This window comes from Thermobia domestica, chromosome 3, assembly GCF_964235325.1.
Source record: "Thermobia domestica chromosome 3, izTheDome1.hap1.1, whole genome shotgun sequence".
Lineage (NCBI taxonomy): Eukaryota > Metazoa > Arthropoda > Insecta > Zygentoma > Lepismatidae > Thermobia > Thermobia domestica.
Genome location: NC_137456.1, coordinates 54,191,364 through 54,295,873, shown reverse-complemented (window position 1 = coordinate 54,295,873; position 104,510 = coordinate 54,191,364). Strand labels below are relative to the sequence as shown.

General features: G+C 35.0%; 1 protein-coding gene across 2 annotated transcripts; it reads left to right on the top strand.

Moving 5' to 3' along the window:
• Positions 1-8,019: 8,019 nt before the first annotated feature.
• LOC145680389 (NFX1-type zinc finger-containing protein 1-like) lies at positions 8,020-92,136 on the top strand. 2 transcript variants are annotated; one of them, XM_081750829.1, is made up of 12 exons: positions 8,020-8,129; positions 16,907-21,099; positions 27,160-27,243; positions 30,898-31,169; positions 45,223-45,366; positions 52,207-53,467; positions 58,809-58,974; positions 70,782-70,893; positions 72,146-72,363; positions 77,081-77,349; positions 80,531-81,224; positions 91,021-92,136. In XM_081750829.1, the coding sequence occupies exons 2-11, from the start codon at positions 16,938-16,940 to the stop codon at positions 81,181-81,183; spliced, it is 7,341 nt and encodes a 2,446-aa protein (XP_081606955.1). In that variant the 5' UTR covers positions 8,020-8,129; positions 16,907-16,937; the 3' UTR covers positions 81,184-81,224; positions 91,021-92,136. The 2 variants fall into 2 exon arrangements, with proteins under 2 accessions (XP_081606955.1, XP_081606954.1); XM_081750828.1 differs by having other exon boundaries at positions 80,531-81,216; positions 91,021-92,135.
• Positions 92,137-104,510: the final 12,374 nt, after the last annotated feature.

The following is a 104,510-nucleotide window of genomic DNA, read 5'->3' as shown; positions in this document are numbered from 1 at the left end:
GCGATCATGTGCGTCCGAGTGAATCTACAAACTGTTATTCTTCAATGCAAACGAACTTAAAATGACAGTAACCCTCTATGGACTAATGGAGTGCTGTGATTGCAGTTGTGTTGCAGTGTGGTTATAAAGATTTGGATTCCAGGGTTCTTGCCCACTTCTGTAATACCTTCAGTGGACAGTCCGTTGGCCGCCATCTATAACGGTATGAACTGGCATGAATTTTTAAATCAACCCTCGTATTATTCCAACATCAATTCTGGGAAATGAAACGCAACCAGTTAACAGTTGGAGGAGAACAATGTTCAGGAATTTGTCACCCAAAAGGTGCCTCACTTTTTCAAACAGCCCTGCTTCCTCCCGTCAGCCCATATTAGAAAGAGGAATTTTGCTACTCTCGAGATTAACGCCCACGCACAAGTCCTCATGACGATAACAGACTTTTACGTGATAATATAAAAATCTATCAATAATCGTCAATTCCACGACTTATTGGAACAATCAGTGTTTTTAATGTAATTACTATTAACCTATAAATCATTCATTATATACAATTAGCAATATTATGAAGCAAAAACTTAATGTTTTCTACGAACTATATTTTAATTGGTTAGTGTATTCTTGCGCTGTTAACTGGCAACAATAAAAAAGCGCAAGAGTGTATTACTCACTCGCAAGGTAAAAGTCATCATATAAAAGTCCAAGTGAACGCTCAAAAGAGAGAGTCCAAAGAATCGCCGCATAAATTGAGTGTATCAAGTATCTGTTTCCACCAAAATTAAAAAAAGTCCCCAAAATTATAATGTTTAAATTATCAAAGCATCATAAGATGATTTAGCAACGTAATACTAAAACTTAGCCGAACAAACCATGAAAACCACAAAATAAAACAATGAAAAATAATCAATCGCAACCCTTTGCAGCTTAATTGAAGTGAAGTGTCTGTACTGAATTTCATACTCACTAACCGATTCATTATATTCGTTCGGTCGTAAACTTCGCGTATTATTTCGGTATCGTATCGGTTCGTATACCACAGTGATTGGGCCATCTTTTTGTCCAAGTGAAATTTTGTGTTTTGTGTTCTCACACGTTTGTAAATGTTTTATATTCATTGAAGTTAAAAGTTAAATATAAGTGATTTGCAAAATATCTCTTTTTTAATATGCAATAAAAAATAATATTTAATAATTTCAAAGTGTGTAATCTACATTGTCTCTTGCGCAGCAAATGGAGGATATTACCTTCTAATAGTGTACATGGCTTAAAGTAAAATTAAACAGGTAAGGTATTTGTAAAGTGATAAAATTCAAATGTTTACTTTCGACTCGACCCACTATCCATCTGGCGTAAATCATGCATTGCTATCTCACCTTGTATTTTTTTTACAGGTATTGACCAGTGTATCTTGGTGCTAACGTACCAGCAACGGTGGGTATATGGCTTATGCCTCTGACATGTATAACGCCCGAATCCCAGGACCGTGGGAGTGAAACTATTTGTTTACTTGCTAGTTCCTTATCGAATCTATTAGTCTTTCACAAATAAATGAAGTTTTAAGAAAAACTCATAAAAAGATCCAAGGTTCGAATCCCAATATAATTAATTGGTCTTCCCTCACGGGAACAAACTCCTTTATAATATATTATATGAAAAGAACTAAAAATATAAGTGCTGTCTTTGTGACTTCATTACTCTTGAACCAGCCAATCGATCTTAATCAAATTTTCAACATAGATGAGGATTGGACCTGAGGTGATTTCTGTTATATCACTTTGACGGTGAGGGGAGAGGGAATGAAAGATATTTAAAAATGATCGAAAATGACCGATATTAAAATGGAGTCTATAGTTTTAGGGGTCGCTGAGATAAACAGTGACACTTCTGATGCTATTTAAATCCAAGTTCAGCCCCGTAGCTTGGCGGAGGGAAGAGAAGATATATAAAAACGATCGAACATGACAACCGAATCCATAGCTTTCCAGTTCCCTGAGTTGAATACTGACATTTTCGATGCCGTTACGACCAAATTCAGCCTCGTAACTTGGGGAGAGGGAGATACCTAATAATGATCAAAAATGACCAAATATTGGTGTCGAATTCATTGTTTTCGGCGTCGCTAAGGTGAACAGTGATACTTCCGATCCCGTTTAAATGCAAATTCAGCACCGCAACTTGGGTGAGAACAAGATATATAAAATTATCAAAAATTACCATTATCAATGTCGAACTCATGGCTTTCGAGGTCATTGAGATGAACAATGACACTTCTGATGCAGCACGTCGCAACATTGGGGTGAAGGAGATATATAAGTTTATTTAAAATTACCGATATTAGTGCCGAACCCTTAGTTTGTGGTGTCTCTGAGACAAACAGTGACACTTCTGATGCCGTTTAAATTCAAATTCAGCCCCGCAACTTGGGGAGAAAAATATAGAAATAATCGAAAATGACCGATATCAGAGAGCGCTTTACTAATAGTAAAAAGTGACTAACGAAATATATTATTATTTTTTAAAGTTTAACCGAACGAAGTGGGTAATTGATGCTAGTAATCCATATTCACAAGTGAAACTTCAAATAACTTTGAGTGTGATGCCGTTATTTTGTATTTCCAATACAGGTCAAAAGTATTTATATAGATTGAATTTACACAAAAGACATAGACCAGCGTTTCCCAACCGGTGTGCCGCGGCACACTGGCGTGCCGTGAATGGGCCGCTGGTGTGCCGCGGGGAAATCGAAACAAAATTATTAATTCTATGGCAATCAGATTGCAAGACATAAGGGAAAATGTATATTTGTATTTCACATTACTATGAACCTCTACTATGAATCTAAAATTTAAAGTTTCATACCGTGTACAATTTTAATGTTGAAAGAAGTATTTGTTATCATTGTTATGACCATTGTTGCTCCTTTATTGTTGCAGACTTTTTCGTAACCTGAAATTTTAAAATATCATTCAATACTTTCGACAAAGCAAACATGCATACAAATTACTTACATTTGTGTCTTAAAAGTAAAAGAGATTTGCTTGTTCGTTTGTTATTTAGTGATCTATCTTCTTAGCGAAAGGTTGGATACAGTTTTCGAAAAAGAAAGCGTAGTTTTGCAAACCTGAGTCCAATATTTCATTGAATTGTTTTCTATTTTTAAATTAGAATGAAAAGTACAGCATAATGATTAACCACGGGAGAAAACCAGTGATCGAACTTTTTTCTCCGTGAGAAAGATAATTATTTACAGAAAAAATACCACCGTATTTTATATTTAGAAATAATAATATTTATGAGTGTGCCGCGAAAATTCAAGTTACACCCATAGTGTGCCGCAAGTTGAAAAAGGTTGGGAAACGCTGACATAGACAATTGAATCGTTTTCAGTTTTCACTCAAATTATTCTAATATATTAAGAGGTTTGGTTATAATAATTATTATTTTAATTTTCTCTCTCTTATTTTAGTCAATATTGAAAAATATATCATCATCTTCATAATAGCTATTCTGCCATTATTGGCAGGTTACTTGCTGCAACTGAGAAGCTTCGACGTTCGGTGGTCCTCAGCTAGTCTCTTCGTCTTGACGTAGCAATTTTTTGTTTTAATACCTTCCTTCAAGTAGTGTCCTTCGCTCCCTCCATCTCTTTCCTTCCACAATACCCTCCAGCACGTCTCTCATAATACAGTTCCTCCTCAGCCAATATCCTAACCAGTTCCTCTTCCTTCTCTTAACAATATATATTTTTTTCTTTTTTCTCTACTGCTAATATTTTTAACACCTCATTCGTTGTTCGTTCAACACAGCTAATTCTCTCCTTTTTTTCTCCATGCCCATGTATCGAAAGCCTGCAATTTTTCATCACTTTTGCGTAATGTCAATGTTTTTGCCCCATAAAGTACATATTGGAATCAGTAAAATAAAATCTCAATATTTAACTGGAAGTTTGATTAATATAAGTATTAGCTAATCGTGGTTGAAAAGAAAAATCTGACGCCTTTAGAGTGTAAAAATAATTTTGCAATTCATGGTAGACCCCCTATTTCAATAATCTGTGCCGTCTTGATTTTCTTTCATGCGTCTCAGGGGTAGCCTCCCCAGTTTGGGAACCAGTGGAGTGTTGGATCTGTTAAAAAATATAAACAGATTACGAAACGTTGTGATTTAGGCATATCTTACAAGTAGTGAAACGTGGGCATCCATTAAAAAAGGAAAGGTCATCACCTATGTTGTACACTATCATGATGCTTACACAAACTTAAACAATATTACATTTAGAAACTTGCATTGTATTTCCGTTACTATTGGCGCATTGTAGAGTTTATTATCCCTTATATCCATAGTAAAATTTACCTATGAAAAGCTTGAGATTTCTTAAATGCAAGACTTGCAAGACTCTTGCATGCAAGACCAAGACCAAGACTGGGTGTGCAAGACCAAGACCAAGACCAAGACCAAGGGTTCCAGTGCAAGACCAAGACCAAGACCAAGACCTTGGTCTTGCATTTGCTCATCACTACTGAGACCGCTTGCATCTTTGTACTAGATGAAAAGAATCCACAAGTTAATATAGCCACTGAACCTCTGTAGCACAAGTTGTATTCGCTTTTCAATTTAATGAGTTTTTCTACCATCCCTCAAATATTGGCCCAATAATTCACTTCTTCCACTCTGGCGACGGCATAACACCAGGGTGATAATTTTAAGGCTCCCGGGAAGCTCTAGCTTTTAGTGCGAGCGGTCCCGGATTCGATTCTCGGTGGGAACACTCGGTCGAAAAAGTGTAACAGCTTTTTTCAGGCCAGCTCTCTTGAGTGAGATTTTCCTGGATTTCCCTCATTCACACCAGGCAAATGCCAGGATAGTACCTAACATAATGGTACCAGGTCGCTTCCTTTCTTCCCCAATCCTTTCTTCCTTCCCTTTCATCGGATAATGTGCTCACCGAGGGACGTCATCCCAAGGGAGAGCATACGTCCCGTTTTGACTGAGACAATCCCGTTTTCGGGGTGTATCACGGCCGTCCCTTCAATAGATAGGAAAAAAGTTTTATTTGTCCTGTTTTATGCAAGTGAAAGAAAAAATAACAAACCCAAACCTTATGGGCATTGCAAAAGATGCTGGCACCTTGGCACACGCCGAGCGAGGGTGTAGGTTAGGTGTTGAAACACTGGAAAGGAAGTATTCGCTGTCTACAGAAGGGCTTTTCTTCTGAAGATCGTGTGCATCCTGAGCAGTCTAGTCTGTTGTGCAATTTAAGTGCTGAAACAGGAATCGTGTATCTGTTTCCAAACGTGTGGACGAAGGGTAACACGAGGAAATTTTAAAATGAATGATCCTTAGCTGTAGCTATTCCTACACTCTGATAAATAAATTATACTTAGTACACTCGAAATTAATTGACTCACCTCCCCTCCATAATGCGCACCTTGATAAGATGGCAATTGGACCTTCCAAGTTAGTAAACCTGAGTTACTGAATGTAATAGGAACTTCAAGTAAGTACGATTGGAGTAATTTATGTATTCAGTTAATTATCCATCTTGAGTTCATATCTTCGTCACGCGAAACAAAATGTTTCAATCACTGCCGTTTGTAAGTAATATATATTTGCTCAACACAGAAAATGAGTTTTAAATTTTGTCTTATAAAAAAAAAAAGTTTGATCAAACTACTTATATGCTTCAAAATATGTGATTATGTTGCAATAATTTAAAATGAATTTTAAACTCCAAATTTGTCATTTGTTTAACAGATTTTGGTAGTTTATTATACAGGATGATTCTTTATAGGGTTTACGACTTCAGTCAGTTATAATTCTTTATTGGAACCACATACAGACTTGGTTTATGTCATTATAGCGCAAAACACTTCAAGTTTTTTGTAACGAATCCATTTTGGCTTAATGTATGCACCTGAGGTCACCCTGGACACATCCCAACGAAAGTCGATTCAAGTCGGGTATGTTTATCCGCTTCATTCAGTGCTTGAACCAAAGACAGTCTGTATGGCTTCATGGATAAACGTCTACGCAATACACACCAAACAGTGGTCTGAGGGATACCAGTTTCTTGTGATGCACGTCGTGTAGATTTTCGAGATCTGCGGACAAAACTCTCCCTAACTGCTTCCACCACATCGTCAATCACGGGTGAGCGCTCTGGAGCCTTTGTGTGTTGCACAGAACAACCTGTTTCAACAAATGTCTGGTGCCATTTGTACACTGTTGGTCTGCTGGGTGGTTCCTTACCGTATTGTGTGCGAAACTTAACGCTGTGCTCTCGTTGCTGACTTCCTTTCTTCAAACCAAAACACGCACATAGCTCTTTCTACAACAGTGAAAGTCTCCATTTTCAACGACTGACCGGTCGCGCCATGTGTGGTCAACTCCGTAACTATTCACTACATGAGTCAAACTTGAAGTGTTTTGCTGTATAACGACAAATAAACCAAGTCTGTATGGGGTTCCAATAAAGAATAATAACTGATTGAAGTTGTAAACCCTATATGGTTTTATTCCTATGTGGTGTAACGAGTTTTGAGTTTTTGTTAGCCGGAAATCTTGCATACGACTATGATTTATGGTTTTACTGTTGTATTCGTTTACACTCTGAAGTTAGTGAAAAATATCGTTTCTGCTAAATATGTTTTCACATATAGGCTATATGAATGGGTCTGTTTTCACAATATATATACACAGTGGTCTACTACTACTTTTTTTTTAGTTGTCTTGTTTTTAGTTGTTAAAATGATGGTTACCCTAGTCATCCCTCATATATGTGAAGGGCTAAATGGCCATAGTTGCCTACAGTCCGGATATCTAATTCCTAATTCCTAAAGAGTCCCAGGAAGAAAATTCCACCCTGGGACTACGAATCAGCGCCGTAACTTAGATTTTATTCTGGGGGGAACAAGCATTAATACGCGTATTTGGGCCCCCTAGAAAAAGTTATTTTTCTAATTCTTGGCCCCCTCTTTCCAACTTTATCTTACTCTTTACGGGCCTGTGGGTCCTCTCGCACGGCAAGGTCTAAGAGGCCGTTAGTTACGCCCCTGGGCCCGTTCCATACATGGCAAATTAATTAAGGGGACAATATTGACAAATTTCAAAGCCATACGAATAAATATTATTTCTAGAGCCCCTAATAGTACTTATTTATTTATTTATTTTTACTGAAATGGGCCCACGACTCATTTTTGCTTTATTTACCTTTTGTGTGTTGTTTTGTTTATGTAATGTAGTGAACCTCTTATGTTTCATTTATAATTTCGTGTTCGTATCGTATATGGAGTAAGAAAATTTTGTCTTAAAGTGGGCCCCCGTAGAACGATAAGGAGCTTCCCTAGGGGTACAGTTGCTCTCCCTGCCTCCCCCCACAAATTACGGCCCTACTACGAATGTTCGTTCATGATCAATTTAAGTTACCAGTTTTTTCCACCGTATCTACTACTTTTCACGCCGTGTAAACCTCCCTCCGGGGGAAATCTATCACTCACCACTGTCACCGCATGTTATTCCTGGGGTATTCCCCATCTGCTAGGGGTGTACACGATCTCGGACCGTGAATTTTAAAATATACAACCATATTTCTCGGACTTTTTCGGGCCTAACTTTGTAAATACTGTACAGGCCTATATACTGCACCGTTCTTTCTGGAGAACTGTACAGCTGCAAAATTAAACCTCTAATTGCTGTAAATATGAATACAATTTTGCGTTAATTATTAAGTTTCTGTAATTCAGGCTTATTTTGGGCTCATTTGATTATCACACGAGCTCGGGCCGGGCTCGGGCCTAAATGCTAAAACATAGTTCGGACTCGGGTCAGGCCTCACATTGTAAATTCACGGGCCGAGCCATGTTCGGGCTAAAAATTCTGGCCCGTGCAGACCTCTACCAACTGCATGTTATTTTTCATCATGGATTAAAATGAAAGTAATAAATTTCGTCATAAACTGCATTGAATCATATTTTTTTCTTGTTTTGTCTTGAAGATTACAGTTTGCAAGACCTGGCAACATTGGCACACACCAGACTGCGGACAATTCTATCAATGGCTAACAATGCCTTAGGATGTTATATTGACGGAAATTTTATTCGTCATATTACAGAAAGAAGACTTCCTTACAAGATGTAAGTATGAAATGTTATGGAGAAAGCATATGTTGATTATTGTTTGAAAATGCATATGATTATAGTTATTCCTGTAGTGATTAAATTCAATGAGAAAGTCAAGTTAAATGTTCCCTCCTATTCCTACAAAGTTACATAGATCTACTATTATCCAGTTTTACATTGTAATGTATGTAAATTTACAAAATGAGCAATACAAACGATGTAAATTTGATTGTGTATTAAAGTAATATTGATGAACATTGAAAGTAATATTATGGACTCAAAATACAGACAATATCAAATGGCGCGAAGAATTTACATGCCGTTGATGAAATGGTACTTTTTGTTACTAACTCGAATCCGATGTTACTTGATAAACGATCTAATCTATGTTATCGTAGTACGTTCGTCAGTAATTACGAAATGTATTTTAAAGTATGACTATTTAGGTGTGTGTTTTATAGCAAGTTCGTCAAACGCTGAAGGAAAGTAAAATTGGTACTATTAAATCGAGACTAAATCAACGTACAGTGTGTAGATATAATAATATATAATTAAAAGCAAAAGTGCTTTACTTATCTCTGTTCTTTTCCTTTTACTAATAACTTTGTTAGGAATAAGTATACTAATTTAAGTATACTTTTGATCTCGCACATACAACCCTTTCTGCTTCTTCTAGGAAACTTTATTTGAATTGATCATTTCATTGGTAAATTGAACTCCAGTGACACATTCAATCCATCTCCTTTTGCCTTACGAAATGGAATAATAGCGCTAATAACAATACCATAATGGAGGCCGCGGCGTCACGTTGTTAAAGATTCATCTTTGGTGTGTAGGGCCCTTTATTCGAACCCAGCTCCCGTCAAGTGGGCTTTATGGTAGACACACAGGCCTATGTTTAGCAGAAGGGGTCCAGCTCTTTTCTCTAAAAAATGTTACAATTTTGGTAATTTCTGTTCACATTCGGTTAGTTTAGGGTAGGGTTGGTTAGTTTAAGTTAGGTTAGGCTAGTTTAGGTTACGTTAGGTTAGTTTAGTTTATGTTATATTAGTGTAGGAGTCCCGCATAATTTTCCAAAAAATGATAGAATTTCGCTTATTTCTACTAATATTACGTTAGTTTAGGTTAGTTCAGGTTAGCTTACGTTAGTTTATGTTAGGTTAGGTTAGATTTGGTTATGTTATGTTACGTCTAAGTACTTGTATCACTCATTTCTCGTGTAAATTTTGTGTTTTTACGTGCTTCTGGACCCCTTGTACTAAACATACCCCGACACACAACATATACTTAGTATTTTTGCGGTTATTCCGTTTTCTCTCGCTTGTGTCATTCCACCATTGTCATCCATCTCAGTATTACCATTTCACGCTTTTCACTGGTTCATATCATAACATTAAAAATTATTTTTCAAGAGCTACATTCTCTGAGGTATAATTTATGAGAGTTACAAAGAATTTTCTGAGAAAACAAAATCTGGGTTTTGGCATGACTCTGTAGTCGCGTTTTTTTCTTTTGAAGGACACTATAATGAGGAAGGTCCTGCCCTATACGACGTTATTTTGCCTAATTGTATTTGCGCCCTTCATCCGCGTTGGATTCAATTTTGGTATGGTATGGATTCAACATTAACAGTAGGTCTTCTCCCTTTCATCACCTCGATGTACGTAAGGAAGAAAAGCAAAAGTTAATCACGCGAAAAAGAAAACGTTTGAAACAAATTTAATACAGATGGTGATCAGAAAAATGGAAACACCTGGACGAAATTGCATCTTACCAGATTAATATGATGTCGGGCCACCTTTCGCCTTCAGAACAACCTTGATGCGACGTGGGATGGAGGCACAGAGGTCGTGAATGGTAGCAAGTGGAATTTTACACCATTCCTCTTGCAGGCCATCGGCCAGTTCTGTGAGAGAGTATGGAGGTGGAAATCGTCGCCGGAGTCGTGTTTCCAAGACGGACCACAGATGTTCAATTCTGTTGAGATCTGGGGATTGGGCGGGCCAGGGGAGGTGTTGAACTTCATCCCGATGTTCCTCAAACCACGCTGCAACAACGCCAGCTATGTGAATGGGTGCATTATCATCCTGGAAGATGGCGTCATTGTCCGGAAACAACATCCGGACCATAGGATGCAAGTGGTCTCCTAAAATTGCGACATAATCGTTGGCAGTGATTCGTCCGCGAAATGTGACCACAGGACCCAATGAAAACCATGATATGGCGGCCCACAGCATCACCGAGCCGCCGCCATGTTTCACAGTTGGGCGGAGACACTGCAGATCATAAGCTTCTTTGGGTGTTCTCCACACATAAACACGGCCCGTGGTTGGAAATAGGGTGAAGGATGACTCATCCGACCATATCACACGTTTCCAGTCCTCAAAGGTCCAAGTTGCATGGTCGCGGCACCATTTGCGGCGTGCGAAAGCGTTATGGTCCCTGATGAGCGGTTTGGCCCGTGTAACACGACCCCGTAAGTTCATGTCATGTAATTCGCGGCGGACTGTGATTGTCGAAACAGGGTGGGGGAGGTGCTGATTGAGTTCCTCCGTCACTTGCTCCGCAGTGGCACGACGGTTCTGCGTGACAATGCGTTTTAATACCCGGCGTGACCTGTCACTCACGATTTTCTTCCGCCCACTGTTCCGCTTTCCCGATGTGGTTTTCCCGTGTGTTGTGTAGGCCGTCATCACCTTCGACACTGTCCCACGCGATACACCTAATACAGTAGCCACTGCCGTCACACTCACTCCACATAACCGCGCACCAACAATTTGCTCTCTTTGAAAATCTGAGAGGTCTCCCATTTTACACTACCTCCGTCTGCTGCAGCCAATGGACACTGCTGTTCCACTGCGCCTGACGTAGTATGGAGACCGACCTAACACACCACCACCAGCGACCCGGGCTGTGGGCGCCACGGCACCGCTGCCAACCCATACATCTGACGTGTTGCCAACTACAGGTGTTTCCATTTTTCTCATCACCATCCGTATATGTTTAATATAAACAATCTCTTACCTTTGTATCCATATGTAAGAGATCCATTTATGCAATATGTATCCTACAAAACTTTTAAGTAAATATCGGCATGTGTTTGATTATCAGATATTGAAGAAAGGCGCTTGAAATTTCCTATTACTTTCAATAAATTTTCATTTGTTCACCTGATTGCAACAAACCAAGTAAAGTTCATCTTTCGTTTTCAGCGGTGGTTCAGTGGTAGAAACCTCACTTTTGGCGCGAGGAATTCGATCCCAGGTCATGTGAGTTTGTAGTTGACAACACTGTGTCCGTGGGTTTTCTTATTTCTTCCTACATTCTCATTCTACTAATCCTTTCATTATTATTCAGTTTTAGTAATCATATGGCTTCTTTAGCCTGCTGAAGGGTGTAAACGTGGTAGGTACATCAAAGATCATGTTTCTACTTAGACTCTTCATCATTGTTCTTCTAAATACTTAAGATATTGCATAATTTCGGCGAAAAACTACATTCTTGTCGAACACTTCATCCAATTAATCCATCATCTATAATGTATTCCATAGGCGTACGCACGTGGGGGCAAGTGGGGGCGCTCACCCCACCTAATGTTTTGGCATTGCGTTTTTTTTTTTTTGATTTTTTAAAAATAATTTTCTCAGCTAATAAGGATTATACATATTTCACTAAAACGGACCCTGAAAGACGTCTGTAATCATTGCAATACAAAGTAACACTTTGAACTTTGCAATACTCGATCAAAATTTCCCGATTTAATTATATTTCAATATTTCTTCCATTTGTTTCCTCCCAGCAGTATATTATCACACACACACACACACACACACACACAAGCGCCTAACACACTATCTGTAGGCGCTGACTTTAAAAGGGAAGCTTTTCTGTTCCCTCTCTCCAATCTAAAAGTAGAAGAGCAAATGAAAATAAAAATTAAATTATAAAGAAAGTAATGATTACAAGGTGGTTGCATATCTTCAAGAGTACTGCTATTGATTTGACCCCCTAATCCAAGGGTCTGCGCACGCCTGTGATGTCTTCTCTCCTATCTCTTTATGATTGATTCATATATAAGGTTCTTCAGAACTTTGATCTTTTAATTTCATTCTAAGATAGTATCTTCACCAAGATTAGTCAGAGCCCTCTCTGCGTGGTTCTGGGTTCGATTCCCGTTAGAAGAGCACAAAATTTTAAATTTACAATTACTCACTTCTATTAATTATTCATGTCCTTAAGCGTGAAGGACATAACCGTGGGGACATTAAACTAAAAAATAAAGAAATAAGATCATTTCAATGTTTCGAGATAAGTCAGTTCATGTAGTTGAAAACCTCTCCTAAATTAGAAAAAAAAAAAATAAAATAGGTTGCCCTACACTTCGTCCCTTTACCAAGATAACTTTCACGTGTTATTCTGTGCAGGCTAATCATATCTTCAGTACATTTTTCTATCCTAAATCAAAACTGTTCTTCAACTTCCATCCTTACCTTGTGTCAGAGGAAAGTTGGACGGTGTTATGCATCAATTGACCAAGCGCCATTCTTCAGTTTTCGAGATTTTTACATCAGTGAGTAGAAGACAATGTAAATAATGTAAAAAAAAAAATGCTTGAAACCCTACTATTTTCTTAAACGACCAAGCGCCAAGAACTGGATCGTAATGGTAACATGTTTGTGTTTCCTTCAACATCTCAGAACCATGTTTTGGCGGTTGGTCAATTGATGCATAACACCGTCCAGTTTATCTTTACTACAGGGTGAGCGGAAAGTAACCCCGTATGATTAGTATTTTTCCCTTCTAAAATATTGTAGATATAAACTCAATTTTTTGCGAACATGTTGTTTAATATATATCATTATCTTTCCAAAAGTTACAACTCAATGTGCTCCAGTAATTTCTAGATACTGTCTCAAGCGAACAGGTATATTTGCTACGATCTTCCCCAGGACCTCAGCAGGAACACCACTTATGACCTCACAGATCTTATTTTCAAGTTTGACAAGAGTTTGTGGTTTTCTGCGATACACTTTTTCCTTAGCCCACACCCATAAAAAGAAATCGCATGGGGTGAGGTCTGGCTTTCGCGCTGGCCATTCTGTGGGACCCAAGAACCTATCCAGCGTCCTGCGAAGCGTTCATCAAGCCATTGTCTTACAGGCAAGGTGTAATGAGGGGAAGCTCCATCTTGCATAAATAATAGTTCATGTGACTCATCCCATTCAAAAATTGTAGGTCATACACAATTTTCTAACATTTCCAGCTATCTCTCAGCGTCCATAATGTCTCAATAGATAGGGGGTCCAATAATGCGAGAAGAAATTAATCCACACTGCTTTAACACTTAAGCTTGCCCTGCGTTTTTCAACGGTCTCGCTGGTATCACCGTCTGCCCAATCATGACTATTATGAGGATTAACGAACCTCCCTAAGTGAAACGTAGCTTCCACTATACAGAATTTTTTCAAACAGGTGTGGAAGATCTTCATGACATGCGAGCATCATTCCACAAAATTCAACATGCCTATCGCAGTAATCTGAAGGCAACTTTTGGACATAATGAGGCTTCCATGGTCTGTAATATGAAGAATTACACGCACAGAATAGCGTGTAATGCCACTCTCTCTTGCAGCTTGCCTTATTGATTTGCTAGGGCTTCGCTCAAACATCTCCTTTACTCTGGCCACCTTTTCCTGTGATACCGAAGTCGAGGGCTTCCCTGATGTCTTAATGTCCACGACAGTTCCGGTGGTCATTGATTTTTTGTGGCATTTTTAATTGTTTTTGGATCCACAACAGCTTACTTCCCACGTTGACCTCTCCACCACCGTTGAACCTTAATTACAGATTGCCACACCTCAAATCTTGCTACAAATTTTCGCTTTCTCGTCAACGCTTAATCGCCCTGGTGTCTCTGTGGCTTCCAAGGAATAATAAAAGCTTCACAGGATCTGGTAAAAAAAAAAAAAAAATAGGGAAAAAATGGCATACTTTACTATTTAAAACAAGATAACTTTTATTGCTATCTACATATAACTTCAATAGAATTTCGCAATTCAAAATAGGGAGTTACTTTCGGCCTACCCTATAGTTTCGTTTTTCTTTGGGAACTTTATCAAAGTCATCTAATGCGCTACTTGGCTGGAAACATATATGTGCATTCCTTTCTTTCCATGGATTCCCTTTTCTTACGAAAATAAAGTAAATTTAGTCCTTGCTTCAAAAGTTGTGCAAAGCATGTTTTAAGGTAACAAGTTGTTAATTTCGAGCAAGTGAGTCTTCAAGTAAGTGAACGTCTCGTCACCTTATAACGTGCTGGTATTTTTTCCATAGGTTACGTTTTACATAATTTTTTTAGGGAAGGACTAAAGTACTAACGCTCATGTCAATGGTAAAAGTATCCACACTTCGATAAATTTCTTATTACGCTTTTTGTAGTAATTTGAGGACGCTAAATCCAATGGAATGCGTTCTTTGTCTATTAGTTTAAATGTTACAAGGGTGTTTTAAGAAAAATGGTCCATTGCTTGCATCATTCAAATTTCGCTATCCTATTTGACTGGTTATTGTCATCACTTTTACGTTTATTGTATGCTTTCCTGGGATTGTTGGTTTTCCTTCATAATTCACTGTTTATCTCTGTGTATATTCTCTTTTCTTCTTTAATGCAACTTTGATTTCACACTTTTCTTTCATAATAATCACGATATCTACAACTCAGACCTCGTAACTCTCGTCCTTTCATCATATCGTATCCATCTGATAACCTGACACTCGCGATGTTGTAAATGGTCCCTCCATAAGTACTCCTTGTTTCTATTTCTTCTCAATTTAAATAGTTTCCTTTCAAATTCCGAACAAACCTATTTTCACTTCTCCATCTTTAAACTTTTAGTATCTAAAAGAAAGAAAGAAAAAAATTCTTACCTTACTTCCTGGATATAACAATATCATAACTGTTTATTTCAAGCTTCACTGGTCTCTTTATCAATTATCAACTTTTTATACTCCGTTACACTACCAACTAGGACATGATGACGAGTTAAAAATAGAAATTATAATAATCGAAGCACCCAAATGTTAACGGCAAACTGATTCTACGTTTCAGTGATCCCTTATCATTGTCTTCATGCATGTATTTTTAAAAAAACAAAGTAAATCTTTAAGTTTTACGTCTCACGGTTATGCACGCTAGGCTAAAGGAGACGGTGATGATGAGAAATGAATGGAATGGTGGAATGAGGAAAGTGGGAGGAAACGGGAGAACCCCGAGAAAACCCACGCACACTGTGTTTGTCCATCACAAAGTTCACTTGGCGCGTTTAAAAACGAAGTATTTTGCAACCTTCCAAAACCTTTAACCACATACTCTGACCTGTTTCCTTTCAATATTTTAATTAATATGCATCCCATTATGCAATTAAGCAATTTGCAGAGAGTTGTTTCCTTCCGCAAAAACCCATCTAAGATAGAAAACTTTGGAAAGAGAACATAAGTAAATTCAATTCAGACAAGAATAGATCTCATCACTATATATCTTAGTTGCTTGCACAACGGAAGAAGACATACCAATGAAGATGTTAAAAAGTCTTGAGATCGTATATTATGATAATGTCATTTCTGGGGTACGAGATAAGAATTTTTTCTTTCTTTCTTTTCTAAATATTCAGTATGTATCCCCCCATAACTCCATTGGGTGAATGTTTTAGTATCTAACTGGCTCTATGGTAGAGGGCTATTGGAGAAATATTGTAAGACTAAAGAACTTTATAATGGTAATTACAGTGAATCCTGAATTTACGAAACAATTGGTTCGCGAACAAATCGGTTTACGAACAAGTTTTGTGAACAAATTTTCTCTCAGCTTACGGACAATATTTCCGGGCAAGAACTTACACACACGTGTGCACCCACAATTCCACGTGCCCAGTAGCTTTTTTTGTACCGTAAATATTATCTGTCAAAGTTCTATGATCAAAAACTACTTTTTTGGATTAAAGATCCAATATATTTCAGGCAAAAATTTTCTTGTACGCCTTATATCTGAAGAACTACATATAAAGTAGCCAAACCCAAACTATCACTTAACTCAGTATGATATGCTTATTCTGAAAACTCGTGAAAGTACAAAGTACGAAAACTCGTGTTAAAAATTTTGTGGCCCCTGATCCAAAAATGCATCAAAAGATCCAATATATTTCAATTAAAAATTTTCTTGTAGAGCTTATATCTGCCGAACTACATATATAATGTAGCCAAACCCAAAGTATCATTGAATTCAGTATGAGGTGCTTATTCCGTAGAAAATAAACTCATTTTAGGGACCTTTCAAAAATTTTGTGACCCCTGATCCAAAAATTAATTATTGGCCAAGATCGCAGTCTTTTGTTCTTTTTTTTTTTTCATTCCTAAAATTCTTGTTGTTGCACTTTTTGTGTTCTTTTAGCTTCATACTGTTTTGTTTAATTTAGCTTTAGTTATTTACTTTTGAAAAAGGTTATGTTATTTTCATTCCCTATTCTTTATCACAAAAACACTTTAAAAGAAATTAAAAATTTTAAGAAAACACACACCGTACCATATTTCTGTGGCTAGAATGAATTAACTATAATAGCATTAATTATAATGGAAAACATATTTCAGTTTACGAACATTTGTTCTCGAACAGCATTACAGAACATATTCGGACCCGTGGGTTCACTGTTTTCTTTGTTCTTGTGAGCTTGATTTATGTTTAGAATAAGTTTAATTCGATTTTGAAAGTTTAAAATTCTATTTTTTTTTTCCTTTAGGCATTACGAATAATTTTTCTTTGTGCATATAATGAATACAAACCAGAACTCATCTAGCGAAATTTGTATGCAACCTGAAGAAAATTCAGGCGTAAAACAACAACGCTTGACATCGTCTGTGGCAGCTTGTGCCCAATCAGAATTGGTTTCTTCCAAATTGGATGACAAGAACGTCAAACATCAGACCAAAATAACAGATGAAAGCAAAGGATGCAGGCCAATAACTGATAAGAAAACAGCTTCAGCTGAGCAAATATCAGTGAAAACCGAAACAAATTCTCATTCAAACGAGAAAGTTTTAGGTACTGATAAAAGCTGTAGTGAGTTAAACTTCCAGAATCAAAAAACGATTTTTGATACGAGGAAAGCTTTGCCTTTTAGGAAAAAGGGATCATCAAGAGGAAACTTAATGAACTCAAATAATAATCTACAGTCAGCTTGTGGTGCTAGCAGTTTTCCGAGTAGCAGTTGCAGCGAACTATATTTTCGTGGGGGTAGGGGTTTCAAAAGTAAAATGTTACCTAGAGGAGGAAGTTGGTCAAGAAATATTGACTTCCAAACTTTTAGTAGCAGAAATCCAAATTATTCAAATGACAGAAATTTCACATACGGAATTACAGAATACGATTCTTCCGTCACTTTTCCAATTAATGCCAGCAACAGAGGTTCGAATGTTCCCCGAAGTTTCAGGAGAAGAAATTTCTTTAGTAAAAGAAACACAGGAGCGAATTTAAACAGTGTTCCTGGTAATGCTTCTGACAGCAATATAGACAACCAAATTATAGATATGCCAGGGAAAAAATGTGGTAGTCTAGAATCGTTAAATAAAGATAACGTATCCAGTGATCAATATCATGTAGAGAAAGATTCACCAGTTGAAGCTAGTGTTACTCACAGAATAGGAAACAAAGAACAAAACGAAACGAGTAGAAATGACGCAGATAAAGTACTTCAACCAGAATCAGACATTTGCAAATTGCAAGATGTTTGTATCTATGAAATCAGCAATAAAAATGATAAAAATAGTGATAGTACAAATATTGAAGCTTTTAAAGTTGATGACTCATTACAAGAATGGGAAACATTTGACGCTATTGAGTACAAGCCATCTCCTGGGCTTGCTCGAGTTAGCGTAGAAAATGAAGGAAAAGCATTAGTCGGTAATAGTGAAGGTGCCAAAGAATTAGAAGGCAAACAAGAATCCAGAATCCTATCGACATCAGAATCTGTAGAAAAGAAAGGAGCTGGTGATTTATTGAAAGTTGAAAGTACGGTGAGTCGTAAAGGAAAGTCATGGAAAGCAAAACAAAAGGAAATTGAGTGTGGTAGTACAAAACAAAAACAAGTGGAATCACAAAATTCGTTGCAAACTCAAAGCAAAACGAGTAACAAACGTAAGAAACGAAATAATACTTCCGCTAACAAGGAGGATAATGTAGGGAAAGAAAAAGGTAGAAATGGAAGAGTAGGTCCATCCAATAGTGAAAGTGATGTTGGACTAAGTAACAATAGACGACAGTTTAGGCAAGCAATGCCTCATATGCCTTCAGATATAGATCAAAGTATGTTTATGTTTCCGATGATACCGGGATTTATGAATAATGTAAATATTTATCATGAAAATGATTACGGTAATTTATGGTGGCAATACAATGCACCCCGTATGTTACCTTCAGAGCCTATACGTATGTATAAACCATATCCAAAAGTACGTGAGTCAACCAAGGTACGCAATGCACCTTCCTCGTTTCATGAGTCATCTAAGTCAGAACATGTGAGTGAACAACTTTTATATTTAAAAAATTTACTTGCTTCGAAAAATATTTCTGAATTGACGGTCGAAATGACAAGTTCCGGATCAAAATTTTGCTCTATATTGAACTCGGCAAATAATCGCTTGTGTATTGCATTTGCTGTACAGATTTTAGCAAAATTATGTGAATCCAATTTTTCTAAGAAGGAAACCTTAATTACATCAATTTTAGGTAGCCCAGACAGCAGATTTTCGAAACAGCTAACAGAATTTACAGAAAACTTAAACAAATGGAACGCAGAAAATCCATCTCTTAAAACACTTTTGAATGCCTTATTTGTTCTTAGTCATTTCGCAACTAATGTTCTACCACGAGATACATATAAAAACTTGAAAGCTATTGTTTCCAATTGTACTTCTGCAGCTCAAAAGGCAAATAATTCAACAGCTGATAACAAAGTTAAAGATAAATTCAGAAATCTTTATTCATATCTTTGTGATCAAGTTCTTGACAAAGAGGGAACGAATCTTTCTAAATTTAGAACAGTCGATGTTCTTCCTCTACCTGAAGATCTCCTAGAAACTTCTGAAACATTTCCCAAATCAAATATAACAACTGGACCGTATGTGAATGTGATCCAATATTTAGACATTCAATTTCGCTTGTTGCGAGAAGATTTTATAGGACCACTTCGAAACGGGATTACAGCGTTTATTAAACATGATTCGGATGAGAAGAAAGTTCACAGGTTAAAAGAAGTGCGATTTCATCGAAATGTAATTTTTGAAAAGCGCAAAATAATGGGTAGACATATTGGATATTTTGTATTCTTTGATCCAGAGAAGAAATATAAAAATTACCAATGGCAAAATTCAAAACGTTTTTTGTTCGGTTCTCTTCTTTGTTTTAGCAAAGATAATTTCAAAACTCTGTTTCTTGGAATCGTTTGTGATAGAAAAATACCTGATTTGAAAAAGGGATATGTTTTAGTTAGTATCTGCAATCCGGTTGATGAAGAAGAATTGCGTGGTGAGTTCATAATGGCGGAATCCGATGTATATTTCGAGCCTTACCATTGTGTATTAAAGGCTTTGCAGAATATGGATGAGGAAACGTTTCCCATGAAATCATACATAATTTTCACTGAGGATACGAAAGAATTGCCTTTATATTTGAAAAGGAACCCTCAAGCTTGTTACCAAATTGACTCTTATAACCTTCCTGTGGTGGAGTTGTCAACATGTCTTCAGCCAGACGCGTTGAATCTTGACCAATCTCAGTTCAAGGCGTTGTGTACTGCTCTGACATCTGAGTTTGCCATTATTCAAGGCCCGCCAGGAACAGGAAAAACCTATATAGGTTTAAAAATTTGTAAGATTCTTTTGGACAATTTAGAGGTTTGGAACACAACAAATGCTCCCATACTTATCGTGTGCTACACAAATCATGCCCTCGATCAATTTTTAGAAGGAATTTCACAATTTACACAGAATATTGTTCGAGTCGGATGTCAGTCGCAAAGTGATGTCATGTCCAAATTTGCTTTGAAGTCTAAAAGGAAGACGTTTAGAAAAGAAAATCAGAATATTTGTGAAAGCAGAGATATTGGATTCAAAGTGGACGAAATTTTATATAGGATGCGTAGTGCGATTGCGGTTCTGGAAGATATTGATAAGAAAATTGGCATTATTTCTCTGGATGTATTTCGAAAATTTAAAATAATTGACGAAGCTCACTATCAGCTTATTGTAAAGCAATCTGACGAAAAGAAGGCATTTCTAAGTTGGTTAGAATATGGCAAAGATGCACAAGAATTAGAATATTTAAACACATTTAGAACAAGAACAGAATCAGATAGTGAGAGTGAGGAGGACGTTGAATATCTTGGAACGGATCTCGAAGACGCGAGAAAACTTGAAGTGGATCCCTTGTTTGATACCAGTGAAGCGTTTTTTTCCACAGAAATTGAAGTAAAATATGCTGTGACGGTTAAGAAATTAGAGAAAGAATTACAAGATCTTGAATTAACAAAAAGTAGTCTTCACTCCGACATAAAGGATAAGGATACCTGGCACAGAGATGGATGGGTGATAGAAGATCAAATGAAAGAATTAAAGAAACAGCTTTCATTTTTAGGAACGAAGATGCGAGAATCTTTTACCTTTGGTAAGATGGAAAAACTATCACAGAAAAGTTTCTCTTCGTTAACATTAGGTGAAAAATGGGAGCTCTATTGGTATTGGGTTTCGAAATTAAAGGAGGTTTGTAAAATGGAACTGAAGAGATTGGAGGAAGAATACCAGAATGTCTTTTCAGTATATACTGAAGCACAGCAGAGGGAAGATGCACTAATATTAGAGAAGGCTCATGTTGTAGGCATGACAACCACTGCAGCAGCGAGATTGCAAACCACGTTACAAGAGCTTAAACCCAAAATAGGTAAGTTCATAGAAACAGGTATAGAGACGTGTTTTTAATAACGAGACACCGACTGCGTATTACAGATTTAATTGCGTTTTGGTGAAATGAAAATATATTCTTCTAATGATTTAAACTTGTATATGGTTTCATGTCTCAATATTGCCTTAAAAAATATTGAAACTACTTCTTTCAATTTATTTATTTATTTATTTATTTATTTATTTATTTATTTATTTATTTATTCATTCATTCATTCTTTATTCATCCATTTCGTACATTATCAGTCAGAGACCAGTACATAGGACTTGTCAAATAATATCAAGATATTTCAATATAATTGATATTACATTAATTTTACAATGTATCACCCAAATATTCATTAATATCATAATGCATTTTCTTACATAAAGAAACGAACTGTTCAGTTTTGAATTTCGGTATGGTTTTTATATCCTTCAAGTAAGTCGGGAGCTTATTATACAATTTAGCGGACATAGGAAGGACACTTCTTTTAGTGCATGTATAGTTTTGATATGATGTAAATATGTTGTTCTTTTGTCGTATGTTGTATGAATGTACATCGTTAACATGAAGAAAACTTTTTCATTTCTCTTTCCATGTATGACACTTTTATGTATGTACAGGCAAGGCACAGTTAACATTTTATTTGATTGAAAGTCCCTTTTCATGAGGCTCTTGGTGGTAGATTAAAAATAGATCTTATTGCCCTTTTCTGTAGACAAAAAGTAGTAATACTGAGACAGGATGCTCCCCAGAAAATTATTCCATAACTTACCATAGTACAACAAGAGCAAGGTTTCTTTTGACACAGAACCACGTAGTCTATAAAAATAATTTGTATAGAAAGAGCAACTTCGTAGTTAGGAGCTAATGTGTAATTGTGAATCTCTGTTTAAAACTCATGATAGCACTATTCTCGTTCCGATTATTATCTCCAACTCTTGGACATCAGAAAATTTGTGAAAAGGTCTGTTCTTTTTGAAGTAATCTTGCAGGATGGTCCGTTTACGTAACATTTCAGTGTATTTCAGTCCTGTTGAGGTTCAGAGCCCACGTAAAGAGGAGGATCCGTTATTCATAACATTTGTGTTATATAGAGATGTGAACATGTGTGTAATTAGTCAATTCGATTTTCATTATTTTTCTTTGATAAAAAGTTATTATTAATATCCATATCCCGTTTGTTACTGTGATATTTGCATTAGAAGTGCAATATAATATAATTGTACGTGAATTCAATTTGATTCTCTTTTTAGTTTTTCAGGATAAAGTTATCATTTAATGTATAGCAATATAACAGTAATATTGATTACATAGCGTAATTAACGCTAGTTACGTCTAACATTAAATTTTAAAATGCAATTATATAAAATGAAATGTATTAATATCAATCACATTACAAAATAAGCAGTAGTGTTTAAATAGTGTATTTAGTAAATAAAATCATAATAATAATTGAAGAAAAATTAGGTTTGTCTTGGGACTTCAATGTGGATCTAATCTTCTTCTTATCATAAAACAACTTGGAAAGTCTGTCTTTAAATTCCTTGTTGTATTGCATTTTAAGAAATTGGAGATGTTGGCCCATGACACCATATATAATTTTAAACCATTAGAAGTACTTCTATTTAACAAAACTTTTTTTTTATTGAATTGATTATGTATACAGTCTGTGGTGTTTCTTTATTAGATAAACCAGTTGTAATTAACTTATTTATTTATTTATTTATTTATATTGTTGAGCTTGTATTCTGAACTTTAAAATATTGATTTTAAAAATTATTTATGTATTAACCCTCTATTTCTGTCTACATTAGTTAAGAAGTCTATAAATAAACTAGAAAACAAATAAATATTTGTAATTAAAGAAATAAGATTACAGTTTATATATCCACTCTGAGAGAGAGACAGAGAAATAACAGTCTACCTAACTTGGTACTTTCTCTAGATAGTTGAATATGATAACTATATGCTGTGAGAAAGGTAGAATTTCATGTGTTCTAGACAATACAGACTTATTACAAATAATTGGAGCGGTTTCATGATTTTGCTGCAGCTATAATATTTGACACATTGCCACGAAACTTTATAGTAATGTAGAGGAATTTTTCGCAAACAAATCTCTTCTTCCCATCACAAAAAATCGTAAGGTGTTAAATTTGGTGAGCATAGGCAGGAATGTCTGATCATCATCCCTACTACGACCAATCCATCGGTTTCTCAATCATATGGTTAAGAATGCACAAATATCGCAATGTAAGTAGAGAGAAGTACCATCCTGTTGAAGTCCACACTGTCAGTTTTCAGCTCTGTTCTCCAATATGTCCAGATAGACATTTTCTGTAATGGTCTGTTCACTGAAAAAATTGGAGGGGAGGTTATAAACTTTAAACTTTGAGACTGGACGCAACACATTAACTTTTGATCAGTCTCTCATTTACTGCACGATAGTATAGAGATTTTCCATGCCCCATATACTGTGTGCCTGTTCATTGTGCCACAAAAAGCTTCATCACGGAAAACAAGTTTATCATAAAAGCATCCTCTTCCATCAGCTGTTGCATTCGTATAGCAAACTCAAAGCGACACATTTCATTATTGAGCATACGTGACGGCTTGTACCCATTGCAAGCGGTGAAACTTCTTTTTCAATTTCTTCCGCAGAATCTTCCAAACGATTTCTTGTGGAATATTCAGTTCTGTGCTTGCACTATTTTTCGACTTCGGTGAGCTACATGTTTAAATTATCTGCATGCACTCTACAGTTTCTTCACTCATTGGAGACCGACACGTTCATTTCGACTTACAGAGACATCTTGTGGTTGTGAACTGGATATACCATCACCGAATGGAGTTGGTACTCGGTTGCATCTTTGTGGAAATTTGTTTTAAAGTGTCATTGTACTGTAGTGACAGATTTGTGTGCGTGAAAGTTCAGCGCAGCATACGCTTTTTCAGCAGATGTAGCCATCTACTGCTCGGTGCTGTGCTCTCCCGGCAGAAATCCAAAGCATGCCTGCAAAAGAAGGAAACTTTTTAAATTTCTCTACATTATTGTAAAGTTTCGCGACAATATGTCAAATATTATAGCTACAGCAAATTAATGAAACTGCTTCAATCATTTATAATAACCCGGTAATTTCGTACTAATCAGAAATCAAACCAGGGCCATGTTTATAAGATAATCGTAACCATTTGGATATGCAGGAGTATGTGTATCAAGAAAAAGTTAAAGATCATACCTGGACTTGTTCATTATGTGCTGGTTTTATAATAGCTCGACAGATCTTGCGTGCATCCTATCTCCACGTTTGACCTCTTTATTTATTGTAAAAGAAAGTGTTGTACTGAATTTGCATATTTAAGGAGACACTCCAAAATTTATCTATCCATTCGCTTTGAAGGAGTTTTAAGATATTGGGGTATCTCTTAAAAGACAAAATATATTTCATAGAATTCTACCTTCTACAATAAAACGGTGGATGAAATGTGGCATTCTAATAATAGTCTCAATAGATAACCCTAGTCCTGCATTTATTATATTATTAGTAAAGATAACAAAGTTGGTTAGCTTTTTAATATATGGAAACTTCAAGAATATTCATACGTTACTTATATGTTTTTTGTTTTATTTACAAGTCTAATTATGTATGTGTTTCAACTTTCATCTACACTTCCTGGTAGACAGTTTGAAGAACATTGGCCTTTTATGTAACGTATTAAAACCATATTTAATGGCATCTTCTCTTTCATCTACACTTCCTGGTAGACAGTTTGAAGAACATTGGCCTTTTATGTAACGTATTAAAACCATATTTAATAGCATCTTCTTCTAACAACAATAATAATAATATAAAAGAAATAGGAAAAGGAAGTGCTGTATGAAATACAAAAATTTTCAATTTTTATGAGAGAAATTGTACTACAAAACACGAATTGTTGGGATCCTTCATGAAAGCATTGGGATGTTCCACTGGCGTACGCAGGATTTTTTTTCGGACGGGAATTGTAATTTTTTAGTGTATAGTACATAGTTTAATGTCATCAAATACCGTATCATAATGCTCTAAAAGCCTTTCGTCTAGTTAAGACATGATCTTATCAGTGTAAGGAAATATTTTCGTATATTTGGACGATTTATTAAATACATTCTGGTAGTATAAATTTTAAGAAAGCATGGAAAAAAATGACTTTCGTACATTTATAAAAATGAATTTGTACTTCTTATTTTTTTCTGCAGAGTAATATCTTCATTTGAAAGTTAACATGATTTTCTTTAGTGCTAAAGTTACTCAAGTTTTACCTATATTTAAACAGCGAATAATAAGACATTTGTTTTCCTAATTTTATTATTATTATTATTATTTTGTTTTTAATGAAATAAAATAAAACCTTTTTCACTTGCTCATACAATAATAGATACAGCTTCCAAGAAACTCCTACTTTATTGTGTTGTTTTCTCTCTCCCTTCCGAAATAGGTTCTTTGAGAAAGGGACAAAAAACAAACTAAAAAGACCAATTTGAATATGTATAACTGTATGTAATGCAATAGGAAATTTTCATGCATCACCTTTCTATCAAGACTACTTGTTTTTAGACTAGCTATTTTTCTGGTTTTTACTCATCCTTTTCGCCTTTCACTTGAAAATTTTGATTTTCTAGAAATTTCGGGAAGCACTGAAGTCCCATCAACTCCTGCTCTACGTACGCCACTGGGACATTCCTTGCAAAGACCATAGTATAGAACTAAGTTTACTTATTGTGAAATATTTTATATGGTAATGCATAGTATTTGTAGTGGTAAAGCATTTAAAAAATCAAGCAGAAATATCTTTAAAAAGTAAAGAACTTTAACATGTTGAGTACGTGCGCCATCTTTGTTTTTTGGCTCATTGATTTATACGTAAAACTAGTTTTCTGTTTTCTTTGAAATGAACAGGAATTTTAATAGTTTGAATTTTACTAATTTGTTCAAATTTGTTGATTTAAATGGTCCTTACTTAGTGAAAAATCATTTTATTATGTATAATTTAAATAATACTGTGTAATATTAAATTAAAATTAAGTAATATTATTAAATCATTAAAGCAATATTATTAAATTAATTTAAAATTTAAGTAATACCACAGAATATCCATTCTTCGCACGGGGAGAATACGTTTCATTTTGGACATAAAGGGCTGAATTTGGATTTAAACTGCATCGGAAGTGTCACCGTTTGTCTCAGAGATCCCGAATTCTATGGATCTACACTTATGTCGGTCATTTTTTATTATTTTTATATATCTCCTCAAATTGCGGGCTGAATTTAGATTTAACCGTCATCAGAAGAGTCACTATTCATCTCAGTGATCCCGAAAACTATGGATTCAACATTAATATCGGTCAATTTCGATCATTTTAAAATATTTCCCCCTCCTCCGACCCTGTGTTGCACCCTCAAACTGAAATGATAAAAACCATCCCAGGCCCGAACCTCATCTATGTGGCAAATTTGATCGCGATCATTCGCATAGTTAAAGAGTTATTAAGTTTTATTTATTTTTATAGCTCCTCCTCCCCTGTGCTATACCGTCAAAGTGAAATGATAAAAAGCATCTCAGGCCCGAATCTCATCTATGTGGCAAATTTGATCAGATCGGTCGGGTGCTTGAAGAGTTATTAAGCCACTAACATTGTCACTTTCATTTTTATTTATAAAGATTACATTTATATATAATGTAAATTCATTTTAAAAAGCAAGGGACATTTAACTAGATCTGAAAATGAAATCAGTAAAATCATATCAATAAAGTTTCAAATCCACTTAAAAGAAACAGAAGAATTATTTTTCATTAAATCAGTTGGCCTATTTAAAAAAAGAGGCGTATTTTTAAGATCTCGCAGAATATACTCTCTTAGATGGTATTATAACGAAGAATTGCGTTCACGGAATAATTTATGGTACTTTAAATGAAAACAGTTATTAGAAATATAAGCTTATGCATTCTAATGTTAATAACAATCAATCAAACTTACGAAGCACTCTTATTGCTTTTTCTTTCTTTCTTTTTCAGTCATTGTAGAGGAAGCTGCTGAAGTACTGGAATCTCATATTGTAGTATCGTTAACTACTCATTGCGAGCACTTGATTTTGATAGGTAATAAATTTTAATAGTTCATATGCAACCTATTACTTTTTTTTTTTTTTTTTTTAAGTTAATACAAAAATTATATAGATTATGCGTACATTATTCTGAGCTGTCCATAGGGAATATGATTATGGAACTAGCATAAATTTCTGCTGTTAATACTTTTATAAACAAAATGTTCCTTTTCTGTTATACTTTAAAAAATATTTAAAAGGACCAAAATAGTTACTATAATCACCATTGTTATTTCGTTATATGGGGCTATATATTTGGAAAAAATAGGGAAGGGGTAGTTTAGTATTGGGGTGAATTTTTCGGATGATTTTCTCAAAAATGACTCAGACGATTTCGTTTATATTTCATAAATACTTCGTTAATAACCTGAAATATGACATCACATTTTTGTCTTTAAAAAATCTGCATGAAAGAGTTTATTCTGGGGGGTGTTTTTTTTTTCAGGACAATTTTTTCTAAACCGATTCAGGTTATTTTCCTCATATTTCATAAATAAATATTTTATTATTATTCTTATAATGTTGCATAAAACAATTTCATGAGAATATCCACAAGTAAAATTTTACTCTTTTTTTTTTTTTTTTTTTTTTTTTTTTTTTTTTTTTTTTGACAGTTTTGTAGAATATCACTCATAGGATTTTCTTATTTTATATACAAATATTTCATTAACAACCCCAACTATGTCATAAATCATTTCTTATGAAAAAATCTATAAGGGGTAGTATACTTTTGGGGATGGCTTTTCTTTGGACGAAGCTTTTTGATAACGCTTTATAATTTTGTTTGTATTTCACAAACAAATGTTTCATTAATAACAGCAGCACAACATGATTTCATTTAAGAAATTGGAGCGAGAAAGTTTAGTGCGGTAACCCGTACCTTTTATTTATTCTATTTTCGCAATTAAAGACTGTGGCCTTCAAGAAAAAAAATAAATATGGTGGCAGTCAACGATTAACTTAACAATTCTTGGTGTTTACTTGAGTTTTGTGTTTTTGTTGATATGTTATCAAGTTTATATCAATTATCGGACTCAAAGCAACATTTGTAATCAAAATATATATACTGTTTTATGCTCCCTTCCCCTCTTTTTTTTTATTTCTGTGAAGCGAGGCAATTACAATTATGCACATATTCTTAATTTTACGGAATGCATTTTATATACGACTTACAAAGTCCGCTAAGCCAAGAAATTTATTTACTTATTTTCTACCCATTTATGCAGTGAAACATTTTTTTTAAAAAACATTTCTGCAATAGAATTGTAAATTTTATATTACTAGCTGAACCTTCGCTCTCCACCAGCACATCATTTACATTTGAGCATGAATCTCCTTGTCATTCCTCACAACATTTATACATGTCCCTTTATAGACACAAGTGAAGGACATCTTGATAAAAATCAGCAAGGGGTATCATAAAGGGGAGATTTTTTCCATTATTTTTGAATATCTGGCATTGTGGAATTTCTAATTAATTTTAACAAAAGAAACACTGACCAAAGCTTTAAACACACTTTATTTTAATTATAGTAACGGTTTCGGATGTCTAACATATCCTTCTTCAGACAATATCAAAAATAAATGAAAATACAGACATATATATATAGTCATTGTTATGACAAAATTTAAATTCTTTAACAGTCATATATATGTAGTCATTGTTATCAAAACATTTAAATTCTTTTAACAGACATATATATAGTTATTGTTTACTTTTTTTCTCGTATTTGCTGAGGCCTTCAGCCAATCCCGTAAGTCTTCTTGTTCACTTTCCAACTAATCACGTTCCGCCTGTTTTGTTTCTTATAAGGGCCTTTTTTATTTTCTTCTTGTCTATGCTCTCCAAACTTCCTTGCCATAATTCATTAATATGTAAGCCTCCTGTCCAGTTCATCAGTTTATCTCTTCCTACCTTCTTTATCCAATCTACTTCTTTCCACTTCCTTATTATCATTCTTTTCTCCATCTCCAATACTTCCGTTATTATCCGAATCCGAAACCGTTATTATAATTTAAAATGAAGTGTGTTTTAAGCTTTGGTCAGTGTTTCTTTTGTTAAAATAATCAATCCAAAACCATGGATAGTCTTTATTTTCTAATTTATGTATGATCAATGTTTTCTTTCTTCTTGCATACAGGATGTAATAAGCAAATATATTACACACACAGTTAATTATAATGTCAGTGATTGGTGTTCATTGGACAAAACACTCCAAACAATAAAGATTCATCTTAGACTGGACAAATGGATATCCTTTGTTTTTCGTTATCATTTGTCCATGAAACAAACGCCGCAGAAAAATACTAATCCAGTATTCAAATGACTGGTATTGGAATTGGAATGTATAACTCGTAGGATATGATTATTTACTTTTTAAAATTTCAATACTTCCAATGTACCCTTAAAAATGTAATAAACAAATACGGCCATTTTTTTTTAAATATTCAATTAGAACTGAACAATTTACACAGAATTTACAGTTGATCAGTGAAAACGGTATCTTTCTAGAGCTTGTGGTTTTCGAGATATTATTGTCCTAAGAATTGCCCACAAACACATAGACTTTTATTTGACCACAAACATATAAACTTAGTATTTTAATACAGAGATTCCTCGTAAACAAAAGAATAGTTTCAATACTTCTATCTGGCATCATCTCATCAATTTTAACATTAGTACTTTCGATCAATCTTTCATACACTTACCTGGTACTTACTAATAGTAATTCAACATTTGTTTCCTCATTATCAGTCATAGTTTTACAAGAGCGCTTATTCCTAGTCTGTTCGCTAGTTTCACAAGAGCACTTATCCCTAATCTCCTGGCTAGGAAGCATGCTTTTGGTTCAGGATATCCCAGGTTCAATTTCCAGTGGAAGGTCATCGAACGTAATGCAGTTGTTCAGACACCACTTCAACATATAGGTCCCGTCCTATATAGTCCCGTTGCTGATAATCTAAATACAAATAAAATAATCAACCCACCGTTGGCGTATGCAGGATGTTTTTCAGGGAGAGGGAGTGGAAAGAGCAAAGTACATAATTAAATAAATTTCATCATATCTTTTATCATAATACGCTAAAAAATCTAGCTAAGAATGATGTCGTCTGAGCAATTGGTATATTTGCACATTTACAAAATTCATACTGACAGCATATCTTTTAGAGACTCACTAATATATCTTACAAAAACTAGTTTCGTACATTATACTTTTTGAAACACTTTTCTTTTTTCTTTTTTTTTTTCTTTTTTTACAAAGTACAAATATCATCATTTTTAAAATTTTCAAAAATTTTACTTTAGTGCTGAAGTTTCATAAGTTTTACTATACGTAAACAATAGACAACAAGTCTTTCTTTTTCTTTCCTAATCTCTTTTGTTTCTACAATAGCAATCAAGAAAATTGATGTAATTTCCATAATAGATAGTTCTAATGCTCTTGTAAAAATGTATTTTTGGCATTTCTGTATTTACTATATATAATGCAATCTACAACTACCTATTTTTCAGCTGTTTGCTCACTTTTTATTACTTCCACTTGAAAATGTTTAATTACTAAAAGTTTCGGGAGGGACTGAAGCCCCATCAGCCCCTTTGTGCGTACACCATTGGCACTAACTGGACAATTTCTAAACTTTGTTTCAGGTGACCATCAACAACTTCGGCCTTCTACAGCATTGTATGATTTGGCAAGGGATTGTCATTTAGATACGTCTCTCTTTGAGAGAATGGTGAAGAACGGCATCCACTGCGAACAGCTAGAAGTTCAACATCGAATGAGACCTGAAATCGTCCAACTTATTGTACCAACTATATATCCAAAGTTAATCAATCATCACTTAGTTTTGCGGTATGAAAACATCATGGGAATGTCAAAAAATCTGTATTTTGTTACCCATAACTACCGTGAAGAACTTGTAAGTACTATATATATATATATATATATATATATATATATATATATATATATATATACTATGTTTATATAATATATCACCACATAAAATGGATACGTGTGTAGTTCCAAAATGTGTATGTGATACTTTGTAATGGACCGGTTTGATCCATTACAGCGTTTTGTGTTATTTCTCTGTTTGTACCCTTATTCTTAACAAACTGATCTTCAAACTAAAAGATGACATAAAATTTATCTGCACCATTGAAATGCTGGCGAAATTGACAGTTAAATTAATGCCTGTTTTTTATTCTTCTTCTTTGTTTGACAGTTGAAGTTTGATCTTTGTATGTTTAAAAAAATGTAGTTTCGGTATATAGAGAAATAGGTTGTTGATGTGTTCCCTTCTAAAGTGGCAATTTTTATATATTGTTTCTGGACGTAATATAGCTCAAATAATGTCCAGCTAAATCTAAACGTCCGGAATCCGTAAGGATTCCGTGAATGGAATATATTCCTTCTCTCTTATAATCACGTTTGATGCATGTCATATCAGGAACTTTATACCAAATTCTGAATTAGCTCAAACGTATGGCGGTAGCAGTCTGTAATGTCGATTCTCAGGTGCGGATTCTATTGTACGAGTATAATGCGGAGACTTTAAATTGATATCGGATGTGCTTTATGTTGTCAACGGAGATCATCTATGAGATATTCTGCGACTAAGATTATTAATTATAATTGATATAAATATTTGATGAAGTGGATCAATGAATAAAGATATGAAATAGTAGTTATAATAATTATATGTATTGAATACGTAAAATGATGATTCTCCTTAGGCTTCTGATGGCTAATGACTAATGTAAAACATGAGTTGTACGTCACGCATTTTCCTAACTGTATCTTAAATGCCTCACCTAGTATGGAATCATATGTCGCATCAGAAACTGCACATGCCCCTTAACCTAATTGGAGCTAAATAAAAAGTGATCCGTTGTGTCGTAAGTTGATGAAGTATTTTATTTTCATCTTTAGTAGATTTGCAACCATAAGTATTCCTGATATGTTATAATGCTTTGTGTTTTCTTCTTCTGGTGTGGCTTTCCTGCGTGGTGGAACGTATCTGCAATCTACAGTCCGATGCTTGCAGCTGATGAAAGTAATCACTTTGTGATCTAACGTATCATCAGCCAACAAATATAAGCAGTCCAGAAAGAGAGGACATTACAACTTGAAACAATCTTTCAAATGAAATATCTTCTATTAATTATCAGATACATTCTGTTTTCTTAAATTTTAGTCAAAATAGTGCTATTAATAATATTAATAATAATAATAATATTAATAATATTAATAATATATTTGAAAACCTCCTCAGCAAAAAACGGAAGGGCAGCTATATTATTAGATTCTAATGCAAACAGTGATATAGCACTAGTAGTTTAAAAATTACCTAAGGTTGTTTAGCTGTAAAATGTTAACGTATATTCATTTTCGTTTTTGTATGTATATTTTTTTCATATACAGGATGTTTCAAAACAACACCGACAATGTTTGGGAGGTGATTCCTGACACCAAAATAAGACAAAAAGAATAGACCAACCTGGGAGCAAAAATGTTTCCTTTTGGAGTCATAGGCTACCGAAAACATGAAAAATGAACTTTAAAGGGCCATAGCTCCAAAACTATAGGACCTACCGTAGTCGGATCGAGGCTTCACTTAGAAACTAGTATATTTCCTATCCAAATATCCAAGTTTCAAAATTTTGCTGTACTTCCGCAACAGTTTTTATAGAGGCCGTTGGTAAGTACTTCAAATTAGATGCTCGTAGCCAAACACCCTCTATAAAAATTAGACATTTAAAGTTCATTTTTTTCATGTTTTTGGCAGCCTGTAACTCCGAAAGGAAGCATGTGTGCACTCAGGTTGGTCTATACTTTTTGTCTTATCTTGGTGTCAGGAATCATCTCCCAAGTGTTGTTTTGAAACACACTGTATATGTTTTTCATGAATATGTTAATGCATAATAATATAGCAAAGTAAAACTTTACCTTAGTACGTCGTGTTGTTTGTTTTACCCCAATTTTCTGTAACTCTTGCCTGCTACTTTTAACTAGAGACGAAAAGTTTTGACCAGAAATTGGGTTTCAACTGAATCACTTCTTTTGAAAAAAGATTTTTCCTTAGGTACATCTTCAAGTTCTTCAGTTTTGTTTCCTATAATATGTGATATAAATAATTTGAAAAACAAGCTAAAAATATGTTGTGAACTTGAACTATAATATAATCACTATTTCTTCGCTCCAGTTGTTGCAGTGTTGTTGTATCCGAAATCAAGCCATTTCCTATTCGTCATTTGAAGAAACTTCTAACTATGTTGTTGAATAACATTTTTATTTTCTAGGTAGAGTTAATTCAGTTGTATATCATATTGAATTATGTAGTCGCATCTATGTGGATTTGGGGAAGCACAAGAATCACCTATCAATTTAGAAAAGTATTTAACCAATTATATAAATTACTAACAGAATACTAGTTCTTCGCACGGAAAGAATATGTTTCATTTTGGATATAAAGGGCTGAATTTATATTTAAACTGCATCGGAAGGGTCACTGTTCGTCTCAGCGACCCCGAAAACTATGGATTCAACACTAATATCGGTCATTTTCGATCAATTTTATATATTTCCCCCACTTCCACGTTACGGGGCTGAATTTGAATTTAATGGCATCAGAAATGTCATTGTTCATTTCAACGACTCCGAAAACTATGGATTCGGCATTAAGATGGGCCATTGCCGATCATTTGTATATGTCACTCCCACCCCTAAGTTGCAAGGCTGAATTTGGATTTAAACTTGGGGGCCGCGGTGGCTCAGTGGTAGAACGTTCACCTCTGGTGCTTGGGGTCCCGGGTTCGATCCCAGCCCCCGCCAAGTGAACTTTGTGGTGGACAAACACCGTGTACGTGGGTTTTCTCGGTGTTCTCCCGTTTCCTCCCACTTTCTTTATTCCACCATTTCATTCATTACTCATCATCACCCTCTTCTTTAGCCTAAACGGCATAACCGTGGGACGTAAAACTCAAATTGGATTTAAACGGCATCGGAAGTGTCACTGTTCATCTTAGCGATCCGAAAACTATGAATTCAACACTAATATCTGTCATTTTCGATCATTTTTAAATATCTCCCTCCTCTTCCTCCCCTAAGTTGCATCGATAAAGTGAAATGATAAAAACATACGAGGCGCGAACCTCATCTATGCTAAAAGTTTAATTGAGATCGGTTGAGGGTGGTTTAAGAGATATGAAGTCACAAACATAGTCACGTTTATTTATATATATTGTAGATAGATTATTTAGACAAACAAGCCCTTTAAGGCATTTACTTGATAACATGACATTGTAAATATACGTACATAGGCATGTCAAAAAGAAATACAGCAACAAAAATAAAAGAACACTTTAGAGATTGAAAGAAACAAGATCCAGCAGTGCCAGGCTTATCAAGACATCTAATGGAAATCAAACATTCTATTAACAAAGTAACAGTACGTTACAAGACGTCTTTACAAACTAAAAGAATTATGTATGAATCATATTTTATTAGAACGAGGAAAGTAGAGTTAAACCAGAATGGTGGAACGTTAGGTAAACAATGGGATTATATAATTCAATCTTATAACTCACGGAATCAACACTGTCCAGGAAATATAAATCTTGTTGATTAATCTTTAGGTGTTCTAATTCCAATTTCAATTCACCTATCGATAGGTGCTAAAAAAAATTGTAGAGTACAGACATAAGTGGAGTCCAGGGGAAAAAGGGGGGGGGATGTCCACTTTTGGGCAAAATTTAATTTTCATGCCGCCTTCTAGAGCACGTTGAGCAGTTTCATTCAATATATCAAAAAGGGGGAAAAGATTTACGATTAGCCCGCTGTAGCTGTTTAAAAAATCCTTGTAAAATGGAAGAAGGGTGTATCGTCATCACTCACAGTGGAAAAAGGAAGATGTCCACTTTCCGACAAAATTTAGATTTTCATGCCATATTGTTCTCTCACGGACATGCGTGCAATACAGGTATATTCTATGAATTATTATATAAGGTGCGTTGCAAAATGCTACGAACGATACCAGATATCGTCAGATTATGCGATCGGAAAGGAAACGGAATATGGAAGGGAGGGTGGACGACACAGTGTTGTATTTATGTTACTCGAAAACATGTACTGTAGAAATAGACGTGTATACAGGACAGGGTGAAGGAAAAATGAAAAATCAGCCCAAGGAAAGTGTTGCAAAATGATACGAACGATTACATGTTTAGTGTAATAACATGTAGCTATGTCGCCGCTATGGAACATAGAGGGTGCTAGACGAGAAGGCGAAATGTATAGCAGACGAGTGATAGAAGTGTAAGCTAGTGTACTACGGCAAGGACGTCTGTGTGAGGTGGTGAGTAAGAGAAGCATAATGGGTCGTGGTAAAGTATTGTCTGAGTGCGAAAAGGGGCAAATAGTGGCATATAAAGAAGAAGATGTATCTGTTAATGAAATCAAACGTCGAATTGGGCAGAGTGCTTGTGTCCTGAACAATTTTCTTAAACTTGGGATGCGGTATGGAGTAAGAAAATAATCAGGAAGGCCGCGTTTACTAACACCACAACAGCAAAGACAGGTTCTTCGAAAGCTAAGTTGTGCTGGAATATCCCTTACACAGTTGGCACGAGATCCTAACATTCTTGTACATAAATCTACCCTATCATGAGCTGTGAAACGCTGTAATCATCTCTGATATAAGAAGCGCAAACATCAGCCACGACTCAACGCGCAACACAAGGAGCGACGGGTGATCTGGACCAAAAGACATGCGACCTGGAAGCAGAACTGGCGTCGTGTCATCTTCAGTGACGAAAAGAAATTTTATTTGGATGGTCCCGATGGCTGATGACACTATTGACACTATCTGCGGAAGTAGGATCAGATGTTCTCTAAGCGATAGCAAGGGGGATAGTCGGTAATGGTGTGTGGGAAGGCTGTGGTTATTATGGTATAACGAACCTCGAATTTCCTACATCTAGTATGACATCAACCACGTGCCAAACAGTACTTGCAGACAATTTGTTGCCATTTACCTCGCGAATTTCTGATCCCGAGTGGACCTTGCAGCAGGATAATGTCACTATCCACGTTGTTGGAACTACCAGGGATTGGTTTCGGGAGAAAGACGTGATTGTCCTTGATTGGCCTTTCAATTTCCCAGTCAAAAACCCTATGGAAAATCTATGGGAAATTCTGTGTCGCTCAGTGATCGCCATCGGTATCCAGTACAACAATGTTCATGAGTTGCAGGATGCCATCATCGCAGTATGGAATCAAATTGTTGTGACTGCTGCGAACGCTGGTAAACATCATGTTTAATCGAGTGTTCAAGCTGGTGTTATGCAGTGGCTCATTTATTGGCTATTAGAACTAGCTTTTGTATTGCGTTCGTATAATTTTGCAACAGTCATTATCATGTTGTTTTGATTGTTTTTTGTTTTCAATTTGGCTAGCCATGGAAATGAGTGAACTATTCATGGTCTGTATACATATCCTCCTTATACATCTCTACATGTCACGTATTCCATCCGTGACGTGCACTTACTAAAGTTATGTCACATATTCGGATCGTTTGTATCATTTTACAACATACCTTACTAAATGAGTTAAAAATACATCACTCTTGCTCCAGAACCTGGTTTTTAACATTCTGATGTCGTCAAACTTGCTTATATTAAGTAACTGCACCTTTCCGTAAGCAATGTCAGATAGTCGTTTATACGACGTTGACTATCAGGTCAACAAAGTCAATGAACCCTTGTACTCCACTTGTTCTCCTTGCCCCACTCTCCCATACTTTATACTAATTAGAGGATAAAAGTACATTTCCAAAATCTTCGTTGTATAATAAAGTATTAGGTTTAATCGGTTGAGAACAGTTTTAATCAACACGATAATTGTTGGTGTGATTTACAAGATCTTTTCCCTTATTTTAAAGGGAAATTTCCTATCTCGGAAGAAAAATGGTAGGATCTTCAAACTTTGTAGTTCTTATGCAGCCCAAATGCTCAATTCTTCTATATGGAACTCCCAAAGAAGTAATTAACGGAATAAAGGAGAATAAAAACGACAAATGAAGAAAACGACATATTTTTAATAATATTGTTTATAATTTTTTTTAAAAAACAATGAGCTCTTTTTTCCATTGTTTTGCCTGCAATATACTCCTTTTTCCGCAGTACAAACCAACCTCGTGTCGTTTTTGTTTTCTTTTCCTTACAATAATATACGTTGAGCATAAGATTTCGCAAACTCGTTTCCAATATAATAACAAACTTGTAAACCAAATTTGAAGCATTTTCAGTGATTAGTTTAGGGAATAAAATGTTTTGAACTTTAAAAATCGTTTCCTGAAAAATTAGTATAAATGGACATTCCCCCTTTTCCCCCCGGACTCTTCAAGTCTGTTTCACTCACATTCTTAATGTGGAAAGCGATGTAAAATTGTGGTTGTTAGTTATAAGATGTGCTATTAAGCCTTTTCCAGAGAAATTGAAAAAAGTGAACTTGAAGAACAATCCAGTTTGGTAATTGAAAGGGATATATATTGATATCGGATTAGATTCCAGGTAAGGACGCTATAGTTGTTCAGAGTGCAAGACCATTATCTTGAAAAAAGGTAATGATTAGGTGTAAAATGTCTAAATCATTTTTTGTCAAGAGTTGTTTTATAAAGAATGAGCCATAGCCATGGCGTTGGTGTAAAACTTCTGTAACAGGTGTCCTATGTTTGGACAAGAGAGGACAATGAAAGAGAATGCGATTCAAATTTCCTACTTGTTTATTGCACCAACATAAGGGTGAAGTGGTGCTGTGAATTTTATATAGTAGGTAAGGTGTAATTGCAGTGTTGAAACGAAGTCTATAAGATTATTTTGGATTTTGACCAGGTGCGAAGGGCATTCCAGGTGGTAGAATGAGCGGGGTTAACTTCCCAATAATAAGTTCCTGGACCTGTTCGGCTTTTGTTTTCCATATGACAGCTTTAGGGGTTTCTTCAAATCATGAATAGGAAATAGCTTAACTTTGTATATGACAGTGCTACAACAGTTGTAACGAAAAAAGAGTTCAAGCTCAGCTCATAGCGCAAGTTCCTCACATATTTTTAGCCTGTTTTTTAATATTTATGTCATATATTATAGAAATCAAAATTGAAGAACTCAAAGTTGTACCTAAGGACATATTTAGAAAATCTGATAGAGAACCAGGAAATTTGGTAAAGAATAAGAAGCCAACAAGAGGAATGTAACTAGGTAGAATCTCGTTTCTTGACGAAATTTTTCATCCCTAGTTAGATAACAGGCCCGAACTACCGAAAATTTGGGTGAAACAAAAAACAAACAAACAAACAAACAAACAAAAAAAAAAGTATCAAGGTAAAGTTTTATTTTGCTTATTATTATACATTATTTAAGGTTGATCTATTTCAGCGCTCTTAATATTTGCAATAATATAGTTGTTTTAATCGGAGTATAATTTAGTTCAAGAAGTGTACAGAATATTTTAACAATGGTGGAAGTAAAATTTACATAAAATTTCCCATCAGTTTGTGAGAAAGTGACTCGCTAACTAGGAGCAAGAATAGGGATTACTCAGATCATTTCCTTGAGTATTGATAGTTCGAAGAAGCAATGACAGTTATAAATGTTGAATAAAAAATTCTGTAAGAAACTGTTTAATCAGTTTTTTATTTATTTTATTTATTTTTTCAGCTAAACTAAACATTTTGGGTCTTATTTAGATCAACTATATCTGTAAGGGTTTTCTTGAACTTATCAGTCTTATTTATTGGTCATACATGAAATTAGAAAAAAAAAAAATCCGTGTTCATTGTTATCTGTTAACTGAATATTTAACTAAGTAATGAAAAAGTAATGCTCAAGTAAAACTCACACTTAATTTGGACCTACACAAGGCTTGTTACATCTCCAGTACTTTCAACAAGAAATCTTTTAAGGAATTTATCTTTAGAAACTAACACTTATTAAGAGGTTACTATGTCAATTTTTTGGAGCCTTGCACCAAAAGTTAAAGATACTAGTACTCTCGTTAAGTTATTCGATCTATATGTTAGTAACTTATCTGTTGAAAAAGGCCACAGAATAAGTAGCTGAAACAATTCATGAAAATTCTTATGGACACAATTAAACCAAGTAAGTGCTACACTTATTACTTTCAAAATACAAGGTTTGACAATAAAGTTTCAGGACTCATGCTGCTACGCTGTAACTGCTGACAGAAAATTGTTAATCATTTGAGAGTAATGCTAGGATATTCTTCTTATGCAAGACAGCAAGACATGTAAAGATTTTTTTTTTAAAAGAAAATCTACATCCTCTTTAATATCGGTCATTGAAGACACCCTAATTCCCATTGTCATGGATGCTTAGAGTAACCTGCACAAGAGAATGCAAGGCTAGGAATTCGATCTTGCTGACTCTTCCAGCTGAATTTCGTTACCTACTCACGGCTATGAAGACTTTTTACACAATGGCAAATCATATCTAAATTTCCTTCTGAAAATCACAGTTCAAAAAAACAAAAAAACAAAAAAAAAAAAAAAAAAATGAAAGATATTAAATAAATATTTCTAATTAAAATGATGTAAATGAGAATATTTATTATTATTAAACAATCTCTTTAAATGCTCCCTGAAATCTTGAATTAAACTACAGCGAAATGTTAATACAATATAGTCAGTGATAAATTTTCAAGCGCTTTTTTTCTTTCCTTTCTTTCTTTTAAATGACTCAGTAAGATGGCATGTTTCTCTTCGCTAACTGCTCGGTAACTATGTGCCAGGTGTCACTGAAGTTTGATTTACTGCATCTCCTTCCCAAATGAAAGGAGAAAGAAATAAAAGCAATGGTCATAGGGTAACATTCCTTTTGATTTTCACATAAATATAACATTTACATATCCCTGGCAACATAGATACTTTTATAAAAAGGCCTTGTGTCCATCTTAAACACAAATTAAACCTAAGTTTCTTACAATGCTGTTTATATTCTTTATTATAAATTAACGAGAATTGTTACAGTTTCGGAAGTATATCACTTCCTTCTTCAGACTACTACTCCAACTGAAATTTTGGATTTGATTTGGATTTGGATTGGAAAAGTTGGAGTAGTAGTCTGAAGAAGGAAGTGATATACTTCCGAAACTGTAACAATTCTCGTTAATTTATAATAAAGAATATAAACAGCCTTGTAAGAAACTTATGTTTAATTTGTGTTTAAGAATCCCTGGCAAGTATAAAAAAATGTGTCTTTGGGCAATTATGAACAATTGTGATAATTTTGATGACCACATCTTCCTTTCTCCACTTCGACACGCAAAACTTTATCCATCTCTGCAACTTACAATACAAAATCAAAGTGCGAATATTTAAGTTTTACTGTAAATTAGTGAAACCAGCAAAGAGACTTAAAAGGTGATCAAAACTGTTTACCGCGAGAATATCCTATCTTCATGGTCGTGTGTTTGAATGGTATGCCTGATTTCCTGATGAACGTGAAGATATTTCTGATGACTGCAGAAGTAGACGTCCGTCAATCCCGTTTAGAGGCTAATATAGAGCGTCCGAGATCTGCTGCAGTCATAACGCTTCATGACTTCATCAGGAAATCGAGCATGCAATTCAAACACATGACCATAAGATAGGGCATTTTTTCGGTAAACAGCTCTGATCACTTTGTACGTCTCTGTTGTTGATTTCTCTAACAGCAAAAGTTAATGTTGACATCCTTTATTTCGTGTAAGAAGAACCCATCATAGTATGAACTAGGATATCTTCGATGACCGATGTTCAAAAGGGAAGAGATGGTCTCTTTACCAAAACTTTAAGTCTGCAGAAGAAGAAGTCTGACATGATTAACAATTTTCTGTCATTAGCAGTTACAGAATCTTGGAATTTTATTTTCAAACCTGGTAAATGTTATAAATTTCCTTGCTTACCGGTGCATATCAGGTGATCGCTATAGTAAACCAGACATCTTTTAATTGGGCAATATGTAATCCTCACATTGGTTCCTTTAAAGGGCAATTAGCGATCATCCTAATCGATTAGCAAAGTATTCAGTGATTTAATTCCGATTTTGATGGCCCTTAATAATTGTCTTTGTATTTCCTGAGATGTAAGAGTAAGGATCTGGTGATCCTTGCAGTAATAAAAAAGGGTGCTGATGACGTTCCCAGAGAAAAAGAAAATATCCAATTAAAGTAAAACACGGAGGCAAGAGGTGAGCCACTTCTCTTATGAACATGTGCTCTATAGTTTCTATAAATATATATTCATGTTCATGTAGCCTACTTCTTTGTAAACTTTAAAATTTTATTTTTCGACATTTTTCACTTCTCAATTTTTTTTAATTATTTATTTGAATTATAAATGTAACACTTATATATTTGCCTGTTGCTTCGCATTTATGTTTTTACAGTGACATTTCAAACTAAATCAGTTTAAAATGTACTCCAAGAATATTCATTCGTTCCTTAAACGCTTGAAAAAATTATATAAACATGTATCATATGTTATTAAATTTCGAAATTCTAAAGCACATTAAAAATATGTTATTTTTCCCTTCACAATGATTTATATATGTGTCGTAAAGAAACGTATTTGGTCTAGGAATTAATTCGTGCGGTTGGTACGCACACATTGAAGCTGTAGTACAAACACAAAATACATAAATACCTTAAGTAAAATATTGTCCATCGCTAGCCACCACTTTCGCCCATCTGTCAGGCAATGTACGGATTCCTTGGCGAAAGAAGTCCTCATCCTTGGAAGCGATCCAGTCAGAGACCCATGTTTCGATATCTTCTGAAGAAGTAAACCGCTGTCCAATCAAATCGTTGTTCATGCAATCGAACAAGTAGTAGTCCGAAGGAGCAACGTCTGGTGAATACGGCGGGTGGGGTAAAACTTCCCATCCGACATTTTCTAAATAGGTTTTGACCGGTTTTGCGACATGTGGGCGAGCATTATCATGTTGAACAATAAGTTTATCATGTCTGTTCTCCCATTCTGGTCGTGTTCTGGCCAGAGCTTGCTTCAAACGCATTAATTGTCGTCGATAACGTTCTCCATTCATAGTTTCACCCGGTTGCAGCAGCTCATAGTACACCACACCTTTCATATCCCACCATATGCACAGCATAACCTTTGCACAGTGAATATCTCGTTTTGGTTGTGATGGACCTGGTTCACCTGGTTTCACCCAGGCCTTTTTTCGTTTAGGGTTCTCGTAATGGATCCACTTCTCATCACCCGTAATAATTCGATGCAGAAACCCCTTTCTGCTCTGTCGTTGAAGCAGCAATTCGCAAATGGTTTTTCGTCTTTCAACGTCTCTGTCTTTCAATTCATGTGGAACCCAATGTGACATCTTTTGAATCATTCCCATGGCTTTCAAGCGTTTGGAGACTGTTGTTTGATCAACGCCTAATGCTTCTGCAAGTTGTTCCTGCGTTTGACACGAATCCTGCTCGAGCAATGCTGTCAATTCTTCGTCTTGAAATTTTTTTGGCTGTCCAGCTCGCTCTTGGTCTGCCAAGCCGAAATCACCACTTCTAAACCGTGCAAACCACTTCTGACACGTTCGCTCAGCTAGAGCATGGTCATCATACACTTCCACCAAAATACGATGACTTTCAGTCGCACTTTTCTGCATGTTAAAGTAATGCAGCAGGACACCCCGCAAAAACACTTTATCAGGCACAAATTGCGCCATGTTCACTTAACTACAAACTGGTGTTGTTGACGCTTTAATCCACTGCCCTATACTACGAACGATACGCGATGACAGGGGTTTGCAACACATGTGTGGATACACGGAACTGTGGGACGCTCCGTTCGTTGCGCCATCTCTTGTCCACCCGCACGAATTAATTCCTAGATCAAATAATATTTCATCAAAGACCTACTGCGGAGCTCTGTCACTATTGAAATAATGTTAGTCATTCTTTTTCCAGCGAGAAAGAGAACAAATTCCTCCTTCGAGTTCCTCCCTTCCTTCCATGTAGCGAACGACAGAGCTTATACTGAAGCTTCGCCCTATATTTCCTTCCCTCACGCCTGCCACAAGGAGATAGGTGAAGAAAAGTTTGTCAGTCCGAAAAATGTGTGATTACATTATACTTAAGGCAAGGTGTTTAAAAGGCTGTTCTGTGACAGTAGCGTATACGCTAGAAAGAGCTAAACCAGACTACGTAGAAAGAAGATAATATCGAACATTAAGACTTATACTGTTACCATGTCTCTCATGGACATCAATCATTGTTGTAGACTCCGTATCACAATCACTAAGTTGTTCGTTCGGTCTCTCCCCATTTGGATGCAGGAATAAATGCCCATAATTGTTTGTTTGTTACAATTGGGAAGGCACGTAACATTGTTACTACGTTATAGAGCCGCCACTTGCAAACATTGAAACGTAAGTACTCCATACCGGGTTCGAAAAATAAATTTGCTATTATAAATTTCCGGTCAATTATAGAGGTTGATTAATTCATATTGAGCCGAATTTGCATGTTCTACTTACCTACGAAATGTTGTATTTCCACATCGGTTATGTTCGATCTCCAAGCCACCTCTGTTGACTATTGCCCGGCATCGGAGTTTCCGTTGCAATGTGACCATGGATATTGCATCCCACTCTTCTTTACAAGCTTTCCACAGACCGGAAACGGTGCGTACTCGTCGATGGAACAGGCGACGCTTGAGGAGTTCGAAAGCACAAAAGTCCATTAGGCTGCCATCTGGACTCTTGACAGGAATATCAGAGGAGGGAATTGCCGAAATTCCAGTTTCTTGTTCCATACGAAGATATAATTCCAGCAATGGTGGCTGGATATTTTGCCGTGGTGCAGTTCAACCTGGTTCACGTCTTGTCCATACAGTTCTGAAATTTCATGCCGGTATATTTCAATCAGGATATAAGACTGGTTGTATGTAGCATTGATTTTGACGTTTCGGTCCATCTTTTGGAGACGCAGTTTTCCACTGTACGATACACTGGCCACAATCATGAACCCTTTTGTGAAACTCTCTGCGCACTGCCGGAAGAACTTGCTTTGGCCCTTGGAGCCAACAAGTTTGTATGTAATGGCATGAACTTAACCACAGCCTGTGAGGTAAATCCACGCCCCATCAAGGGTAACAACAAACTTCCACTGATCACCCGCGTGATGATGTCCATATAGCATTCTGCAGTTTCTTTCTTTCTCAGCCACATAAACGTTTCAGGTCATGCGCACTGCTCCTGCGAACGACCTTGAGTCATAAATCCTCATGAATAGCGCTGTTGATTGTCATCTGCGATGTTCGACATTAGCCGGCTATCGCCCGCTATGTGTGGAGATTTTCATATGCCGAACCACGGGCAATAGCGGTGGGACCCACTTCACAGGAGACCGGTTTCTAGCTGCTCGCGTCGGTGTGGTGGCATATTTCCGTATAATACGATTAATTGTGGCTCGACCTACACACTTGACACATTTTTATGACGCCAGGAACTTAGCGTCGGAAAGGGTCACAATGAACCCCTCCTAGAATCTGTTCAGTTTCGGCAGCATCAGACTACGCTAGTCCACACTGCTCTATTGCTTGCCTCGTTGTAATCTCACGGTAATGGATTGCGCATGCGCGGTACACTTGCACATTGACTTCGGCTCAATATAAATGAATCAGCCTCTGCATATTGAAGCTATACAATCCATGTTTTAGGGAATATCAAGAGTCCACAAAAGAAGAAAATTTAGTGAAAGGCGACTAAACTGTACATATAGACAGAATATCAATTGGATGCATAAACATGTTTTAGGGAAGATGAAAGAGAGAAATTAGCCTCCTATAATGGAAATTATGTACTGAAATGAAAATTATATATATTTTAAATATGTAACTTTTATGCTCTTTAACATTGTAATATTTAGATAGTAATTAAATACTTCTTTAATTACAGATTGCAGATTCATGTAGCCACCAGAACAAACATGAAGCATATTTTCTACTTGAGCTTTGCAGATATTTAATTATGCAAGGATATCATCAGGATAGTATAACTATTCTCACCTTTTATTCTAGTCAGATGTTTTTCATGAGAAATGTAAGTATATGGTAAACATGTGAAAATGTAGTCAATCTTACTAAATAAACTGCCTGAATTTGCTTTTTTTAAAATATATATCACAATACCATCATATCATTGCAACCAGATAGGCCCTTATGTGCTCATTGGTGATACCAGAATATAAATTTTATTGTTAACAAGTGCGTATAAAGTATGGTATGTATAGCATTTATTTAGCATATAGTGATTCATAAACCGTATGTTTAACTTCCAATTGACGTTGTCTATTGCTTAATTATAGGTTTAACGACAATAAAAATATTCTATTCTATTCTATCAAGGAGTGTTAAAAATTACCGTCTTGTCTCTTGTTTGTTCTTATAAGGGGTGTTAATGAACTATACCGACAAACTTTAAGAGGTGATTCCTCACATCAAAATAAGAGAAATCGTTCATATGGATCTATGGCGAAAAGTGCATAGTTTCAGAGCTAGGGTTGTCCAAAATCGCGTAAAAGCCAAATTTCAAGAGACCCTATTTCGAATTCGAGAGACTGTGGATGGTGGTCCTTCTCAGCGTAAAGGAAGTCACACATACGCAATCCAAAAATGCATATTTTATTAATTTTCAATGGGTGTACAGATTATTCCTTGCAGGGTGAAATTCCCAGACTTGCCATCAACCGAACTATGAAATATGCTCTGACTTTATCATTGCTCCAAAGCACGGAAACGATAAGTCTTGATAGCAGTGAACACGGAATCCTTTGGCGCGATGTCTGAAGTGTTAAGGATCGTCAGCAGCACGGTCAATCGTACTTCGGAAAACGCATTGTGCGATGTTTTCTTTCACGCTTATAAGTGAAGAAAACGTGAAATATACCGTGACGAAGTACATATCTTCACACGTTATTCCGAACACAAAGAAACATGGAGCTGCCTGTTACTAATACTTCCGCTTTCCCTCCGAAGCATTGGATGTCCATTGTTGTCAAGGTTTACCTCCTGCGTACTTTGAACCCTTCTTGAAATCAGGTATATCTGAGAATTACACCCTGTAGGGAATACCCTCTACACCTATTGACAATTGATGAAATATGCACTTTTGGATTGGGTATGCGTGGCTTCCTTTACGCTGATAAGAACCACCATCCACAGTTGCTGGAATTCAAAATAGGGCGTATTGAAATTTACCTTTTTTGCGATTTTGGATCCCCCTAACTCTGAAACTATGCACTTTTCGCCATAGATCCATATAAACTTTTTATCATATTTTGATGTGAGGAATCACCTCTTACAGTTTGTCGGTATAGTTCATTAACACCCTGTATATAAGTAATATAGTACATAGTTTTTATCCAATTTTCTCAAAGTTTATTTCATTTTAGTCATACTATGCTGTTCATAAACAATTTTTAACCATCTCTTTTTTGCTTTTCCATAAGCTAAAATAGTAATCTACATACCAGCAGAATAGTAACAACCTGTTCCCTTCTTCCTCAACCACTTTTTTTCGCTATCTGTTTATTATGTTAGCCGCTATTACTACACTTCAGCAACATCCTATGCCCAAACCTTCTTCTATCTTAACAACTTTATCACTAATTATTCAATTTCTATTATGACAGACAGCTTTCATACTGAATATTTTTGTTTACCTCTAATCAGGAATGTTATATCGTTGGTTGTCTGTAGCAGAGGTGTGGTCTCATATGTAGACATGTTTATAGTAGTCTCATATGTAGACATGGCGAACTTACTGTTATACTTATTAATAAAAAATTTGTTACTTACTAATATATCCTCCCGTGGGAAAACTAAATCTTCTCGAAACGTATCAGAATAAGCTAGTACCGTCTTCAGTGGTGAGGTAACAAAGATAAAAGTGGATGAGAGAATTATGGTATGGAAACAGGAATACATACCACCAAATAAATACGTGAGAGATGGATACCAAAAAGAACGAGCAGAGCACAGTGGACGAATGAAAGAACAAGCTGGGTTGAAAGAAGCGAGGTGTCTATTTTACATCACTATTGCCAGATCCAAAATATACATCAAAGGTAGGAAGCCAGATTTTATCAATATTACCAGCATCCAGATTTAAAGCTGGTTTATATTTATGGATAAAGAATGGGGTCAATCCATCTGAAGTCGTCCAAAGATGGCGAAAATGGTTGCTCGATATCTCCGAAAATGATAGAAGTTGGAGTGTGATGAACCTTGTATATGAGAAGGTCTATAACATTATTCACGTTGTCGTATGTACAAGTATTCCTGAATGGCGGCCATCTTTGTTGTAGGTGGAATGTCAATTTTTGCATGTGCAAGCGTTTACGAAAACTACAGTTGCTCAGGACGTACATATCAGACGAACACCAAACAAAGACAAATGTTTAGAGGAGAGACTGAGGTACATGGAAAATATATATACTCTTGCTTCTAAATAAATACGCAGGGTTGCAAACTAATACATAAAATCACTAGAAATATACAGAAAATTACACTTTTAACCCTTATCCGGGCAAGACATTTTAGTAACGTAAACGGGCAACCGGGGCCTGTGAGGCCCAGTATATATTTTAAGTGCAGAATACACAAAATTCAATGTCTGTTGCCGCATACTGTTCCGACTAAAGGTTACAATAGTCACGTGTTCAATATATAATTATGTGACAATTTGATCTAATATTTGACAGGAATTTCACTAAAGTTATACGGGGCCTCCTAGGCCTCGGTTGCCGGGTTACGTCAGGAAAAGATTTTCAAATTAAAAAAAAAAAAAAAAAAAAAATTAGCTTTACCAACTCGATATGTTCATGATTTTAACTTCAACGAAAGATAGAAGAATTCAGTATTTTATGTCTTCGAAATATGTATGGTTATTGAGAAATTTTAGAAAAATGAAGCTACTGGGCCTGGGAGGCCCCGGTTTCCCGGATAAGGGTTAAAGGAACTGTAATTTGGAATGGCATAAAGTGGGGGTTCATAAGTTTTTCGCTGAATACTATTGCATGTAAAGAGTCTGCAGGAATATCCACAACTATGATAGATTTATAGGGGTCTGAAAGTTGAAGTTTGCAATTTTGGTGATATGTTTGGGGCGTAATATCTCAGGAGGGCAAACGGCTAAAAATTGCTGCTTAAGCCACAAAGTATTTCTGAATGTGAATAAACTATTACAAAAAAATCATGACTGATTTAACATGGAGAAAAAAGTAAAGATATGGTAAAAACGCGAAGGAAGCAGGTGTTTGACGATGGTCATAGCCCGGAAAAATTTAAATGTTTTGATATGTTTCATTCGAGATCTCAAAAACTACGCATGGTTCAGCAATTAGGTCCGCTTTTGTTGTGTTCAGTTGTGCAAAAACTTGCGAGCGTTTGTTCCGTCTTTCTAGCTCCATAATCATTGCCATGTCTATATGGTAAGGGGGTAAGCTCTCCCTTGTACCCACGACACCCATCGTCGAACTGGACCGCGGTATTAAGGCACTTAATGTATCAACAAAGTATCATTGAAATCCAATCCCAGTTACGGAAGTTAGTGTTCATAAGGTTCCGTTACACCTATCTATCCTATCCTGATGAAAATGGCGTATTTGTGGAAAATATTTATTTATTTTTTTTTTTTCGAGGAATATTGGAGGCATATAATGTTATGCTTTGCAAGAATAAATTTAATTTTTGTCGATAATTGTGGAAAGTAAGGAATTTCTTTCCAAGTTTTTTTCTTCATTGAGAATAATGTTTTAGGGACTTGCACGGATCTACATATTCGATTAAGCTATTTTTGTAAGGTACGCAGCTTACAACCGTCCTTTGTCCTATTTAACCCTTTTAGGATTTCTACTTTTTGAGGTAAATTTTGGACTTTCACTCAAACAGCTACTGGTTCCTTACTATTTATCGTAGGATCATGGTTCATACTTTTTTTTTTTCAGGATAGATCATACTTTCCAACGGAACCACTCGCTTGTCCATATTGTACACCAGAAACGGGAAAATAAAAAAAAAATTTAAAAAAACAATAAAAAAAGGATTTTTCGAAAAAAAAATGTTTTGATACTTTTGTGCCCCTCTGGCCCGGCCTGGGTTCACGTAGGGATCTGAATTTCTTTCAAAAAAACACGTTCTTATGTACGTAATACGTGTACAAAATTTCATTCTTGTATCTTGAAAACTGAGGTCGGGAGAAATTTTTGAAAGTCTGAAGGTGATCCATTTTTTCATATATGTATATACATATACGTATATAAAGAACATACTTGAAAAATGTACTGCGTCATTCCTATTTGTCCTAGAATCATGGTTCAAACGCCATTTTCTTCAGTATAACGCCTTTTCCAACATTGCCACTCACATGTCGGTATCATACACCTAAACCGGAAAATTAGGAAAAAACCCGGAAGTATTTCTGGAAATCCAACCAGAACACTTTGTCCCTCTGACCCAGGCCTTGATTGATGTAGGGATCTGAATTTTTTTTAAAATACATTGTTATATACATGGTATGTATGCAAAATTTCAATCTGGTATCTTGAAAACAAAGGGCGGAAAAAATTGTTGAAAATCTGAATTTACGCTCTCTCTCTCTCTCTCTCTCTCTCTATATATATATATATATATATATATATATATATATATATATATATTATAAAAAACACCGCGTCATTACTATTTATCCAAGAGTCATGGTTCAAACGTTATTTTCTTCAGTATAATAAGCTTTATACTCGCATGTACGTATCTTATACTGAATCGGAAAAATCGGGAAAAACCGGAATTTTTTTCTGAAAAATTCATCGCCTCGGAACATTGCACCCTTCGTGCCCAGACCCGGTTTCACGTAGGGATCTCAGAAAAATTAGACAAATACCCGAAGGTACACAAAAACCGTATTCAAAGATCGTAAAAACTGAAGGCATGAAAATTTTTTGAAATTTGCCTTAAAAAAATAAAAAAGTTACGCCCTTCCGCCCCCACTTGGTGCCGCCAAGTTGACCATCCGGTTCCAAAACGCATCTGAGATGTTCTGTGGTCCATCCTTGACTAATAAATAAACCCGGCTTAAATACCTGTTATAGAACCTAAATAAGATATCAAAGACGATATTACGCCATGGTAACAAAAGTTCCCAAAAAGCCTAAAAGGGTTAATATAAAATTGGACGATCACAAATTAGTAATTCCCTATGGAAAGAAATTCTTCCGAATCTTTGCCTTGTACAGTGGTGGGTGGACTGACTGTTGATATAGTATGTAAATACTGCCTGCAGTGAGTTTTTGATATACTTTTGTTATAAATTTATTATGTGATCGGGTAATCAGTAAATATCAAAAAGGAAGACAGTTATTAGATTCACGGCCGAGAGTAAACTTCAGCTGAACATGCTGATTATTAAACTGATCAAATATTTGTAAAAGAGTATTTTCATCACTTTCAAGTATAAAAATGTCATCGGTATAACGATAATATCTAATATATATCTAAATGTATCCTGTTTTAAAATAGACGTTTCTATCTGAATTAAAATAATGTTGGACAGTATCGGAGATAGTGTATTCCTCATGGCTAGACCACCATTCTGGGAAATGTAATAATTTTCAAATTGAAATACGTTGGTTGTTAAACAGACCTTAAGCAGTTGTAATAGAAAATGAGTTTCATAGGCAGATGCCTCTGCCTAGATGTTATTTTCATTCGTCTGCTGTGCTCTGCTCGTTGTTTTTAGTATCCATTTCTCACGTTATATTTATTTGGTGATATGTATTCTTTTTTCCATAGCATAATTCTCTCATCAATTTTTACCCTTGTTACCTTACCACTGAAAACGGAACTAACTTATTGTTCCGATACATTTAGAGAATATTTAGTTTTCCCACGGGAGGATATATTGGTAAGTAACCGAATATTTTGTTAATTTGGATCAACCTCTTATGCGCCTACATAATTTACAAAATATGAAATTAATTTTTTACTTTAACGTCCCATGGTTATGCTATTTAGGCTAAAGGAGACGCATAATTAATGAAAGTGAATAATTGTGAAATTTACATTTTTTTTTGATTCTCCCACCTAGAATCAAATCCAGGACTATATGCACCACAGACGCACGCGCTATCCACTATACTAGCTTGGAGGACTACTTATATTGTATACTAGAAATGTATTGATAAAATACTGACCTTGAACTCCACGTAGGCACTCGTTATTTATTCATATACGTTTCGATGTCTGCTTGTCATCATCATCAGTACGTGATAACTAAGGAATATTTAGATTGATTCGTAGACTCACATAATGTTAAATTTTTATCCTTAGAAGAAACCTTTATTAAACTTCTTTCACAGCAAAACCCAACTGAAATTTATATTCCACTAATCACTTGGAGAATGGGTGAAATTCCGTGTAACACAGTCATTTTTTTTTTCCTTTTTACGTCTTAGGCTAACTAATTTGTGGATGAGAAACTCACTATTTTAATTCTGCGCCCACAATCTATAAAGCTTACCTGAGCTCAAATTATCGAAATAGAAGAATATGGATTAGTAATCTCTGTTGTAAAATCTTTTGAACTGTGTCAGTTATCTGATTAATTAAAGAAATGTAGCCTATTTCTCGTTGTAGAAATAAGGTGTAAACCACAATGCTGAATTTAAAATTGCTTCTTCATTTCCTATAATCTTAAATATATTTCTTTTTCTTCTTATATATATGTGAAGTTAAAGGTTAGTATTTCATTAATAAATATGCATACTATAAATGTAGCTGACCAGGCAAAGATTTTAAAAGAATCTAAAAAATAAAGGAAAAAAACATAAAAGTTTGTTTGCCAGCTTTATAGGACATAATTCTTTTAAAATTTATTTTCTAGGAGCGAGCTAAAGAAGATCTGCTTCGAGGAGTAAAAATCACTGTGATAGATAATTTTCAGGGCGAAGAAAACGATATAATTTTGTTATCACTTGTCAGAAGTAATCCAGAAGGAGAAATAGGATTTTTGAAAGATCGAAATAGAGTTTGTGTATCGCTATCCCGTGCGCGGAAAGGTCTGTATATAATTGGGGATATCGACACGTTGACAAAGCAGTGTGGTCTGTGGAGATGTGTGAGAAGAACATTGAGACAACAAAATGCTCTAGGTACTTACTTAACTTTAAAATGTCAAACACATGAACGTCAAACTATGGTGTCCAAAAAGGAACATTTCTTTAAATTAGGAGCAGGAGGTTGTGCAGACTTGTGTAATTTTACCCTGCCTTGTGGTCACTCTTGCAAAAATATCTGTCATACACGAGATCAGACTCACAACTTATATAGATGTATGCAAAAATGTACCAGGTATCTTTGTGTATACAAACACGAGAAATGTAACAAGTTTTGTTGGGAACCTTGTAATCCGTGTATGGTGGAGGTTAAGAAAACATTGCCCTGTAGTCACCAGACAGTTGTTCGCTGTAGTATTCCACCAGAAAAGTTCAAATGTACTATTATAGTAGAAAAATCATTACCTCTTTGCGGGCATAATGTTCGAGTTTTATGTGATTCTGATATAATGAAGATGCAATGTACTTCCATCTGTGGTTTCACGCTTTCCTGCGGTCATAAGTGTAACCGGAAGTGTCACCCACTAGATGATAAAGAACACACGCGATTTAAGTGCCAAGAACCTTGTATGCGGAAATGTCCCATGAACCACATGTGCAGGAAAAAATGTTGGGAAGATTGTGGTCAGTGTACGTTTGAAGTCAAGAAGAAATTTTCAAAATGTAGCCACATCAATAATTTCGCTTGTAGTAAAGACCCGTCTCGTACAAAATGTATGGAACAGTGTAACAAGCAACGACCCTGTGGTCACGTATGCCAAAAGTTTTGCTATGAACTATGTGGCAATTGCGACATTGAAGTCGAGAAAACAATTGTCGAATGTGGACATAAGATTAAAATTAGATGCTGCGAATTTCCACTGCGAGAGATGTGCATGGAACAGTGCAAAAAGATTCTTCCATGTGGACACAAGTGCAAAGAACCATGTAGGCTAAAGTGTACTCTACTATGCACAGAAGAATTGGATGTAAAAATACTGGCCCCATGCAGTCATTCAGTGCCATTGCTATGCTATGAGAAATCGCATGGTAAGTCTATCTTATTATTTAACGCATTCTTAAAAGTATGGTACCGTCTCAATTTACTTTGAGGTACGTGTATTATATTTCAGTCACAATTTCTAATTTTCATTCATTCAGTCATTATTCATCCTTGTTGTAAATAGTAATTCAGATATCACTATATAGAACTTATATAAATAAACCTAAATTCTCACTTCTGGGTGAGTTTATAGTAAATATTGCCTTCAGGCTAACATTTTTTTTTTTTTTTAACTTTGTGCGATCAGCATGTTTTCACCTTTATTTTAAACGTAGCAATAATTATATTCCTTTCCAAAAAGCCGTTGCCATGTATATATTAGTATTTCATTGAGAGGACATTTTTACTAGAATCTATACTCAACTTTATTGAGTTCATGTCCACTAGTGAATCGTGCAGTTTAGAAAAGTAACAGGTGCGTGTACCACGAGTAGTACACGTGGCCCATAAAAAAGGATTCGACGTGTCCACCGGTGATAAACAAATCTTTATGAAATGAAAGAAATCTTTAAGTTTTACGTCAACGGTGATGTTGAGAAATGGATAAAATGGTGAAATGAAGAAAGTGGGAGGAAACGGGAGAACCTCGAGAAAAACCACACACACCGAGTTTGTCCACCACAAAGTTTACTAGGCGCGAGCTGGGTTCGAATCAAGGACCCCATGTACCAAAGGTGAACGCTCTAGTACCGAGCCACCGCAGCCCCACCAGTGGTACACGCGGCAGCAAGAATGTTAAGGTAGTTGAATATCACTTGTATTACATTCATTTTACATAATATCAATTAAATACTCATGAGCATCCTAATACCTTTTGTTACACAGAACCGTGAATAACTCTAGCTTGAACAAGTTTTAAGTGAATCGGCAATATACTGTATAGCTTACTGGATGTCGGATGGACACTGATTTTTAGTAGAGGAATGTTTAGATATAATAAATTTATATGCTCTTTTTTAAAGCGTAACATCTTATGATAGTATATCAAAGCTAAGGGAGGCGACGATAATCATCAGTTAATTTTGAGACTCCCATTTTGTCAAACGCTCAACAATGTATGCCAGATTACTTTCTTATTTTCTGAGTCTAGTATATTGTAGCCTGTTATTAAAATATTCACATAATTGGGATATAGCACAATATGTTGAAAATACATAAAGTGGACGAGATCCTCGTTTATGTACTATAAATGGAAAAGTGCTCCAAGAATGGAGACATTAGAAATTTTAAAGAAAAGTGTAACTTGTAATCTAAAATCTAATCTAGACAACTATTTTATACAGGATGTTTCAAACAACACCGGCAACGTTTGGGAGGTAATTCATGACACCAAGACAACAAACTAAGTTCATATGGACCTATGGTGAAAAGTGCATACGAAAGCGTGGAAAAGCTACATTGCAACACTCCTTATTCCGAACATGAGAAACCGTGAAGTTGCGGTCCCTATGCGTGTAAATGAAATCACACATATGCCATCCAAAAATGCAAGTGGATTATTTAAAAAGCATACTTCCCATACATAATCCCAGCAGAATTCTCAGATATGCCCTGACGTAAAAAAAAAAGGGTCCAAAGTAGACAAGAGATACGGAATGCGTAAGTAAGTGAATATGGAATGAGTCAACAGGAAGTCTGAAGTGTTAGGAAACGTCAGCTCCATGACTGTATTAAGAAAAAATAATCGCTTAAAACTTCAGCAATGCAATGATACTATTATCGAAAGTATTATTCCTGTATTTTACTTGCGATATTTCATTCACTGAATTGCTCTTCGTTGATTTGCTTATTACGTTCCAGCATCTTTTATTTTATATTCATATCTATTTATTATACGGTATTATCATTATGGATTATTTTGCTGCACGAGTCATATTCTTTTGTATATTTTTTATATGGGTACTAAGTTCAGCTGGTAAAGTTATAAAAGGTTTCTTAATTTTACTATAAAATACAACATTCTGCTTAGATTTTTTTTACTCCTCTCGTGAGCCATTTCCTTGCAGAATTCGTACTAGAACTTTTTATGTAATGATAATAAGAAGGCAATCGTAAAATTACGCAGAACAGTATTTTAAAAAAGAAATGAATTTGTTATTAGCTGAATAGGTCATACACAGTGTTCCAAGGTTCATGAGATAATATTAAAAAAATATATAATTGAAAAGTTCTTGAATTTCTCATTACTAGTTTTAGATCTTCTTAAATATTTATGAGTAACCATTTTACAATAAACGACTTTTCATAATCGAAGAACCTAAGCTCATTAATTTCAAATTAATGTTTAAAATTACTTTGTGCAGTAATAATTCGGTAAAGAACCATTTTACTTTGACGAGTAGATACCTTGAGAATAGTTTGCAGGTCATACTGATTTAATACGTTATTAAACTTTTAATTTCTTGGTTGAATACGTTAACCAACCAACATTTATATCCCTGTATAGAATTACACTTCAACTTTTCTTCATAAGTTTGTGAAAATATTTTTCAGCATCAAAAATAGGAAAAGACATCTATTTACACATATCCCTGAGCATTACCGACACCTATGCCCTTAAGTCAGTCACGTATGAGGGATGATATACCTCGGGGAGCACACTATCGGAGGAAAGAAGGAAGCGTCCTGGAACCTTATGTTAGGTACTATCCCGGCATTTACCTAGTTGTGAATAAGGAAAAACCTTACTCAAGATGGCTGGCGTGGGAAAGTTGTTACACCTTTTCGACCGAGCGTTCCCACTGGGAATCGAACCCGGAACTGCTTACACCAAAGGCGAGAGTATCAGTGACTACTCTACGTGGGGCCACAAAAAAGGAAAAGAAAAAAAAATTAGGTTAGCAGAAGGGACATTATATATGCATAGCAACCCCACCAACTCCCACAAGTACCATTGACTAATGAAGTATGTACATTTACTAATACTGTAAAATTTTTAGGTATGTATCTAGATCATAATTTTTGATGGCAAGAACACGTAGAGAAACTAAGCAGTAAATTACCCCAGGCTATGTATGTAATACGAATTCTAGTCCCAATTCTAAATCCGCAATCAATACTGAAATCCGCAATCAATTCTATCCCTGTACCACACCATTTCTATTCTCATATCAAATACGGAATTTCTTCTGGGAGTCTTCGCCGAAGCTTCAGAATATATGTAAACAACAAAAATGTGCCTTAAGAATCATTACTAAATCACCAAAAACGCAGAAACTATTTGAATAATTGAATATGATGACAGTTCCTTCTTCATACATATTTGAACTTCTCAAAATTACTTGGGATCATTTGGATAATATTAAGAGATGGTGATACTCACAACTACCTTACGCGTGGAAAAGACAACTTATCTACTGTGTATCATAGAACTTCTGCATACGGAAAATCACATATCTATATGGATGTAAGACTGCATAATAAACTACCTAGGTACATAAAAAATAGTCATGGAAAGATTTTCTTTGTGAACTCAGTTCGCAAAATGCTATTAAAAAGCACATTTTATACTGTAAATGAATATTTTAACAGCAAATTTTGAAACTTCTAAAAGTCATTAAATTCCGATTGTATATACTAGATAGTAAATACAAATATATAGTAATTAATTAGTAATTAAGTTCATATATATATTATTATTATATAGATTGTAGAATTGGTTTTGCCTACATCTATTTTCACAAGTTGTTGAAAACAAGAGCATTGAATTTGTTCTTAATATTGTACTGATGAGTTCTATACCATTTTGTACAAATGTACACGTAACATGGTCCAGAGAATGATTAATTAATCTAATCTAATCTAAAGAGTTTACAATAGGAATTCATACCTTAAGTTGGCATACGAAAAGGAGATAGTCCATGGTAGTGATAGAAACATATCGCCTCTTGGACACCCTACCGGTAAATATATTATACAGGTAATAAAAAAAAATCCACAACTCACTTGAATAGCACATGCAAACCTCCCCGAGCAGTCATACAAACAGCTGCTGTGGTAGGTAGTCGGTCGTAAATAATCTGAATATATGTCTAGGGTATGATATTCCACTACGCTAGGGGTAGATCTTGGCGTAGTTGGATGATGCGTTGCTTGAGCTTGACTAGTGGTCAGGAGTCGTTCCATCAGTCCCACACGCTCTTGATAGGACTTAGATCCAGAGACTTAGCAACTCAGGGTAAAAGGTGTATACCAAATAGAGCACAATATTCCTTATTGGTGTGTGACGCTCGTTATCTTGCTGGAAGATGGTACTGCAAAAAGTCCAGATAAGTTTGACGGTCAGTATTGACGATATCACAATGTACAATACATTAGTTAACACTTTCTTGAAGTATGACTATAACCAAGAGGAATGTGTATGTTATAACCCATACCTGAATTCTAAATATGAGTCTCGTATGGCGAATGTGATTCATATGCTGAGTTTTTCTGCTCACTCTATGTCACTCGCCGTAGACACGATTGTCGCTGTGTCCTATATAGAAACATTAAATATCAACATCTTTAATTAACCTTGCCACTGCAATATTTTCCGACACCATCCCTGAAGTTCTCATCTATAAGCAGGTGCCAAGGGTAATCGTGCATTCACATACAGAATCATGGTGACTGTGATTGGTACTGGTGGGTGCCGTCCTCTTAGGATAACCGGAACATTCCTGCCTTCCCAGAAGCTAGGGTGACACGTATGCACTGAGAATTCTCTACCTCCCTCGTGTACTTGAATTATAGGCCATTAATATGCCACAATTCACACCAGCATTAATTCTGCGGAACACACTACATGGGTTTTCGCTATCCACCACATAGATACGCTCGATATTACTTAACTAGACAATAGGTACAGTGTTCAGAGGTTGTGAACAGACTCTAATCTGTAAAAAAAAAATGATTTACATATTCAACCATTCGTCGTCATGTCTTAGTACAACTTTCGGAGGAAAGAAAAGGGATGACGGTTCCGTACCCTCGACGGGGTACTCATTCACTGAACGACTTGAGATCACATCCCGGTAGGATCCATATTTTAACTTAACGTTAGAGAAGATGGTTGCTGCTGACGGGAATTATTTCTGATGTTCCAGATACGGTTTACTTAATGTTACAGCCTCTTCGTTTGTGAGACGGAATTTTATACTCTGTGTTACAGGGACAAAGAAATTCGTGAAATATGTTACAGGGATAAAGAAGTTTTCATTAAACATTCTTTATTTAGCGACTCTTCATTTACTTAATACTATATTCAATATGATTCTTGTTTTTTCCTTGTATTATATATGATATGATATGTTAGTAACAAAAACTATATATTGTTGACTATTATAGAAGCCATACCTCAACCTGAAGAATTGGTTGCTAGATGTAACAATGCATGTGAAAGTACTTTGAATTGTGGACATCTGTGCAAGGGGTCTTGTCGAGACTGCTTCCAAGGACGAATTCATATGCCCTGTATGGAACAGTGCAATCGTATTTTATTATGTGGCCACAGGTAGGTTTATACTTCTTCTGAACATTAATTAGTAAAAATAATTAAACTTTACTTCATTAGTTATTTAAGCATGGGATTGCAGAAGTTTTTTTTCCCAAAAAATATTATTTATTTAAACCTTCACCTTCCTCTGGTGTTCACTGTTAGTACACGGTTTATTATAAAGCAGATGCTACAGCTTTTGCTCTCGTTATTGTCGGTAAACTACATTTTTTTTCGTTTTCATCTCCTCTCTTTGTGATATACTTCCCGTTAGCTAAGAGTGAAAGATTTCCTAACGCGTTACCGGATATGATAATTCATGCTCTTTTATCTTTATTATTTTTCTTTATTTAATTTTATTTAACTTCTGTCATCACCACAACAACACATTAACTAACACTCTATGGCCTATGGAACCCGAAGGTCCAATGCCGCATTCACAAAAGCTCTCCACTGACTTCTATCCTTATTCAATTGGAACAAGTTTCTACTTTGCTTTCCTATTTCTGCAATATCCATCTTAATATTGTCCTCCAATCTGCGCCTAGGTTTTCCTAATGGTCGTTTTCCGATTTTTCTTCCAGTTAAGAGCAGTGTTGGATAAGTTACTTGTAAAAATGTAACGCGTTACAAGTTACTTTACTTTCCCTTAAAATGTAACGCGTTACTTGCCCCAAAAAAGTAACTGTTACTTTACTTCGAAAGTAACGCGTTACTTTTAGGTCTGAAACTTTAAATATGTGAAAGAAAAAGTTATTACTTCAAGTTTCAGTACTACTATTACTACCGCTATTATTATTATTATTATTATTATTATTATTATTATTATTATTATTATCATCATCATCATCATCATCATCATTATTATTATTATTATTATTATTATTATTATTATTATTATTATTATTATTATTATTATTATTATTATTATTATTATTATTATTATTGCACGTTCTGAATCGCTTTATATAAATGCAAGGACAAATTTTTATTTGACAGCTTTATGAACATTTTCAAATTATGTAACATTGACTAAAATGTCATTCTGCGTTACTTGTACAGATGGGCACGAGCGAGTTTTCTATGAAACTTGAAACAGACATCTTTGAGCTCGACCCGAGAACTCGGCTAGAAAAATTTCATCCAACTCGACTCAAATGTGGGTTGACTTTCGAGTCGAGTCGAGCCAAATCCGGTGTGTAGTTTTGAGTACTACTACTACTTATGTTATTAATTAATTAATTATAATAACACTGTATAAACATGAAAGATAGGTGGTTTGTATTTGAATATTGAAAAACTAGTTGACTGCCAACCTCAGTAATCGTGAAGTCTAGGCGTCAAGGACATTGTTCTCGAGCTTCTGAATTTGGGTTGAGGATCTAGGTTAAGTATTCGGGCGCGAGCCAAACATTGTTAAAAGTTATAGGGCACTGGCCAAATATCTTCAAAACTGCTCGGCCAGGGTTAAGAATCGTCAACGACTCAAGCAGCTCGGCTCACAGCTCATTCACTATCGACCCGAACCGAAAGTGAACCGAGCCAACAGCTCACTCAACCGACTCTGCTAGAGCCCTCGGCTCAGTTGAACCGAACCGAGCAGATGGCTCATCCCAACCAAGGCAGCGCGAGCCGATGGTTCACCCCAAGCGAGCCGGCTCGAGCCATCGGCTCAGTTGTGCCGAGCCGAGCTGAGCATGTTATAAAATATCTCTTGTGGTCTCGCTATCGAGACGAGACTAGATGCAAGCAATGTCCCCTCTCGTAAGCAACACTAAAAGTATCCCATTTTACTGCTTAGCTTACATTTCTCATGGCTTTCGCTTTCCAAGGTAATCAGGCCATGATTTCAAAACGAGCGAGCCATTTATAAACTAACTAACTAACTCTATGACCTATGGAACCCGGAGGTTCAATGCCGCGTTCACAAAAGCTCTCCACTGACTTCTACCCTTAGCTAACTGCATCCAGTTTCTACATTGTATTCCAATCTCTGCGAGATCCATCTTAATATTGTCCTTCCATCTGCGCCTAGGTCCTCCTAATGGTCGTTTTTAGATTGGTCTTCTAGTCAAGACTTTGAAAGCGTTTCTACTTTCTTCCATTCTAGCTACATGACGCGCCTACCTAAGTCTCCTAGACTTGACGACCCTAACAATGTTGGGTAAACCGTATAAATTATGTAGTTCCTCGTTATGAAGTTTCCGCCATTCCTCGTTCCCGTTCCTCTTGGGTCCGAATATTCGTCACAGAATCTTGTTCTCAAATACTTTCAGTCTATGTTCTTCCTTCAGAGTAAGTGACCATGTTTCGCAGCCATACAAAACAACAGGCATGATTACCGTTTTGTATATTTTAAGCTTCAAATTCCTCGACAGAAGTCGCGACGACAAGAGATTTTGAATCGAATAATAACACGAATTCCCTGCTTTTAATCAACATTTAATTTCTTCGTGGATATGATTTTCCTCTGTTAATATTGATCCTAGATATTTGAAACTATCCACTTTATCAAAAGTATTTAATATTTTAACGCATCTATAATTTGCTGTATTACGGTTCCGACGCACTTCCATGTATTTAGTTTTCTCTGCATTTACTTCTAAACCCATGTCCCTGCAAGCGTTTAATAAGATCTCTGCATTTCTTTCTATTGTTCTCCTATCATCTCCTATTAAATTTACATAATCAGGATATGCCATAACCTGGTGAATACCGTCCAATTCTAGGCCCTGGTTGCTATCTTTGATTTTCCATATAGCGTATTCCAGAACAAAGTTAAATAATAATGGCGACAACGCATCTCCTTGTTTCAGGCCATTTTCTACGTGAAAGCTCGTGGACAAAAATTTTCCTACCCGGACTTTACTTTGGGATTCATTTAAACATATCTTAATTAATTTAATTAGCTTTCTCGGTATTCCAAGTTCTGTAAGAACGTTGTATAATGTTTCTCTCCTAACCGAGTCGTACGCCTTTCTAAAATCAATAAATAGTTGACGTACCGGGGTATTGTATTCCCACTTTTTTCGAGTATTTGGCGAATGGTAAATATTTGGTCGATAGTTGATCGATTAAGTCTAAATCCGCACTGATAATATCCAATAATTTCATCTGCGTATGGGGTCAATCTTGCTAATAGAATATTTGAAAGGATTTTATAGAATGTTGACAGAAGAGAAATGCCTCGATAATTATTACAGTCAGTTTTGTCGCCTTTCTTGTGAATTGGAACAATAATTGATTCTTTCCACTCTTGTGGCAATTCTTCCTTGATCCAGATAAAGAGGATGAGTTTGTGTATCTTGTTCCACAGTTTTTCGCCTCCAGCTAAAATTAACTCAGCCGGAATTTCATCTACACCCGGAGATTTGTGTTTGTTTAATTTCTTTATAGCGGTTTCTACTTCTATTCGGTTGGCTTCTGAAATATACGGTTCTGCGGTGTGTATCTCCTTTTCTCCACGCACACTAGTTTTTGGTTGCGTGTTAAGCAAGTCGTCAAAGAAATCTTTCCATCTATTTAATATGCTATCCGTGTCAGTGAGAACTGTACCGTCAGCTTTCTTTAATATATAAGCACGAGGTTGATAGCCTTTTTTAAAATTCGTTGATTCCCTTATACATGTCCCGGATGTTTTTATTTTTACTATTATCCTCAAGTTCCTTAATTTTAGCTTTCAGAAAATCGCGTTTCTTTGTTCTAAAAGTTTTGGAAGTTTCCCGCCTGATATCTGCGAAATTTTGTGTAGTTGTTTCATTCGGATTTTGTAGCCAGCATAATTTTGCCTGTTTTCTCTTCTCTGCTAGTTTTATGCATTCCTGGTCGAACCATGGTTTGTTCCTACGTATTTCCGCGTGTCCCAATTTTTCTTTTGCTGAAATTTTAATGCTATCCCTAATTTCAATCCAGGTATCCTCAACACTAGTGCACTCCGAATCTTCTAAAGCCGAGAATCTATTCGAAACTTCAATCTGGTATTTCTCTCTTACCTGGCTCTCTTCTAATTTCTTTAAATTGAATCTCTCCGTTTTCGAACAATGGATATTACCTTTATTCAACGATAACCTCTCTCGTATTATCACTGCTACCAGGTAGTGGTCAGTGTCACAATCAGCCCCTCTAAACGACCGGACATCAATTATGCTAGATTGCCTTCTTCTATCTACTAAAACGTGATCAATTTAATTATGTGTTTTCCCGTCTGGTGATGTCCAAGTGTATTTATGAACGTCCCGATGTGGGAATTTTGTACTCTTCACGATTAGGTTTTTGGATGTTGCAACGTTCACGAGTCTAACACCGTTGTCATTACTTTCCTTATGCAGACTTTCGTTCCCTATAATCGGTTTGAAAATATCCTCTCGTCCTACCTTCGCATTGAAATCCCCTAATAGAATTTTCATATGGTATCGCGGGAGTTGGTCAAATATCCGTCCCACTTCTTCGTAAAAACTATCTTTTATATCGTCATCCTTGTCTTCAGTTGGGGCGTGTACATTTAAAACAATAATATCACACCACCGCCCCTTAAGAGTAATAAAAGAAAGTCTGTCAGTAACAAATTCAACCCGTTTAATTGCTGGTAATATACGTTTATGAACGAAAGACCCTGTTCCTAACTGGTGATTTTTATTTCCTTCCCCGTAAAAGAACGTAAAATTTCCGGAATTCACAGATCCATTTCCATCCCACCTAACTTCCTGAACTCCTACTACGTCCATCCTGTGTTTCTCTAACTCACTCGTTACGGATTTTAACGCGCCTGCCCTATAAAGACTCCTAATATTCCATGTTCCAAATCTCATGTCCATTTTCTTTTGCTGAGGTCGTGCCAAGTTATCAGTCCTTGTCCGAGGCTTTTGTGAATATTTCTGAACAAGTGCTTTTTTTTTTTACAGGATGAGGTAAGCCCTACCCAAACCCCCAAGCTGGAGGACCACTCCTAGTCGTATGTCCGCGACTGCTTATTCAGTATATTCGCAGCTAACCTCTGTATCTAGAGGCCTTCTCCTCGATCCGCAACCTGAGGACGCGCCATGCCGTGGTGACAGGAACCCACGTTACACGGGCGAGCCATTTATATAATTTCAAAACGAGTGAGCCACTTATCAAACTCGACTCGACTCGAAACTCAACGCCAAAAACAGTGAATTCGGCTCGGAACTCGACTCGAGAATATTACCCTTGACTCGACTCAAAACTCGGCTTGATTCAAGTCGAGTTTAGCTTAACTCGTGTCCATCCCTATGCGTTAGAAAAAATGGTTGCCTATATTATTCTGCTAAACTAATTATATAATAATAACAATGTTATATAAAATTTAAAATACAGAATATAGAGAAACATTACACTACAATTAATAAAATTAGAACAGATGAACTGAGGGTGAATGAAAACTTGCCAGTAACTCTAAAATCGATACATGCTTTTAAAGTTAGTTGTTCCAAACTATAATCAACGGGACTTTAGGATACGCGAACTGATCTAAAAGAACTCTAATATTACATACCATCAACATTACATCAATAAAGTAGGCCTGCTCATCAGAACACAGTTTATCCATATTAACCCGTTGCTGTACATCGTTAATTACGGGACCCTAGTTGTTGATAAATATTTCCTGCTGGAGCATAACTTTACTTTTATATTCTGTACACCATCATCTTCAGCTTTTAAGCAAAAGTATTCTTTCAAACATTCGAACGATAAAATATTTTAGTTCTCCATCTTTATAGAAACAACACCAATCAAAGTACCGCCAAGTGAACTTTGTGGTGGACAAACACCGTGTGCGTGGGTTTTCTCGGGGTACTCCCGTTTCCTTCCACTTTCTTCATTCCACCATTTCATTCATCTCTCATGATCACCGTCTCCTTTAGCGTAACCGGCATAACTGTGAGACGTAAAACTCAAAAATTAGTAAAATAAGACTACCGGTACCCAATGGCGCCGATCATGGGGAGGCCGAGTCCCCCCCCTTAAAGCTCATGTGGGCCCCCTCATTGTATTTGTAAATTTACAATATTTGGCATAATTTGAATGCAATTTGTCTTAAAATCCTCATATATGCTTTCTGCATCTGAATGGGTCCCCCCAAATTTACAAAGAAATCGGCGCCCTTGCGGTACCATTGCACTCGTAGTTCACTCACTGAATGTATTGATTTGGAGATGTCAAAATCTACGACAAAATCTTCCAGGTGCTTGCAATCAGTACACGTGATTTCCCTGAGGCTGTCCTCATCTTGCAAAAACAGCAAGTGGCACTATGATCATATCTGTTCCTTTGTGTGTTGGTGACTGATTGTCGGTCACTGACATACGTAGTTAATTTTCCATTGTTCAATTCTGGGAAACTCACTTACAGGGAAGAAGCGTTTGTTTCCGGAAAAATATACATATATTGTAGTTACTCATCCGAAATGTAACGCGAAAAAAGTAACGCAAACTAGGTACGTTACTTGAAAATTTGTAATGCGTTACCGTTACAGTTACTTTGGAGAAAATGTAACGCGTTCCTAGGAAACGTTACTGAAAAAGTAACGCGTTACTTGCGTTACGTTACTTCCCAAGACTGGTTAAGAGTTTGAAAGCGTTCCTACTTTCTTTCATCTTGGCTACATGACCTGCCTACCTGAGCCTCCTAGATTTGATGACCCTAACATCGTAAACCGTATAAATTATGTAGTTTCTCTTTATGAAGTTCCCGCCATTTCCCATTGCCGTTCCTCTTGGATCCGAATATTCGTCTCAGAATCTTGTTCTCAAATACTTTGAGTCTACGTTCTTCCCTTAGAGTAAGCGACAATGTTTCACAACCATACAGAACAACAAGCATAACTATTGTTTTATATATTTTAAGCTTCAAATTCCTCAACAGAATTCGCGTTGACAAGAGATTTTGAGCAGAATAATAACACGAATTCCCTGCTTTTAGTCGCCATTTAATTTCTTTGTGAATATGGTTTTCTTCTGTTAATATTGATCCTAGACATTTGTCAGTGTCCACTTTATCAAAAGTATTATTTGATATTTTAACACATCCATAATTTGCTTTATTACGGTCCCGACGCATTTCCATGTATTTAGTTTTCTCTGCATTTGCTTCTAAACCCATGTCCCTGCAAACGTTTAATAAGACCTCTGCATTTCTTCCTATTGTTCTCTTATCATTCTCTATTAAATTTACATCATCAGTATACGCCATCCACAACAATAGATTTCATAAAAAAAAAGTAATACATTATTAAATAATGTTTAGTCTTTTGTGCTTAGTCTTTGTTCTATTTCTTTGGTTTTTACAGGTCTTTATCTTTCCTTGTATTTTTTTCTTTGTATCTTCTATGTATCATTTCTCTCATTTGGATGGGTTGCCTTCATTTCCATTTTATCATGTTTCTCACTGGGTTTCTCTCTTTTCTAAGTTTTTCAGGTTTCTTGTCGTACTTTATGTTTTGTATTCCCATTTTTGATTTGTTTCTTCTTTTTCCATATGTTTTCTCCGGTTATTTCTTTCTTTTACTTTCTCTTACTAATTTACACCATTCGGTTTCACTATACTTCTGCTTATTCACTATATTTTTTCAACTTAATTTTTCACTTCCCATATACATTTATTTACTGGACTTCATTTCACTTCGGTTTTTCAGCTGTTTTATTTTCATCAATTTAAGAGACACCGTAGTCTAGTGGTTAGAACGTTGAGCTCATGTTCGCGTGGTCCCAGGTTCGATTCCCGGCTGATGCATCTCAATTTTCGGCGTCCACCCAGTCATGAGGCAAACTGGGGATTCACGTAAAAAGACGTGACAGCCACTAAGTCCAGAAAGCTCCTGATGCGCCTGTTAGGGACAAAGCGTCGCAGCTGGACGTAGTTCAGCCGGTCGCTAGCAGATGGCGCTAGAGCAGGCTTAGGCCCACAAATGGGCCCTTACGCAAAGTGGTTTGGTTTGCGGTTTTTTTTGGGGGGGGTTATTTTCATCAATTTACTGGCACTATCTTTGCATTTACCACTTGTACAGTTTTACTAATGTTAAACACTATTGATTTACACCATACATCATGAAAACTAATTCAGTATAAAACTAATACTTATAAACGTGATTACATTCTCTTAATAATCGACAAAACTATTTATTGTTGCTTCCAGAATTATTATATTTTAGTTATTCATAGTAGGCAATTTAATTATTCTAATTGTTTGTTCTTTTGCGCTATGCCCTACTGATTACATGTTTTTATTATAGTCTTTCAAATGTTGATCGTCCTAGAAAGATCTGGTTATGTTCTTTTCCCTTAGTTTGTTTTTCCTAATTTAATTTATTCAGAATCAATAAAGTTGACACATCTCCATTGGGTGTATTCTGGATTTTGTATATTCCCACAATCATATATGTCCTTGTTCTCTATGTTTTGTCTTCTAAAGTGGTTTACTGGGACTATATCGTGATAAGAATTCCATTGTTTCTGTTTCCATATGACAGACAATTTTACTTCTGAATTCTAATCTTAGTGTGCGTGTTTTTAGCTTTTTTTTTTTTTTTTTAATCCCCTTTTCACTGTTTATCCACTCTTCATTTCATTTGTCGTCTATTGGATTGTTTAAAATTTCTATTATTTTGATTGATTCTTTGTATTTTACTCAAGAATTTATTGTATTTTTAAATCCTAGTAAGTGTACTTGTTCTTCGAATGTTAATATTTTTAACTTTGTACTGGGATTGTACGTACTATTTTATTCGTTCTTATTAATATTCCTCTTGTGCTGTGCTATTTATTTCATTTATTTATTTTGTAAACAACCTATTTTCTTATATTCCTGAGAAGTAGTATAGTGTTTATTACAGTAAAGAAAAAAAGTGTCACGTGGTAGTCCGGGGTTCGATTCACCGTGGAGAGCCATGTGTTGCACTGACAATGTGTTAGGTAATCTTTTGAAGGTTTTTTTTTTTTTTTGTTTTGTTTTGTTTGAAATAACTGTTCTATACATTAAGTTTCACTTGCTAGTTATCTTATTAATATATAGAGCATATGCAACTGAAAAAATTGCAGGAAATAGGAAACATAAAGGCTAATTAATATTTGAATAAATAAAATATAAAATTACCAAAGTTCAAAATAATAAAAATTTTATTGATTGGTAATTATAACCAGAAAGAAATCAGTAGCTGACAACACATGATGAAGGTATCAGAAAGCCTAATGCAAACACGACATAGAGAGGTATCTCGCATCTCCTGTTGAGTTAATTGATAAACATTTATTCATGTCCTAGACAATGAACTACTGATGGTAGAATTTTACCTTTCGTCAAATTTTGATGGAGAATCCAGATTCACCCTTGGAGAACAAATAATGAATGCCCATACTGTAGATATATTCTGCTGAGAACTCTATATAATTGAATCCGCCATGAACAAGTTCTATCTCCAAAGCAATAGTCTATATGTAGTACATGGTTCAGAAGCAACTTTCCTGAACCATGTATATGTATATATATATATATTGTAGCGGTGCCTGGTTGAATTCCCCAAGAGGGAATAACATTTTATAGCGATTTGTGGTTTATTTTTTGTTGGGCATTTTTTGTTATTTTTAGTATTATTATACAGGCTGGCGGTGAGTGATTGTATAGTGTTTTCGTACTGGTTTTTATTTTGGCTTTAGTGGTTAGGAAAAGTAACGTTTTATTAGCCAACAAAAGGACATAATAGCATCTTGCACTATTGTTTGCTTTGCACGTCCCCCAGCTTTACTCCGCCCGAGTCCATTATGCAATAATACCGTTTTTATTGCATACTGGTCCCGCGCCAAAAGGCACGCACGAAGTTTACCTGCCCCAACCACCATTTCCAACCTGTTTGACCCAGAGTACGGGAAGCAATACGTGTTTGTGTTACCTCGTGTAACGGCACGATATTAAGTTGTATTAATGATTTTGACACTACACATTACATTATACGTATATATGGACCTTTTAGTTACATACTCGTTTAAAGTATTTTGTTTTTATGCATACGGAAGATCACAAAAACACAAAGATATTATGCATAACTGGGAATTTATATACATATTAACTAAATATCACTACACACTTATGACAATTATTTTTATACTAATCGTATGAATTTACGTTTATTTGAGGCCCATCTGACGCTCGCGCGGTCGTCACGTTTGCGTATTGTTCGTGTAGGGAAAAACCTTTTTATCCTTAGCACTTATTTGATTTAGTTTTTCATGTTTATCCAATTTTCTTAGGTAAGAAGTCACAACACTTTAGGCGAGCACCATTATATTTAATGAGTTTTTAATTTTTTACTTTACCGCTTTCAACTTACTTAAATTGAATGTTTAGGAATCTTATTCTTTGAGGTACCAACAATTTTGATGCTACGAACTATTTTTTTATTGTTGTTTATAACAAAATATATTTACTGTTGCCAATCACTTTTCACCGAAGTGCTCCCAACTACCAACGCAACGCAATAAATAACATAATAATTAAAAATAACCATAAAGCACTGAGGTTAAAAAAGCATTTAGAAATTACTTTTTAAATTACATTTTATAACCATATTTAAAAAAGTAAAAAAAAATTGCGTTACAAAAGCACACACACACATATACACTTTAATATGTTTGCAAAAAAAAAAAAAAAAAAAAACCTCAAAGCTGGCTTTATACAAAATTTACTTGAAAAGTTAAAAAAAAACTTTAACTAATATTAAATAAGTTATCTTTTAATGTTATATATGGGTGTGCTAAATCCGTAATGTCGGCAAGAAACGGGGAGTTGGCATTACGCAGGAAATGAACCTATACTTTTATGACAAAAAACACAATAACTTAATCGTACACAAAAGCTAATTCCCTAACTCATGTTGTAGCCAGATTAAATTAAATTATTATTGTTGTTGTGAACAGAACACTACTTTTCTTAAAGCATATTAGTGGAAAACAAGAGGATGTACCAAAAGAAAGATCATCCAGGCCAATGCTATGAAATAAGTAACAGATGTGTTAGTTATTAACTCATTACCCCAGAATTTGAAACAACTCAAAGACAAAAAATGGAGTACTGCTAAAGTCCCTTGCTTTCGCTAATTATCAAATTTCCGAAAAGTAAGCTGAAATCTTGCCTTTCGACAGCCCATTGAGACGCTTTATTTTCATATGCTGTAAAATGTTGAAGTGCACATGGTCTCTTTGTCGTCAATTTTACGGCCAACTCTCCAGTGATATGGCATTTAGTCCATAGTGGATTTATATATATTATTAAGAACCAAATAAGAATATGAAAGAAAACTGCTGGGTTTCCGAGGGGATTTTTCTCACTATATGAGATCAAAACAGAACCCTTTTGTCTTGAAGAAAAGCTATATTATGATTTTTTCTTCTAAAAGTCTCATTTCGGTAATAAATTATGGTCATAGATGCATCGCATTTTGCGATTTAGTTTTTCGTTTACATTGCAATTCTTTGATTTCGTGTGGCAAACTGTGATGGAATCCACTTTTAAACACGCTTATATATATAATCGTCAAACAACTGACGTTAAAAGTAGGAGCATTAGATTTTAACTTTATCCTAGGACCTCTCAATAGAGAGGTAATCGAATTTTAATATCAAAAGGTTGAAGAGCATTGCTCGAGAATAGTTTTTAGTGTGTGTGTGTCTTCCTTAAATTGATTTCTTAAAAGAAATAAAACTTTAAATATACATTATTTGTGCATCAAATACACGTTAAGAAGAATTAGAATCTACTAAAATATGCATGTTTAGAAAATGTCATTTTTATCCGTTGTTTCTTGTTATGTATTTCAGATGCACTTTTATGTGCGCATATAACTGTCCTCCTTGCATACAGAAATGCAAATACAGATGTCAGCATGCAGCATGTTCCGAACCTTGTGGTGATTTGTGTAAACCATGCAAGGTATGTCACAACGATTATACTGTTTCTCTTATATTATAAATTTATCGCTAAATCTGTTTTGACAACTTGAAAATTTAATAATTGTCTTAACATGTTGAAATAAATTACGTATATAGAGTTTTAATTGTAGTGGTCTAACACAAATGTGCAAGAAAAGAATGTTGTAAAGTATATTGACAGGTTCTACAACAAAATACAGATTTCAAATAAATAAAATAAAAAAACGTAAACGTCACATCTTCAAAATTAGTAGAAGTTATAAACTGGTAACCAGCATTATATAAGGGACTCGGGCGAACATAATGGTATCTCACATTTTCTAACTTCCAAATAAAGAAGGTTGACCATTCTTATTGGGAAGATAAACGATACAAAGTGCCACATACTCTGGCTGGCTAACTGGCTGAGTAGTTTGTACAGAAATAATCTTAGTTGTCTAAAATAAATACTGTGCTACTCGCTTAAGGGGAATATAGTCTTAGTTTAGCTGTAAGTTACTTTGGATTTTTTTAAAAAGTTACTCCATTTGATATAAATGTATAAAGAAAGGTATTTAGAGGTATGAGGTATAGGGAGTGTTACTTCGTTTTGAACGCTAAGAAGTATCTATATTGAGTAGGTTAAGAGAGCTGACGTATGTTGTACTTTTAATATTATCACTAATCCACATACCTGTTGATGGCGTTTCCCCTTCCTTGTACTACCGATTCCATAATCGCATCATTCTATCCAACTTGAACACTAATTTCGCAGATATTCCAGTCTTGTTATGTTACAATTCTCCCACGATGAAGAGCATAAACCTGCTGGTATGACTCCGGATTTGCCAAAGAAGTGTATTTCAACCATGAACACTCTTAACTCGAGCAAATAATTTCCACTACGTAACTGTGGTTCTCTGTCTTCTCACTTACTCTTGGCCGGAGGCGACCAGTTAGCCCACTTAAAATTCATAATGCGAACCGGGGTTGTGTAATGAATCATATCTTTCTTCTATCATGCTCTACACATTCTGCAAATATCAAATCGATCGAAAATTGTTTTTCCTGGTGTTGCAATTTTAATAGGGAACATGTCTTGTGTATAAGGCTGTCTTTATGGTTTCAAGCAATTATATCGTTATAGTTTATCTATATTTTTCATATATATTGTGAATGTTCCATATTATATTACTCTTAAGATTCTTCTTTTGTATCATATGTACAATTAATTTTTATTTTATTTTTTTTTAAATTTTATTTTCATCTAATAGGAATCATGTACGTGGAAATGTTCCCACTTCTCATGTTCGAAATTATGCTTTCAACCATGTGATCGTCCTGCTTGTGATGAGCCATGCCAAAACGTTTTAAAATGTGGTCATAGTTGTATTGGTTTGTGCGGCGAGCTCTGTCCACCTTTGTGCAGATTTTGCGACGTTGAACAGTTGAAAAAGGATACTATAGGATATAAAGAAGATCCCAATGCAAGGTAGGGAAATATATTTCTTCGTCGTTGTGTATTTCATTTTTATCAAATATGCTTTCATCTCTTGCTAATAATTAAATTAAAAAAAGAGAAGATATATAAAGAATAGTATAAGTAACACCTGCAGATTGTGACAAAGTATGGAGAGATGTATACTAGAATAGTCCGCAGAGAGAGGAAAAGGGTTATAGTAATGAAAAATGTGACCGGATTGACATATTGTCATAAAAGCAGTGGTGCTATTCAGCCGGTTCGCACCGATTCTCTAGAACCGGTTGTTAAAATATTTTGAGTTCGCAGAATTGTTTGTTATACACAGACATAACAGTAAATTTTAATTAGTTATGCATAGGAACAAAATTTTAGTTTAACTAAATTTATTTTTAGAAATTCCTACAGATAAATATTCAAATCATGATTGCTCAAATCAAGTTATAAGCGTTTAATCTGAAGTGCTCAGATATCAAGAATAAGAACTGGGATCACATGAGTGTAGTGGTGAGGGTTATTTATATTTGAGATGCATGCATACCTGTATCAGCAATTGTCAATCCATTGCTGAATTAAGGTCTTTCCAATACTTTTTGACAAACATCTATCTTGCATAATTTTTTTCCAAGATATTCGCAGCGCTACCTAATTTCGTCATATCACCTTGTATTAGGATGCTGCGTAGATCGCTACTTGTCACTTGTATTATCCAGTAAAAAGTTTGTATGGTTTGTTGGTCTATCTTGTATGGTTTGTTTCATAAAAGAGGTATATCTACCCACCTATTTTCTCTGTTTCTCTTCATATATATATATATATATATATATATATATATATATATATATATATATATATATCTGTTTTTAGAATTATCATATATACACACACACACACAGAACCAGTTGTTAAAGAATTAGAATATCACCACTGCATAAAAGTAAAGGTCTTTTACGTACCAATGGTCAAGATTAAATTATAATCTATAGATTATAGTAATTCTTATCAGGATGTCAAGAGACGAGACGAACTATGATAGTTCTAGAAAACAGAGAGTACGTATGATAGTTCTAGAAAACAGACATAAGTATGATATTTCTAGAAAACAGAGACATACGTATGATAGTTCTAGCAAACAGAGACGTACGTATGATAGTTCTAGAAAACAGAGACGTACGTATGATAGTTCTAGAAAGCAGAGACATAAGTATGATAGTTCTGGAAAACAGACGTTCGTATGATAGTTCTAAAAAACAGAGACGTAAGTATGATAGTTCTAGAGAACAGATATATAAGTATGATAATTCTAGAAAACAGACGTTCGTATGATAGTTCTAGAAAACAGAGACGTATGTATGATAGTTCTAGAAAACAGAGACTTGCGTATTATAGTTTTAGAAAACAGACGTGCGTATGATAGTTTATGATAGTTCTAGAAAACATAGACGTACGTATGATAGTTTTAGAAAAGAATCTCATACAAGCTGATCTGTATAAATACGTGTTACAACATAGTTTTATTTCATGATAAGGTAAATGAGCCAGCAGTCAATTATATTAGGGTGAATTTTATTTTGTGATTTTAATGATTATCAGTTTCTAATTAGAAAGTTTTCACAGTATAATTAAAAAGAATGAAGATTCGAGGACATGTATGTAACACATTTAGCTTGGAATTAGCTCAATCGTGAATGCTTCTTAATCATCACTGAAAAAAATTCAGTTGCTTTTCACCTGATTGCCAGAAGTCAGTTTGCACTTGTTCCAGTACTCCGTCCTATTAATATGACACATTTCAAATCAAATGATAAATGTAAATAAAAATAGTAATTAACATTTATGTGTAATAAGAATGAAGAAAAAAATAAAATATGAAAATTAAAAGTTTAAAATAAGAAAAATATGAAATTTCATATAATTTTTGAAGATGAAGTATATATATGTATAAATCACCTTACATTTATATATCGCATATTAATTTACATGTTTAAAACATTACATGTAGGTTTACGCAGTTTATTTCAGTAATAAAAGCTTTGGAAAAGTAGTTTCCAAAGGTCAAAGAAATGAAATCCCCAATACCTAGTTGATCAAAAACTACAATGGCAAAGGTGCGTGGTCCTCGTGTTAAACCACACGTTTTTGCTATTGGTCAGTCAACAATTAGACTCTGTGGCGCAAGAAGTCCAAGAATACATGTTGCGCCGCCGGAAATCAGTGAACGTCTTTCCTCCCAAGAAGTGCTCGAAGTGTCGGAAGAAATGGTAGTCAATGGAAAAGACGACACGAGAATATGATGGATGAAGAATGGTTTCATACTGTAATTCATGGAGTTTGCAACGTTCATTGAGGACATTTCCGCGTGTATTGTCATGCAACATGATACCATGATTTGGAATATTTCTAGATGCTTGCAGGTAATGTTGGTGTGTATTTTATGTTGTTCAGCACTGTAATGATCCGCAGCAGGGCCGGTTTAAGGGGGTCTCAGGCAGGGGCGGATCCAGGACGGACTTCTGGGGAGCGGTGGGTTGTAATACTGCTACTTAGAGCTACTTTTAAGAGCTCCAAACTCCGTTTTATTTATATATAAAATAAGAAAGTTTCCTCTTCTTGGGGGCGATCGCCCACCTGGATCCGCCACTGGTTTCAGGGGGGTTATAGCCTCGGCTTGCAGGTAGACAGTGGCCTCTACTCTGATCAAAATCTCTACTGGCTATCTAGAAAGAATCATGAAGATACAATCATCATCATACAATAAAATATGACCAAAATATTAAACATATTCCGTTAACTTCCCTACTGTACTTTCACAGAAATGTATTAAGTGAGATCAGCAGGGACCACATATTTATTCTAGCCCCGAACCTCTAGATGGGTTAATCCAGCCCTGATCCACAGTGATGTTCTTGGTTTGACGGAGAAAGATATGTTGAATCAACTCGAACATAAATCACTCTATGATCAACATCATCTAGACATTTTGGAAACTGTTCTGGACTTCGATCAACCACTGTTCTGAACATTTACGATAGTCGTAGCAGACCCATTAAAAAAAATTGAAAATGGATGTGCGAAAAAGTTTAATTCGGAGCACTGTTTTACAAGTTTGAACTGTATAGAATTGCCAAACGTCCGTATTTTGTATGGACATTTGTTTTTTAAGACTTCTGTTCGTGTCCTATTATACTCTTAAAAAATTACAAAATGTCCGTACTGTTGATTTGAGCTCGAAGAATAGATTAAAGTTACTATTTCCTCATTGTTGCAGAGGGGCCGCCGTGATTCAGTGGTAGCGTTCACCTCTGGTGCATGGGGTCCCGGGATTCAAACCCTGCTCCCGCCAAGTGAACTTTGTGGTGGACAAACACCGTGTGTGGGTTTCCTCGGGGTTCTCCCGTTTCCTCCCACTTTCGTCATTCCACCATTTCATTCATTGCTCATCATCACCGTCTCCTTTAGCCTGACCGGCATAATCGTGGACGTAAAACTCAAAAATTTCATTTCATTTTTCTTATTGCTGCACCAACTACACACTCACCAAAGAAAAAAGCTGGAGTTTTCTACTCTTTAATTTTAAAGATATGTGAAAGACCTCGAAACAGACTGGGTTTTGTAACAAAACTGCAGTGGCCTGTGGAGCGAATTTACGAACGGTGCAGAGAATTTGTGAGGGTCGAGAAAAAGTCTCTTAGTGAAACTGGAAATAACGTTGTTTCGATCCCGAGTCAAGAACTCTTACCGTAAAAATCGAATCGCAGATATAGAATTAAGACTCCTTAGGTCCCATGAACGTTCCACTGCGTAACATTTGAAACCATAACATGTAAAGAACCAAATATTATTCAAGTTTAAATGAAAGAAAGAAAGAAAGAAAAAAATCAATGTCATCTGTTTAAATAACATAAAGAGATTAGTCAATTGCCATAACAATTTTCAATAAAATCAAAAGTGTGTGTATTTTTTGCACCTAGAAATCTGGCAACCCTAGAATTAGGGCATAACACGCGGAAGCAACCCGAAACATTTGCTGTGGAAAAGGTAAAGAGGTAGTTAATCACAACACAGCAACCAGATGATTCACGAAGTTTCGCTTGGATTGTAAGAACCTCACCAATCAGCAAGATCAGATGGGCCGGAAATCGTAATCAAACGGACTGAAATTATCATTTATTTATTTTTTATTTTTTTATTTATTTATTATTTTTTGCCAGGGCCCCGTATATACTGCGTATTTTTTATCAGGCGAGCTCGTATCTTATAGTTCATTGTGGACCATTGTCTTCGGAATTTCTATAAGAGCATCCTGAACTGCCTAGTTGTATTTCACGAATAGAGTCCAGTTGAAGCGCAGAGTGAGCGGATGTCTGCAAGCTGAATTTCTTGAGGAAATTAATAACGTGCCACGAAAAGTTGATATGTTTCCGAAACCTTAACATGTGTCAGCACTGGTTAAAGAAAGGCAGAGTCCGGAATTTCTTGCCAAATATGGGCGTTTCGAACTCAAGGTGTTTTGAATATGGTGGAAAGGTTGAATCGAAGAAATAGTCGAAAGGTGGCTTCAGATGATGCGACACAATAGCTTCTCCTTTAAGTGCTAGGAAACTTTCATTGTAACTAACGCATAAAGCAAACATATGATCGAAATATTCGAAGATTTTTGACTCACATTTGTATTAAATGAAGATCTACGGTATACGAGTTAAGCATGTAATACTATCTTTTTTTCTAGGTATATCTATTTGGGTAGCTGCAAACACATTGTCGAATTAAACGCAATGGATAGCTTAATGAGTGCCTCTGGTTCCAAAATATCTATTGTGAAATGTACTATGTGTAGCATTGCTATTGTCTGTGGAGGACGTTATGGAAACAAGATAAAAACTATTTACTATGAGCTCTCCTGTGCAAGAAAAGAACTGTATTCAGGTCATGTGAAGCTCAAAGAAAATAATCAAGAATTATATAAGGCATTGAACTTTTACTCATTTAGTGCACAAGGTAAGCTGTTTTTTCATAAACGTAAAATTAGGGAAAAAAGGTGTTTTCATTCAACAACTGGTTGCATAAGCAATGCAAAATTTTAAAAAAATGAAATTGTTCCAGTTAACTAATAGTAAATCAGATTTTTCTTTCATTGCTTTTACAACAGTTCCAGCTATATAGTTTTGTCTCTCTTTGTCCGAAAAGATCACGGATTGGAAAGGAGAAAATAACATATCAGAGTATGAAACATTTGCGCGTCTTGTGCAACGCCTAGGCGTCTATAGCATTTGGTATTGGAGCGAATATTATCAGCTGTCTTTTATCTTAACTGTTGAGGAAGATGGAGATTGTAACTCATCCTGGGGAACACCCTTACGTATAGAACATGTAGGATGAAACGTTTCAAACTTCAGTACCAGTGCAATTTGTGCTTTATACTTTCAACGAACTTTAAAAAGTTCGTTACTGAATTCTGTCTGTCTCTTTCTCTGTTATTTGAGATTTTTCTTTTTCAATTTTGAGCCCTCCGTTCGATAGAACATGAAAAACTAGGTGAAAAATTGATGGAATTTTTCGCGTCACTCTTATCGTTCCCGAGATATTAGCCAAAAACTGTCCGATTTCGGGAGATTTGAGAAGCCATATCTTGGGAGCCATAAGTCATATAGAGATAATATTTTGCGAATTTTTCAGCCCTCAATTTTGAGCATGTGTCTTCGTAAAACAACATATTGTAGAACGCTTTAACAGAATTCTTAAACAAAACATGTGGAAAAATTAGTACTCAAGGAAATTATAAATGGATAGATATATTTTAAGAATTGTTTATTATTTAAGTACATAGAACAATTGGTATAAAGCCTGTGAAAGTTAATAAGAATTTCTTTTTTTAAAGTTTGTTCTAGTTATTTCTGAACACTGACATTTTAGAATTTTCTTTGTATTAATTTGACTTAGTTGCAAATTGTCAAAAATCTCATATAATAATAGGAAACAAAATGATTTAGTGATAGAATCTTCATCTCTAGTACAAAGAATTGCAGTGCAAGTTCGGTTCCAGATCATGCTAGATTGGGGTATCCATGGAGTTTTTTGTAGTTCTCCTATTTGCTTGCTTTCTTGACTAACATCTTCTTGCCAACATTCTTTTATTGTCCTTTATTTTCATTAATTACAGCATATTGTCGGGATAATGCGTACACATATATGTATTCATGCTTTCTATATCATTAAACCATGAATGTTTAATTCATCATGAGACACGAAAATTATGAAAATAAATATAGTAAAGTATTCTATTTTAATAATTCTCAATGTGGAAACTTTTATGTGGGTAGAACGTTTCACCTATTCAATGCAGACGTCAGTGATAGTAACAAAAAAATATATTTTTAAAGTTAAAATAATACACAAAGCTGAATTATTTGGGAATAATGAAATATGTGAGTCAGCATTCTTCATTATTATAATGTGACATTCATTTGTTTCAAAAAATTTCTTCTTCTTTTACGGAATAAACAATTTGTTACTTGGAAGCGGTCATCTTGGTATCTGCATACGACTTGAATTAAATTTTTATCTAAGTTGCCAAGCTCTATATTTAAGAGTGGTTTTGGGATTTTAGGAAGAAAGTTTCTAATGTCTTTCTGTGAGGAATTCTTTTCATAACTCATCCCTCAATAAGTTCGTAGAATGATATATAGATGTCACCACTGTTTACAAATTCATATGATGTTTAGGAAATACTGAACATCAAATGATACGTATTACAATTTTACAACAATTTGACGTTTAGTTCACAAGTTACGGTAGTTTTAGTGACGCAACTTGTGTAATTTTCAAAACAATGGAAAAATCTGAGTTTCGTGTGTTGATTAAGTATTGCTTTTTAATAGAGAAAAATACAGTTCAAGTAAGGTAATGGCGAGATAAGTGTTATTCGGACTCTGCTCCATCGAGACAAGTGGTAGAGAAGTAGTTTGCTGAAATTTAACGCTGCTGTGCAAACACCGATGATGCTGACACATTCTGGTCGCCCAAATTCGGCAGTTGTTCCAGAAAACATAGAAAAAAACACAAAATAGTTTTGGCAGATAGCAAAGTGAAGTTCCGTGAGATAGTTGACACCTTAAAGATATCAGAAGGCAGTGTGCGGCACCATTTTGCATGAACATTTGTCCATGAGAAAGCTCTGTTTGAAGTTGGTACCGTGTTTGCCCACAGTTGACAAAAGAAAAAACGCGTCCACGATTCAGAACACCATTTGGAGCTGCGTCAGAGCAATAAAAACGATTTCTTCATGCGGTATGTGACAATAGATGAAACATGGATCCATCACTACATTGCAGAGTCAACTCGACAGTCAGCTGAGTGGACAGCAACCGGCAAAAACCCAAAGTTGGTAAGGTTTTGGTCTCCGTATTTTGGGATGCGCATGGTATTTTATTCGTCTATTATCTTGAGAAAGTAAGAACAATCAATAGCGAATCTTATATGGCGTTATTGTTAAGTTTGAAAGTAAAAATTGTTTTAAAAAAATGACCCCAAATAAAGAAGAAAAAGTGCTCTTTCACCAAGGCAATGCACCGTATTACAAGTTGATTGTAACAATTGCAAAATTGCATGAATTTGCACTTTGAATTGCTTCGCCATCCACCGTACTCTACGGATTTGGCTCCAAGCAACTACTACTTGTTTTCAGACCTAAAAAGAATGCTCCAGGGAAAGAGATGTGGCTCCAATGAAGAAGTAACGGCCAAAACTGAAGCCTATTTTGAGGGCAAAGATAAATCGTTCTATAAAAAATGCATCAAAATGCTAGAGATGCTTTGGAAAGAATATATCACTCTTGAAGGAGACTATGTTGCTGAATAAAGTCGAATTTTACGTAAAAGTTGTTGTTTTATTAGTCGTCCTACGACCTTATTGAATGATGTTAACATTAGATTTGGTTGGTTGGTTGGAGTTTTGATTCCTTTAAAGCACCGAAGCTATATGAAACATGAACTTAACAGTTTTAAGGCGGAATCCGAACCACCATAATGCGTTCAAATTTCAAGGCACTTTGGAAATGTACCTGTATCTGAATTGATTTTCCTGTTAGCAATAAGTTTTTTTTAGAAACTATAAGATTTTACAGCGTTAAATTTATTTTTGTTTTTTTATTTTTTTTAATTGTTTTACTTTTCTCCAATAGGATGTGAAAATTTTACTAGAATGAAACAAGAAATGTTAAAATATCTTCAAGATTTAGTGGAACCAGAGAAATCAAAACGAGAACCAGAGAAATCGAAGCGCCTTAGTCATATTGATCCAGATACTTTGCAAATAAAAGCCGAGATAGTGTATTCCATAAATTGTCTGATTCATCAAACGAGAATGAGAATTTCGAACGAAATGCTGCAGAGATTATATAAGCATATTAATGAGTTTATCAACGTTGTAGATCATAGAGAAATAATAAGCAATCAACAAGTGAAGGAAATAAATGATGAACTCACAAGACTTAAGAGAATGGGGCAGTTTTTTCTTTTGAGTACTGTTCTTGATGATAATAAAATCTATTATGATAAGGTCGTACAATTGCGGGAAGAGTGTAAAAGAAAAATTTTCAATGTAGATAAATTCATTGATGATGGAGAAATTCAACAAATGTTCGTGTTACTATGTGAAAAACTGACGATAAATTACAGATCTTTAGAAATTAATCAAAATGAAGTTCGCAAAGCTTTGGATTTCAGCGAGGGATTTTGGCTACGATGTCCCGCTGGTCATGTATTTCCCTTGCAAATGTGTGATTCCCAGGATGAATGTTATTGCCAGGAGTGCAACGCACGAGTTCAACTGTAACATTGTATCGTGGGGATGGAAGTTAGTAAACTGGTAAGAAAGTATGTTATCTTTGTTACATATTATTAAATGTTCTACTCACAAAATCAAGTTGTTAATATAATACTATTCTCTTTTGACAAAAAGAGTCATAGGCAGTGGTGTTATTGAAGTCGATTCTATGATTAATATAGTAAGTTTATTTAGTATTAATACTATTAGTGCATGATTATACCACTGTGTGTTTGTACAGGGTGGTCCGGAAGTGGGCGTACCCCCTCTTTAGTTTCAACAGTATACTATTAGTTACGGTAGAATGTCTGTACACAGTTACCTTGAAGTCTTAAAAACATCGGTATGATCCCCATCCATGTTGTAACACAGCTGAATTCTGCGCCTCGGGGAAGGTCTTTGACACTGCCCGTAGCAAATGCACATTTTCCCCACCCAAACGCTGTTGCTTTTCTTGGTGGATTAATACCAAAGCGGTCTGTAAATTTCTCTTTAACACTTTCCATGGTGTCGCCTGTGTAACGCCTTTCGTGAAGCCAAACCGCAACAACTACGGGTAATGCTGTATGGACTTCGATCACACATTGTTGATTACTCCAACTTTACTGCAAATAACTTACTAAGTAGAAAACAAATTAACATGGATAGCAATGTTGCCAGACAATGCCAAGCAATGTTACCAAACAAATCTGGGTAAAACCTAAAACCGTCAGAAAATACCAATTAAGGGTATGCACACTTCCGGACCACGCTGTATATTATTTATTTATTTATTTCAGTGATACTAGTATCAATGACTAAGATTAAGTCATGTAGCATGCTGATATCGACATTTTGTTGGCAAAACTTAGCCAGGTTGAGATAAGTCTATAATTAAAAATGAGACCACAATGCTAACTAATGTTTAAAATACTTAAGGGAGCGGGTTGCTTTCTTTAAGTCCGAGAATCGGAAGCTGTATAACGTTTTCAGAGTAATCGCTATTTCACAAATGGCGTTGCATTCCATTTTTCTCAAAGTTTTCCTATAAGATTTATTATCGTACTTTTCTGAAAAGTAAGCATATGTTCCAAACAGTGGGTCTACACATCGGTAGAATTTCGTTTGAATTGATAAGATGCTGTAGAAAATTAAAAGTATCATGTCTCATGTTTTAATTTTCTCTTTAACAACTGAAAAAGATTTGAATTTTGTAATACTTTGATGTATAGTATATGCAAAACAAAGAACTGGTCTAGCGAAGACGTTTGAAATGACGTCTATCTATAACTATGGAGAAACACGACATCTTTCCCATTGAGAAAGAAAAGTCTTCAAATAATTAGTCATTATAAGCTTAGACGGCGAACTATTTAACAATGAACATCACATCGAAAATACTTACTATCTTATTAAATAATTTTTACAGGATTGCTCAGGATTATTTTTAAAAGTATTTTTACTAAATAATCGTATTTTTACCCAAGAGTACTGAAGGAATTTACTTAAGTAATTTTTACTTGTAGTTTTTATCTTCTATATATTAACTAGCAGAATGTCCGTTTTCCCACGAGGAGAATACATTTCATTTTGAACATAAAGGGCACCAAAACTGTCACCAATCAACTTAAGGATCCCAAAATATATGAATTCAACACTAATATAGATCATTTTTATATATATCCTCCCCTCCCCTAAGTCGCACCATCAAAGTGAAACGATGATGATGATAATAATAAATAATAATACTAATAAAGAATTTTATTGTCGTTAAGCTATACATAGCAATAGACAACGTCAAAATGTGATGCAATATTGATACGTAATTATAAATAAATAACAATCTAGAACTAAATTAATGATGAAATGACATTACAAAATAAATGACAATAACAATATGCATTTTAATTACTAGCTCAACACGATATTAGAAAATACGTTACATTTCTATTGAACAATTAAAATACTCCTGTAAAGAATAAAAGGACGTTGCAACTAAACAGTTGTATACCTTACTTTTAAATCTATCTATATGTTCATTTTTAGTGTTGTAGACAACTTGTTATACAGTTTTATTCCAAGCGTCTCATAGCTAGTTAACGATTTGGACAGTCGTTGATATGAAACAATTATGAGTTTATTGCTTCTAGTATTGTACGAATGGATATCTTGTCTGAGTTGTAAATTTTGGTGATTACTTTTTATATAGAGGAGTACTGTGTAAATGTATTGATTAATTATTGTCATAATTTTAAGATTGATAAACAACGGTTTGCAATGAGCTAATTTTTCTGCGTTTGAAATAATCTGATGGCCTTTTTCTGTATCAGAAGAATGCTATTTACATGACAATTGTTGCCCCAAAATAATATACCATACAAAATTATAATCTGGAAAAAAGCAAAGTAAGCTGATTTGACATAGTTATCAGGAACATGATTTTTTAGTTGTTTTAACAGATATATTACCCTTGAGAGTCTCCCAGAAATATAATTAATATGCTGTTCCCACGATAACTTGTTGTCAATATAAATACGTAGAAACTTCACACATGTTGAGTTAGTCTCAACAGGTACTTCTTTTAGACTAGAAGTCGTAGGTTGAGTTTTATTCTCATTAAGTAAAAAAAAAAAAAAAAAAAAAAAAAAAAGTATCTAGGAAGGTCGTATCGTCAGCATATAGTATAGAGTAAGCAGATAAAAGGTAAGGTAGATCATTTATCATTAGTAAAAATAAAAGTGGCCCAAGTACTGAACCTTGGGGTACTCCGTACTTAACAGATACAATACCAGATTTATTGTTATTTACAAAAACAATTTGTTTGCGGTTTCTAAGTAAGACTTGAATAATCTAAAACTTAAACCCTTGACACCGTAGTACTCTAATTTTTTAAAGAGAATTGTGTGCTCAACACAATCAAAGGCTTTGTTTAAATCACAAAATGTTGCCTGAACAAAATCCTTATTTTCAAAGCCTCTAATACCCTTCTTTACTAACGAATCGATCGCTCCAACAGTAGATCTTCCCTTTACAAAACAAAACTGTGAATCACTAATTACGTTATGCTTATCAAGATAATCACATAACTACATATGTATCACAGTTTCAAGAATTTTTGAGAAGACTGGTAGCAGAGAAATTGGTCAATAACTAGATGGACAATTTTCAGGCCCCTTTTTATAGACAGGCACAACTCGTGATAATTTTAAAACTTCGGGGAAGATTCTCTGTGTTAGACATTGATTAATGCAATGGGTAAGCGGCAGAACAATGCAATCAATAACTTTTTTAATTACGTTGCTCGATAATCTATAAACATGAACAGTTTGAACACTTAAAGTTATTTACAATGTTGAGAACTACTTGTAGAAATATATTTCTGAATACAAAACTATCCTGTATAGGATTTACAGATTGTTCCATGAAATTGACTGCCGTTACATCAGGTTTGTCAATATTATTGTGTACCTCATCTACAGAGTTCACGAAATAATTAGTAAAATCTTCTGTATGGGGGTAAGCGCACTCCCGATTACTCTTAACTATAGTATTAATTACATTTCAAGCTTGTTTACACTTATTAATAAACGATTCGATTTTTGCCGATGTATACTGCTATCTCGCTTCATTAACAGCTTGCTTATATGTTTTCCTACCTTTCAGATAGGCTGACCTAGTTGCTTCATTTTCCCCTCTCTTATATATGTTTAAATGTAACATCACCTGACACTTCATTGAGTAAAGTTGGAATTATTTTTTTTATGTAGCTTTTTAAGTAGACTCTGATTAACTTTACAAATTCTTTGTGGGATGAAGATGTCAAAAGTTATAGAGAAATAAATTCAAGTGGCGTTCAAACAGTGCATTAGAGTCATTGTAATTCGATAGCAATTCAAACCAATTAATGTTGCAGATTGAATTCTTAAACTCAGATATTTTACCATCAATGATTGGCCCAGAGACAACTATTTTACATTCTGTGGACAAGGCATCAACCTCCTTACTTAATAGTGCGTTATCCAATTTTATCCATACACAATCATGATCAGAAAATGGAAATATGGATATATCACAATGACTTTGACAAATTAAAATTTATAAATATGTTATCAAGACAAGCTAGACTTCTTGTTGGCTTCATATTTGTAATACTATAATTAAATTGCCTTAACAATTTTTTCAATTCGTCTACACTGTTCTTTGTTGTTGTTACGTCAAAATCAGAATTTAGATCACCACCTATGACTCTCTTAAAATTTCTAAAACTAAGCCTACACAAAAAGTTTAGCAGTTCCTCGAGCCTATCTAGAAATACTATTGAATTACCGTTTGGGGATCTGTATAGAGATACGAAAACCAACTTAAGACACTTAATAACGATACCTGTGGCCTCGAAATCGATTTCAGTATGTAGGAAGTCAAGGTCTAATTTCTTACACTTAAGTGAGAGCTTGTTTCTATCAAAAATAGCTACCCACCGTGAGCACGGTGGTTCTTACAGAAACTATTAACATGTACATAGTCATCTTATTTCTTAAACACAATTTCATCTTCTTTGGACCAATGTTCACTTAAACCTAAGACATCTAAATTATCATTCCCAAAGTCATTTAACACTACATGTTTATTGTTGAACCCTTGAACATTTAAGTAGCCCACTTTAAAATCAATAGTGTGGCTTTGTTTTACATTAACCTGTTGTGCTATAACCGCTTGCAGATTTTTTCGCTAGGTCTGCATCTTTAACTCTATTGATCTAAAAAATTAACATGCGCTATTGGTATTGCATCACCTGAGGCAGTAGACTGTAAGATTATGAGTTGAACAAATTTATTACACATCTTCTCATTGCTGTTTAAATGTAGCCCATGTCTTGTGAAATGTGACCTTCTAGGAACTGCAAACCAACGTACTTTACATTTAGGAAAGACTTACATACCTTTGCTATTTTACGATTGGTACAATTCAGTAGTATATTTACACAAGAACTCTCTACCAAGTCATTTCTGTATGGAATTTCCACTACAAACACATTAGTCTTTATTAACGTACTCAACACTTTGCACAAGTTCGCACTGCCTCCTGACCCTCATTCCTTGCTACGTTATTCCCTCCCGCGATTACTATTAATGTGTCTTTCATGATCATGTTTTTGGACAGCGATACACAATCTTTCAACACTTCGCTGGTTCCGGCCCCAGGCCTCGTAATGCAGCTTACATCATAATTTGACTTGAGTTTTTCGTGTAGTAGGTTAACTATATTTCTAGCATGACCATCTCCAAGAATCAAAACATGTCGTTTGTTACTTAATTGCAATTTACTCGGAATTACTTCTTCTTTTACCTCTGAGTTCGTTTCACTTCTTCGGCAACGTTCTTTTGTTTCTTGTTTGCACTTTTCTTTCCTATGTATGAACGATGATTCTTTTGAGATGAAGGTTTCCCTTGCACATTGACTGTTGTTTTTCTTAATTGTGCAAGAGCACAGTTCTTCCTTGCATTTGAATTTTCTACCATTTCACTGTATAGAACCTCATACTTATTGTTCACTGGTACAGAATATAACGTTGTAGATAGACCTCCTTCATTCAGCATATTACTTGTTTCAGATACCATATTTTCTGTTCCCATATTATGATGTCGTACCTGTGTCTTATCGTGTCCAGCAGTATCCTGTACTACAGAGTCAATTTGTATACTTACTTCGTTAAGTTTCTTTTTTAATTCCATGTTTCCAACTTTCAAAGATCCCACATCACACTTTAAAGCACATAGTTCTTCATATAATACACTTAGTATTTCAGGTGTGTTACATTTGCATTCAACACTTTCCATTACACATTGATTATCACAAGAGCATTTTTCTTGAGGTTGCTTTTGTGATAATTGTATTTTTGTTTCTAATTTTAATTTCACATGGTTTACATACCTTTTGAGCACTATTTGTTTCGGTTTTGTCACAAATTTCACACTTAATTTTATTCTCTACACTGGGAGACTCAAAACTCTTACCTACCTGTGGCGCCATCTTGCGATAGCTACCTGAAAACTATTCCAGGCCAGAACCTCATCTATGTTGAAAACTTGATCGAGATCGGTCGGGTGGTACAAGAGTTATTAAGTCACAAACATAGTTATTTATATATACCGGTATACATATTTGAAATCAAAGCCTAGGAATATTAAGGCTGTAAAAAGGTTTGAGCGCTGAACCTAAGCTCAGGAGAGAACCGTAATTTTTTTGGCCTGTAGGCTTAAATATAACATAATGAAAGAATTATCTTAAATTAAACTTCTTTGACTTTGAACAACTTCTAAAATGGCACGAAATAAGAATTTATAGATTGAGAAAATGTCATAATGACAAAGAGTAGACAAAGGTGATCATTATTTCTAATACTTGGAATAAGGTTTAGCAATGCAATTATTACAATACTCTTCGTGGAGTGTTGGAGGAAAGAAGTCTTCTTTCTGCAGGAAGTAAGATCTCGTTGATTAGACTAAGAAAAACGCAGATCAACTTGGCTGTTGTTTACATACGCAATCTTGATTTTTTCCCTATTAGTTTATATGAGGAAATATATTTATTCTTTGCAATGAACGAAAATTTAATGGTGTAATTTTACCCATTTCTTTTTTAAGTGTCGAGAATCCTAGCTTGATAAAAATGAATTTCAGTTATTTATAATTTTAATATTACAGTACAACCTCGTTTATTCGTCCCTCGTTGACCCGGATCAGATTTGTAGGCATTTTTTTAAACAAAAATTAATGTTCACATAGATAATTTTTAACTGTGATAGCAAGAGCGTAACTATAAGTACGCCAAACATTCGCTTTTTATTTTGATTAAATGTACAGTTCATGCATAGATTGTACAATACGTTATGGCAATACTGTACATAAAATGTTCTCTGTCAGGTTTAAGAAAGCTTTACTATAGTGTCACAGGTCATTGAAGTGGATTGACTCACCATCTATAAATAGCTTTGACCTTGGTTGACCCTAAATCCCTACCTCACTTCCCCTTCCTCAGTTTCTTCAGTTTTCATACTGGTTGCAAACAACACTTCTCATTTTGTTTATTGTATATGTTTCAACCGGATTGTTTTTGTTTAACTTTATTGCTATAATTCATAGGTGTAATTTTAAATTCAGCTTTGATTACTAGTTACATATTTTTTATGTAGACATTGTTTTTGCACTTTATCAAAGTGTTTGGGAGTGTATTGCAGTGTACAGATTTAAAATGCTTATTGCCCATATTATCCGGATTTTCTATTTTCCGGGTTGCTTTTGACCCCAGTTAGTCCGGATAAACGAGCTTGTACTGTACTTAAATTAAATTTGATTGACAAATTACCTAATAAAATTACTCAATGAAGCAATAAACTGCATAGAAAATAACACGTTAAGATTTTCATAGTGTTTACGCAATTAATGAATCATAAAGGAAATAAATGTTTTTATATACCTGGCATCTTCCATTAGTTTTTGAATTCTGATATTTCATTCATTTACTTCTGCGAGCATCTTCGGAGGCAATAGTCTTTTTGATGAAAAATGGAATATGAATTTACATGTTATTTATTTATTTATTCACTTCCTCGTATATAGTCCTATGGAGATAACTACTCTACAAACTCAAATTCTTAAATTGAAATAACTTCTCGTCAAAATTCTTGAACACTTCACACAATTGTAAAATTGTATTTACAAGCTATTGGGGTAATAACAATTTTTTATTCACGCCATAGTGGCCAAACCCTGTTTGTGGTGTTTCTTAGTTTGTTAATATAGTTTCTGGTTTTATCTAGAGATCTTTGATCGTAATTAAACTCTGCTCCCCTAGTCGTCCAACACGTAAATTCAAATCCAATTTAATCTTTAAAAAGGCTGTTTCCCCCGATGATGCTCGTAGAAGTCAGTGAATGAAATATCAGGAATCAAAACAAATACACGACGTAAGGTACGTAAAAACATTTTCTTTTGTTTATGAAATTAAGAAATATGTATTAAATATAATAATAATAATAATAATATAATAATAATAATAATAATAATAATAATAATAATAATAATAATAATAATAATAATAATAATAATAATAATAATAATAATAATAATAATAATAAGTCCGACATTTATCTAAATTATCACCTTTGGGGCCAGAGACCAGGGATCGATTCCCGGCGGAAGCTAATATAGTTAAGATTCCACGTTAAGCTGTAGGTCCACGTGTTATATAGCCTTGCTGCTGAGAGTACACTAAACACAAAATCAAATTTAAAAAATTAAAAAACATAATGAAAACCATTCGCAAATAGTTCCAGTAATAAATGTCATTGTCAGTGCGTTTTATATATAAATATTAGAATCATATAACAGTATATATATATATAAAACGCACTGAATTATATATATACTGTTATATGATTCTAATATATATATATATATATATATATATATATATATATATATATATATATTAGAATCATATGACAGTTAATTTTGAGAAAGTAAAGGATGTTGGCAAGCATTGATAGCATTACCATGAAAATATTTAGTTTGCTTTTATGGTTGAACCATGTCTTCCTGATCATAATTTGTCATTTTTAAAGTATTGTTGTACTTTGGTTACAAAATACAGGATGTTTATTTCAAAGCAACATTGCCATAAAACAGGTCTTATTTGTAGCTGCTGCGCAGCATTGCTCTATTATGGTCAAATATCATAAGAATACTTTCAGTAATTAGCAACAGTTTGGTTGGAATATTTTGCTACAGAGCAAAAAACCACAAATAAAAAAAAAAGAAAAAGAACTTTCGCGCAACGTAAGAGATAAAGCTTCTACAATACTAAATTTGACTGTCCCCTGTTGACGAAGATTAGAAGTATCTAAAGAAGCGATCCGCAAATCATGTATATGAATATTGTATGAAAGCAATAATGTCAATTAAATGATCACTGACGTTATAATTTGTGCAGATAATGCAATAGAATGCGATGTTACTTGAGAAATACTGCCAAATAAAGGGTTAAATAGATTAAGGGAATCAATACAATAAAACAGTTAAAAATTTCGTTCAAAGAATCGTTTCGTTTCGTTTCGTTCCGTTCAGTTCCATAAAAGTTTCGTTCGATTCAAAGCATAAAGTAATATTTTCTCACATAAACCAGTAACCTGAAAAAGCCAGATGACGGAGGTACTCAACCCAAAGTGTTGAGGGTGAAGATTAACGTCCTCAGAAGAAATGTATATCTTCTTACTGCAAAATTTTACTTAGCATGCGCGCATAACTCTATGGTCGAAAGTTGTAAGAAGCTTGAAGGATGAAAATAACACACCAACAAACATATCGTTCCGATACATTTTCAAACGTTACTTTCCGTATTATGCACTTCACATAAGTTACATTTTTCTAACTAGATCATTAAATATATTTTCCTCAACTATAAGGATTATTGTCAAATCATATAATGAAAAATCGCTCTTGACTGTGCAACTGGAAAGTCAAAAGCAGGTTTTCGCTTGAAGAGTGATGCAATATCATTGAGATGTCGATTCTTCTGTATACTTTTGTGTGTATTATTCAGTAATAGGATTTTCGGCATCCATTCTACAGCACTTCAATAATTCTACAGAGACATTAATAATAACTTTTGTTCTGACAATAGCTTGTACTAACACATTATTCAAAATTCCACTGATTAGTAGAGTGCGAAATAAAAATGAATGTATAATTTAACTAGAATCTCAATAATAGGTTATACGTGAACTAAGATGTAGTCATGATATATTTTGTTCACTTTCTTGCTTTTTTAAAATTTTGGTTCAGATGATATCAACTTTTATCTTTCTAGGTTGGTGGAAAACACGATCTCGACAACTTCAGAGTTGGTGTCGTTAATAATGGAGTTTCTGCTTGAAAATTGTAATTATGAGAGTAGTGAATATTGTTTTTTGTAATCTTTCTTCCTTTCTATGAGTACAAGGAGTTAAAAAAAAAACAGTATATTATGTTATGTTTCTTGTTTTTGTTCTGTCTTTTATGATTCGTAATGTTAGTTTAAGGTTTATCGTTTTAATTACATAGTTGGTTACATAATCGTTACGAGTAGTGGAAATATATTATTTCATGGTCAATGTTTTTTAGTTGCTGAAATTAGAAACGAAGAAATTTGGTAGGGAGAAGCTATGGTATTTCATCAGACTGTGGGTTATTGTTCTGAATCATGTATCTTATGTATTTGCGTGGAAATTCAAGTTTGGGGTGAATTATCAACAATATGTCATAAAAATGTAGATATGATGTGCGACATTTAACCACGTTACGTTCCAAGACTAAAGTACAAGTTATTGTGGAAATATTCAGCAAAGTAATAACTATTTAGATATTTGAGCTGGAAACAAGTTGGCTGTCCATTAACATCAAGAAATGCAAATGAATTATAAAGAACTAAACTTAGAAATCTATTCTGATTGGGCAATCATACTTACAATAAGTTCTCCTTCCCAATCGTAGACCATAGCTCCCATTTCGTTGTTGTCACTATGAATAGTATGCATACATTTGTATGGATAAATGCATAGTTCATTTTAGTACGTCTATATTTCTAAATATTAAATGGCACGAATGTTATAAAATCATTACTTTTGTATTCATAATAAGGAAATTGTCTTCTGTGTATCATCGAAGTACAGAAATGTTGGAGATTAGTTTCCATCTCTTCTTATGCAATAATATAGACGTTATTATAATGCTTACTATTGTTTATTAAAAATATTTACGTTATTATGTTTATTATTGTATGTGTATTAATTTCGTATTATTATTAATAAGTTAGTAGGATAAGTTTTTGAATTGATTCTTTTAAATATATCCATTACATTTACAAGGAATTTTTTCTTGTAAACAGCAATTGTGCACTAATATTAGAAATGTCACAATAGTAATTAGATTTAATAAATAGTTTTTAATACAAACCTTTTCTCTGTTTATGTTTTATTTCTTTAACATAATAAATATGATTGTGTATTTTGGGAAGAATTCATCATCAACTTGCTATGTGATGGAATTACTTTTGGAAATCAATATCACATTTCCTTTCGCATACGGATGCAAATACTGGTAAATGGTGTATATTCACCTATTTTTATAGCTCAACATATTCATCTAAAATAAAATTTCTACAATATTATTAGCGTTTGAATCTGAAGAGAAAATCAATAAGATGTTAGAAAACTTGGAGAAAGGACTGTAAAGAATATGGGATGAAAATAAATGTTAAAAAGACAAAAGCCATCGTAATTGGAACGAAAGGGTCAGTGTCAAATATAGAAAGAAGTAGGAGAGGAGAAAATAGAACAGGTGATTAGTTTTCGATTCCTAGGAAGTAGTATTAGTAATGATACGAAATGTGAACGTGAAATAAAAGCAAGGTTAGAAATGGTGAAAGAAGCCTTTAAGAGGAAGAAAATACTATTTTGTGGGCCTTGAATAAAGAGTTGAGAAAAAGACTTATAAAATGCTTCGTGTGGAGTATTGTATTGTGTGGATCAGAAACATGGACATTACGCAAAAAATTATGAAAACTTTCGAACTGTGGGTGTGGAGAAGAATGGAGCAAATTATCTGGGTCGAACGGAGAACGAATGAGAGGGTGTTAAAAATGACAGGGGAGATAAAAACAATTTTAGATATTATTAAGGCGAGGAAGAGAAACAGGTTGGGACATTGGATAAGAAGGAACGGAATCATGAAGGACGTTTTAGAGGGTATGGTCACAGGAAAGAGAGAGGGAGGGGGCGAAGGAGACTAATTAATGGTTGATATTAAAACAGAAAAAATCATACGTGAAGACGAAGAGGTCAGCAGAAGACTATGGAGCATGAAAGCTTCTCAGTTGGAGCATGTAACCTGCCAATAATGGCAGAATACCTATGGTGATGATGATTAGTGTTTAATGGGGAAAATATTTGAAGATAGATCTCATCGAACTGAACGAAAAGATATGCGCGAGTGTAATCCTCATGCGTGGTTTACGAGAAAGATGAGAAAAAAGATTTTTTTGTAATAAGCTAATGCTGTACGATAACTACGTCACATATTAAGGTGAAACTAATTACTGAAGTATAACTTCTTCAAGATTTTTTTAATGATACGACGACAGTACATAGTATGATTAATGAGATAGCGCAAAATGACGATTTAATTTAATTTTTGTTTATGAAAATACTTCCTTAACGATCAGGAATGTCAGACTGAACAAACTGAAATGCTTGAGGGTAATTCTCATGCATGTTTTACAAGAAAATCGAAGAAAACGAGAATTTTTATGGCGTAGAAACGTTTGTTGTTCGTTGCCAATTGATACTTTTTATTCTGCTGTTACAAGTTGCTTATTTATTCATGCACTTTATATATAAAATACGCTATTAACCCTAGATTACAAACCTTATTTTATACTTACGTGGTTACAAACCATTCTTAAATTTTACGACTCGATTTTATATTTTTATTATTTCTGTGTATATTATTATTTTTGAAATCTGAAAATAGGCTTGTTTATAGAATTATATCGACAATAATATGGGATGCCTTTGGAATTCTTTATTGAATAAGTACATGCAATAATTATGTATGCAAGTTATTAGGTGTATATTTGAATAAGATATATGACGTCATCAAGAAACAGTTACATATATGTTTGTAAATTTTATCATATATATTGAAATAATATATAACTAAAGTAAAAGGTCAAGACAACCAACAAAAGTAACATTGTGCATATAAACTTATAAAAACGTAATTAGGTGCATACTTGAAATTGTCTACAAAAGTTTTAAGTTTTTCTCAATTTTTCTCGTCACACACTACGCAACACACAGCTCTGTGTTCAGCGCAGATTGCATTCTTGCATTGCCTGCAAAAGGTTGTTGTCATCCTCCTTTTTCTTCACGGACAATAAAAGCAGATTTTCCTTGTTCCATGTGGCGGGTTTGCTACAGGATTAGTGGAAGGGATGTCCATAATTTCACAGATCATCATACGTAGTTTACGTTGAAGTGTCGGTGCTTGTAAACGAGTTTGCATGTGAGGATTAGTTAGCTCTTCATAAAGTTGTCTCATGAACTTAGTGCGCTTCATAGGCTTTGTTTCATTTGCGAAACTATTTAGGCAGTAGATAACATACGCGTTTACAAAGGAAATATTCAACATTCCAAAGAACAAGCATAATGGCCAACGCTGGGTCTTCCTGCTGCAGGACATATTTTGGCACATTTGGTCCATTGTGTCCACTCCTGCCTTGGTTTCGTTGTACGATTCAACAATCCTGGGCTTATATGTGGTTGGATTCACCTCTGGAGTACTGTGCATGGTCGAGAGAAGAACAACAGTTTTGTTCTTCTTTGGTTTGTAGGAAACGAGTGTCTTCTCTCTGTCAAAAAGAAAAAGTGAAGTATTCACTGGTCTTCCATTTTTGTTTGAAAGTACTTCAGATGGAACACCTTTCCTGTCCAGTCTTAACGTGCCAAGCAGAGTCAGGTTGAAGGGATCTGCCAGTAGGTCTTCGGCAAACTTTACACTTGTAAACCAATTATCTGTCGTAATATTTCGGTTTGTTCCATGTATAGATTTGTAACTTCTTTCACAAAATACTCCGAAAGAGGTAAACCTCCAGTCTGCATTCCCTTACCGACATAAGGGATTCCATCTATCATGTAACTAGTGTTGGTGTCACAAGCCATGACAATCTTTATCCCGTACTTGCAGGGTTTGTTTGGTATATACATACGGAAAGGACATTTTCCTCGAAAACCTAATAGCTGTTCGTCAACGGTTACGTATGATCCAGGTCTGTATTTTGTGCGACAGTTTATAGTAAAGTCATACCATAATTCTCGAAAAGGCGCAAATCGATCATCTCTTCCTCTTTCCATACGCGTTTGTTTGTCGTCGAAGCGAAGACAATTCAAAATAAATTCAAAACGTTCGCTGCTCATTACACATTTATACCGACATCCGCTCCAAGTATTGTCAAACAGTTCTCTCACAGCTAAATGATTGTCCTTACTAACAGCACTATTCACCAACAAACCAATAAAGGCCAGCATTTCTTCATTATCTATAGATGAAGTTGTACATTTTTGATTAGCATACCTTGGTCTCGCACGATTTATTTCTTCATTTGTATGCAGTACCAATTTCTGTAACATCCCCTCGTCAAAGAATTGAGAGAAGTATTCCAGCGGTGTTGTAGCCAACTTTGCCTGCCCAATAACTCCCCTCTTTGTAAGAACAATATTTCTAACCTTGGTGCGAACATTTACTGGACCTGGACGAGTATATGCTTATCCTTAGCACGAACCACGCGTTCTTTAGGAACGATAATATGAGGGTCATGATCTCCGTCAAGTTGTCCGTAAGCAGGGGGTGTGAGAGTAGGCGTACCAGCAGCAGGTGGCACACAATGAAGCATTGCAGTAGACGGACCAGGATCAGGAGACAGTGGGCCAGCAGCTGCGAAATTAGGAGACATGGCATCAGGCAGCCTGGGAGCAGGAATTGTGGTACGTGGAACCGCAGCAGGCAGCATAGGATCAGGAACTGTCAAAGCACACGAACCAGCATCAGATGCAACGGGAACAGAAGGCTCGCAGGTAGGCGAAGTGATTATAGGCTCGCTAAATGTGATACGAGGTCTTTTCCTTGTTTGATTCGCAAGTGACGAATTTTCACACGAGTCTGTTTTACTACTGAGACTTTCTGTTTCACTGCTGGAACTTTCTATTACAAAATCTGGGTCGGCGTCCGAGTCATCTGTATCTTCTACGATATCTTCTTCCAGTTCGTCTCGTTCTTCATCACTTCCTTCTACAAATATTCTCTCACTAGCATCACTACTGTCTTCATCAGAAGATACCTCACTCAACAATCGTCTTATTCGATTATTTACACGTTCTTCCTCATTGTCAACCATACTTGCTCAAACAACGAAGAACAACTGTAGTTAAAATACTATTCAAACACTTCGAAAAATGTTTCTAGTCTAGAAACATTCATGTAATGTTTGAAACTAAAAAAGAATCACCAAGATAATTTACTAAAGTTTCGAAAAAAAACTAAAGTAGTTACAAACCATTCGTAAAAATTACGAATACACCTTTAAAATAAGCACTATAGAACCGACCAACGCAGCTATCAAACCAATACTGACCTCTGCCGTAGGAGCTAGAAAGGTACTGAGAAGGAGTGCGCCCGCGCATGCGCCGTTTGGTGAATTCAGCAATTTTCGACATGTTGCTTCGTGAAATTTACGAATGGTTTGTAATCTAGGGTTAAGTAGCAGAGTATATGTATTTTTTTTTTTTTTTTTTGTCTTTTCCTAATGGTGACATATATACTCAGGGCCAGTCCTAGGCATTTTGCCGTCCCGTGCAATGGCATCCTTTTCCTTTTCTCCAAAAAGGAAAAATCTTAATAGCCACGACTTTAAGTATGCTACGCCACCGTGATCAATGAAGGGGAGGGAAAGACCATTCGCACTCAGAAAGGCCGAAATACTACAAGTACAATCTTATTATGTCTGTTTTTTCTTTAAATAATAATCTATTGTGTTAGTAAAAGATAAAGCAAGCACATCTACAGAGGAAAAATGTTAATCCTTTTTATAGAATTCAATATCGTGCTTAAATCTCAATATATCAATTTACAATTTCAGTGCAAATAACTCTTTTATCTTTATTTCTTGATTTTCCTTCTACATTTGTTAAAAAGTTAAAAAAGAACACCTTTAATGATAAGGAACTTGTTTGTGACAAAGACAAGACTAGTTTTCTTATCAAAATTGTGATAACTAACTAAATGGAACAGGTGTTATCTACTGTTTGAGAATTGAGTTATTTTATTTGACAACAATCAAGTAATTCATGCTGGGATTTGTTTGACCATTTACTTCAGCACTGTATATGTGACCTTAAACTAATGCGACCTAAACATGATATATGAATGTAATATTCAAATAGAAGGTCAGCTTAGTAAATCTAACTACCATTATCATAAATTCTGTTTCCAACAAGAAATATTTATTTTAAATAATATAATTATTACAAATTTTGCCGCCCCGTGCAAATGCACGTGTTGTACAAATGCACGGGTCATAACGCACGTACTCTTATCAGTGACGTACATCCTACTTATAAATCCTCGGCTTTGAAGCCCACGACCGGTTATGACTCACCAAATCGGTTTTAGTTAAATTATGTGTGACTCTTACATATACCATACCGTTTTTTACTTCTGGCTTTCAAGATCCGCCATCTCTTACTCCAAGTATGTCCTCAATCGCCTCTCAGTGGTAGATGACTACCAAAAATGTGCTCCTGGTGGTAATTGAATTCGGAAGCATACGTAGCAAAGGTATACGTGGTAACCATTTGATTACATTTAGCATAAACTTTCTTTAAGTATACGTAGATATATCACGACAATTACTCAAGACACCCAGTTCACTCAGTTTCGAGATCAGTATTTGCTCAGCTTGAAAGAGTGGTGTATCCTTCTTTCGAAAGGATTTAATTGCGCAAAGTAATATTCTTTGTTCTGAAATTCGAAAGTCGGACGCTAGTCAGTCTGTTTTATATAAACATTAATTCTTACGTTGTTCTCTTCTAGTTGCTATATACAGTAACTTATTTCAACTATATAATTTGTTTTACTTATGTTGTTGTTGATGTTAAAATACAGCGCTTAGAGATAACAAATAATTTTTCTAGAAAGTTTCAGGAATAATAATTCTGTTTATAAAAAGTTGGAAAGGAAATGCTTTCAGTTTAACTTCCCATGTTTATGCACAGTAGGCTAAGGGAGACGGAAGATTAAGGCAAATGAATGATGATGGACGAATTAGTGGGATGAGAATGTGGAAGAAAACGGGAGTACCCTGAGAAAACACAATAACCTGATGTCCACCACAAACTTACTTGGGCTCGAACCAGGGATCCTACGCACCAGAAGTAAGCGCTCTACCACTGTGTCAGCGTGTCCCTCGTATATAAAAATTTGGAATTCCTTACAGAATTTAAACTATCTTTTATAGTTGTAATCCCTTTTTGAAAGATCCCGCTTTTTGATACAAGAAGTCAGAATATCTTTCATAGAGGAATGTTACTTGGTATACATATGCGACTATGTAAAGTTACTATTATTTCTTCCTAGGGTGACCATAAAATTTTCAGCTGAAAACGGAACAGGTTCCGGCTTTTTAAAAATCATGAGAAATGCATAAATGAGGTCAATGCATAAATGAGTTCCTCTTTACCTAAACAAACAAGTAACTGCTGAAACCTCTGCTACCTTTCGAGAAGTACTGCCAACACAGGCAATATGATCATGTTTAGTGTAGAGAATTTCAGTTCAATTCTTGCTTCTTGATTATCATTAATTATAAATACCTTTACAAGGAGTAAAGATAAAGAGTTTGTTACTTACTTCTTTCACTTGCATAAAACGGGACAAATACACTTTTTTCCATCTACTGACGGGACACGCCCTTAAAACGGGACTGTTCTTGTCAAAATGGGACGTATGGTCACCCTATTTCTTCCGCTTTATTTAAATATGTGACATCCTTAATCTATCCCTTTACTCCAAGCTTGCTTGTGGTTATCTGGTTAACATACGAGCCTTTTTCATGGGAGACTCAGTCCCGATAAGAGCCATGTAGTTCAGATCCCACGTTAAACTGTAGGACCACGTCTCATACAGTGTCAGTGCTGAAAAGGGACTGTGAACTACAAACCAATCATCATACTGCAAGTTCGTTTCCTGTGCTTCATATACTTTTTTGAAACATAAAGCAAAAACTATTGCAATAGCCTCACGTAGCTAAGAGCAAGCTGCAAGTTTTTATAAAACCCGATTTTGCCTTCTAATATAATAATAAGACAATGTTTCTATAAGGTCTGTAATTATGTTGTTCTTTATTATATTATTATAACTATTAGTTGTTGTTCTTTTCCCAAGCTTTCAGCCGGCTGTGCGCTGTACACGCTGAACTTAATTAAAAGTGCTGCCAATTGTGTTGATTTTAATAATTGAGTAACAAGCACATTTTTAATAATATTTGAGCAGCGACATTTATTAGTGTGACTGTTTACTATTAAGAATTAGCATGATGTACAGACTAAGACTTTGCCTAAGCGAGCGTAGTAAAGCTTCTACCATTCGATCTGATCGGCGTTTATATGCCCGCCTGTTTGATCCATGATAACGTTTGTAAAAGATGTCCAATTTGAATGAATCTTGGTATATGGCTTTGTTAAATGCAAAAATAACTACTGTTTGGGAACGCAATCCATCAATAATAATGGAGGAAAAATGAGGTAAAACATTTTTCTAATATGAACCACATCAAACGTATTCGATTTTAATGAACTTCGTATATGCCTTCTTTTAACCTGAGAAATCATCTTTTGTTTATAGTTACAATCCTTGAAGAATAAGAAGGCAAAATCCATCCTATGTCTTAAGTTTACAACAACACACAATTTTCCAAGGTAAACCACATAAAACGTATTCAATTGTAGTGAAACTGGTATCAAGTCTTCTTCCAACTTACACGAATAATCTTTTTGTTTGGGGTTGCAATCCATCGAGAATAAGGGAGTAAAATCAACCCATGTAATTTGAACATACACAATTTTCCAATATAAATCGCGTAAAAATTATTCGCAAATATTCCCAATAATTCGTGTAGGACATTCTGATCATCCGCATAGCTTGGAGTTAAAAGACAATCCATGTTTTCTTTTATGAAAATATTCTATTTTCATACAATATGTCACATATTCTTTGAAACAGTCATTCCTACTGCTTGGATTTGAAATCGAGAACGAAAGACTGAACTTGCTCCACTCTACGAGGGGGAGGGGTTTAAAAGATACAATTTTCGTAAAAATTGTTCAATTTAAACTCAATATGTTGAAGCATTTATTGCAGTTTTAACGTAATTCTCACTGGCTGTAGTTGAAAAGAGTCAGGTATAAGAATTTACTAACCTGCCCCTCCCGATGATTTAAAAAAATGGTCTATAACTTTCGTAAAAAGATCGATTTTGCTTGAATATTGAGTAATATTGTGTAATAATTTCCAATCGTGCAATCGCTTCGAATTAAAGTAGATCAATAATGAGGGAGAACATTTTCCAAGATTGTGTATGATGTGTTTTCAGTGAAAATTTATATTAAAAATTTCAGATTTTTATAGAGTATAGTGTGTATGCTGTTGCAGGTTAAAGACTTACTCCCACCATTTACATTTGAAATCAATGAGAAGGAAGAGAGAGAATTGCCCACTTCAACAATGTAAAACATCACTAGTTATTATTACCATTATTATTCGCGACGGCACCGACTGAGAACACGTGGATTGTGTCTCAAGGCATTTTCTGGTAACTAGTTAATATAGCATGGTATGTAAAAATAGATTTCATGTGCAGAAATTTTTTAATATTTGGATGCATTAAGTATATGTATTTGGTGAAAGGTACATCAACGTATACTTGCCAAAATTGAATAAGGCATCGAGACGACGATCCAGCCATTACTCCTACAGTGATGAAACCATATTAGATCTCAAACAGAAGATCAAACTGTAAGTTCTGATTCTGAATTGAGTGAAAATGAAAATTAGAAGACAAATCAGGTTCTTTGTCAAATGAACAAAATTTTTCTACATGCTATAGAAATACAAACGGTGTCAGGTGTTAATTGTGTTAAGTAATATCAATGAAAAATAAAATCAACTGAAAGTAGAAGCGATATCTGTTAAACAAGAAAATATTAAATTGAATAAACTTATCGACTAACAATAACGTGAAAACATTTGCTGAATTGATAAACAGTTCAACACACTCTGTTTAAAACAAGGTACTGTCGTCCGAAAAAAAAATAATAATAATTTACCTATATTGTAACTTCCACATTTTCATTAATAACTCAGTTTTCTTTAATATATTACTGCTTCTTTGTGCTTTCTTTAACAAAGCAGTGTAGTAATGAATAATTATTTATGATTTTTGAGAAAAAAATAAGCTTAAGAAAATTATAGGCAAAAAAACCTCTACTGTTATGAAACCTTAGTAGGGCAAATAATTACGCGAAGAATATTCTCGGAGAAATTTAAGGGAAAATGACTCGATACACTGAACAGGTATTAAGAACACTCACAAAAATATATGTGAAGTTTAAAGATGATCAAACTACTTCTTCTGTAGTGTATTTCTACGATGAGCATATAATTCACACTTCAAACACAGTTCCAACATGCAAAATTAATCAATATCTTTAGTTGAAATTATTGAAAAAGACAAAATGACTATTTAAAATTCCAAGTGTGAACCTGCGCTTGTAGCGATTCTATTAGTAATATTACAACGCATTCTTTTATAAGTTGCCTCCGTGGCCAAGCTGTTGAAATTATAGAAGCTGTTTAGTAATGCTGTTGAAATTCTAGAAGTAAAGGGCGGCAGTTTGAACCTGAGTGCAGAAGTTTTTTATTCTTATTTTATTTTACTTTTATTTTATTTACGGAAACTTTTTTATAAAGTTCTTCTTTGAAGTGCTTGAAAAAACAAAATCAGATAAACTGTCACGTTTCAAAGCTCAGTCACATTTACTCGCCATGTCCATAATTTACATATGAAGATGCTAAAATGTAATTCATAATCTGAATTTTTAAGCAATTTGAACAATCATATAGAAAATGTATACTACTTAAAATTGAATTAAATCGCAATTCCAGTAATCTGTAATATCTTACTTTTCTTATTTTTTATACTTTACAGCATGAGTATTAGCTGCTATGTAGGATACAATTACAGTATCTATAAATTGAATTTACAGTAATTAGAAAATCGATATAGTTGCTATAAGGACAAGTTTATAAAAATGAAGTGTATGACAATGGTTGTATATAAAATACATTTTGTGAAACAGTATAATTATTTGTCCCGCCAACCTTGCAATAGTAGGCTGTTCAAACTGCCAATCCCATCATTTTATTTGGTCTAGGAATTAATTCGTGCGGTTGGTACGCACACATTGAAGCTGTAGTACAAAACACAAAATACATAAATACCTTAAGAAAAATATTGTCCATCGCTAGCCACCACTTTCGCCCATCTGTCAGGCAATGTACGGATTCCGTGGCGAAAGAAGTCCTCATCCTTGGAAGCGATCCAGTCAGAGACCCATGTTTCGATATCTTCTGAAGAAGTAAATCGCTGTCCAATCAAATCGTTGTTCATGCAATCGAACAAGTAGTAGTCCGAAGGAGCAACGTCTGGTGAATACGGCGGGTGGGGTAAAACTTCCCATTCGACATTTTCTAAATAGGTTTTGACCGGTTTTGCGACATGTGAGCGAGCGTTATCATGTTGAACAATAAGTTTATCATGTCTGTTCTCCCATTCTGGTCGTGTTCTGGCCAGAGCTTGCTTCAAACGCATTAATTGTCGTCGATAACGTTCTCCATTCATAGTTTCACCCGGTTGCAGCAGCTCATAGTACACCACACCTTTCATATCCCACCATATGCACAGCATAACCTTTGCACAGTGAATATCTCGTTTTGGTTGTGATGGACCTGGTTCACATGGTTTCACCCAGGCCTTTTTTCGTTTAGGGTTCTCATAATGGATCCACTTCTCATCACCCGTAATAATTCGATGCAGAAACCCCTTTCTGCTCTGTCGTTGAAGCAGCAATTCGCAAATGTTTTTTCGTCTTTCAACGTCTCTGTCTTTCAATTCATGTAGAACCCAATGTGACATCTTTTGAATCATTCCCATGGCTTTCAAGCGTTTGGAGACTGTTGTTTGATCAACCCCTAATGCTGCTGCAAGTTGTTCCTGCGTTTGACACGAATCCTGCTCGAGCAATACTGTCAATCCTTCGTCTTGAAATTTTTTTGGCTGTCCAGCTCGCTCTTGGTCTGCCAAGCCGAAATCACCACTTCTAAACCGTGCAAACCACTTCTGACACGTTCGCTCAGCTAGAGCATGGTCACCATACACTTCCACCAAAATACGATGACTTTCAGTCGCACTTTTCTGCATGTTAAAGTAATGCAGCAGGACACCCCGCAAAAACACTTTATCAGGCACAAATTGCGCCATGTTCACTTAACTACAAACTGGTGTTGTTGACGCTTTAATCCACTGCCCTATACTACGAACGATACGCGATGACAGGGGTTTGCAACACATGTGTGGATACACGGAACTGTGGGACGCTCCGTTCGTTGCGCCATCTCTTGTCCACCCGCACGAATTAATTCCTAGACCAAATACTTATTGGCCTCAATGTTCATGGAATTTAAAATAAAATTATGAAACATACATTTAACAATACCTGATTTTTAAAAATTTTCTGTGGAAAAAATCTGCAAGAGGAAACAAAAATGAGTACCGGAAGTACACTTAATAGTGCCATCTATGCGGAAACTGTGGAATTACAACTCTTCGAACGTTCTCAATCTGGTTCAACATGCATTAGCAACTACATACCGTTATGTAGGGAAGCACAGATCATTTACCATTATGACCCACATCTGTCCCACTATACACTGTAGGGTTAATTTCCCTCTCATTTTCCTTAAATTGGACCTCTGGTGTGTGAGGTTCTTAGTTGAATCCCAGTTCGCGCCAAGTAGACTATATAGTGGACAAACACCGTGCGCGTGGGTTTTCTCGTTTTTTTTTCCGGTTTCCTCTCACTTTCTTCATTCTACCAATTCATTTAATATCATCATTACCCTTTAGTGTAAATGGCATAATCGTGGGTCGTAAAACTGAAAGATTTCGTTTCATTTTCCCTTAAAATGGATCCAATTTATTCAGTTAACGCCGCACAATTTTAAAATGGATTATAATAGTATGAAAAATGAGTTTTTAAACTCTTTACTGTATCTTTGAATAAAATCTTCTTACTTAAAAGTATTGTTTTTTTTATATAATTTATTTAATAGTTTTATTATATATTATAATAAAACTATATTATATATTATAATATAGTATTATTATATTATAGTAATATAATAATACTATATTATATTACTATTATTATAGTAATATTATATATATTACTATATATTATAATTTATTTAATAGTTTTATTAAAAAAGGATCATAGCTACAGTTAATGAGTAGAGTTTTATTTTTTAAATAGAATTGAATGATGAGGGCTTTTTGGAAACATGACTGTACATTGCATAGTCAGTATCGCTAATATTATATTCTAAAGTAGAACAATTATCTTTTCTACAATAATGTATATCGATTGACAAAGA

Bases quoted from the DNA above. Each gene is read 5' to 3' on its own strand.
- LOC145680389 (XM_081750829.1), top strand. From the start codon at position 16,938: ATGAATACAAACCAGAACTCATCTAGCGAAATTTGTATGCAACCTGAA. The intron at 27,244-30,897 runs GTAATAAATTTT...ACTTTGTTTCAG, and splicing joins CGAGCACTTGATTTTGATAG to GTGACCATCAACAACTTCGG. The intron at 77,350-80,530 runs GTAAGCTGTTTT...TTTCTCCAATAG, and splicing joins TTACTCATTTAGTGCACAAG to GATGTGAAAATTTTACTAGA.